Raw genomic sequence first — 135,764 nt, 5'->3', positions numbered from 1 at the left:
CCGTTGGTTGAAAAGCACTTTACTTTCTGAAGTATGGTGCGGCGTGGCCTAGTTATACTACCGTAATGAAAGTCTTGAGTTCGAATCCTGGTTCAAATCCGTAGAATGTCACTGAGTTCACCCAGCCTGATGAGTACCCAACTTACGTTACGGGAAGCAGAGGCGGATATGCATGGTGCTGTCCATACTACCCCTTCACATGCCGAGGTCGCAGAAACAGGTGAACTCTACTGCACTTGCCCCAACGGATCGTTAGATCCGAGAACGGAACTTTTTTCTAAAGTACTGGAGTATATGTACTGTATATGTTACAAAATCTTAGGTGCGTTTTCGATGTTATTTACCGAATTTATGGGCAATACGGCTACATAATATTAACCAGAGCTATAGCGTTAGTTCTAACCTGAGGAGCTTATGCTAATGAAAAATCATATTCTATCCTAATTCAAAATCTAATTCATAAACTTATAGTAAACAGATTCAAAATCTTTGATATTACTGCCCCTAACCCAAGTTCTAGACACTTAGCTGCCTGCGCTAATCCTAATTATTATCAAAAACTTGGCCTAATTTTATTAGAAAGCTGACTACACCTTGTTGTTCTGTCCTAACGGTGTTTTATCCACCCCCCCCCGTCACTATGCCACCTGTTCCAGGAAGAGGTGAGCCCCCAGCCTGGCATCGCCCAGCAGTACATCCTGTCTGGGTACTACAACGCCTTCAACGTCTACCTGACGGCCGTCAACAGAACTCTGGCAGCAGGAGGCGACATCCACGACTGGCGGGAACTTGTGAGACTGATGATTAACAGAACATACCAAGGTTGGTTGGTGAGGGGGATGTGTGGGCGGTGGGTGAGGGAAGTGTGTGGGATGGTGGGTGAGGGCAATGTGTGAGACGGTGGGTTAGTGAGGGGGATTGTGTGGGACGTGAATTGGTGAGGGAAATGTGTGGGACGGTGGGTGAGGGGAATGTGTGGGAAGGTGGGTTGGTGAGGGGAATGTGTTGGAAGGTGGGTTGGTGAGGGGAATGTGTGGGAAGGTGGGTTGGTGAGTGGAATGTGTTGGAAGGTGGGTTGGTGAGGGGAATGTGTTGGAAGGTGGGTTGGTGAGGGGAATGTGTGGGAAGGTGGGTTGGTGAGTGGAATGTGTGGGAAGGTGGGTTGGTGAGTGGAATGTGTGGGGACATGTAGGTGTGTAGGTGAGGGGAACGTGTGAAGAATTATGAAGGTGGGTAGGTCGCACCTGTCTTAAAGACGAGAACTAATTTTCCCTTCCAACCACCAGGTGCCGCTGGCTTGTTTAGAATAGGTGAGGATGGCTACAGACTGACCGACATAGCCATCGTTGACATGACGGACGAGGAGGCGGGGACGTTTGAGGTCAGTCGCTAGACATAGTGGTACTGTCTGTCGTCATAGCAACACGAAGCTGTCTGTCACATAGCCAGTCGACGCGGTTAGGTCGTGTCACAATACTGTTAGACTACATGATTAGAAATCCATTGCATATTTAAAAAATCGTTTTATTAAAATTGTCACGGTATTTTACACGCAAGTATGGTTTACGATCGCTAAATCAAGGCGTGCTATACTTGGACACTGTGGCCCCCACATCACACAAGCGCCGTGCTGATAGTTTGAATCTTTGACACTATCACATCACAATAGCGCTAAGCTGAGTTTGGACCTGACTGAAAAGCTGAAGTTCCCCCACCGCGAAATTTTATGGGGGTCAGTAGTTTTTGTGGCTGGTGTAGTGGGCATTGATGTGGGTGGAGTGGACATTGATGTGGGTGGAGTGGACATTGATGTGGACCTCGTGTCGTCTAAACACCAGGAAGAAACGAACACCGTGTCGTTAAATCTACCAGTCAAACTGTCGTTTCAATGTGACACAGTCGTGTGGCGGATAGTGGACCAACAAAGCTCTGAATGGGTAATGAACAGTTTATGTCAGGTCCTTTTCGCGATCAAAAACGTCGTTAGCGCTTTGAAAAAGATTTATGGCAGACCGGAATGTCTGTTCCGGGCCGTTCTGCGCATGACAAACGACCTAGTTTTATTGTTAATTCCTATGACAAAGCCCAATGCTAGCACTTCAACGATCTTTCACGTGCAGTTGGGCTAACTTTTGCTGGTTTAAATTTTCGTCTAAAAGGGTAAAGAACCGAACTCATTCGTGAGCGATGATGTAGTCAACGAATCAGCGTGTATTCCCCCTTTTATCCACGGAGAGAACCATAGCTATGTGTGTTGTCTGCCATTTGTCCAACATATTGACAACAAAGTGCTAGGCGCCAACAAGCTTGTATCGTTGTTGCTGTTTTGTATCAAACTAAAAAGTCAGCATTCCATTCAATTTGTCAGTCGGCGTGATATTTTATTTTATAATTTGAAAACTTAATTAAAGAAATTCTCACACATTTTTTCGTAATCACACTTATTCGATTATATAACATTGATAATACTTGTACTTCTACATTACTTTGGATAATTAAGAAAAAAAACTTTTTTGTTTGTTTGTTAGATGTATGTTTGCCGGCTATTATTGTATCTTAAACAAAATGCCCAGTCACCACGGTGATGGATCTCTCATGAGATTGATCTTGTCCCTGTTTTAGCGCTCATTAAAGTCCCGTTTTTCTATTGTGTGTCTAATGAGGCGTTGTTTTCTCCCCCACCCCAACACCCCACCGTCAATGACACGATAGATAGGGATCTAGACAGGTAGAAGATGGAAAAGTCCCAGAGTTTTTGCTAAACAATCGGGCTATGTCTGGGTCCAGAAAACATGGGGGGTGGAGGGTCTGTGGATGGTCAGATAAAACGTTTCTCAACAGAAAAATTCAAGCATGTAACAACTTCAATATCAACACAAAAGAAATCCATCTGTCGCCATACCAGATGAAACACACCAAAAAATGATACAAAGAAACACATTTATTTCCATTAGTTGTTGCACCCCCCCCCCCCCATTTCCAACGGTTCCATTTTAACTCGTGCGATTTATTTTTAAAAAAAAAGGTTCAGCTAAAATTGGATTTTGAGGTTTTTTTTAAAAAAACAGAAAAAGCTAATTAGGGTAAAAGTTCGTAACCTTTTAAACATGTTCGATTGATGGCTGCTGGGTATAGTTGAATACATTCAAATTTAATAGTATTTAAAAAAATGCTTTTTAACCCCTTTTGGTTGCATTCATTGTTTGGATAGTTGACTCTATTTATCTCATTTTATTTTTAAAGCATATATATATATATATATATATATATATATATATATATATATATATATATATATATATATATATATATATACTTTAAAAATAAAATGAGGTAATTAGAGTCAACTATCCAAAAAAAATGAAAGCAACCAAAAGTATATCGTGTGTTAATCTACTGTAAGTTTGTATGTTAATTATATTTGTCTTACTGCAGAGGGTGGGCAATTTCAACGCCTTAACGAACCAGCTCCACCTGGGTGTCGGGTACGAAACCCACTGGCCCGGAGAAAACGGACCTGTACTGGACATGCCATTGTGTGGGTACAAGAACGAACTGTGCGCCCAGAAAGGTAGGTGTTCCACAACAACCTCACAAGATCCAAGGGCGTTTTGATAAGCAGCAACAACAGTATAGCCAGTACAATTGTGATGGGTGTTGGGAGCCTTTTTATTTGACGTATAAGTGGTTGCTATTTAGCTCGCCGACTAGAGTCTTCTACGCCACTCGGTTTTCAGACAAAAGCCATCCTGGCAACACTTATGTGATACAAAATCCATCCTGGCAAATTGGTCATAACAGCCTTTCTGGCAACTCAGAATCGAGACAACGACCTTCCTGACAACTCGCTCTTGAGACAACAGCCTCCTAGGCAACTACATCCCATACTAGTTTCTTCAGCCTAAATCCAAGTGTTATTTTTAATAGAATCTCTTGCTTTCATCACTTGACTTCATTAAATGGGAGATCCATGTTTACTCGCGTCTGTCGTGAGCGTTTTATTTTTTGTTAGCGTTTCTCTACCGGGAGGTTTGCTAATCTTTTTACAGAGAAGATTACAGCCCTTGTAAAGAGAATATGAGCAGAGTCGATAGATTTACAATGGGTAGGTAGCTCCTTTACAAAGAGGTTCGCTAATGTTCCTGCTATCCGAAGACGTGATGTAATTAGTCACACAAGTAATGCAGTACCTCTCTTAGGCCAGGCAGTAAGGAAAGAAGCTATTTGTTGTGACATACGCCCTAAAACTGTGGTCTGAAATACTTTGGGGAGCTAAATGGACGTGGTGACACATGAATACCTCGGGGAGCTAAATGGACGTGGTGACACATAAATACCTCGGGGAGCTAATTGGACGTGGTGACACAAAAATACCTCGTGGAGCTAAATGGACGTGGTGACACATAAATACCTCGGGGGAGCAAAATGGACGTGGTGACACATAAATACCCCGGGTAGCTAAATGAACTTGGTGACACCTCAAGCACCAACCCCCCTCCCTCTCTACTAAGCGTCCCTGTATACGTTGACCTGTGAGCAACAATGACGTAAGCAGAAAACAACCTAATTACAGACGCACGTTTGAAATAAAAATAAAGGCATTTTTTAATTACGCACACAAAGCTTCCTAATTGTCTCGACCGGGTCGTGTTCCCAGACAATGAGGTTAATTGTCTTTAGAACACTGTTTGACCTCATCAAAGCTAATTTTAGCATTTACACTTTTTTTTTTTCACGACAATATGTACACGTACACTATCGTACTAGAAATCTAAAGTACAGATACAAGTAAACAAAAGGTGAAATTTTAGGTATGAAAGAGTAAACCAGAGGTTCCCAAACTGCAAAGGCGTCTCTCAATCTCGTGTTTTAGTTTAAAGAAATATATTTTACGAGCCGACCCGCGGCATATCATACGCCGCTATTTACTTGTTCTATTTTCTACTTTTCAGTAATTCATTATTTGTGAATTCGACAGTATCAATGCTGCCACTGAAAATATTTGCTTTAAAACACTATCAGTAGGTCGTTAAGGACGATACTACCCCCACCGTCCTTTCCCCCAACCCCTACCCTACACCCCCCTCGTGAAAGCAGCCTCCTCTTAGTTACCTCCCCTAAGTTTAAAATAGTTTCAAACTAAATTATCTGCCCCTAATAGCCGTCACTAAACCCGGCTCTACGAATGTAAACATTTAGCCTGAACCAAAGCTCACCAGACCATGTAGGGGTGGGGAGGTAGGGAGTGCGCTTACAGCTTGTTTTCTAGCGTCTCCAAGAAGAGAATTATATATATAGATGTTACTAGACAAAGAGGAGTCATTGGTTAAAGTAAATAACTCCATGGTCTGAAAGACGATTGGATCATTCCGCACTGAAAATCAAGGCGCTATACCTGGGCAGCAATTTGAGAAAAGGAAGCGGTCGCCCAGGTATAAGCTCCAACCCTGTGTGATTTTGGAGTTTAAGACTCCTAGGGTGGCTATCCTAAGCCACATCTGCCCCGTGTTAGAACCCAGAACTTTTCGGGTTTAGCAGCCATGGTCTTTAACAGCTCGACCACGCCGCGCGTCATGTTTCAGTATTGGCGACGGCAAGATTTTTGTTGTTTAGGGACGCGCCAAGATTTTTTGTTTGTTATTTTTTAATGGAAGAACAGTGATAAAAATGTGAAAACACCTGTTGTAAACAATTGGCCACAGTGTGTTGCAACCTGTGATAAAAATGTTTTTTTTCAGACACCGGATCGTTGGGATTGGCTATTGGTTTGTCGACAAGCATAGTTGGTCTTTTTTGTGCCATTGTGGTAGGCGTTGGTGTGACGCTCAGGTAAGTGATGTTAGTTATGTCATAGTGACCTTCAGGTAAGTGATGCTAGTCATGTCACAGTGACCTTCATGTAAGTGATGTTAGTTATGTCATAGTGACCTTCAGGTAAGTGATGCTAGTCATGTCACAGTGACCTTCATGTAAGTGATGTTAGTTATGTCATAGTGACCTTCAGGTAAGTGATGCTAGTCATGTCACAGTGACCTTCATGTAAGTGATGTTAGTTATGTCATAGTGACCCTCAGGTAAGTGGTGTTAGTTATGTCATAGCGACTCTCAGGTAAGTGATGTTAGTTATGTCATAGTGACCCTCAGGTAAGTGATGTTAGTTATGTCATAGCGACTCTCAGGTAAGTGATGCTAGTTATGTCATAGTGACCTTCAGGTAAGTGATGTTAGTTATGTCATAGCGACTCTCAGGTAAGTGATGTTAGTTATGTCATAGTGACCCTCAGGTAAGTGATGTTAGTTATGTCATAGTAACCATTAGGTAAGTGCTGCTAGTTATGTCATAGTGACCCTCAGGTAAGTTATGTCATAGTGACCCTCAGGTAAGTGATGTCATAATGACCCTCAGGTAAGTGATGTCATAGTGACCATCAGGTAAGTGATGCTAGTTATGTCATAGTGACCCTCGTGTAAGTGATTCTAGTTATGTCATAGTGATTCTCAGGTAAGTGATGCTAGTTATGTTATAGTGACCTTCAGGCCATCTTGGCTAATTATGTGACAGTGAGTTTCAGGTAGTTGTTACAAATCTGCCACAGTAGCCCACTTTTATGCCACAGAGTGGACATAGCTTTAAGCCTCAGTTAAAGCATGATTTGTGTACCCTGGTGGCATTACATGTCCTGGTTTAGGCATCACTTTTTTAAAGGCTACCTGTAATAGATACAGTATCCCTTTTTTAACCCTATTAAGGGCACCAAATTGATGCCCCAGTAAAGACTTACCCTAGATAGAGCTTCCCCTTTTTTCTCACTCCGTTGGTTGTCACGGTGTGCCTAACTCCCTATTTCTTTCAGAGTGCGGTGCATTCAAAGAAAGCGGCTCTTGTATTGGTGGAAAATTGAGCTAGACGATCTGCAGCCAATCAAAAAGGCTTTCGCAAAATCTACGTTTTCTTCAATTCTTCGCCAGGCAAGTGTTAAGTGCATTTGCTTGAATACAATCACGTTTTTTTTAAATTCATTCGGCTAACTGAAAAATCATCACAACAAAATTTGCAATAAAGTTGTTTATGAAGTGAAAACCATAACGAGCAAATACTGATATGCTGGCCCCAAAACACCGATGCAAGTTGTCGTATGTACTGTACGAAGTCTGTCAGTGGTTGGTTCTCTGTCAGTGGTTGTGTCAGTAGTTGGTTGTCTGTCAGTGGTTGGTTCCTGTCAGTTGTTGGTTCTCTGTCAGTGGTTGGTTCTCTGTCAATGGTTAGTTCTCTGTCAGTGGTTGGTTCTCTGTCAGTGGTTGGTTCTCTGTCAGTGGTTGGTTCTCTGATAATGGTTGGTTCTCTGTCAGTGATTAGTTCTCTGTCAGTGGTTAGTTCTCTGTCAGTGGTAGGTTCTCTGTCAGTGGTTGGTTCTCTGTCAGTGGTTAGTTCTCTGTCAGTGGTTGTGTCAGTGGTTGGTTCTCTGTCAGTGGTTGATTCTCTGTCAGTGGTTGGTTCTCTGTCAGTGGTTGGTTCTCTGTCAGTGGTTGGTTCTCTGTCAGTGGTTGTGTCAGTGGTTGTGTCAGTGGTTGGTTCTCTGTCAGTGGTTGGTTCTCTGTCAGTGGTTGGTTCTCTGTCAGTGGTTGGTTCTCTGTCAGTGGTTGGTTCTCTGATAATGGTTGGTTCTCTGTCAGTGGTTGGTTCTCTGTCAGTGGTTGGTTCTCTGTCAGTGGTTGGTTCTCTGTCAGTGGTTGGTTCTCTGTCAGTGGTTGGTTCTCTGTCAGTGGTTGGTTCTCTGTCAGTGGTTGGTTCTCTGTCAGTGGTTGGTTCTCTGTCAGTGGTTGGTTCTCTGTCAGTGGTTGGTTCTCTGTCAGTGGTTTGTTTCTGTCAGTTGTTGGTTCTCTGTCAGTGGTTGGTTCTCTGTCAGTGGTTGGTTCTCTGTCAGTGGTTTGTTTCTGTCAGTTGTTGGTTCTCTGTCAGTGGTTGGTTCTCTGTCAGTGGTTGGTTCTCTGTCAGTGGTTGGTTCTCTGTCAGTTGTTGGTTCTCTGTCAGTGGTTGGTTCTCTGTCAGTGGTTGTGTCAGTGGTTGGTTCTCTGTCAGTGGTTGGTTCTCTGTCAGTGGTTGGTTCTCTGTCAGTGGTTGGTTCTCTGTCAGTGGTTGGTTCTCTGTCAGTGGTTGGTTCTCTGTCAGTGGTTGGTTCTCTGTCAGTGGTTGGTTCTCTGTCAGTGGTTGATTATCTGTCAGTGGTTGGTTCTCTGTCAGTGGTTGTGTCAGTGGTTGGTTCTCTGTCAGTGGTTGTGTCAGTGGTTGGTTCTCTGTCAGTGGTTGGTTCTCTGTCAGTGGTTGGTTCTCTGTCAGTGGTTGGTTCTCTGTCAGTGGTTGGTTCTCTGTCAGTGGTTGGTTCTCTGATAATGGTTGGTTCTCTGTCAGTGGTTTGTTTCTCTGTCAGTGGTTGATTCTCTGTCAGTGGTTTGTTTCTGTCAGTGGTTGGTTCTCTGTCAGTGGTTGGTTCTCTGTCAGTGGTTGTGTCAGTGGTTGGTTCTCTGTCAGTGATCGCTTTTACCATTTCCTCCCCTCACAGAGTATGACAACAGCCACTGACACCAGCATGACAAGCGGTGACATTTGCATATACAAGGTAGGTATTTTAACGTCTATTTCATGTAAATGATAAGTATTTTAACGTCTTTTCTATCCAGAAAGTAGGTACTAAGATGTATTTGCATCTAGAAAGTAGGTACTAAGATGTATTTGCATCTAGAAAGTAGGTACTAAGATGTATTTGCATCTAGAAAGTAGGTACTAAGATGTATTTGCATCTAGAAAGTACTACTACTACAGAACTCTATAAGTAAAGTATGTATTCTAACGTCTATGTGTATGTAGAAACAGTGGCGTAGCGAGGTCGGGTGTCACCCGGTGCGGCACTTAATGGTGTCACCCCCCCCCCCCCAGAGGCGTTGCGACTCTTCCCGGGGACAAACTTTCATGTTTTCGATTTGCACCCCCCCCCTTCAAGTTTTTCTCTATATATTTTGCTATTTTTTGCCTTGGTGTCACGCCCCTAAATAGTGTCACCCGGTGCGGTCCGCACCCCCGCCCCCCCCCCCCCCCTCGCTAAGCCCCTGTGTAGAAATTATTTGAAACGACGCGAAAAAGAGCTAGATTGTTAACCCGAAAGTCTCTAGTTCAAGTCCGGTTTCAAATCAGTAGACCGTCCCTGAGTCCACCCAGCTCTGAGGTGTACCTAAGTCACGATAGGGAAAGTAAAGGCGGCTGAGTATAGTGCTGATCACACAAACACTTTTATTTGCTGAATCACAAAAACAGTTGAACTCTACTTGCCAAAGGACAGTCATGATTGAAAAGGGAACTTTACTTTAAAATGTATATATGCCAAATATATGCCCACAGTTTCTATAGCTATTTGTGTTGATGGTTGTTAAGGTTACTAGCTACAGTAACACTTTGTTTCGATGGGTAACAAAAAAAGTATTGTTTACCAAAAGTTATTTTACTTTCACATCTTCTTACCCAGGAAATTTTGTTATCCTACTTCGGGGATTTGTTAAAAACTGTGATTCAGTGTTACTCAAAATTATACGATAGGACATCTGTCAAAACTGTTTCTTGTTGCTGTGGTAACTGTTTCAGGGAACCCACGTCCACCAACACAGCCTGAATAGCGTCGACTTTGACATCACGTTAGAATTACTGAAGGAGTTTGAGCAGGTGAGCATTTTGTACAGGTGGGAATTTTGTACAGGTGGGAAGTTTGTACAGATGGGAATTTTGTACAGGTGAGCATTTCGTACAGGTATTTTGTTCAGGTGGGAATTTTGTAAAGGTGAGCATTTTGTACAGGTGGGAATTTTGTACAGGGGAGCACTTATTACAGGTGATCATTTTGTACAGGTATTTTGTACAGGTGGGAATTTAGTACAAGTGAGCATTTCATACAAGTATTTTGTACAGGTGGGAAATTTGTACAGGTGAGCATTTTGTATAAATTGATACATTAAAAAATTGAACAGAACGAACACAGAAACTTTAATATTGAAAGATTTTTCTAACTTTTTACCAGTGTTGGAATTGTGACCTACTTAGGTCGAGTCAGGTTCCATTTTTATTTTGACATTGTATAATACCTTATATGGAATGATTGTGTAACTCTTGGGGTTTTTCCACTGTCTTACCAAGGGTGTCTAAGACGTAGAAATTTTCCATTAAGATCTGATTGAATGATTCTGATCAGATGACTACCCCATAGCTCAATGGCTAGGATCTCGGCGCGCCACGGCGGCGGCCGAGGTTCGAATACTCGGTGAGAAACTGAGTAGAGTCTATGGTGTCTAGTGGTCTAGTGGCTTAGAAACTCGGCTTGCTTTCGAGTAGTGTGGCATAGTGGTTAGGAACACCATTAGTGGCCTAGTGGTTAGAACCACGTAAAGTGTCACACCACAGGAAACGCAACCAGCACGATAACAGTAGCTCAAGTGGCCTTGAGTGATCTGTGAGTCTCCATTTGAGACTTGTCGCGCAGGGCAGTTTTACCTTGATCAGGCAGTCTACCAGGATCAAACGGTCTATTAAGATCAAGCCGTCCATATTGTCCGGCAATAGATTCTGACCATTTGAACGTGAGAGAACTTAAGTCCTGTGTGTGCCTTGCTTTCTTAAGTTGATTTAGTCTTCTAGTATAATATTACTTGTCGCCAAGTAATTCTTGAAGCTATAGCAGTGTTGTGTGGCATGTGGCTAGTTTTTACAGTGGTGAAATCTGTGATAGTGTTTTTTCTTACATTTTGTAAGTTGGGTTTTGATATTTTATACATTAAATATTTTATCTAGTTTAAACTTGTGTTCTGCCACAACTGTGTTCGCTGATTAAAGGTTGTATGCAGATTGGATGAGTGTTAATTTCAATAGTACCACTAGTTTTCCCTAGACATCGAATTCGAGCCCTAGTGTGCCGTTGTGTTAGTGTTCATCCATTTAGGCCGTAAGGCATTTGCATATAACCCCGAAAAAAGAATCCGGGGACGTTCACCTTCTATCTGGCTGATAGATAGGTAAACGTAACAAAGTGGGGGCCCGTCCGGGATTTAATCTGTCGTTCCAGTTGTTGGTTATATCAGTAAGCACTAAGTTTAGTTTGATTTAGTTGTTTTTCTTATCCAGTGTAGCGCCGTGGTCTTACAGCGCGCGCAAGCTAGAATTATCTAGGTCAATAGGCAGACGTGTCACGCCCTAGATTGAAGAGGTCAAGTACACGGCCCAACGCACTGTGTTAAGTTAGTGAATCTAGGCTTGTTGTGGTTTTGAAAGTTAGTGTTATGGAGTCTTTTTTGGCTAATCCCACTTTTGAGCAGGTAGAGAAGTTGAGTAGAAAAGTTTTGATTAATGTTGTTAAGGAATTGAAATTGGATTATTCTGTTACGCAGAAGTCAGAGGTGTTGAGAGATAAAATTGTTGTTCATTTTATTAATGAAGGGGTATTTGATGAAAGTTTGTTGGCTGGTGTGTTGCTCCGCGAGGAGAAACCTCTAGAGAAGGTAGAATTAGAAGCTAGAATTGCTTTAGAGAAGGAGAAAGTTGCTTTAGAGAAACAGGAGTTAGAGGCTAAAATTGCTTTAGATAAGAGGAGGTTGGAATTAGAGTTTGGTCAAGTTAGTGATGTTACTTCTCTGGTAGATCCAAAAAAGTTGTCGGTAGGGCAAGTGATTGCCAAATTTGGGAAATTAGTTCCTAGATTTGATGAAACAGATTTGGTCGTTTTCTTTAACTCATTTGAGAGTTTAGCGAAGACATGTGAATGGCCCGAAACTTCCATTACTGCTTTATTGAGCTCGGTCCTTACTGGGAAAGCTGCAAAAACATACCAGGCACTCTCTCACGACGTTCAAAATAACTATAGTTTGGTCAAGACTGCCATTTTGAAGGCCTACGCACTGACGCCCGAGGCATATCGGACAAAATTCCGAACACTCCGCAAGTTACCCACTCAATCATATGTGGAATTTCTCTTTGAAAAGGAGAAAATATTCTCAAGGTGGCTACACTCTGAAGAAGTTTCTGAGTTTGAGAAACTCAGGTCACTTATCCTAAGGGAAGAATTCCTATCGTCCCTGCCTGAAGACATACGACTTCACATACTGGATAACAAGATAATTGACATCCAGAAGGCTGCTGAGTCGGCTGACACATATATGTTGGTGCATAAGAAACCACCAGTGTCAGGAAACCGCCTCAACCCCGTGCTTCCCCTTTTTGGCAGCAATCCTCCTGTTGGCCAACACGTGAAGGCATTACAGTCCAGAGAGAAACCAAGATCAACTCTCAATCGTCGAGCAGTTTGCCAGTTCTGCAAAAGACCTGGTCATCATGTCAAGGACTGTTATAAACGTCTTCAATTTAACAGAGAGGTGGTGCGTACTTCTGCGCACTATGCTCTATCCCCTCAAGCTGCCGGTTCAAATATGAACTCTAGAATTCCAAGGGACGCTAACCCTAAGTGTCCGCAAGAAGGTAGTCAAGTCTCCACACATTATGTGCAGTCACATTTTGACTGTTCTCGCCACCATCCAGTTTCTTCCGAGTCTACCGATCTCGAGGGATCGAGAAAAGTTGACTTTTCATCTTTTATTGCCGAAGCCATCATTAGCAAACCAGGTGATCCGTTGCCTCAGCGGAATATCACCGTCCTAAGAGACACAGGAGCGTCACAATCACTCCTTTTGAAAAGTTCAATGGACATTACACCTGAGACGAACACCGGAAGGATTTCCATTATCCAGGGAGTGGGGACAAAATCAACTGTCGTCCCTTTACACAAGTTTGCTCTGAAACATCATCTCGTCGAAGGTGAAGTCATTTTAGGTGTGATAGATAGTATTCCTGTCCCAGGAGTACACCTACTTCTAGGGAATGACCTTGCGGGAAGCAAAGTATACCCCTGTACGGTTTCAGACCCTTTGTCAACAGTTCCAGATAATGATTATGAACTGTATCCTGCATGTGCGGTGACAAGAAGCCAGACCAAACAATTGGCTGACACAACGTCTGAACCACACCCGCCATCATCGTCAAGAAATTCGACTCCCAAATTGGAGTCTATGCTTCCAGAAAACACAAGCCTGGGCTTACCCCTGAGGATATCTCAGGAAGACATCATTAAAGCTCAACAAGTCGACGCGGAACTCAAAGCAACGGTCGAAAAATCTCTATCATCTGACGATGGAGAATATTTCTCCGAGAACGGCCTCTTCTTTCGTCGCGCTATACCAGTGAATGCCTCACCAGCCGAACCATGGTTGGGTAAAAACCAGCTGTGGGTCCCTCCACCTTATCGGCATGAAATACTTAAGCTGGCACATGACCATCCAATGTCAGCGCACCCAGGAGTCACTAAAACGACGGCGAAGATCAAAGAACTGTTCTTTTGGCCCAAAATGAGAAAAGATGTGTCGCGTTACTGCAGAAGTTGCACGAACTGTCAGTTGGCCGGAAAGCCAAACCAGACAATTCCTAAGGCCCCTTTGAGTCCGATTCCTGTATTAGAAGAACCCTTTTCAAAAATCGTCATGGACTGTGTAGGTCCCTTGCCTAAAACCAAGGCGGGCAACGAGTACCTACTTACCTTTATGTGTTCAAGTACCCGTTTTCCCGAGGCGATTCCCTTACGGAACATTAAGGCAAAGACTGTAGTCAGAGCCATGACCCGGTTCTTCACTACCTTTGGATTACCTAGAATCGTGCAAACAGATCAAGGCAGCAACTTCACCAGTCACCATTTTCAGGAAGCACTAGCCAAGCTAGGCGTTACCCTCATCACCAGCTCAGCCTACCACCCTCAGTCTCAAGGCGTACTTGAGAGGTTCCACCAAACCCTCAAAACCATGCTAAGAACGTTCGCTAACAGTAACACCCAATGGGATGAGTCTGTTCCTTGGATTATTTTCGCCGCGAGGGACTGTGTCCAGGACTCTTTAGGTTACTCTCCTTTTCAACTTGTGTTTGGACATTCTGTCCGTGGTCCCCTGAAGCTGATCCACGAACGTTGGACAGGTACCAGCGATCATCCTGTGGAAAACTTTGACGATTTTCACGTTCGACTGAAAGCCGTGTGCGAAATGGCTCACAAGAACTTAAGAAAGGCCCAAGTGAGAATGAAAGGACTGTATGATAAGAGTTCTTGTAAACGAACATTCAATCCAGGCGACAAAGTTCTTGTGCTAGTGCCTAATCTGAACAATGCGTTATCCTTGAGATATTGTGGACCCTTTACTGTGCATTCAAAATTAAGTGATTTGAACTATGTTGTCAATACGCCTGACAGAAGAAAGAAACAGACAGTGTATCATGTTAACTCACTGAAAAAGTATTATGATAATTGTAACAATTTTCATTCCACAGCTAAAATTACTTTACCTGTATGTTCAAATGTTTCTGATGATGTGATACATGATAAATTGAAACCCCCAAAATTGGTAAATTCTTCCTTTTTAGATAATTTGAATGTCCACCTTATGCATTTGTCCACAGAGGAAAGCCATAGATTGTCTCAGTTATTTGAGACATTTCCCTCTATTTTTGGGGATGTCCCCAAAGAAGCGAAGGTACCCCCTCATGATGTAGACGTAGGTGACGCAAAACCCATTAAACAACACCCCTATAGAGTTAACCCGGAAAAAGCTGCTTTGATAAAAGATGAAATTGATTATATGCTCAAGAATGATATCATTGAGCCCAGTTTCAGCAGCTGGAGTTCCCCATGTCTCCTAGTACCGAAAGACGGTGGATCTTTCAGGTTTGTGACCGACTTTAGGAAGGTAAATGCGCTCACCAAAGCTGATTCCTATCCATTACCTCGAATAGAAGACGTTATTGATAAAGTTGGTCAGGCTAAGATAATTTCCAAAATTGATTTACTTTCAGGATACTGGCAAATCCCCTTATCTGACCGTGCAAAAGAAATATCTTCTTTTGTAACCCCTAATGGTTTTTATAGATACAAACGTATGCCCTTTGGTATGCGCAATGCTGGTCAAACTTTCCAGAGGGTCATTAACTCTGTCATTGCTGACATAAACCAATGTGAGGCCTACATAGATGATATAGTTGTATTTTCTAATACTTTTGAAGAACATTGTTCAGTTGACTAACCTTTTTAGAAAATTGTCGGAAGTGAATTTTACTGTAAACTTACATAAAAGTAATTTCTGTAAAGGTTCAATTACCTATTTGGGTTATCAAGTGGGAACGAACCAAGTTCGGCCCATTGAAGCTAAAGTAGATGCTATTGTAAGGTTACCACCTCCCAAAAATTGTAAAGAAATCAAAAAGTTCCTTGGGATGGCTGGTTACTATAGGCGGTTCTGTCAAAACTTTTCAGCTATTGCTGAACCTCTTACTGCATTATTGAAAAAGGGTGTTGAGTTCGAATGGTCAAATAAATGTCAAGAAGCTTTTTTAACCATTAAGTCATTTCTATCTAATGCTCCTGTTATGGCTGCCCCAGATTTCAGCAAGCCCTTTAAACTTGCCATTGATGCTAGCAACTTAGCCATTGGCTCAGTCCTATTTCAAGAAGACAACATGGGAATTGACCATCCCATTGCCTTTTTTTCCAGGAAGTTAAATGAAAACCAAAAGAATTACTCTACTATTGAAAAAGAAGCTTTAGCTTTGGTTTTGTCATTACAACATTTTGAAGTCTATGTCTCTTCTTCAACCAATCCAGTCAGAGTGTTGTCTGACCATGATCCCCTGAAATTTACCTCTAAGTTAGGACAGACAAATCAAAGAATATTGAGATGGTGCTTATATTTCCAAAATTTTAATCTGGAAATTTCACACATTAAGGGTAGTGATAATGTAGTGGCTGATTGTTTGTCAAGGATGTAAAATCTTATTGTACACATTGATCATGTGACATGTTTTGCGGTTCATTAAGACCATACACAAGTGTTGTGTTTTAACATGGAAATGAGTGGTATGATTTTTGATTTTTTCAAAATTCCATTCCTGTTGAATATTTTGTTTATTTTCAGGTGAACCTTAATTAAAGGTGGTTTTTGATTATATGTAATCTTTTATAATAATATGTCTCATATGACTCAGTTGGTATTGTAGCTAGTCATTGAAATAAAGGTCTTACCCTGGCGGGTTTACCACTTTTAATATCCTCATGGAAATATTGTAATACCCTTTTTTGAGGGATTTTGATGTATAATTACCTGTTGAAGGGTTACTTCCCTTTCACCAATTGTAAAAGTTTGAGTTACTTCCCTTTTATGTTCAGGGATAATTTCATCTGGTATTATGATTTTGATTGCCTACATTTGTAAAACATTTTTTTTATTCTCATTGCCAGATTGGTTCCTTATGTATGCTTTTGTGGAACCTATCTGTCACTTCCAAAAAGGGAGGGGATGTGACCTACTTAGGTCGAGTCAGGTTCCATTTTTATTTTGACATTGTATAATACCTTATATGGAATGATTGTGTAACTCTTGGGGTTTTTCCACTGTCTTACCAAGGGTGTCTAAGACGTAGAAATTTTCCATTAAGATCTGATTGAATGATTCTGATCAGATGACTACCCCATAGCTCAATGGCTAGGATCTCGGCGCGCCACGGCGGCGGCCGAGGTTCGAATACTCGGTGAGAAACTGAGTAGAGTCTATGGTGTCTAGTGGTCTAGTGGCTTAGAAACTCGGCTTGCTTTCGAGTAGTGTGGCATAGTGGTTAGGAACACCATTAGTGGCCTAGTGGTTAGAACCACGTAAAGTGTCACACCACAGGAAACGCAACCAGCACGATAACAGTAGCTCAAGTGGCCTTGAGTGATCTGTGAGTCTCCATTTGAGACTTGTCGCGCAGGGCAGTTTTACCTTGATCAGGCAGTCTACCAGGATCAAACGGTCTATTAAGATCAAGCCGTCCATATTGTCCGGCAATAGATTCTGACCATTTGAACGTGAGAGAACTTAAGTCCTGTGTGTGCCTTGCTTTCTTAAGTTGATTTAGTCTTCTAGTATAATATTACTTGTCGCCAAGTAATTCTTGAAGCTATAGCAGTGTTGTGTGGCATGTGGCTAGTTTTTACAGTGGTGAAATCTGTGATAGTGTTTTTTCTTACATTTTGTAAGTTGGGTTTTGATATTTTATACATTAAATATTTTATCTAGTTTAAACTTGTGTTCTGCCACAACTGTGTTCGCTGATTAAAGGTTGTATGCAGATTGGATGAGTGTTAATTTCAATAGTACCACTAGTTTTCCCTAGACATCGAATTCGAGCCCTAGTGTGCCGTTGTGTTAGTGTTCATCCATTTAGGCCGTAAGGCATTTGCATATAACCCCGAAAAAAGAATCCGGGGACGTTCACCTTCTATCTGGCTGATAGATAGGTAAACGTAACAGAATTGACAAAAGGAGCCTTTGATAATAGGGACATGAACCACTCAATATTTTCCAGAATATTGACATGAACCACTCAATATTTTCCAGATTAGGGACATGAACCACTCAATATTTTCCAGAATATTGACATGAACCACTCAATATTTTCCAGATTAGGGACATGAACCACTCAATATTTTCCAGAATATTGACATGAACCACTCAATATTTTCCAGATTAGGGACATGAACCACTCAATATTTTCCAGAATATTGACATGAACCACTCAATATTTTCCAGATTAGGGACATGAACCACTCAATATTTTCCAGAATATTGACATGAACCACTCAATATTTTCCAGATTAGGGACATGAACCACTCAATATTTTCCAGAATATTGACATGAACCACCCAATATTCTCTAGATTAGGGACATGAACCACCCAATATTTTCCAGATTAGGGACATGAACCACTCAATATTTTCCAGATTAGGGACATGAACCACTCAATATTTTCCAGAATATTGACATGAACCACCCAATATTCTCTAGATTAGGGACATGAACCACCCAATATTTTCCAGATTAGGGACATGAACCACCCAATATTTTCCAGATTAGGGACATGAACCACCCAATATTCTCTAGATTAGGGACATGAACCACTCAATATTTTCCAGATTAGGGACATGAACCACTCAATATTTTCCAGAATATTGACATGAACCACCCAATATTCTCTAGATTAGGGACATGAACCACCCAATATTTTCCAGATTAGGGACATGAACCACCCAATATTTTCCAGATTAGGGACATGAACCACTCAATATTTTCCAGAATATTGACATGAACCACCCAATATTTTCCAGATTAGGGACATAAACCACTCAATATTTTCCAGATTAGGGACATGAGCCACCCAATATTTTCCAGATTAGGGACATGAACCACCCAATATTTTCCAGATTAGGGACATGAACCACCCAATATTTTCCAGATTAGGGACATGAACCACCCAATATTTTCCAGATTAGGGACATGAACCACCTAATATTTTCCAGATTAGGGACATGAACCACCCAATATTTTCCAGATTAGGGACATGAACCACCCAATATTTTCCAGATTAGGGACATGAACCACTCAATATTTTCCAGATTAGGGACATGAACCACCCAATATTTTCCAGATTAGGGACATGAACCACTCAATATTTTCCAGATTAGGGACATGAACCACCCAATATTTTCCAGATTAGGGACATGAACCACCCAATATTTTCCAGATTAGGGACATGAACCACCCAATATTTTCCAGATTAGGGACATGAACCACTCAATATTTTCCAGATTAGGGACATGAACCACTCAATATTTTCCAGATTAGGGACATGAACCACTCAATATTTTCCAGATTAGGGACATGAACCACTCAATATTTTCCAGATTAGGGACATGAACCACCCCAACCTTCTCCGTGTGATTGGCGCCTGGCTGGAGGGGGAGAGAAAAATTTTGGTGACGGAGTATTGTCCTAAAGGTACTCTACAGGTAGGCTTTTATGTGTCGTGGTCACATGCGATAGCAGCCGTGGCTTGCATGGGATGGGGGAATGAGTTCTTATATATATATATATATATATATATATATATATATATATATATATATATATATATATATATATATATATATATATATATATATATATAGTACATGAAACTCTTTAAGTTTATAGTAAGCGATAGTTTTATTAAAATGTCAGTCTATGACTTCCTAACTAAAAAAAAAACAACTTTAATATGACCACTAAATTGTTTGACCGGTTTGTTGTTTAATCGAAGGCAATACGTCGACGCCCACAATGTCAATAAGACGTGTGGTAATGAAACTAAGCCTTAAAAGTACGCTCATGTCATGTTGCTTTACCATATCAGATAACTGATGAAATACACTATCTGTGTAGCAACGAACTTAAAAAAAAAATTGCAGAAAAAGTTTCGAATGTAATAAAACGCATATTTAAAAAATAAGAGGAAAGGGGGGGGGGGGTATTTATTGTGCAAGTCCATTTGTTTTAAACAGCTCAGTTACCGTTTTTCTAGTCATGAATGCACGACTTCTGTCCCCTTGTTTCCCCTCTGCCCACGCTGGTACCACAAATGTGCCACGTGGTGTTTCACAGGAGGTTGTCATGGACGACACGTTTAAACTGGACACCGTCTTCTCGCTGTCTATCGTCTCGGACATAGTCCGGGTAAGTAGGTCACGAGACGGCGGCCATCTTGCCGTTGCTGTAGTAACGTAATCTAATTCCTTTGTTTTTGGTGTTGATTGTTCCTGCACCATCTCTTGGTTTAGTGCTCGCACCTTTTAAATTAGAAAAGAAATATTTTTTTTTTGTTTCAGGAATAACATCGGTTGCTAAAATAATTAAATGAAGGAAATTTCTCGCGGGGTTGTATAACACGCGAACATTTTTCATTAACCCGCAATGTTTAGAAATAACTCTTTATCGATTTGTCAACAGATTCTTTTATCTAAATCGTAAAATAATTTAGAATCTAAGTTGAAGTAGGGTACATTGATTTACTTAAGTAATGGAAAGATATTTTGAGACAAAGTACAATTTCCCACGTGACGAATAAAATAACTGTAACAATATGAAAAGGTTTGGAAAAAGAAATCTTAATAATTCGATATTTCTTATAATAATACTTTCTATTCTACGAATAATTTTAATATAAAAATCTTCAAGAAAATCAAATCAACGGAATATCATTAATTTTTATTTTAAATCTCTGACACAAGCCTTTCAATTTTCCCGCGTGTGAGCAGGCAATGCTTTGATGTGAAGAAACACAATAAAAAAAAAAAATAAATTCCAGAAAATTTATGCCGCAATAAAGGTTGATAAAAAACATATTGAATAATTATTTTGAAATAAAAACTCTGTAATTTAAAACATCTAACACAGAGGGCACACACAGAGTGGTGATTTATATCGCTTGTCGGATTTACATTGTATAAAAAGTCGACCTAATCTCAAATAAGAAGCAATTTAATTTTATGACGTAAATTTCACACTTGTGAGGCTTGATGAATTTACGAAGTTTGTTTTTATAGACGTTAAATTATCCAGGAGGTTTAACCCTTGGTGACGGAGACGCTTTTAACCCTTGGTGACTATCAGAACTGAAAGCACAATTAAAAAAAAATGTTTTCAAGCTGAGAAGTGAAATGGGGATTACTCTCGAAAAGTGATAATTAAGTTGAAAGATAAAATTTAATTGAAAAAAATGTGGGCCATATGAACTAAGGGGGAATAAGCCGGTGCCATCAACATTCTTATTCCAACGGCGGTTAAACGTTTCTAATATTGTTCTGGAACTTAAGAAATAACATAGCAATGTGTCCATAATCCCTGCTGTTACATGTAATTTCATCAATGAATCAAGTTTTTGTCTAGCAGAAGTCAAAATGATAGAAGTCACACGCACAAGCCATCTTGTTTACATTGTTTTTCTTTTCAAAATAAGCACATCATTGTGTTTCTCATTCATAGGCATTAATCATCACAAAATTCGTTCCCGCGAATGCAATGATTTCTAGCGTGTGATTTTATTGGAAAGGAATCGATTTCTTCTTTTTTGTAAAACTCACTTTACTAAATGACAAAAGTAATCGAGCTAATACTGAACAAATAGACATTGATTAATTTATTTCGGGCAGTATTTTTTTCTCAGTTGGCTGTTAACGTTCATTTAAAATTTTGTCTACTGAAGCTTCCGGTTAAAAGACTGTAGCCTCTTGGAGTATTTACATGACGTCTAGTTTGTCGCGTGTGTGGCTCTCCTTGGCTGTTGGTACTGAAAATGGTAGTTTTGTTTTATGTATCAGAGTCCTGTATTTGTGGTAGATGAAGTCGACGATATAACGGAAAATGAAAGAATGGAAAATTAGATAACACAGGCAGAATAATGGCATGCTACTGTGTAATTGGGGACTAGAATAGTTCATTCTATGACGACTTTGGCAAAAAGTTTAACAAAAAAATCCACAAGTTTTTTAATAGTCACTAGTGTCTTCAAATAATATTTTCTCAATATCATTATCATCCATTTAAAACAATCACTCTGTTATTTTATTAATTCTACAGCGAATACACGGCGATAGCAATAGCTATCTAATGGTCCAAAGAATATACCTGTTCCACCTCAAAAATGTACCAAACTTTTCCGCTGATTTGGTGGATTTCTTATGCCTGTGTCCTATAAGATAATCTACTTTACTTCATACACATATAACATCCGGTAAAGTTAATGGCAACCCCAACCCTAGTCCTACCATACGCCTAACCCTAATTTCTAACCATAAAATTAAACGAGATTACAATACTATCAACAACCTAACACACCTATTTTCGGAAGTCTGTTTTCGGACATCGGTATACCCAGAAAACGAAGATGGAAATCCTGTAACAAAACACTTAATTTTCTACATCACTGTCAACTATTCTCTAGTCATTGTGGCTTACCAAAACACTGTACATTTTCTACATCACTGAAACGTCAACTATTCTCTAGTCATTGTGACTCCCTTTTTGTTCATCCTAATGTTTCCCCCCATGTGAAGTAATTTGTTGAATAAATCGAGCATTTCATGCTAAAGACAGCCCCCCCCCCTCCCAAATAATGCGCAACGAAAAAATTGCAATGGAAAAATACGCATAATTACGCCAAGGAATATTACACTCATAGAAAGAAGCGCAAATTCCTATGTGCGTTTTTTTACGTGTGCGCTGATTTCTGTTTGCGTATATTCCATTTTCATTGCGCATTTTTTTTGGATTACTGTAAACTATCCCCAAGTCACCGTTGTTACCCTTCAAATCCGACATTTGGACACAAAGAACCCAACGCTTGACAAAAGCCAACTCCCAGCATCTCAAGTAGTAGCCTAAAATGACCCCAAAGTCGAACACGCGACCCCAACATCCGACGTTCGATCCCAACACCGGGCTGGACGTGCGACCCTGCGACCACCAGACACCAGACCTCACTGACCGAAATGTCCCGGCTGGACGTGCGACCACCAGACCTCACTGACCGAAATGTCCCGGCTGGACGTGGTACCCTGCGACCACCAGACCTCACTGACCGAAATGTCCCGAATTTCTTGCAGGAGATGCTGGTGAAGGACCGACTCCACCTCGACCTGACATTCCAAACCTCTCTCATCACAGACATTGTCGGGGTAAGTGGCAGACCTCACGCGACATCTGACCCCCCCTCTAATCAGCCATATATATATATATATATATATATATATATATATTTATATATATATATATAAACAGGCATGTATGTATGTCTAAGAACCAAACCCTAATCCTCTAATGCCAGTGCCGACTGGCAATTTGAACAATGATTCCTAATTTAGCGGATGGAGTGTTCAAGTGTTGTAATTTAAATTTTATTCCTGTCCACCCTTTCAGTCTTGTGTACATTGTGTTTTGCATGTCTAAAAACAGCATGCTTGTTTAGAATGGTTACCAGAAAAATGCGCAACGTAAAACTGAGCAACGTAAAACTGCCCACAAAAAAGTGCGCAAGGGCATTTTTGTTTCCTAAATCGAACATTTATGACAGTGCAGCATTATAAAACATTTGCCACAAAATTTGATAGAATTAAAGTGTATTAGTATAATTAATTTGTATTTGCGCATTTTTCAGTTGCGCAATTTACCGACTGCGCATTTTCTGGGAACCGTTTAGAATATAAAAATCAAAGCTATCCTGCCCTAAACTCCTACCACAGTTTAAATTTTTACATTCAATTTTAATTATTTACAATTTTTTTACGTAATTTTTTTTCGCAATTTAAAACCTAGTGTCAAATTTATTGAAACGAAATATAATGTAGATTAAAATATTTCCTGAAATGAATCTTTTAGACCTGGTTAAGTCTTGTGTAGAAATGTGGGTTGTTCAATGTCTATTAAATTATTTCTTGGGTGAATCTTTTATACCTAGTTAAGTCGTGTAGAAATGTGGGTTGTTCAATGTCTATTAAATTATTTCTCGGGTGAATCTTTTATACCTAGTTAAGTCTCTTGCCATACCCGTATCACGTGATGTGTTCCATGTGTTGCCCCAGGCCCTCATGTACATCCACAAACAACCCATTCGTGTCCACGGGCGACTGAACAGCGAGGCCTGTCTGATTGACTCACGCTTCTCGGTCAAGGTCGCCTACTACGGTCTACCGACCATCTACGACAGGATACAGCTTGCAAGTAAACAGCAGAGTAACGAGAAAGGTGGGTTGTCAAAAGCTGGGTTGTCAAATCGTAGGTTGTCAAATCGTGGGTTGTCAAATCGTGGGTTGTCAAATCGTGGGTTGTCAAATCGTAGGTTGTCGAAAGGTGGGTTGTCAAAAGCTGGGTTGTCAAAAGGTGGGTTGTCAAATCGTGGGTTGTCAAAAGCTGGGTTGTCAAATCGTGGGTTGTCGAAAGATGGGTTGTCAAAATATTGGGTTGTCAAAATGGTGAGTTGTCGAAATGGTGGGTTGTCAAAATGGTGGTTGTTAAATCGTGGGTTGTCAAATTGTAGGTTGTCAAATCGTTGGTTGTCAAAAAGTGGGTTGTCAAAAGCTGGGCTGTCAAATCGTGGGTTGTCTAAAGTTGAATTGTCAAATCGTTGGTTGTCAAAAGGTAGGTTGTCAAAAAATGGGTTGTCAAATCGTTGGTTGTCGAAAGATGAATTGTCAAATGGTGGGTTGTCAAAAGTTGGGTTGTCAAATCGTGGGTTGTCTAAAGGTGAATTGTCAAATGGTGGGTTGTTAAAAGCTGGGTTGTCAAAAGGTGGGTTGTCAAATCGTGGGTTGTAAAAAGGTGAGTTGTCAAAAGTGGGTTGTTCACAGGTGGGTTGTTGACTATTGGGTTGTTTGAATGTTGGGTTGTTGACAGTTGGGTTGTCGATAGGTGGTTGGTCAACATGTGGGTTGTCAAATGGTGGGTTGTGTCTCCTGACCAACTATGACAGGATACAACTCACAAGCAAACAGCATAGCAACGAGAAAGTAGGGTTGTCGAATGGCGGGATGTTAACAGTTGGGTTGTTGACAGTTGGGTTGTTGACAGTTGGGTTGTTGACAGTTGGGTGTTGACAGGTATGTTGTAAAAATGTGGGTTATCAAAAAGTACGTTGATGTCTAAAGGTGGGTTTCTTTATGTGGTTTTTAGAAATGTGGGTTTTTCAAATAGCTTAAATTTTTTTTTTTATTCGCCCCAGACATGTAATTTACAGCGTCTGTTGTGTGTTCGCTTTAGTATTAGTTTTCATCACCGGCTTGTGAGGGCTGATACAGATTTACAAAAATAGGCCAGGGGTCGGCAACCTTTTGAAGCGGATGAGCCAAAAGTTACAATTTTCAAAATTTCCCTGGTTTTAAAGAGCCACTAACATTTTTTTAATTTCAAATATTTTATTTTTTCATTAAGATTATTAGTATTTGTTCCGGGAGCTGGAGAGCCGCATCTTGATATCAAAAGAGCCGCATGCGGCTCGCGAGCCGCAGGTTGCCGACCCCTGAAATAGGCAGAACTAGGAAACAAATGTTCTCTAATTCTATCAGACATAAGAATAAAGCAAATTCACAAAGTTTTTATGTGTATAGACAGGGCAAAACTTGAGCTGTAAATTTGTATAGGCAATTAAAAAAATGTTTGTCTCACAATTTAGTCTAAATATTGTATTTGCATTAAAATAACGTAGCCCAGTATTCGTAAATCAATCTCTCTATTTGAAAAAGAAATATTTCCAAAGTTTGTGCATGATTGTGTAAAACAAAGCAGTTAGTTCCCTTTTCACTAACTTGTATTGGTTAGAAATAAACTCCCATGACTGGAGATCACTTTAAAAATTAATCTTAAAATATAAATAAATGACTAGCGAATACACCCACTTTATTTGCTCCATAAAAGTGTATTTATTTGCCTGTTTACCTAACCGTCTGTAGATTTGCTATGGAAGGCACCGGAAGTCCTGAGACCAGGCGGCATAGCAACACCGGAAGCAGACGTGTACAGTCTGGGAATCGTCATCTCAGAGCTGTTGACCAGGGACGAGCCATACAGCCAGGACAAGGAGTACCTGACCATTGAAGGTCTACTCTTTAATTGCTTAACTCATTAATTAGCTTTAACCTACGTCTACTTCCCCTACCTGTCTGTGACACACATCCAAGGCATCCATCAAACTCGAGCGTGTGAAATGTAACCCTAGAATTTTACGGCGTAAGTAAAAATGATTGGGTTGAAGAAAGAAACGGAAGAACTCTGCTTCACCTGCCAATACAACCTTAAAGAGTATTACTGTTTGTAAATAGCCTTGAATACAGGAGCATTCCCCTCCCGCCTCCAGCTGGATTAACTAAAGCCGATTAACCTCAAGCCGGTTTGAGGAAAGTCCGATGTGTATACAAAGCAATAAGGTCACGTTCATTGTTACAACAATCAGAAGCTGAATCCATTAAAAACCTCCATGGTATTGAGGTACCTAAGGCAAGAATTAATCTAATATACTAACAGCACTAAACATAGAACCAACTGCCAGTTGATGTAATATACTAACAGCACTAAACATCTAACCCACTGCCTATTGATCTAATATACTAACAGCACTAAACATCCAACCAACTGCCGATTGATCTAATATACTAACAGCAATAAACATCCAACCAACTGCCGATTGATCTAGTATACTAACAGCACTAAACATCCATCCAACTGCCGATTGATCTAATGTACTAACAGCACTAAACGTCCAACCAACTGCCGATTGATCTAATATACTAACAGCACTAAACATCCAACCAACTGCCGATTGATGTAATATACTAACAGCACTAAACATCCAACTGTCGATTGATCTAATATACTAACAGCACTAAACACCCAACAAACTGCCGATTGATCTAATATACTAACAGCACTAAACATCCATCCAACTGCCGATTGATCTAATGTACTAACAGCACTAAACGTCCAACCAACTGCCGATTGATCTAATATACTAACAGCACTAAACATCCAACTAACTGCCGATTGATGTAATATACTAACAGCACTAAACATCCAACTGTCGATTGATCTAATATACTAACAGCACTAAACACCCAACAAACTGCCGATTGATCTAATATACTAACAGCACTAAACACCCAACAAACTGCCGATTGATCTAATATACTAACAGCACTAAACACCCAACAAACTGCCGATTGATCTAATATACTAACAGCACTTAACGTCCAACCAACTGTCGATTGATCTAATATACTAACAGCACTAAACACCCAACAAACTGCCGATTGATCTAATATACTAACAGCACTAAACACCCAACAAACTGCCGATTGATCTAATATACTAACAGCACTTAACGTCCAACCAACTGCAGGTGTTTTGGCCAAGATTCGAGACGGCCATGATCCGCCGTTCCGCCCTGCTGTTGCCGCCCCACCGGAAATGGTTGCCATAGAAACACTAATGAGACAATGCTGGGATGAGAACCCGAGCAGTCGACCGCCGTTGAATAAAATATTCAACATCCTTCAAGGGCTTATGATGTAGGTATCGGTATAGGCCCGTAAAATTAGACTATGTAAGTACACTCACTGTTAGCTTATGTAGGTACATTTGAAGGCGTTTAACGTTAGCTGACGTAGTTTCAGTTGAAGGCATCTAGTGGTAGACTTGATACCAAATACAATATTAAGTCACAATATTAAGTCACAATAGTAAGTCACAATATTAAGTCACAATATTAAGTCACAATATTAAGTCACAATATTAAGTCACAATATTAAGTCACAATTAATGCTGCAGGCAACGCATTTTTTAAATGAAGACATTGCCAACAAATACACGTATCAGTGTAGCTTTTGTTTTACTAGTAGACGATTTAATTTTTGGAAACCAACATGCTAACATAAACTCCGAAGTGACGTTTTTTTTTAAATTAAGAAAGTTAACGAAGCAAGTAGAATGAATGACATAACGTCCCCAAATTCGTCAACCAATCGTAATTTATATTAGGAAATGGATGTTGCGCGAATGTTTTCACCAGTGAATATTTCTATGATAAATAATTGTTTTAAAAACACTAGTACATTTAGGAAGCATATTAAACTGTGTACCCACCCTCCGCACCCTCCTAACCCCCCCCCCTGTTATCCCCTCCCAGGAAGGTGAACAAGTCCGGCAGTCTGGTGGACAACCTACTACAGAGGTTGGAGAAATACAGCACCAACCTGGAGAAGATCGTGGACGAGAAGGTCGAGGAACTCAGGCAAGAGAAGCAGAAATCTGAGGAGCTTCTTAAACAGATGCTGCCCGCGTAAGTCATGCCCCAACAGCAGAGGCGTAGCGACCCTTCCCGGCGCCCGGGGACATACTTCCAATTTGGCGCCCCCTCCAGAGCAAATTTTCGATTTGCACCCCCCCTCGAACTTTTCATTTGCACCCCCCCCTCAAACTTTCAATTTGGCCCCCCCCCTAAGGTCGGCGCCCGGGGACATATGTCCCCCCCCGCCCCCCCCCCCCCCCCTCGCTACGCTACTGCCCAACATATGCTGCTCTCGTAAGTCATGTCCCAACAGAAGCTGCTCTCGTAAGTCATGCCCCAACAGATGCTGCCCGCGTAAGTCATGCTATTCTCCAGGATTGAGCTATGTATAACCATGTTTTATGAGCACATTGGCCACATTGGTGAGTTCCTTAATTTATCCCTGTGTCACATCTACAGGAGCGTGGCATACAGGCTGAAGACCGGCCTGACGGTGGAGCCAGAGTTCTAGAACTATTTGACCCTTTAGTTCCTTCTTTAAGTTGACCATCCCTGTGTCACATCTACAGGAGCGTGGCAGACAGACTGAAGGCCGGCCTGACGGTGGAGCCAGAATTCTAGAACTATTTGACCCTTTAGTTCCTTCTTTAAGTTGACCATCCCTGTGTCACATCTACAGGAGCGTTGCAGACAGGCTTAAGGCCGGCCTGACGGTGGAGCCAGAGTTCTACGACTGTGTGACCATCTACTTCAGCGACATCGTCGGCTTCACCGTCATCTGCTCCCAGCTCAAGCCCGTGCAGATAATTAATTTACTTAATGACCTGTACTCCTGTTTTGACGGGATTATCGACTTCTATGACGTTTACAAGGTAGGTGCATAGTTGGGGAAAGGGCCATAAGACACCGTGGGGCTAAGGTAACACAAGACACACCGTTGGGGCAAGGGTTACATAAAGTACACCTTGTTATATAGGTCACACACAGAACACCGTATGGCAGCGGTGACACAAACGTACACCATGCAGTAAATAAAATAAATCTTAATGTTGAAGGAAATGTATTTATTTATGATATTAGTACTGGTAAAACGCTGCTAGTGTACATCAAAACAGTTTTTTTTTCTACATTTACACGGATTTTAACACTAACTACAATTCTTATCTTAACTAAATGTTTAACCATAACTGTGATTCTGGGAAAAAATAAATAAACGAGCACACCGCAACTAATTAGTTTTATCGGGAATTTGTTTAAAGCTTTAAACAGTAATGCAAAACAGTGACATATGCCAAGATGTATTGTAACTGTACAACACAACACATATCATACCATTTCATGCAATACTTTATCAGATATATTAAAATAGAATAAAAGTAAATTCTAAATACCGAAAAAAATATTTATAGATAGGCGACCGAAAAACGCCTTTGCCCAAATCGGAAAAGTTGTAATTTTTCTTTATATTTGTCTCGGTGATCAGGTGGAAACTATCGGTGACGGTTACATGGTCGTCTCCGGCCTGCCCAACCGTAACGGAAACGAACACGCGCGGCAGATCGCCAGGATGTCCCTGGCCTTGCTGAAAGTGATATCTGAGTTTACACCAGTCGAGACGTCGGAAAGTCGGCTTAAGCTTAGGATAGGATTACATTCAGGTTAGGATCTCTATTCTCAAAACTATTAGGATTTCTACAAACCTTTGAAATACTACATTGTTTTTCGCATATTTCTTTGTCAGATCCAAATTTAAAATTGAAGTGTATTTATAAGCAGTTGTTTTTTTTTCAGGAATCTCTTCAGTGAGCACTTCACCCGCCCCTTCCCTCTCCTCTGGGACGAAATAGAAAACATAATTATTGTAGGAAATATATACTTTAACTAGAGTTTAGTCCCTGGAAGTTTTTAGTTCGCGACCCCTCGTAAGCTTTGTGACCTCTCACACCCCTGAGAAAAATATCTGAAAGAAACTCTGCTTAGAATAGTTTTAAACCATGTTTTTAGTTTTGTACCCTGCTTGCCGTTTATGTCCTTTACATTATCCTTACATAAATCCTACACCTCTACGTCGTGTATGTCATCTATGTCCTATGAACTATCCCGACGTCCTAAATCCCCCTCCCTGGGTCCTGTATGTTCGATATACTGTCCTAACATTAGTCCTACACCCCTAGGTCCTGTATGTCCTATATGTCCTATATACTGTCCTAACATATGTCCTCCACCCCCAGGTCCTGTATGTCCTCTATGTCCTATATACTGTCCTAACATATGTCCTCCACCCCCAGGTCCTGTATGTCCTATATGTCCTATATACTGTCCTATGTCCTCCACCCCCAGGTCCTGTGTGTGCTGGTGTAGTCGGTCTAAAGATGCCACGTTATTGTTTGTTTGGTGACTCGGTCAATACGGCGTCAAGGATGGAGTCTAACGGTGTCGGTAAGTTCCCTGGTCTAGTGTGTGGGTACGTTCCCTGGTCTAGTGTGTGGGTAAGTTCCCTGGTCTAGTGTGTGGGTAAGTTCCCTGGTCTAGTGTGTGGGTAAGTTCCCTGGTCTAACGGTGTCGGTAAGTTCCCTGGTCTAACGGTGTCGGTAAGTTCTCTATCTCAATGTGTGGGTAAGTTCCCTGGTCTAGTGTGTGGATAAGTTCCCTGGTCTAACGGTGTCGGTAAGTTCCCTGGTCTAACGGTGTCGGTAAGTTCCCTGGTCTAACGGTGTCGGTAAGTTCCCTGGTCTAACGGTGTCGGTAAGTTCCCTGGTCTAGTGTGTCGGTAAGTTCCCTGGTCTAGTGTGTGGGTAAGTTTTCTGGTCTAACGGTGTCGGTAAGTTCCCTGGTCTAGTGTGTGGGTAAGTTCCCTGGTCTAACGGTGTCGGTAAGTTCCCTGGTCTAACGGTGTCGGTAAGTTCCCTTGGTCTAACGGTGTCGGTAAGTTCCCTGGTCTAACGGTGTCGGTAAGTTCCCTGGTCTAGTGTGTCGGTAAGTTCCCTGGACTAACGGTGTCGGTAAGTTCCCTGGTCTAACGTTGTCGGTAAGTTCCCTGGTCCAGTTTGTCGGTAAGTTCCTTGGTCTAGTGTGTGAGTAAGTTCCCTGGTCTAATGGTGTCGGTAAGTTCCCTGGTCTAACGGTGTCGGTGAGTTCCCTGGTCTAGTGTGTGGGTAAGTTCCCTGGTCTAACGGTGTCGGTAAGCCCTGGTCTAACGGTGTCGGTAAGTTCCCTGGTCTAACGGTGTGGGTAAGTTCCCTGGTTTAACGGTGTCGGTAAGTTCCCTGGTGTAACGGTGTCAGTAAGTTCCCTGGTCTAGTGTGTCGGTAAGTTCCCTGGTCTAGTGTGTCGGTAAGTTCCCTATCTAAGTGTGTCGGTAAGTTCCCTGCCTTAGTGTATGGGTAATTTCGCTGCTTTAGTGTGTGTTTGTTTTTCCAACCGTGTGTGTTCCATGCTATATGTGTTCCCTGCTATGTACGATTCATACAATGTTTATTTCCTGCTGTTTTTGCTTCTTGCTGTGTGATTCTACTGTGCGTATTCCCTTCTATGTGTTTCTTCAGTGTTCCCTATCAAATATGTTCCATGCAGTGTGTGTTCCCTACTGTGCGTCCCTTTCTGTTATATCACATGTGTCGTGTATTCCATACCGAATTGTTTTTAGCAGTTTAAAAGAATCATGACTTTTATAATTTACTTTATAACTCTTTTCATAATTTTTCACTGAATTAATGCACTATACATGTATCAGAACAGTGCACATATTTATAACAAAAGAAGATATTTTTCCCTACCCCTACCACTGTAACATTTCAATAGATTCCGCCCCCCCCCCCCCATTTATTAATTGACAACACAACCGAATGATAAACATCTACTACCCCCCATTCATGTTATATTATACTTGCACTCTCCCAACTAAATGAGCAACCGGTCACGTGATCTCGTCTTTCACACCAGAACTGAAGATCCACATGAGTGGCAGCACCGCGGGCATACTGGAAACTTTTGGAAACTTCCAGATCCAATCTCGCGGCCATATTGAAGTAAAGGTAACGGTTGGGTGTCTTAACGTTCTTGTGGTCACCATTTCAACAGGTAAAACACCTTTACACCTCAGCCCCAACATTCCACGGTACCAATGTGACTACAGTACAACTAGCCTACAGTGCCCTACACCCCTCGAACATTCACTGTGTGGGTTGCGTCACACTAACCCAGCGAACAAGTTATCGATTAGTACAGACTGGCCGAACAAGACATTAATAGATAAAAACAGCTGATATGTTTCATTGGTTCACACGAGTACATAGAGGGACACCAGGGGGCGCTGAGATAGAAACAATAATTAAAACCACATGGTGCAGTTTGTACATTGATGGGGGGGAATGTTATTGATCAGGCCGAGCCTTATGCGACATTTTGTGGTGATATATATATATATATATATATATATATATATATATATATATATATATATATATATATATATATATATATATATATATATATATAACCTAATGATGCATTAATATCCATTTAAAGAAAGTTGTTTTTTCTCAACTGCTTATATAAACTCCGATTATTATAAAAGATATATATATATATATATATATATATATATATATATATATATATATATATATATATATATATATATATATATATATTGACGTGTAATGAATTTAAACAATTTATTTATTTTACAATCTTTTATTATATATTCACATAAAGAAGAAGATAAAATGACTTTCTTCAAACGTAATAATAATCAGTAAACCTATATTTACAAGCGTGGTGAGTTTATGCACTTTTAGATAGAGTTTTCAGCTGCTAAATAAACATTAATAACATCCAATTTTAGCTGTGTTTAAGAATGGCTGTGTTTATATCTAAGCTGTTTATATTACTCTGTGCGTAGCAGATACGTAACTTTTTATAGGTTTTTTTTTTCACATCAGGAGAAGGGCCTAATAATTTTTCCACACCATATAGCAACCCACGATTTTGTTTGTTGTTACATAGCAGCTGCGGTATTTTATTTTATGAAAAAATATTTTCTTTTCTTCTATTTTGTTCATATGCAACACCTTAATATAAAACACTTTAAAATATGTATTATATTTTTTTCTAATTTTGATCGTTCTGTACTTGGGTCGTAGTATTAGGTTCTATATTTACGTTTCATATTTACGTTCAATATTTCTAATTGTATTTCTAAAATGTATTTTTTTATTTCAGGGAAAGGGAACCATGGAGACCTTCTGGCTGCTTGGTGAAAAAGGTCCCTGACCTTTATCTAGAGGACCTTAATTTTCCGACGGTGGCTAGTGATGTTGTAATGAATATGTACATACAACTTACAAATAAAATGCGTGTTTTTACTCACAAGGGTATCTTGAATTTAGCTCCAAATTTTAAAATCACATAAAGACGGCAGACACTAGATTTCTAGTATCTTCTTACCTTTTTATTATGCAATCTTTAAAAAAATAAAAAAAATTAAAATACAAAACGAATTAAAATAAAATATCTTCAGTTGTATTTAATACTAGAGATTCTTGAGTTAAAACATTAATTGAATCAAGGGTGTATAACAAATTCTATTTACATTTTTAATTCATAAAGGTTTACCTCCCTTTTTCTCTTGTAGCATAGTAAAAATGCTTCACAATTGACGGTATAAGTTAATCGATAGGATTTGTTTTTTATCTGTATTATCCCTTAGAAAATTAGAAATATAAAAATTAAAATAATTTACTACATAAAAAAAAAAATTTACAATTATATTTGAAGTTTATTTCACAGTATAAGAAGTGTATTTTTAAATCCCGATGAACATTTAATTGCTTTTTACATTTGTGTTTTTATTTTAAAATGGGCAATAATACTTTTGATAAAATTCAATAAATAAATATAAAAAATATGTGTGTGTGTGGTTTTTGATTGGTCTGGTTTCAAGCGTTCAGCATAGATGTGTAGATAGAAGTGGTCAACAACACAAATGTGTATATAGAAGCGTGCAACTGCAGACAGCTCACATGATGGGCCAAAGACTGATTGCAACCTTACATAATGCATCAGAACTGATCGGACCCACTAGGGTGAATTCAATGTTTTTTTTTCAATTTTCCAATAACAAGTTGATCAATTCAATGTGTTTATCTTAGATTCTGTTTTTTAAATTGCTTGATTTTAAACAGCCTTACCGTTATAACATTAAATACACTGTTTCCGGCGCGGAAAAAAAAATCGAAAATTCCCTTATTATTTTCAGATTTGTCGTGATTACACCCAGTGGGTCAGATTTTTTTTTTCATTGCCTAAAGTATTGTCTAGCCCGATTTGTGCGAAACTCGAGCAGTTCTTTACACGAGTTTTTCGTGACTCCAGCTTTAAATGACTCGCCTTGTTCATGATTTGAGAACGTTGTTCGTAGCTCAGACGTAACTCGAGTCGTTCGTAAATCGAGCTATTCGTAACACAGACTCTACGTAACTCGAGTAGATCGTAAATTGAGTTGCTAGTAACACAGACTCTACGTAACTCGAGTCGTTCGTAAATCGAGTTGTTCGTAACACGAGGTTACCGAGTTGTTCAAAATTTGTTGTTCGTAGCTCGAACGGTGATATGTGGTGTGGGGAAGTAGAAATATAACGGAAAAGGTCAACTTGATTTCAGAATATTGTCTCAATCTATTTTTTCTGTGACTTTATTTCCCGTGATTTTTTTACTATGACTTTATTTCCCGTGACTTTTTTTTCTGTGACTTTATTTCCCGTGATTTTTTACTGTGACTTTATTTAGATTTCCTATGGGCTAGAGGCGGGTGTTTGCAGACTTGTGTTGAACAATTATCCCAATTATCCCAATTATCCCAATTATACCGAGAACTGGAACTTGGCAAGCTGGGCGACCACTTCACCATCGATATTTTGATGTGACGTGCCGAGCTGTTATAAAGCATGTTTCACAACGTGTTTTATATCATGTTTTATAACCCTGTAAAATGTTTTATATCATATTTTTTATAACGTTTTTATCACTTGTCAAAACACCCGATGCAGCTCAACAGTACCCAAGCAAACCTTCTGTCAGATCATTTCAGATCATTGTCAAATTTGATTCAAAAGCCTTGAACAGGAAGAAATACTATAAGAATAGCAAGGAATTAAAAATTATGCAAGTGTGTAATTAGAAAATAAATATAATTAAGTTGTCACATTTTTTCAAAATTAAAAAAATCATTTAAATTAGCAGCCCGACGAAAAATCAATGTTCTTTGGTTTACACCACCGATTACTATACGTGTGTTTATTTTTTATTTTTTTAGACAAGCAGATTAAAAATCCAAACTCGGAGCAACAGGACAGAACACAGCAAAACAATTATGGAAACGATCTTGTGCTTGATTGGTGGTTAAATTTAGAAGTCCTCCATTGTTATACAACAGGTCGAATCAAAACCATCCTTCTAGGCAGAACAAAAACAGTGATTTAATAAACGATTTAAAACATTTCTAAAACAGATTTTTAGCGTTGACTATTTCATTTGGAATTTTAATACTGTTTTTAACCAGAAATGCTTACATGTATTTTAATCTAGATATAGTTTTAAAAAAATGTTTTTGTAAAGTCTTTGTACCAGTGTGATATATTATAGACTTAGTAACGTTTATAAAAGGCTTTGAGAAGTCGTTATAGTTTTGTTCGTCGAAATTTCTTTGAACCATTTCTGTGCCGAAAAATAAGGTTTGGTCAACAGCCGACTAATCTGTTGACAACATTGGTCTACATTGTCGTTAACGATATTCTCAACTATGGTCGAACGACGTCTACACTTTGGCCTAAGCTTTAGTTAATCATCGCCCAACTTCAATGATAGCTTAAGTTGTATTCTACGATCGCTGATTCTGTGTTCAACGATTGGCTAAACTGCGTTTGACAGTTGACTAAGCTGTGTTTGACAGTTAACTAAGCTGTGTTTGACAGTTAACTAAGCTGTGTTTGACAGTTGAATAAACTGTGTTTGACAGTTGCCTAAGCTGTGTTTGACAGTTGACTAAGCTGTGTTTGACAGTTGACTAAGCTGTGTTTGACAGTTGACTAAGCTGTGTTTGACAGTTAACTAAGCTGTGTTTGACAGTTAACTAAGCTGTGTTTGACAGTTAACTAAGCTGTGTTTGACAGTTGAATAAACTGTGTTTGACAATTAACTAAGCTGTGTTTAACAGTTGAATAAAATGTGTTTGACAATTGAATAAGCTGTGTTTGACAATTGACTAAGCTGTGTTTGACAATTGACTAGGCTGTGTTCAACAATTCGATGTGTTCAACAATCACTTAAGATAACGCCCACATCTCTTCTACACCGCGACCAATACACATCCATGACAGATATGGAGTGGGACTTTGCATCAACAAGAGCATCTATTTTCCTGCAGTTCCTGATACTGGCGCTATCGTCCCCAGTCTCGGCCACAGAGCCCACCGCCAGCAACACATCCGTGCACATCGTCGCCCTCGAAAGTTCTGGAAACTCTACCTTCTACGTCCGCTATATCAAATATCTATTTGAGATAGCGCGAGAGTTGGCCGAGAAGCAGTTCGATCAGGACGTCAAGTTCACATTCAGACACATTGAGACCTGCAACAGGACAACTATAGGAGCTATGGTGGCCGAGGTGTATCGCTCCCACAACGTCAGTGTGTTCTTCGGCTCAGGTATTTGGTGGTTTTATGGCTTGGCTTATGATGGTTGTTTTGTTTTTGTCGTTGTTTATGATGGGTGTTTTATTTTTGTCGTTGTTTAGGATGAGGGCTTTATTTTTGTCGTTGTTTATGATTGGCATTTTAGTTTTGTCGTTGTTTATGATGGGTGTTTTGTTTTTGTCGTTGTTTATGATGGGTGTTTTGTTTTTGTCGTTGTTTATGATTGGCATTTTAGTTTTGTCGTTGTTTATGATTGGCATTTTAGTTTTGTCGTTGTTTATGATGGGTGTTTTGTTTTTGTCGTTGTTTATGATGGGTGTTTTATTTTTGTCGTTGTTTATGATTGGCATTTTAGTTTTGTCGTTGTTTATGATGGGTGTTTTATTTTTGTCGTTGTTTATGATGTTTTTTTATTATTTTGTTTTGTATTTGTTGAGTTTTGAGATATTTTGTCGGAGATAATTTATCCATGGTATCATTTTTCCTGATATATTTTGTACTGGTAGGTTTTGACCGTGGGATCATTTGTCTTTGAGATCATTTGTCCTAAGATCATTTGTCATGAGATCATTTGTCTTAGAGATCATTTGTCAATAAGATATTAAGTCTGGGATACTTTGAGATCATTTGTCCTGAGATAATTTGTCCTGAGATCATTTGTCCTGATAAATGTTTTGTCCATGAGATCATTTGTCATTGAGATCATTTGTCCATGAGATATTAAGTCTGGGATACTTTGAGATCATTTGTCCTGTCACCATATATATACATGTGTAGCTTGATCTCAGTTTTTGTTTCTTTACCCCCGAGCAGCCTGTAACGACGGTGTAGAGACACTTGGTTACATGGCGAAGTTCTGGGGCCTGCCCGTCATCACCCCCAGGGGTAACACACCGGAAATACGTAGTGAGAAGTTCCCTAACATCATATCCCTGCACCCCTTCAACACCCAGGGGTTGGTGACCGTGACCTTGTGGCTGCTCAAGAACTATGGCTGGAAGGTCGTCAGGTTCATCATAGCCAAGGACAACAGCCCGTTGACGACCATGGGAGACAAATATAGAGCGTGAGTGGTTTGTGATTTATAAAACATGGGGGGGGGGGGGGGTGAGACAAATATAGAATGTGAGTGGTTTGTGATTTATAAAACATGGGGGGGGGGGGGTGAGACAAATATAGAGTGTGAGTGGCTTGTGATTTATGAAACATTGGGGGGGGGGGAGACAAATATACAGTGTGAGTGGTTTGTGATTTATAAAACATGGGGGGGGGGGGGTGAGACAAATATAGAATGTGAGTGGTTTGTGATTTATAAAACATGGGGGGGGGTGAGACAAATATAGAGTGTGAGTGGCTTGTGATTTATAAAACATGAGGGGGGGGGGGGGTGAGACAAATATAGAGTGTGAGTGGTTTGTGATTTATAAAACATGAGGGGGGGGGGGGTGAGACAAATATAGAGTGTGAGTGGTTTGTGATTTATAAAACATGGGGGGGGGTGAGACAAATATAGAGTGTGAGTGGTTTGTGATTTATAAAACATGGGGGGGTGAGACAAATATAGAGTGTGAGTGGCTTGTGATTTATGAAACATTGGGGGGGGGGGGGAGACAAATATACAGTGTGAGTGGTTTGTGATTTATAAAACATGAGGGGGGGTGAGACAAATATAGAGTGTGAGTGGTTTGTGATTTATAAAACATGAGGGGGGGGGGTGAGACAAATATAGAGTGTGAGTGGTTTGTGATTTATAAAACATGAGGGGGGTGAGACAAATATAGAGTGTGAGTGGTTTGTGATTTATAAAACATGAGGGGGGGGGTGAGACAAATATAGAGTGTGAGTGGTTTGTGATTTATAAAACATGGGGGGGGGTGAGACAAATATAGAGTGTGAGTGGTTTGTGATTTATAAAACATGGGGGGGTGAGACAAATATAGAGTGTGAGTGGCTTGTGATTTATGAAACATTGGGGGGGGGGGAGACAAATATACAGTGTGAGTGGTTTGTGATTTATAAAACATAAGGGGGGGGGGGGTGAGACAAATATAGAGTGTGAGTGGTTTGTGATTTATAAAACATAAGGGGGGGGTGAGACAAATATAGAGTGTGAGTGGTTTGTGATTTATAAAACATGAGGGGGGGTGAGACAAATATAGAGTGTGAGTGGTTTGTGATTTATAAAACATGAGGGGGGGTGAGACAAATATAGAGTGTGAGTGGTTTGTGATTTATAAAACATGAGGGGGGGGGGTGAGACAAATATAGAGTGTGAGTGGTTTGTGATTTATAAAACATGAGGGGGGGGGTGAGACAGATATAGAGTGTGAGTGGTTTGTGATTTATAAAACATGAGGGGGGGGTGAGACAAATATAGAGTGTGAGTAATTTGTGATTTATAAAACACAGGGCGGGGGGTGAGACAAATATAGAATGTGAGTGGTTTGTGATTTATAAAACATGGGGGGGGGGTGAGAGAAATATAGAATGTGAGTGGTTTGTGATTTATAAAACATGGGCGGGGGGTTGGGACAAATATAGAATGTGAGTTGTTGTGATTTACTTAAATCACAGGATGTGTGTATGGGGGTGGGAGGTGGGTGGGGTGGGGTGAGACAAATATAGAACGTGAGTTAATTTTTAACGAATCTATGTGATAAAAGTTGCAAATGTAGAGAACTCGGGAAAACTTTTTTTTTTGCGGCCACTATGATGGCTGAATAAAAAAAACAACAACAACAATCATTAATGATCTAACCCATCGTGTCCAACGAGGTGATGCCTGGAAGAAACTCTGCTCCATTGAAATATATCAGAGGCGTAGCGAGGGGGGGGGGGTGCGGACCGCACCGGGTGACACCATTTAGGGGCGTGACACCAAGGCAAAAAATAGCAAAATATAAAGAGAAAAACTTGAGGGGGGGTTCAAATCGAAAGTTTGGGAGGGGGGGGGGGGGCAAATAGAAAGTTTGAGGGGGGGGGTGTGCAAATCGAAAATTTGTCACCGGGAAGGGTCGCTACGCCTCTGGTGGTGACACCATTCATTGCCGCACCGGGTAACACCCGACCTCGCTACGCCACTGAAATATATTTTCTAATATAGTGCCGTGATACAGAACAACATAACCTGGCAACCTGAGTTGATATCTGTCGACACGTTGCTTAATGACGAGTTCAACAGCAAACTGGAGGTTTACAAGCTTAATACTAGAGGTAGATGGTGAGCTGTCTCTCTCATATGTAGCATGTCATCTCTCTCATATGTAGCATGTCATCTCTCTCATATGTAGCATGTCATCTCTCTCACATGTAGCATGTCATCTCTCTCATATGTAGCATGTCATCTCTCTCATATGTAGCATGTCATCTCTCTCATATGTAGCATGTCATGTCTCTCATATGTAGCGTGTCATATGTAGCATGTCATGTCTCTCATATGTAGCATGTCATATGTAGCATGTCATCTCTCTCATATGTAGCATGTCATCTCTCTCATATGTAGCATGTCATCTCTCTCATATGTAGCATTTCATCTCTCTCATATGTAGTATGTCATGTATCTCATATGTAGTATGTCATGTCTCTCATATGTAGCATGTCATGTCTCTCATATGTAGAATGTCATCTCTCTCATATGTAGCATGTCATGTCTCTCATATGTAGCATGTCATGTCTCTCATATGTAGCATGTCATGTCTCTCATATGTAGCATGTCATCTCTCTCATATGTAGCATGCAATCTCTCTCATATGTAGCATGTCATCTCTCTCATATGTAGCATGTCATCTCTCTCATATGTAGCATGTCATGTCTCTCATATGTAGTATGTCATGTCTTTCATATGTAGCATGTCATCTCTCTCATATATAGCATGTCATCTCTCTCATATGTAGCATGTCATCTCTCTCATATGTAGCATGTCATGTCTCTCATATGTAGCATGTCATGTCTCTCATATGTAGCATGTCATGTCTCTTATATGTAGCATGTCATCTCTCTCACTAATAGCATGTGTATGTTGTGTTTGTCATTCTTCATACTTTATCTCTCTACTTTATTTTCACGTGTTATTCATTCTTCATTCTTTATCTCTCTACTTTATTTTCACGTGTTATTCATTCTTTATACTTTATCTCTCTACCTTATTTTGACGTCATTCTTCATACTTTATCTCTCTACTTTATTTTCACGTGTTATTCATTCTTCATACTTTATCTCTCTACCTTATTTTGACGTCATTCTTCATATTTTGTCTCTCTACTTTATTTTGACGTGTTTGCCATTCTTCATACTTTATTTCTCTACTTTATTTCTCTACTTTATCTCTCTACTTTACATCCAAGTGTTCATCCTTCTGCTTGACAACACGACCCTTGATCTGTTCCTGATGCGCGCGCACAACCTCGGTATGACCAGCCGTGACTTCCTGTACATTATCCCAGATATCCAAATGGGGGATAATGATATCAATGTCGAAAATAATGTAAGTTGTTTTTGTACATGTCAGTTATTTATCAAATTCTGCTATCGTTAATAATTTTACTTTAGCCTTAAAAGCTTGCCTATCAAATATAGACGCACGATAGGCTGAACTAATTGTGTTTTAATTTCATACCTATAATTGCCTATATTCACGTTTTATTCATTCAAATATTTTTTACAAGCTCTTATTTAACTTGATTCCTCGTGCTCTTGTTTGTCATGTTTTGGCCGTCAAATATCGAAACTGGCGAGCAAAATATGGATTACTTCTACCTGACCGATTTCTTTTAAACTTAGCACGTGTTTCTAGACTTGATGACAATGCGATGTAACATACTTTGACTCGATCGGATACTTAAATAATTTTAAATACTATTCTTTCTCATAAAATAAGTAAGGTAGATTGTCAGAATTGAACTAAGTTAAGTTCGTCTACTAGATTGACCTGCTAGGGAGGGAGTATGTTGTCAGCACTACTCCCATTCGAATGTATTTAACCCTGCCCCGGTCATGTACCCACCATAACTAAGTGTACAGAAGGACCATCTGTCAACACATGGGTTGGGATTTGAACTCGAGATCTCTGGCACTAGCCACTCGAACACACCATCCACTTTTTGTTACAAGATTAAACTAGTCTGTCAAAATTATCATAAAACTGTTTTTCGAAACATTGAGTTATTGCTTTAGATAGTAGATATTTTTTACAATAAAAATCATCGGATGATAAAAATCTATAAATAGTACAGGACTGGTCCATGATAACAAGGATTTAACACCACAGCAGGTCGATTGAGCTATACAATGTAACAATAGTAACCAACCCCAAGTTTTCGGATATTTAAATTTTCAAAACTTAATTGAAAAATTGTCAACATTGAATGCATGTATTAAGTCGTTCACTAGTCGAGAACATGAGACCGTAGTTTGATAAGTTAAATGTTCAGCAAATGGAAAAATAAAACATTACAAACAATTTGGTTTTGTGAAGCTGTATGATTTAAAAAAAAATAATGCGCTTAATGGGGAGAGGTGGGGATGAATTGCCCTTGTACTGCGTGAACGTCATGTGTGAATAACTCTTGTACTGTGTGAAGCTTTTATGTGAATTATCTTGTACTTGAAACACCACCACACCACCAACTAGAGAATTACAAAACATTTACAAGTAGATAGGGGGTTAAAAAGATAATTAGTTACAAAAGGATGAAACAACGTACACACATACCAGACAGATAAACAATACAAAACAGAAGATGACTAAGCATTCAAATCATAATAAATAAATACAAATACATACAAAATAAATAGATAACCGAGCTTAAACATACACATAAAAACAAATAAAACAGTTGTGAACTAACATACAACAAACAATAAATTAAAATACATTTTAAATTACGTACAAACAATCCCCCCCACCCCCATCATCCTTCAACCCATCAGCTACGGAGAGACGTGTATAAGTGTGTGGTCTATCTAAAGATGATGACTCCAGTACTCAGCAGTTATAATAATCTGATGACGATGCTCAACATTCGAATGTTTGGTAACGTTACATCCAGTTACGTACGGGCCACGTCTGAAGATCAGGCAAGTTGTCTTTCACATTTACTAGCCATGCTAAATCATTAAGTTCATTAGGTTATTCTTTTTTGTATGCTAAATCTGTAAGGTGTTTAAGCATTCCATTAAGTAAATTAAATAAATTACCAAACTTTTTATAGAACACAATTCTTCTTTAAAAACAAATATAATTCCATTTTTTTAACCTAGTAACTAAAAGTATAGTATTAACTATTTTATTATAGACCTGCGTATTATAGAGAAATTGTATTCTTCCCATAACATTAACGCGAGCCTGATATTTTCCATGATCCTAGTCCTAACCCGAATGAGCTCATCGTAATCCTATAGAAAAACATAGTCCGCACTAGACTTACCTAATTAACCTAATCTTATTCCTCCTATTTACTCTCACTCGGGATACACTGACCATACCCCTTAACCTAACCCATACAAACCCTCTCTGAATATCCCTAACCGTGATCCTAATTGCGACTAACCATTACCATCATCATACCCCTAATCCCATTATTCTAATCATAATCCTAACCAAGAGTTACCAACCAAGAAAAAAAACTTACTTTTGACGAAACTGTCTTATCGTACCGACACTTATTACACAAATCAATCAGCCAGTTAATTAGAGATTTAATTAAAAACTTCCCGGGGCGTCAGGAGGAGATCGCGCCGCCTGGAACCCTGGCCCAGCCCTACCTCCTAGCAGGCTACTACAACGCCTTCAGCATCTACCTGTCGGCCGTCAACCAGACTATGGCTAGCGGCGGTGACGTCAGCAACTGGACAGTGGTCACTGATTACATGAAGAACAAAACATTTAAAGGTGTGTAATTGTTAACTATTCTTGGGTCAACATTTCTTTTAAAGCTGTTATTATTTTTTAAAAATTATACATTCTTAACATTTTGAATACACATAATTTGTTAACATCTGTTATTATATTGAAAAAATTGCAGATTGTTAACCCTTTGCGTACACACAATTTGATAGTTAATATTTTGTGAAGAATAAATGTGTTAACATTTTGTTGACATAATTAAGTTTCGTACACAAATAACCGATACTTAACATGTATATATAAAACAAATTAGCCCTTTGTTTACAAAAACATTTTAACATTTTATCTACAAGAAATTCGATAGTTAACATTTTGTGAAAAAAATTAGCCTTTTGTTAATGAAGAAAAGTAGTACATATTCCGTTAGAATATTATATAAATATACCTACTATTTCATCTCAACTATTGGTTAGAGTATGTACGATATTTAAAATTGTTGCCAAATTAAATTTCTTCTCTTCTCAGGAGTTGCCGGGACTTTTAGAATCAGCCCCGAGGGTCATAGGCTCATAGATATTGGCATCTATCATATGAGGGACATAGATAACGGCACCTTTGTGGTATCTGTAGTGTGATTTGTATGAAAGTGGACATAATGTCCATATGAGGGACATAGATAACGGCATAACGACATTTGACGGATACAAATAAAGGCACCTTGAATGTTACTGTATTATAATGTGTGCGAGTTTGGAGTCAACACGTGTATAACTCCATTGCAAACAAACTCACAATGCAATACTTTACCAAACAAACTCACAATACAATACTTTACCAAGCAAACTCACAATACAATACTTTACCAAGCAAACTCATAATACAATACTTTACCAAGCAAACTCAAAATACAATACTTTACCAAGCAAACTCACAATACAATACTTTACCAAGCAAACTCACAATACAATACTTTACCAAGCAAACACACAATACAATACTTTACCAAGCAAACTCACAATACAATACTTTACCAAGCAAACACACAATACAATACTTTACCAAGCAAACTCACAATACAATACTTTACCAAGCAAACACACAATACAATACTTTACCAAGCAAACACACAATACAATACTTTACCAAGCAAACTCACAATACAATACTTTACCAAGCAAACTCACAATACAATACTTTACCAAGCAAACTCACAATACAATACTTTACCAAGCAAACTCACAATACAATACTTTACCAAGCAAACTCACAATACAATACTTTACCAAGCAAACTCACAATACAATACTTTACCAAGCAAACTCACAATACAATACTTTACCAAGCAAACTCACAATACAATACTTTACCAAGCAAACTCACAATACAATACTTTACCAAGCAAACTCATAATACAATACTTTACCAAGCAAACTCACAATACAATACTTTACCAAGCAAACTCACAATACAATACTTTACCAAGCAAACTCACAATACAATACTTTACCAAGCAAACTCATAATACAATACTTTACCAAGCAAACTCATAATACAATACTTTACCAAGCAAACTCACAATACAATACTTTACCAAGCAAACTCACAATACAATACTTTACCAAGCAAACACACAATACAATACTTTACCAAGCAAACTCACAATACAATACTGTACCAAGCAAACTCACAATACAATACTTTACCAAGCAAACACACAATACAATACTTTACCAAGCAAACTCACAATACAATACTTTACCAAGCAAACACACAATACAATACTTTACCAAGCAAACTCACAATACAATACTTACCATGCAAATTCACTATACAGTACTTTACCAAGCAAAATCATACATTACTCTAACAAGAGATATCACATTATTTTCGCTGTAACAACGTACTTTTCAAAACATCCACGTTGTTTTAATTAATTAATTTTACGAACAGCTAATTGGAATTTATAAGGAATGCCAATTCCTCCCCCCCCCCGCCCTGAATGTGAGATGTAACCTGTTTACCACAGAGGGTGGGGCTATTCAGTGCCGTGCAAACAAGCCTAGTTATGGCCCCTGGCTACAAGACGTTCTGGCCGGGTGAGGATGGGGGTCACGTGATGGACGTGCCCCTGTGTGGGTTTGATGGTGAGCACTGTCCAGCCAAAGGTGAGATGACACGGTGGTTTGGTGGGGGTGACACATGATATGGTGGTATGGCTGGGGTGACATTACATAAAGTTGACGTGTTACAAATTGGTAAATATAGGTGACAGATGACATGTTGGTAGATGGAGGTGACAGATGACATGTTGGTAGATGTAGGTGACAGATGACATGTTGGTAGATGGAGGTGACAGATGACATGTTGGTAAATGGAGGTGACAGATGACATGTTGGTAGATGAAGGTGACAGATGACATGTTGGTAGATGAAGGTGACAGATGACATGTTGGTAGATGGAGGTGACAGATGACATGTTGGTAGATGTAGGTGACAGATGACATGTTGGTAGATGGAGGTGACAGATGACATGTTGGTAGATGGAGGTGACAGATGACATGTTGGTAAATGGAGGTGACAGATGACATGTTGGTAGATGGAGGTGACAGATGACATGTTGGTAAATGGAGGTGACAGATGACATGTTGGTAGATGGAGGTGGCAGATGACATGTTGGTAGATGGAGGTGGCAGATGACATGTTGGTAGATAGAGGTGACAGATGACATGTTGGTACGTGGAGGTGACAGATGACATGTTGGTAGATGGAGGTGGCAGATGACATGTTGGTAGATGGAGGTGGCAGATGACATGTTGGTAGATAGAGGTGACAGATGACATGTTGGTACGTGGAGGTGACAGATGACATGTTGGTAGATGGAGGTGACAGATGACATGTTGGTAGATGGAGGTGACAGATGACATGTTGGTAGATGGAGGTGACAGATGACATGTTGGTAGATGTAGGTGACAGATGACATGTTGGTAGATGGAGGTGACAGATGACATGTTGGTAGATGGAGGTGACAGATGACATGTTGGTAGATGTGGGTGACAGATGACATGTTGGTAGATGGAGGTGACAGATGACATGTTGGTAGATGGAGGTGACAGATGACATGTTGGTAGATGTAGGTGACAGATGACATGTTGGTAGATGGAGGTGACAGATGACATGTTGGTAGATGGAGGTGACAGATGATATGTTGGTAGATGGAGGTGACAGATGACATGTTGGTAGATGGAGGTGACAGATGACATGTTGGTAGATGTGGGTGACAGATGACATGTTGGTAGATGGAGGTGACAGATGACATGTTGGTAGATGGAGGTGGCAGATGACATGTTGGTAGATGGAGGTGACAGATGACATGTTGGTAGATGGAGGTGACAGATGACATGTTGGTAGATGGAGGTGACAGATGACATGTTGGTAAATGGAGGTGACAGATGACATGTTGGTAGATGGAGGTGACAGATGACATGTTGGTAGATGGAGGTGACAGATGACATGTTGGTAGATAGAGGTGACAGATGACATGTTGGTAGATGGAGGTGACAGATGACATGTTGGTAGATGGAGGTGACAGATGACATGTTGGTAGATGGAGGTGACAGATGACATGTTGGTAGATGGAGGTGACAGATGACATGTTGGTAAATGGAGGTGACAGATGACATGTTGGTAGATGGAGGTGACAGATGACATGTTGGTAGATGGAGGTGACAGATGACATGTTGGTAGATGGAGGTGACAGATGACATGTTGGTAGATGGAGGTGACAGATGACATGTTGGTAGATGGAGGTGACAGATGATATGTTGGTAGATGGAGGTGACAGATGACATGTTGGTAGATGGAGGTGACAGATGACATGTTGGTAGATGGGGATGACAGATGACATGTTGGTAAATGGAGGTGACAGATGATATGTTGGTAGATGGAGGTGACAGATGACATGTTGGTAGATGGAGGTGACAGATGACATGTTGGTAGATGGAGGTGACAGATGACATGTTGGTAGATGGAGGTGACAGATGACATGTTGGTAGATGGGGATGACAGATGACATGTTGGTAAATGGAGGTGACAGATGATATGTTGGTAGATGGAGGTGACAGATGACATGTTGGTAGATGGAGGTGACAGATGACATGTTGGTAGATGGAGGTGACAGATGACATGTTGGTAGATGGAGGTGATAGATGACATGTTGGTAGATGGAGGTGACAGATGACATGTTGGTAGATGGAGGTGACAGATGACATGTTGGTAAATGGAGGTGACAGATGACATGTTGGTAGATGGAGGTGAAAGATGATATGTTGGTAAATGGATGTGACAGGTGACTTGTTGGTAGATGGAGGTGACATATGACATGTTGGTAGATGGGGGTGTAAGATGACATGTTGCAGTGACAGTTGAGATGTAGCGCTGACATCGACAGATGACATCTTGCGCAGGGGCTGAAAGATATCATCTGTAGTTTGTTTACCTTGAGTTTAAAGCTGGCGTTTGTTCCCCTGACATATGTACTGTGAAACATACGTTGATATTTAAAAGATAAAATAGAGGTTTGGTCGTACCGGAGGTAGACTTGACGTTTGTAGTTAAGGTGAGACAGAACCATGTATTGTTGAATACTAATCGTACGTCTTGTCTAGTTGGTCCATTTTATTAACACACTGCGTTACACACCTTGTCTAGTTGGTCCATTTTGTTAACACACTGCGTTACACACCTTGTCTAGTTGGTCCATTTTATTAACACACTGCGCTACACACCTTGTCTAGTTGGTCCATTTTATTAACACACTGCGTTACACACCTCCCCAGACTCGAACCTGCTGACCATTGTTCTAACGGTGACCTTTGCTGTGTTAATCTTAGCCTGTGTTGCAATATGTTTCATATACGTGAGGTATGTGTGTGGTTTTCTATGGGGGGGGGGGAACAAGAGAATTAGTGTTTTTGTACGCTGGAGGTATGAGTGTGGGTGTTTGTACCTGGGATATATATATATATATATATATATATATATATATATATATATATATATATATATATATATATATATATATATATATATATATATTGACAATTATCATAGCTTTATGTTTATGTATGTTGATTGCCCACCCACTAAGAATGTCAGTAATTTGTTGTTTTTTCTTTCATTGCGACTGCTGTTCATTGACCGCTAACAGAATTAGACGCAAACGAAACAACGATCAATATGATTGGTGGAAAATTGACCCTAGTGAACTCCAGCCAATGACAAGAAACCACACAAAGTCGACGTTTTCCTTCGTTCTTCGACAGGTTGGTTTCCTCTTAAAAGTTCCCTTAACACAGACAAGATATGGTAGCGCTAGTCATTTGTTAAGAAAAGTTATGGAAGTGCTTTCAAATGGATTTAAGTAGGAAATATCTAGAAAAGACGGATTGGTCGTTTTTTTTTTGGGAAAAATAAATAATTTCGTTTTACATAGAATCCAGCTGAGATTGTCTTATCGAATCTCATTTTTGTTCACACAAATACCACACAAAAATAAAGACACCATAAGAACATGTTATACAATGTTATTGTTGTTCGGAGTTTAAAAAAAAGATTAGTTATACTTAAGACATTTGGTAATGTGAACTGTATTTTTAGTATTGTTTAAAGTAAAAAAGTTTCCCTTTCAAAACCTGACGGTCTATGGGGCAAGTGCAGTAGAGTTCACTTGTTTCTGTGACCTCAGCATATGAAGAGATAGTGTGGTCAGCTCTATGCCCAGCCGCCTTTACTTTCCCTAACGCGAGTTAGGTACCCGGATTCGAACTCGAGACTTACGGGTTAGCAGTCCAGCTCTCTTCCGCTAGACCACTCCGTCCCATTTAGTATTGTTTAGCTTGTTATAAAATCTACAAATATCAATGACACCAAACTCACAAGTAATAAAGACACATTTCTACTTGGCCTCGCCCCCCCCCCCTTCCACTAGAGTAAGGCGGATATGGCAGAGGCAAGCACGCACGACAAGAACGTCTCTTTATACAAGGTAAGGTACTCACGCTTCTGCTAATCCTCATCACGTGACCTACCAGGCTGCCACTATTTTGACCTACCACTTTAAGAAAAAAACTAAGCTCGACAATCTATGATATTCCTTAGGCCCAATTCAATTTCAACTATGAGCATGGTTGACATTTTTATATATATTGCTGAGGAATAGTTATATTGTTTATGCTTTAACATGAAACAATGGTATGATCGTTTTTTAAAGAAATTATTTATTTCGCCTTGACTGAGACCGTTTCAACCTCAGGGTAATGTCGTCAAGGTTGAAGGCCTGGACCAAAAGGGCCTGTATGTGACATCACAGCTGCTGAAGGAGCTACAGCAGGTAAAATCTATCTAATCTAGTAAACATCATCTAATCCATTACTGTAAACATCATCTAATCCATTACTGTAAACGTCATCCATCTAATCCAGTACTGTAAACGTCATCCATCTAATCCAGTACTGTAAACATCATCCATCTAATCCAATACTGTAAACATCATCCATCTAATCCAGTACTGTAAACATCATCTAATCCATTACTGTAAACGTCATCCATCTAATCCAGTACTGTAAACATCATCCATCTAATCCAGTACTGTAAACATCATCCATCTAATCCATTACTGTAAACATCATACATTTAATCCAGTACTGTAAACATCATCTAATCCAGTACTGTAAACATAATCTAATCCAGTACTGATCTAATCCTGTACTGTAAACATGATCTGGTACAGCATAACAACACTTCCAGTCAAAGATCCAACCAATCGTACCTTAACGAGCGCCGTATTACTTCCTATAACTGAGATAAAAGATGTAGAGCTGCTGACTTTTCAATATTTTATGGCTGCCAATATAGGCCTAGAGCAGGGGTCGGCAACCTTTTGAAGCGGAAGAGCCAAAAGTTACAATTTTCAAAATTTCCCTGGTTTTAAAGAGCCACTAACATTTTTTTATTTCAAATATTTTTTTTAAAATATTATTAGTATTTGTGCAAGGAGCTGGAGAGCCGCATCTTGATATCAAAAGAGCCGCATGCGGCTCGCGAGCCGCAGGTTGCCGACCCCTGGCCTAGAGCTATCAAACCGTCAACATCATCTTTCTAAATCACTTTTTAACTTCCCCAGATGCGCGCCATCAACCACCCCAACCTGCTCAGATTTATCGGCCTTTGTTTGGAGGCCGATGAGAAGTTTATGGTCACAGAACACTGTCCCAAAGGAGCGTTGGCGGTATTTACATTTACTGTTGTATCACTGTAACGATTACCTGATTGTATTTACATTTACTGTTGTATCACTTAACAATCACCTGATTGTATTTACATTTACTGATGGTATTATAACACTTGGCTGTAGAGTTAAAATATTAAGTAGTTGCGGGCCCAAGATTTAAAATAAATGTAGAAATCATGAAATCGCTCCTCAGTAATTGTCTAGCTCTGTAATATTTGTCTAGCTCTGTAATATTTGTCTAGCTCTGTAATATTTGTCTAGCTCTGTAATATTTGTCTAGCTCTGTATCTCTAGAACTTTGTCTTCATAGGAAGTCGTCATGGACGAGACGTTCACACTGGACCTAGTGTTTTCCTTGTCAATCTTGAACGACATTGTCCAGGTGGGTGTTGGAGGACATTGTCCAGGTGGGTGTTGAAGGACATTGTCCAGGTGGGTGTTGAAGGACATTGTCCAGGTATGTGTTGAAGGACATTGTCCAGGTGGGTGTTGAACGACATTGTCCAGGTGGGTGTTGGAGGACATTGTCCAGGTGGGTGTTGAAGGACATTGTCCAGGTGGGCGTTGAAGGACATTGTCCAGGTGGGTGTTGAAGGACATTGTCCAGGTGGGCGTTGAAGGACATTGTCCAGGTGGGCGTTGAAGGACATTGTCCAGGTGGGCGTTGAAGGACATTGTCCAGGTGGGTGTTGAAGGACATTGTCCAGGTGGGTGTTGAAGGACATTGTCCAGGTGGGTGTTGAAGGACATTGTCCAGGTGGGTGTTGAAGGACATTGTCCAGGTGGGTGTTGAAGGACATTGTCCAGGTGGGTGTTGAAGGACCTTGTCCAGGTGGGCGTTGAAGGACATTGTCCAGGTGGGTGTTGAAGGACATTGTCCAGGTGGGCGTTGAAGGACATTGTCCAGGTGGGTGTTGAAGGACATTGTCCAGGTGGGCGTTGAAGGACATTGTCCAGGTGGGCGTTGAACGACATTGTCCAGGTGGGTGTTGAAGGACATTGTCCAGGTGGGTGTTGAAGGACATTGTCCAGGTGGGCGTTGAAGGACATTGTCCAGGTGGGTGTTGAAGGACATTGTCCAGGTGGGTGTTGAAGGACATTGTCCAGGTGGGTGTTGAAGGACATTGTCCAGGTGGGTGTTGAAGGACATTGTCCAGGTGGGTGTTGAAGGACATTGTCCAGGTGGGCGTTGAAGGACATTGTCCAGGTGGGTGTTGAAGGACATTGTCCAGGTGGGCGTTGAAGGACATTGTCCAGGTGGGCGTTGAAGGACAGGTTTGTGTTGCTGGGTATTGTCCATTTTGTTACTTGTGTTAAACAACGTATGAAGTACTAATGTCTAATTTGAATAATGAAGTCATTAGATTGGTTTAGGACTTATTTTTAAAAACTTTCTTGAATTTAAACATTTGAGCAATATTACGTGATCAGCTCCCAGTGTATGTCCCCACCCCCAGGCCCTCATGTACATCCACAAACAACCCATCCGTGTCCACGGGCGACTGACCAGCGAGGCATGCCTCATTGACTCACGCTTCTCGGTCAAGGTCGCCCATTACGGTCTACCGACCATTTACGACAACACAAAACGTCACGAAAAGGGTGAGTAGCCATTACGTCATGTGACTTCAGCAAGAAAAAGGCGATTTTGTTTTACAAGTTGCAAGTTTTTAAAAAGCTGAAAACTAAATCTAGTTAGCTCATAAAGAAAATCAAATGTATGCTAGCTTGTAATTCGCCACTTTCTAGATTTACTTTGGATGGCACCGGAAGTACTAAGATCAGGAGGGAAGGCAACACCGGAAGCAGACGTGTACAGTGTGGGAATCATCATCTCGGAGATCTTAACAAGGGACGCGCCGTTTGGACAAGAGCGAGAGTTATACTCCATCAACGGTAAACACCACTTCTTGCTCTACAGATAATCGGATCAAGAAATATAACTCTTGTTTCTTATTTTTAGAATCGAGCTCCCCCTACTTAAAAGTAGGCCGAGTACTCTGAGCTTGTCGAGTCTACGATTTGTATGTTTATAGATATAAATTACATGTCTGGGCCATCTTCACAGTGCAATGTTACATCGAAACATTATAACATTTGTGGAGTTTAAAGATAAAAAATCCGATCTTGAATCATATGAGTGGGATGATGTGTCTCTTGACCCCACCGAACCCCCGATACTTACTCGCCGAACCCCTAGGGTTTGATTGATAGAACCCACATTAAGAACCACTGGTTTAGTTTTTTATTGATAGACATGACGGTAAACGAACAAAATACTTAAATGTGATTTTTTACGTCTTTCATATCGTTTAGTCAGTGAAGTCTGTTTTCTCGCAAGCTAATATTAACAGCGGCCTGTTGAGATACGACTTAAGACAAAAGCTAGTTAGAAAGCGACCTAATTGAACTTACGTCGCAAGTTAATTAGAATAGCTTTCTAATTAGACTTACGTCACTAGTTACTTAAACAGCGTTATAACGTAACTGACACTGTTCTGACCAACCAGAGATCGTATCCAGAATCAAAGAACACCTGGACTTCCCCCTTAGGCCAGGCTTCCAGACCGCCCCTGACATGGGGGTCATAGGTCAGCTGATGGAGAAATGCTGGGAGGAGGACCCGACTAAAAGGCTGCCACTGCTCAAATTATCCAGTTCCTTGCGTGCACTGATGGCGTAAGAATTGATTGCAGCTTCACGTCCTTAATGTAAACAGTAACTCGGCTTTGTAGACCATAAGAGTTGGAGTTAAATGTAGCTAATCTCTAAACCTTGATATACCAGCTATGCTGAAAGAGCAGTGAAAAATAGTCCAAAAACAAATTGAGTATATATTTAATTGTTTGCATGAATTTTAAAGTAAAAAAGTTTCCCTTTCAAACCTGACGGTCTATGGGGCTAGTGAAGTAGAGTTCACTTGTTTCTGTGACCTCGGCATATGAAGAGATAGTGTGGTCAGCACTATGCCCAGCCGCCTTTACTTTCCCTAAAGTGAGTTAGGTACCCATCAGAGTTGGGTGGACTCAGGGACGGTCTACTGACTTGAACCCGGGTTCAAACTCGAGACTTACGGGTTAGCAGTCCAGCTCTCTACCGCTAGACCACTACGTCACCCTTGCTTGAATTTAGTCTTTGCTATTTTGATTTTTGAAATTGAGATTCAATTACAATGTACGAGTTTTGAGACAACTTCTATAAATTATTTTATCAATCAGGAAAAAAATTGCTTTATTGTTTGGAAATACTTTTAAAATTCTGTTGCTTGCACACATGAAATATTGTGGCGGTCTAACCCGTCTCCTCTTGTTATCCCCCCTCCCAGGAAGGTGAACAAGTCCGGCAGTCTGGTGGACAACCTACTGCAGAGGTTGGAGAAATACAGCACCAACCTGGAGAAGATCGTGGACGAGAAGGTCGAGGAACTCAGGCAAGAGAAGCAGAAATCTGAGGAGCTTCTTAAACAGATGCTGCCCGCGTAAGTCATGCCCCAATATATGCTGCCCACGTAAGTCATGCCCTAACATATGCTGCCCGCGTACGTCATGCCCCAACAGATGCTGCCCGCGTAAGTCATGTCCCAACAGATGATGCCCGCATAAGTCATGTCCCAACAGATGCTGCTCGCGTAAGTCATGCCCCAACAGATGATGCCCGCATAAGTCATGTCCCAACATATGCTGCCCGCCTAAAAATAGATGCTGCCCAGACATGCCCACATGTTACTGACTCTAACAACTAAATCGCTAAACATGTTTGTCTTTGTACAAAATTGTTGAATTACATGGTGAGATAATGCAGCAACTAATCCTGTTTAAATATATTTCAAAGGCAAAGGATTTAATTTATGTTTTTTTTTTGTTTATTCTGACTAAGACCATATTATTCAAAAACGAGTTTTGTTAAGTCACGCCCAAAAGCCAGTCATTTTGAATTTGCATCAATTAAACTTAATTAAACTTAATCATAAAATCGAAGCGTCTAAGTCTACCGGTTTGACCGCGTGACGTCCCAGCTTGACCTTTCATTATTAAGGGGCACAATGCATCTCGCAAGGGACAGAATCAACTTTAACTTTAAGGGCATAATATTGTCTAGATTGACATCACAAAGTGACATCGTCCACAATGACATTTAAAATGGCTTCCCTCAAAATGTGATCTAAAAACTTGATGCTACCTAGACTGACATTTCAAAAAATAGTGTTTAGGATTACTTCTAAAACGACAGCAACACTAATTAATCAGAAATGGCGTAATTCAGAAACACATCCAAAGGACAGAAACCAAAGTGACATTAAAAATAAAATCAACCAATATGAACATCATCAGCCAACATGCTATCTAAAATGACATCATCCCGAATAACCCACAAAATGACATCACCTGGAATGACATTGTCAGTGATATCCTCCATAATGACATCTAATTTGACATTATTCAGAAAGACATGAAAAATAATATTACCCAATAGGACATCTGCAATGAAATTACCCAGATTGACATATAACATTTCATAATGTAAAATTACATCATCTAGAATGACAATGGCGTGACATCTTTCATAATGACATCTGAATTGATGTTATTCAGAAAGACATCTCCAGTAACATTAAAATGGCATTTTAAAATGTTCTAATCCAAAATGACACCTCTCCCCCGGGAGTGTGTCTGAAAGCCGGCCTGACGGTGGAGCCAGAGTTCTAGAACTATTTGACCCTTTAGTTCCTTCTTTAAGCTGACCATCTCTGTGTCACATCTACAGGAGCGTGGCAGACAGACTGAAGGCCGGCCTGACGGTGGAGCCAGAGTTCTACGACTGTGTGACCATCTACTTCAGCGACATCGTCGGCTTCACCGTCATCTGCTCCCAGCTCAAGCCCGAGCAGATCATCATCTTCCTCAACGAGCTCTACTCCTGCTTCGATGACGTCATCGGCAGCTTTGATGTCTACAAGGTGGGTCCAGGCCTCAGGCGCAGAGACACCTGGGTGTTTCTTTGGGGGATGGGGGGCGGTCAATATGGAAACATTGCACAATAAATTAACTAGGTCAATAGGAAAACATTGTACATGGAAGATGGACACAATGGTTAAAGTATACATTTTGTATGTATATTCTATATCTTTTGGGGGAAGGGGCTATATGGAAACAGGGCACAATAGGTTGAGTTGGTCAATATGAAAACATTGTACATGGAGGACAGACACTGGTTGAAGTATACAGTGTACAGTTAGCATATAAATTATATTTTGTCCGGGGGAGGGGGGAAGGAGATGCCTGAAAGAAACTCTGGTTATGTTGTGAATTCTGTAGGTGGAGACTATAGGCGACGCTTACATGGTGGTCTCTGGTCTGCCGAACCGGAACGGCAATGAGCATGCGCGGCAGATTGCTCGGATGTCCTTGGCCTTGCTCCGGGTGATTTCCGAGTTCAAGGCATCGGGGTTTCCCCAGACTGTCATCAAGCTAAGGATTGGACTGAACTCAGGCAAGTTTTTAATAGGAAGCGGAGAGGTAGGAAAAAACAAATGTTTGTTCCAAAGCTAGGTAAACAGTGACCACCTTTGACGCGGCTGCAGGACATTACCCCCCTGGAAATTTCCCCCCCCCTCGGACATTCCCCCCCCCCGGAGCAATTATCCCCCTGTCCATTACCCCCCTGTCAATTACCCCCCCCCCCCCCCCGGGGAATTACCCCCCCCCCCCCTCTCAAGTTAGAATCCTAACTCTAACTAGAATTCTATACCTCTATACTACTTTAATCCAAACCTTAAGAAAAAGACCAAAACCTAAGCATTCACCTTAGCCTAAAACTTCACACAAAACCAAAACCAACGCTAGACACATCCCTAACCCTAACCATAACACTAGCCCTAGTCCTAACCCTAACCCTAACCCTAGCCCTAGCCCTAATCCTAGCCCTAACCCTAACCCTAACCCTAACCCTAGCCCTAGCCCTAAACATAACCCTAGCCCTAGCCCAAAACCTAACCCTAACCCTAAACCTAGCCCTAATCCTAACTCTAACCCAGTCCGGGGGGTAATGTCCTACCGGGCGGGGGGTAATTGACAGGGGGTAATTGACAGGGGGGTAATTGACAGGGGGGTAATTACTCTGGGGGGTAATGTCGGGGGGGGGGGGGAATGTCCGGGGGGTAATTGACAGGGGGGAAATGCCCTGTTCCCCTTAGACGCACACCCAGCACTGAAGGGTACCTGGCTTATGTTAGGGAAAACAAAGGTGGTGTGCTGAGTACTGACAAGCTGTCTCTTCTTATACCGCGATCAAGGAAACACTGACCTTATTAGCCCTATGGACTAAAGGGCTATTTACTTACTGGACGTAGACTACAAAGGTAGACCAATGTCAGTCTCTCAGAATTTAAAATTTTATTTATGTAAATCATGTACATTGATTATGTGCTCGTAGTAGTCGTGTGCCAGAGTTGTCATGTGCCCTGTAGGTCCTGTATGTCCTATGTACCGTTCTGACATATGACCTACATTCCCCCTACGTTCTGTATATCCTACGAGCCGACCCGCGGCGTATCATACGCCGCTATTTAGTTGTTTTATTTTCTACTTCTCAGTAATTCATAATTTGTGAATTCGACAGTACCAATGCTGCCACTGAAAATATTTGTTTAAAAAAAATACCCCCCCCCCCTTTCCCCCAACCCCTACCCTACACCCCCCCCCCCCCCGTGAAAGCAGCCTCTCTTAGTTACCTAAGTTTAAAATCGTTTCAAACTAAATTATCTGCCCCTAATAAACGTCACTAAACCAGGTTCTATGTTTGTAAACATTAGCGTGACCACAGCTCACCAGATCATGTGGGGTGGGGGTGGTAGTGATAGAGAGGAAGAGAGGGGATTGCAAGGGGAGCTTGCAGCTTGTTTTCTAAAGTCACCCAGAAGAGAATTATATATATAGATATACTGTCCTAACATATGTCCTAAACCGCTAGGTCCTTTATGTCCTCTATGTCCTATATACTGTCCTATGTCCTTCACCCCTATGTCCTCTTTGTCCTATATACTGTCCTATGTCCTCCAACCCCAGGTCCTGTATGTCCTATATACAGTCCTAACATGTCCTCCAACCCCAGGTCCTCTATGTCCTATATACTGTCCTAACATATGTCCTAAACCCCACTAGGTCATGTATGTCCTCTATGTCCTATATACTGTCTTAACATATGTCCTCCACCCCATGTCCTGTATGTCCTATATGTCCTATATACCGTCCTAAAATATGTCAAACATTCCCCCTAGGTCTGTTTGTCCTCTATGTCCTATATACTGTCCTAACATATGTCCTCCACCCCTATGTCCTGTATGTCCTCTATGTCCTATATACTGTCCTATGTCCTCCACCCCCAGGTCCTGTATGTCCTATATACTGTCCTAACATATGTCCTACACCTCAGGTCCTGTAAGTCCTGTATGTCCTCTATGTCCTATATACTGTCCTATGTCCTCCACCCTCAGGTCCAGTCTGTGCTGGTGTAGTCGGTCTAAAGATGCCACGTTATTGTTTGTTTGGTGACTCGGTCAATACGGCGTCAAGGATGGAGTCCAACGGTGTCGGTAAGTTCTCTATCTCAATGTGTGGGTAAGTTCCCTGGTCTAGTGTGTGGGTAAGTTCCCTGGTCTAGTGTGTGGGTAAGTTCGCTGCCTTAGTGTGTGGGTAAGTTCCCTGCTTTAGTGTGTGGGTAAGTTCCCTGCTTTAGTGTGTGGGTAAGTTCCCTGTTTTCCTTACTGTGTGCGTTCCCTACTGTGTTTGTTCCCTACTTTTTACTGAATTAATGCACTATACATGTAACAGAACAGTGCACATATGTTATAACAAAATGTTTTTCCTCTACCCCTACCACTGTAACATCAATAGATCCGTTCCCTTATTATTTAACAACAAAACCGAATGACAAACATCTACTACCCCCCTTTTCATGTTATACTAGGCATGCTGCCCAGCTTCGCTTAGGCTCAGTAGCGTAGCGAGGGGGGGGGGGGACATTTGTCCCCGGGCGCCGACCTTAGGGGCGCCAAAATGGGTTGGAAAAATAAATTATAAGGTTGAGGGTGGTGCAAATCGAAAGTTTGAGGGGGGGGGGGGTTGCAAATCAAAATCATGAGGGGTGGGGGGGGGGTGCAAATCGAAAATTTTGTCCCCGGGCGCCGGGTAGGGTCGCTACGCCTCTGCTTAGGCTTTCGAAAACATTGAGAATTTGAATGCTTAATTAGTTCGCCCATATAAGGCGCCGGTCAGTCGAGGTCAGTTTTGACCCCCTCATCGTAGACTTTTCGGCCAACCGGCCCCCGTGTTCTGTCGCCCCAAGGCAAGATCCTGCCAAATTTGAAGCGCCTGCGGCGCCGGGAAGTGCCCTATCGGGCACCCGACAACTTAGCTTTATAGATCATCTAGATCTAGATCTAGAATCTCTAGATCTAGATGATCTAGATGATCTAGAACATCTAGATCTAGATCAATATCTAGATCTAGAATCTCTAGATCTAGAATCCAAATAGATAAAATAATTTTTTTTTAAGTTTAGGCCGAGAAAATCGTACTGTATACATTTCATAGCGTACATAGCTCTAAATCATATTTGAATGAAATAGTTCATTTTTTAAAATTCTAAACTCGGAAGATGACGTCATCAGTTTCGTGCTCTTGTTTTAGTGTTTTAGTGTAAACAATAAGCGACGTCATTGTTAAATGCGTTCTTGTCCCAAGTTTATACACTTTTCCGGTTGCATAAATAATACTGTTTCTCTATATTCGAATACGCCTTTACTTTTTATTTTTCTTCTTTAAATAAAATTGTGGTTATACATTTAAAACATCTAACATATTATTTTCAACAAAAGTCCGTAAAAAGTTCTTCATATATTGCTGTCGATTCTGACGTGATGTCCGGCGAAAATATTTTGCGGACAGACAGATAGAGAGAGAGAGAGAGAGATGTGCGAACGTGGGGTTTTATATATTAGGATTATACGTGCACTCTCCCAACTAAGTGAGCAAATGATCACGTGATCTCGTCTTTCACACCAGAACTGAAGATCCACATGAGTGGCAGCACAGTTGGCATACTTGAAACTTTTGGAAACTTCCAGATTCAATCTCGCGGCCATATTGAAGTAAAGGTAACGGTTGGGTGTCTTAACTTTCTTGTGGTCACCATTACAACAGGTAACACGTTTACACCTCAGCCCCAATATCCCACGGTACCAATGTGACTACAGTACAACTAGCCAACACTGCCCTACACCCCACGAACATTCACTGTGTGGGTTACGTCACACTAACCCAGCGAACAAGTTATCGATTAGTACAGCCTGGCCGAACAAGACATTAATAGATAAAAACAGCTGATATATTTCATTGGTTCACACGAGTACATAGAGGGACACCAGGGGGCGCTGAGATAGAAACAATAATTAAAACCACATGGTGCAGTTTGTACATTGATGGGGGGAATGTTATTGATCAGGCTGGGGCTTATGCGGCATTTCGTGGTGATATATATATATATATATATATATATATATATATATATATATATATATATATATATATATATATATATATATATATATGTACCCAGTGGCGTAGCGAGGGGGGGGGGGGAGCTGGGGGTGCGGACCGCACGGGGTGACACCATTTAGGGAGTTAACACCAAGGCAAAAAATAGAAAAATATATAGTGAAAAATGATAATTCAACTTAATTAAGTGATTAATTCGAGTGTTAAGTAGTCTTTTAAGAGGTGCAAATCAAAAGTTTGAAGGGGGGGGGGGGTGCAAATCGAAAGTTCGATAAGGGGGGTGGAAATTGAAAATTTGAGGGGGGGGGCAAATCGAATGTTTGAGGGGGGTGTGTGCAAATCGAAAATTGAAAGTTTGTCCCCGGGAAGGGTTGCTACGCCTCTCGAGGGTGACACCATTAAGTGCCGCACCGGGTGATACCCGACCTCGCTACGCCTACACCTATTTTGTTCATATTATTATGCAACACCTTGGTATAAAACACTTTAAAATATGTATTATATTTTTTTCTAATTTTGATCGTTCTGTACTTGGGTCGTGGGATAAGGTTCTATGTTTACGTTTCATATTTACGTTCAGTATTTCTAATTGTATTTTTAAAATGTGTTTTACTTAAGGGAAAGGGAATGATGGAGACCTTCTGGCTGCTTGGTGAAAAAGGTCCCTGACCTTTATCTAGACGACCTTAATTTTCCGACGGTGGCTAGTAATGTTGTAATGAATATGTACATACAACTTACAAATAAAAATGATTGTTTTTACTCTCAATGGTATTTTGAATTTAGCTACAAATTTTAAAACATATTAAGATGGCTGCATTTAGATTTCTAGTATCTTCTTACTATTTTATTTTTCAATCTTTAAAAAAACAACGATTTAAAATAAAATATCTTCAGTTGAATTTAATGCTAGAGAATGTTGTGTTAAAACATTAATTGAATCAAGGGTGTATAACAAATTCTATTTACATTTTTTTTATTCGAAAAGGTTTACCTCCCCTTTTTTTCTTGAAGCATTGTAAAAATGCTTCACAATTGACTGTATAAGTTAATCGGTAGGATTTGTTTTTTTATCTGTATTATTATCCGTTAGAAAATTAGAGATATAAACATTAAAATAATTTACTACATTAAAAATTGATTTACAATTATATTTGAATTTTATTTCACAGTATAAGAAGTGTATTTTTAAATCCCGATGAACATTTAATGTCTACGTAATTGATTTTTACATTTTTGTTTTTATTTTAAAATGGGCAATGTAACTTTTTATAAAATTCAATAAAGGAATATAAAAAAAATGTGTGTGTGTGTAGTTTGTGATAGGGTCTGGTTTCAAGTGGTCAGCATAGATGTGTAGATAGAAGTGGTCAACAACACAGATGTGTAGATAGAAGTGGTCAACACAGATGTGTAGATAGAAGTGGTCAACACAACACAGATGTGTAGATAGAAGTGGTCAACACAGATGTGTAGATAGAAGTGGTCAACACAGGTGTGTAGATGGAAGTGGTCAACACAGATGTGTAGATAGAAGTGGTCAACAACACAGATGTGTAGATAGAAGTGGTCAACACAGATGTGTAGATAGAAGTGGTCAACAACACAGATGTGTAGATAGAAGTGGTCAACAACACAGATGTGTAGATAGAAGTGGTAAAAAACACAGATGTGTAGATAGAAGTGGTCAACACAGATGTGTAGATAGAAGTGGTCAACACAGGTGTGTAGATGGAAGTGGTCAACAACACAGATGTGTAGATAGAAGTGGTCAACACAGATGTGTAGATAGAAGTGGTCAACACAGATGTGTAGATAGAAGTGGTCAACACAGATGTGTAGATAGAAGTGGTCAACACAGGTGTGTAGATGGAAGTGGTCAACAACACAGATGTGTAGATAGAAGTGGTCAACACAGATGTGTAGATAGAAGTGGTCAACACAGGTGTGTAGATGGAATTGGTCAACACAGATGTGTAGATAGAAGTGGTCAACACAGGTGTATAGATAGAAGTGGTCAACACAGATGTGTAGATAGAAGTGGTCAACACAGATGTGTAGATAGAAGTGGTCAACACAACACAGATGTGTAGATAGAAGTGGTCAACACAGGTGTGTAGATAGAAGTGGTCAACACAGATGTGTAGATAGAAGTGGTCAACACAGATGTGTAGATAGAAGTGGTCAACAACACACTGTGTAGATAGAAGTGGTCAACAACACACATGTGTAGATAGAAGTGGTCAACACAGGTGTGTAGATAGAAGTGGTCAACACAGATGTGTAGATAGAAGTGGTCAACACAGATGTGTAGATAGAAGTGGTCAACACAGATGTGTAGATAGAAGTGGTCAACAACACAGATGTGTAGATAGAAGTGGTCAACACAGATGTGTAGATAGAAGTGGTCAACACAGGTGTGTAGATAGAAGTGGTCAACAACACAGGTGTGTAGATAGAAGTGGTCAACACAGATGTGTAGATAGAAGTGGTCAACACAGATGTGTAGATAGAAGTGGTCAACACAGATGTGTAGATAGAAGTGGTCAACACAGATGTGTAGATAGAAGTGGTCAACAACACAGATGTGTAGATAGAAGTGGTCAACACAGATGTGTAGATAGAAGTGGTCAACAACACAGATGTGTAGATAGAAGTGGTCAACACAGATGTGTAGATAGAAGTGGTCAACAACACAGATGTGTAGATAGAAGTGGTCAATACAGATGTGTAGATAGAAGTGGTCAACACAGATGTGTAGATAGAAGTGGTCAACACAGATGTGTAGATAGAAGTGGTCAACACAGATGTGTAGATAGAAGTGGTCAACAACACAGATGTGAAGATAGAAGTGGTCAATGCAGATGTGTAGATAGAAGTGGTCAACACAGATGTGTAGATAGAAGTGGTCAACAACACAGATGTGTAGATAGAAGTGGTCAACACACATGTGTAGATAGAAGTGGTCAACAACACAGATCTGTAGATAGAAGTGGTCAACACAGATGTGTAGATAGAAATGGTAAACACAGATGTGTAGATAGAATTGGTCAACAACACAGATGTGTAGATAGAAGTGATCAACAACACAGATGTGTAGATAGAAGTGGTCAACACAGATGTGTAGATAGAAGTGGTCAACACAGATGTGTAGATAGAAGTGGTCAACAACACAGATGTGTAGATAGAAGTGGTCAACACTGATGTGTAGATAGAAGTGGTCAACACAGATGTGTAGATAGAAGTGGTCAACAACACAGATGTGTAGATAGAAGTGGTCAACACAGATGTGTAGATAGAAGTGGTCAACACAGATGTGTAGATAGAAGTGGACAACACAGATGTGTAGATAGAAGTGGTCAACACAGATGTGTAGATAGAAGTGGTCAACACAGATGTGTAGATAGAAGTGGTCAACACAGATGTGTAGATAGAAGTGGTCAACACAGATGTGTAGATAGAAGTGGTCAACACAGATGTGTAGATAGAAGTGGTCAACAACACAGGTGTGTAGATAGAAGTGGTCAACAACACAGATGTGTAGATAGAAGTGGTCAACAACACAGATGTGTAGATAGAAGTGGTCAACACAGATGTGTAGATAGAAATGGTCAACACAGATGTGTAGATAGAAGTGGTCAACACAGATGTGTAGATAGAAGTGGTCAACAACACAGATGTGTAGATAGAAGTGGTCAACAACACAGATGTGTAGATAGAAGTGGTCAACAACACAGATGTGTAGATAGAAGTGGTCAACAACACAGGTGTGTAGATAGAAGTGGTCAACACAGATGTGTAGATAGAAGTGGTCAACACAGGTGTGTAGATAGAAGTGGTCAACAACACAGATGTGTAGATAGAAGTGGTCAACAACACACTGTGTAGATAGAAGTGGTCAACAACACACATGTGTAGATAGAAGTGGTCAACAACACAGGTGTGTAGATAGAAGTGGTCAACACAGATGTGTAGATAGAAGTGGTCAACAACACATATGTGTAGATAGAAGTGGTCAACACAGATGTGTAGATAGAAGTGGTCAACAACACAGATGTGTAGATAGAAGTGGTCAACAACACAGATGTGTAGATAGAAGTGGTCAACACAGATGTGTAGATAGAAGTGGTCAACACAGATGTGTAGATAGAAGTGGTCAACAACACAGATGTGTAGATAGAAGTGGTCAACAACACAGATGTGTAGATAGAAGTGGTCAACAACACAGATGTGTAGATAGAAGTGTTCAACACAGATGTGTAGATAGAAGTGGTCAACACAACACAGATGTGTAGATAGAAGTGGTCAACACAGATGTGTAGATAGAAGTGGTCAACACAGATGTGTAGATAGAAGTGGTCAACAACACAGGTGTATAGATAAAAGTGGTCAACACAGGTGTGTAGATAGAAGTGGTCAACAACACAGATGTGTAGATAGAAGTGGTCAACAACACAGATGTGTAGATAGAATTGGTCAACACAGATGTGTAGATAGAAGTGGTCAACAACACAGATGTGTAGATAGAAGTGGTCAACACAGATGTGTAGATAGAAGTGGTCAACACAGATGTGTAGATAGAAGTGGTCAACACAGATGTGTAGATAGAAGTGGTCAACACAGATGTGTAGATAGAAGTGGTCAACACAACACAGATGTGTAGATAGAAGTGTTCAACAACACAGATGTGTAGATAGAAGTGGTCAACACAGATGTGTAGATAGAAGTGGTCAACACAACACAGATGTGTAGATAGAAGTTGTCAACAACACAGGTGTGTAGATAGAAGTGGTCAACACAGATGTGTAGATAGAAGTGGTCAACACAACACAGATGTGTAGATAGAAGTGTTCAACAACACAGATGTGTAGATAGAAGTGGTCAACAACACAGGTGTGTAGATAGAAGTGGTCAACACAGATGTGTAGATAGAAGCGTGCAACCGCACACCACTCACATGATGTGCCAAAAACTGATTGCAACCTTACATAATGCATCAGAACTGATCGGACCCACTAGGGTGTATTCAATGGGTTTTTTCAATTTTCCAATAACAATTTGAACAATTAAATGTTTTTTTAGATTCTGTTTTAAAATTTCATTATTTCAAACAGCTTTACCATTATAACATTTAATACACTGTTTCCGGCGCGGAAAAAAAAACGAAAATTCCCTTTTTATTTCCAGATTTGTCGTGATTACACCCAGTGGGTCAGATTTATTTTTTCATTGCCTAAAGTATTGTCTAGCGCGATTTATGCGACACGCGAGCAGTTCTTTACACGAGTTTTTCACGACTCCAGCGTTAAACAACTCGCCTTGTACATGATTTGAGAACGTTGTTCGTAGCTCAGACGTAACTTGAGTCGTTCGTAAATCGAGCTATTCGTAACAGAGACTCTACGTAACTCGAGTCGTTCGTAAATCGAGTTGTTCGTAACACGAGGTTACCGAGTTGTTCAAAATTTGTTGTTCGTAACTCGAGCGGTGATATGTTGTGTGGGGAAGTAGAAATATAACGGAAAAGGTCAACTTGTTTTCAGAATATTGTCTCAAACTGTTTTTTTCTGTGACTTTATTTCCCGTGATCTTTTTTTCCGTGACTTTATTTCCCGTGACTTTTTTTTTCTGTCACTTTATTTCCCGTGATATTTATTTCTGTGACTTTATTTCACGTGACTTTTTTTCTGTCACTTTATTTCCCGCGATTTTTTTTTCTGTCACTTTATTTCCCGCGATTTTTTACTGTGACTTTATTTCCCGTGATTTTTTACTGTGACTTCATTTCCCGTGATATTTATTTCTGTGACTTTATTTCCCGTGATATTTATTTCTGTGAATTTATTTCACGTGACTTTTTTTTCTGTGACTTTATTTCCCGCGATCTTTTACTGTGACTTTATTTCCCGTGATATTTATTTCTGTGACTTTATTTCACGTGACTTTTTTTTCTGTGACTTTATTTCCCGCGATCTTTTACTGTGACTTTATTTCCCGTAATATTTTTCTGTGACTTTAGATATCCTATGGGTTAGAGGCGGATGCTTGCAGACTTGTGTTTAACAATTATCCCAATTATCCCGAGAACTGGAACTTGGCAAGCTGGGCGACCACTTCACCATCGATATTTTGATGTGACGTGCCGAGCTGTTATAAAGCATGTATCACAACGTGTTTTATATCATGTTTTATAACCCTGTAAAATGTTTTATATCATGTTTTATAACCCTGTAAAATGTTTTATATCATGTTTTATAACCCTGTAAAATGTTTTATATCATGTTTTATAACCCTGTAACATGTTTTATAACATGTTTTTATAACGTTTCTATCACTGTTGTCAAAACACACGATGCAGCTCAACAATACCCAAATAGGATTTTAAAGCCTTGAACATGAAGAGATACTATAAGAATAGGAAGGAATTAAAAATTATGCAAGTGTGTAATTAGAAAATAAATATAATTAAGTTGTCACATTTTTTCAAAATAAAAAAAAAATAATTTAAATTAGAAGCCCGACGAAAAATCAATGTGCGTTGGTTTACACCACCGATTACTATACGTGTGTTTATTTTTTATTTTTTTTAGACAAGCAGATTAAAAATCCAAACTCGGAGCAGCAGGACAGAACACAGCAAAACAATTATGGAAACGATCTGGTGCTTGATGGGTGGTAAAATTTAGAAGTCCTCCATAGTTATACAATAGGTCGAATCAAAACCATCCTTCTAGGCAGAACAAAAACAGTGATTCAATAAACGATTTAAAACATTTCTAACACAGATTTTTAGCGTTGACTATTTCATTTGGAATTTTAATACTGTTTTTAACCAGAAATGCTTACATATATTTTAACCTAGATATAGTTTTAAAAAATGTTTTTGTAAAGTTTTGTATCAGTGAGATATATTATAGACTTCGTAACGTTTGTAATAGGCTTTGAGAAGTCGTTATAGTTTTGTACGTGAAAATTTCTTTGAACCATTTCTGTGCCGAAAAATAAAGGTTTGGTCAACGGCCGACTAATCTGTTGACAACATTGGTCTACATTGTCGTTAACGATATTCTCAACTATGGTCGAAAGACGTCTACACTTGGACCTAAGCTTTAGTTAATCATCGCCCAACTTCAATGATAGCTTAAGTTGTATTCTACGATCGCTGATTCTGTGTTCAACTATTCACTAAACTGCGTTTGACAGTTGACTAAACTGTGTTCGACAATTGACTAAACTGTGTTTGACAAATTGACTAAGCTGTGTTCAACAATTCGATGTGTTCAACGATCACTTAAGATAACGCCCACATCTCTTCTACACCGCGACCAATACACATCCATGACAGATATGGAGTGGGACTTTGCACCAACAAGAGCATCTATTTTCCTGCAGTTCCTGATCCTGGCGCTATCGTCCCCAGTCTCGGCCACAGAGCCCACCGCCAGCAACACAATCGTGCACATCGTCGCCCTCGAAAGTTCTGGAAACTCTACCTTCTACGTCCGCTACATCAAATATCTATTTGAGATAGCGCGAGAGTTGGCCGAGAAGCAGTTCGATCAGGACGTCAAGTTCACATTCAGACACATTGAGACCTGCAACAGGACAACTATAGGAGCAATGGTGGCCGAGGTGTATCGCTCCCACAACGTCAGTGTGTTCTTCGGCTCAGGTATTTGGTGGTTTTATGGCTTGGTTTATGATGGTTGTTTTGTTTTTGCCGTTGTTTATGATGGGTGTTTTATTTTTGTCGTTGTTTATGATGGGTGTTTTATTTTTGTCGTTGTTTATGATTGGCATTTTAGTTTTGTCGTTGTTTATGATGGTTGTTTTGTTTTTGTCGTTGTTTATGATGGGTGTTTTATTTTTGTCGTTGTTTATGATGTTTTTTTATTATTTTGTTTTGTATTTGTTGAGTTTTGAGATATTTTGTCGGAGATAATTTATCCATGGTATCATTTATCCTGATATATTTTGTACTGGTAGGTTTTGACCGTGGGATCATTTGTCTTTGAGATCATTTGTCCTGAGATCATTTGTCCTGAGATCATTTGTCTTAGAGATCATTTGTCCTGAGATCATTTGTCCTGAGATCATTTGTCCTTATAAATGTTTTGTCCATGAGATCATTTGTCATTGAGATAATTTGTCCACGAGATATTAAGTCTGGGATACTTTGAGATCATTTGTCCATGAGATATTAAGTCTGGGATACTTTGAGATCATTTGTCCATGAGATATTAAGTCTGGGTTACTTTGAGATCATTTGTCCATGAGATATTAAGTCTGGGATACTTTGAGATCATTTGTCTATGAGATATTAAGTCTGGGATACTTTGAGATCATTAGTCCTGTCACCATATATATACATGTGTAGCTTGATCTTAGTTTTTGTTTCTTTACCCCCGAGCAGCCTGTAACGACGGTGTAGAGACACTTGGTTACATGGCCAAGTTCTGGGGCCTGCCCGTCATCACCCCCAGGGGTAACACACCGGAAATACGTAGTGAGAAGTTCCCTAACATCATATCCATGCACCCCTTCAACACCCAGGGGCTGGTGACCGTGACCTTGTGGCTGCTCAAGAACTATGGCTGGAAGGTCGTCAGGTTCATCATAGCCAAGGACAACAGCCCGTTGACGACCATGGGAGACCAATATAGAGCGTGAGTGGTTTGTGATTTATAAAACATGGGGGGGGGGGGGGGCTGAGACAAATATAGAGTGTGAGTGGTTTGTGATTTATAAAACAACATGGGGGGGGGGAGGAGACAAATAGAGAATGTGAGTGGTTTGTGATTTAAAAAACATGGGGGGGGGTGAGACAAATATAGAGTGTGAGTGGTTTGTGATATATAAAACATGGGGGGGGGGGGAGGAGACAAATAGAGAATGTGAGTGGTTTGTGATTTACTTAAATCACAGGATGTTTGTATGGGGGTGGGAGGTGGGTGGGGTGGGGTGAGGTGAGACAAAAATAGAATGTGAGTTAATTTTTAACGAATCTATGTTATAAAAGTTGCAAATGTAGAGAACTCGGGAAAACTTTTTTTGCGGCCGCTATGATGGCTGAATAAAAAAAATCAACAACAACAACAATTATTAATGATCTAACCCATCGTGTCCAACGAGGTGATGCCTGGAAGAAACTCTGCTCCATTGAAATATATCAGAGGCGTGGCGAGGGGGGTGCGGACCGCACCGGGTGACACCATTTAGGGGGGTGACACCAATGCAAAAAATAGCAAAATATATAAAGAAAAACTTGAGGGGGGGGGGGTGCAAATCGAAAGTTTGAGGGAGGGGGGGGTGCAAATCGAAAACTTGATTGGGGGGGGGGGGTGCAAATCGAAAGTTTGAGGGGAGGTGCAAATCGAAAATTTGTCCCCGGGAAGGGTCGCAACGCCTCTGGGGCTGACACCATTCATTGCCGCACCGGGTGACACCCGACCTCGCTACGCCACTGAAATATATTTTCTAATATAGTGCCGTGATACAGAACAACATAACCTGGCAACCTGAGTTGATATCTGTCGACACGTTGCTTAATGACAAGTTCAACAGCAAACTGGAGGTTTATAAGCTTAATACTAGAGGTAAGCGGTGAGCTGTCTCTCTCATATGTAGCATGTCATCTCTCTCATATGTAGCATGTCATCTCTCTCATATGTAGCATGTCATCTCTCTCATATGTAGCATGTCATGTCTCTTATATGTAGCATGTCATGTCTCTCATATGTAGCATGTCATGTCTCTCATATGTAGTATGTCATCTCTCATATGTAGCATGTCATCTCTCTCATATGTAGCATGTCATCTCTCTCATATGTAGCATGTCATCTCTCTCATATGTAGCATGTCATCTCTCTCATATGTAGCATGTCATGTCTCTCATATGTAGCACGTCATGTCTCTTATATGTAGAATGTCATCTCTCTCATATGTAGCATGTCATGTCTCTCATATGTAGTATGTCATCTCTCATATGTAGCATGTCATCTCTCTCATATGTAGCATGTCATCTCTGATATGTAGCATGTCATCTCTCTCATATGTAGCATGTCATCTCTCTCATATGTAGCATGTCATGTCTCTCATATGTAGCATGTCATCTCTCTCATATGTAGCATGTCATCTTTCTCATATGTAGCATGCCATCTTTCTCTCATATGTAGCATGTCATCTCTCTCATATGTAGCATGTCATCTTTCTCATATGTAGCATGTCATCTCTCTCATATGTAGCATGTCATCTCTGATATGTAGCATGTCATCTCTCTCATATGTAGCATGTCATCTCTCTCATATGTAGCATGTCATCTCTGATATGTAGCATGTCATCTCTCTCATATGTAGCATGTCATCTCTCTCATATGTAGCATGTCATGTCTCTCATATGTAGCATGTCATCTCTCTCATATGTAGCATGTCATCTCTCTCATATGTAGCATGTCATCTTTCTCATATGTAGCATGTCATCTCTCTCATATGTAGCATGTCATGTCTCTCATATGTAGCATGTCATCTCTCTCATATGTAGCATGTCATCTCTGATATGTAGCATGTCATCTCTCTCATATGTAGCATGTCATCTCTCTCATATGTAGCATGTCATCTCTCTCATATGTAGCATGTCATCTTTCTCATATGTAGCATGCCATCTTTCTCTCACTAATAGCATGTGTATGTTGGCGTGTTTATCATTTTTCATACTTTATCTCTCTACTTTATTTTCACGTGTTATTCATTCTTCATACTTTATCTCTCTACCTTATTTTGACGTCATTCTTCATACTTTATCTCTCTACTTTATTTTCACGTGTTATTCATTCTTCATACTTTATCTCTCTACTTTATTTTCACGTGTTATTCATTCTTCATACTTTATCTCTCTACTTTATTTTCACGTGTTATTCATTCTTCATACTTTATCTTTCTACTTTACATCCAAGTGTTCATCCTTTTGCTTGACAACACGACCCTTGATCTGTTCCTGATGCGCGCGCACAACCTTGGTATGACAAGCCGTGACTTCCTGTACATTATCCCAGATATTCAAACGGGGGATAATGATATCGATGCCGAAAATGATGTAAGTGGTTTTTGTACATGTCAGTTATTTATCAAATTCTGTTATCGTTAATAATTATACTTTAGCCTCAAAAGCTTGCCCATCAAATGTAGACGTTCGATAGGCTGAACTAATTGTGTTTTAATTTCATACCTATAATTGCCTACATTCACGTTTGATTCAAACACATTGTTTTACAAGCCTATATTTAACTTGATTCCTCGTGCTCTTGTTTGTCATGTTTTGGCCGTCAAATATCAAAACTGGCGAGCAAAATATGGATCACTTCTACCTGACCGATTTCTTTTAAACTTAGCACGTGGTTCTAGACTCGATGACAATGCGATGTGACATCAATTTTGACTCGATCGGATACTTAAATAATTTTAAATACTATTCTTTCTCATAAAATAAGTAAGGTAGATTCTCAGAATTATACTTAGTTTAGTTCGTCTACTAGATTGACCTGCTAGGGAGGGAGTATGTTGTCAGCACTACTCCCTTTCGAGTGTATTTAACCCTGCCCCGGTCATGTACCCACCATAGCTAAGTGTACAGAAGGAACATCTGTCAACACAGGGGTTGGGATCTGAACTCGAGATCTCCGTTTTTAGTAGTCGAGCACTAGCCACTCGAACACACCATCCACTTTTTGTTACAAGATTAAACTAGTCGGTCAAAATTATCATAATACTGTTTTTCGAAACATTGAGTTATTAAAAGGTTCAACCATAAATAATCATTGCTTTAGATAGTAGGCATTTTTTACAATGAAAATCATCGGATGATAAAAATCTATAAATAGTGCAGGACTGGTCCATGATAACAAGGATTTAACACCACAGCAGGTCGATTGAGCTATACAATGTAACAATAGTAACCAACCCCAAGTTTTCGGATATTTAAATTTTCAAACTTAATTGAAAAATTGTCAACATTGAATGCATGTATTAAGTCGTTCACTAGTCGAGAACAAGAGACCGTAGTTTGATAAGTTAAATGTTCAGCAAATGGAAAAATAAAACATTACAAACAATTTGGTTTTGTGAAGCTGTATGATTTAAAAAAAAATAATGCGCTTAATGGGGAGAGGTGGGGATGAATTGCCCTTGTACTGCGTGAACGTCATGTGTGAATAACTCTTGTACTGTGTGAAGCTTATATGTGAATTATCTTGTACTTGAAACACCACCAGACCACAAACTAGAGAATTACAAAACATTTACAAGTAGATAGGGGGTAAAAAAAAGATAATAAATTACAAAAGGATGAAACAACGTACACACATACGAGACAGATAAACAATCCAAAACAAAAGATGACTAAGCATTCAAATCACAATAAATAAATACAAATACATACAAAATAAATAGATAACCGAGCTTAAACATACAAATAAAAACAAATAAAACAGTTGTGAACTAACATACAACAAACAATAAATTAAAAATACATTTTAAATTACGTACAAACAATCCCCCCCCCCCCCCCCATTATCCTTCAACCCATCAGCTACGGAGAGACGTGTATAAGTGTGTGGTCTATCTAAAGATGATGACTCCAGTACTCAGCAGTTATAATAATCTGATAACGATGCTCAACATTCGAATGTTTGGTAACGTTACATCCAGTTACGTACGGTCTACGTCTGAAGATCAGGCAAGTTCTCTTTCACATTTACCAGCCATGCTAAATCATTAAGTTCATTAGGTTATTCTTTTTTGTATGCTAAATCTGTAAGGTGTTTAAGCATTCCATTAAGTAAATTAAATAAATTACCAAACTTTTTATAGAACACAATTCTTCTTTAAAAACAATTATAATTCCATTTTTTAACCTAGTAACTAAAAGTATACTATTAACTATTTTATTATAGACCTGCGTATGATAGAGAAATTGTATTCTTCCCATAACCTTAACGCGAGCCTGATATTTTCCATGATCCTAGTCCTAACCCGAATGAGCTCATCGTAATCCTATAGAAAAACATAGTCCGCACTAGACTTACCTAATTAACCTAATCTTATTCCTCCTATTTACTCTCACTCGGGATACACTGACCATACCCCTTAACCTAACCCATACGAACCCTCTCTGAATATCCCTAACCGTGATCCTAATTGCGACCAACCACTACCATCATCATATCCCTTATCCCACTATTCTAACCATAATCCTAACCAAGAGTTACCGACCAAAAAAAAAACCTACCTGTGACGAAACTGCAGTGGCGTAGCGAGGTCGGGTGTAACCCGGTGCGGCACTTAATGTTGTCACCCCCTCAGAGGCGTACCGACCCTTCCCGGGGACAAACTTTCAATTTTCGATTTGCACCCCCCTCTCAAACTTTCGGTTTGCACCCCCTCAAATTGTTCTTTATATATTTTACTATTTTTTTGCCTTGGTGTCACCCCCCCCCCCAAATGGTGTCACCCGGTGCTGTCCGCACCCCCCCTCGCTACGCCTCTGCGAAACTGTCTTATCGTACCGACTCTTATTACCCAAATCAATCGCCCAGTTAATTAGAGTTTTAATTAAAAACTCCCCGGGGCGTCAGGAGGAGAGACCGCCGCCTGGAACCCTGGCCCAGCCCTACCTTCTAGCAGCCTACTTCAACGCCTTCAGCCTCTACCTGTCGGCCGTCAACCAGACCATGGCCAGCGGCCGTGACGTCAGCAACTGGACAGTGGTCACTGAGCACATGAAGAACAAAACATTCAAAGGTGTGTAATTGTTAACAAATCTTGGGTCAACTTTTCGTTTATAGCTGTTATTTTTAGCGCAATTTCCATACTGACAATTGCGATTATTATTAATTCGTTCTGGATGGATGTGGGTCCGCAGCTTTAAGTCGTATCTCCTCCTCAACGAAGCAATATCGAGGACTAGTTCAAAAGCAAATATGTTAAGCAAGTTCCGAGAATGATTGTGGGCCAAAATTCCTTCCTGGATTTCCCGGAAAAGCCAAAAAACCTCGAAAAAATGCAGTTTTTGGCCTATATCTCGACAACCAGACCACTTAGCGACTTGAAACATTTACCAATCGATTCCTGCCATAATTTAGAATAATATTGCCGAAGAAAGTTTTCAAAAATATCCTTTTGTTTGGTCACAAAAATTTAATTAAAGAAAATTGCGCTTAAATTGTCACTAGACTTTTTATTAACTTGTTTTTTTAAAATTATACATTCTTAACATTTTGAATACACATAATTTGTTAACATCTGTTATTATATTGAAAAAATTACAGATTGTTAACACTTTTAGTACACACAATTTGATAGTTGATATTTTGTGAAGAATAAATTTGTTAACATTTTGTTGACATAATATTTAAAATTGTTGCCAAATTAATTTTTTTCTCTCCCAGGAGTTTCCGGGTCTTTTAGAATCAGCCCTGAGGGTCATAGACTCACAGATATTGGCATCTATCATATGAGGGACATAGATAACGGCACCTTTGTGGTATCTGTAGTGTGATTTGTATGAAAGTGGACATAATGTCCATATGAGGGACATAGATAACGGCACCTTTGTGGTATCTGTAGTGTGATTTGTATGAAAGTCGACATAATGTCCATATGTGGGACATAGATAACGGCACCTTTGTGGTATCTGTAGTGTGATTTGTATGAACGTGGGCATAACGACATTTGACGGACACAATAAAGGCACCTTGAATGTTACTGTATTATAATGTGTATGAGTTTGGAGTCAACACGTGTATAACTCCATTGCAAACAAACTGACAATACAGTACTTTACCAAGCAAACGCACAATACAAACTTTACCAAGCAAACTCACAATACAATACTTTACCAAGCAAACTCACAATACAATACTTTACCAAGCAAACTCACAATACAATACTTTACCAAGCAAACTCACAATACAATACTTTACCAAACAAACTCACAATACAACACTTACCATGCAAATTCACAATACAATACTTTACCAAGCAAACTCACAATACAATACTTTACCAAGCAAAATCACAATACAACACTTACCATGCAAAATCACAATACAATACTTTACCAAGCAAACTCACAATACAATACTTTACCAAGCAAAATCACAATACAACACTTACCATGCAAAATCACAATACAATACTTTACCAAGCAAACTCACAATACAATACTTTACCAAACAAACTCACAATACAATACTTTACCAAGCAAACACACAATACAACACTTACCATGCAAATTCACTATACAGTACTTTACCAAGCAAAATCATACATTACTCTAACAAGAAATATCACATTATTTTCGCTTTAACAACGTACTTTTTAAAACATCCACGTTGTTTTAATTAATTAATTTTACGGATAGCTAATTGGAATTTATAAGGAATGCCACCTTACAATTTTTTTTTCCCGGGGAGGAGAGGAAGGTGGGATGTCGGATCTTTTAAAATTTTAGCGGTATTGGAAATTTCTGACGGTGGGGGGGGGGGGGGGAGACAACACTGCTTAAAGTATATCTTTATATTTTCTGTATACATTCAATTTCGTTCGAGGGGGGGGGGGGAGGGGCAGGGTTGACATACTTAGTGCATTGCCATCCCCCCCGCCCTGAATGTGAGATGTAACCTGTTTACCACAGAAGGTGGGGCTCTTCAGTGCCGTGCAAACAAGCCTAGTTATGGACCCTGGCTACAAGACGTTCTGGCCGGGTGAGGATGGGGGTCACGTGATGGACGTGCCCCTTTGTGGGTTTGATGGTGAGCACTGTCCAGCCAAAGGTGAGATGACACGGTGGTTTGGTGGGGGTGACACATGACATGGTGGTTTGTGGGGGGTGACATTACATAAAGTTGAAATGTTACAAATTGGTAAATATAGGTGACAGATGACATGTTGGTAGACGGAGGTGACAGATGACATGTTGGTAGACGGAGGTGACAGATGACATGTTGGTAGATGGAGGTGACAGATGACATGTTGGTAGATGGAGGTGACAGATGACATGTTGGTAGATGGAGGTGACAGATGACATGTTGGTAGACGGAGGTGACAGATGACATGTTGGTAGATGGAGGTGACAGATGACATGTTGGTAGATGTATGTGACAGATGACATGTTGGTAGATGTATGTGACAGATGACATGTTGGTAGTTGGAGGTGAAAGATGACATGTTGGTAGATGGAGGTGACAGATGACATGTTGGTAGATGGAGGTGACAGATGACATGTTGGTAGATGTATGTGACAGATGACATGTTGGTAGATGTAGGTGACAGATGACATGTTGGTAGATGTATGTGACAGATGACATGTTGGTAGATGTAGGTGACAGATGACATGTTGGTAGATGGAGGTGACAGATGACTTGTTGGTAGATGTAGGTGACAGATGACATGTTGGTAGATGGAGGTGAAAGATGACATGTTGGTAGATGGAGGAGACAGATGACATGTTGGTAGATGTAGGTGACATATGACATGTTGGTAGATGTATGTGACAGATGACATGTTGGTAGATGGAGGTGACAGATGACATGTTGGTAGATGGAGGTGACATATGACATGTTGGTAGATGTATGTGACAGATGACATGTTGGTAGATGGAGGTGACAGATGACACGTTGGTAGATGGAGGTGACAGATGACTTGTTGGTAGATGGAGGTGACAGATGACATGTTGGTAGATGGAGGTGACAGATGACATGTTGGTAGATGGAGGTGACAGATGACATGTTGGTAAATGGAGGTGTAATATGACATGTTGGTAGACGGATGGGACAAATCACACTTTGAGCTACAGTGACAGTTGAGATGTAGCACTGAAATCAACAGATGACATCTTGTGGTGGGGCTGACAGATAATATCTGTAGTTTATTTACCTTGAGTTTAAAGCTGGCATTTGTTTCCCTGACATATGTACTGTGAAACATACGTTGATATCTAAAAGATAAAGTAGAGGTTTGGTCGTACTGGAGGTCGACTTGACATTTGTAGTCAAGGTGAGACAGCACCATGTATTGTTGAATACTAATCGTACGTCTTGTCTAGCTGGTCGATTGTATTTACCCACTGCATTACACACGTTGTCTAGTTGGTCCATTGTATTTACCCACTGCATTACACACGTTGTCTAGTTGGTCGATTGTATTTACCCACTGCATTACACACGTTGTCTAGTGGGTCCAATGTATTACCCACCTCCCCAGACTCGAACCTGCTGACCATTGTTCTCACGGTGACCTTTGCTGTCTTCATCTTGGCCTGTGTTGGAATATGCTTCATATACGTGAGGTATGTGTGTGGTTTTCTAGGTGGTACGAGTGTTTTTGTACGCTGGAGGTATATGTGTGTGTGCGTGTTTGTTTGTTTCTTGGGGATATATATATATATATATATATATATATATATATATATATATATATATATATATATATATATATATATATATATATATATATATATATCCCGACAATTATCATAGCTTTATATATGTTGATTGCCTACCTACTATATGTTGATTGCCCACCCACTAAGAATGTCAGTAATTTGTTGTTTTTTCTTTCATTGCGACTGCTGTTCATTGACCGCTAACAGGATTAAACGCAAACGAATCAACGATCAAAATGATTGGTGGAAAATTGACCCTAGTGAACTCCAGCCGATGACAAGAAACAACACAAAGTCGACGTTTTCCTTCGTTCTTCGACAGGTTGGTTTCCTCTTAAAAGGTTCCTTAACACAGATAAGAAATGGTAGCGCTAGGCATTTATTAAGAAAAGTTATGGAAGTGCTTTCAAATGGGTTTAAGTAGGACATTTCTAGAAAAGACGGATTGATCTTTTTTTTTTTGGAAAAAAAATTAATTTCGTTTTACATAGAATCCAGCTGAGATTGTCTTATCGAATCTCACTTTTGTTCACACAAATACCACACAAAAATAAAGACACCATAAGAACATGTTATACAATGTTATTGTTGTTCGGCGTTTAAAAAAGATTAGTTATACTTAAGACATTTGGTAATGTGAACTGTATTTTTAGTATTGTTTAAAGTAAAAAAGTTTCCCTTTCAAAACCTGACGGTCTATGGGGCAAGTGAAGTAGAGTTCACTTGTTTCTGTGACCTCAGCATATGAAGAGATAGTGTGGTCAGCTCTATGCCCAGCCGCCTTTACTTTCCCTAACGCGAGTTAGGTACCCGGATTCGAACTCGAGACTTACGGGTTAGCAGTCCAGCTCTCTTCCGCTAGACCACTCCGTCCCATTTAGTATTGTTTAGCTTGTTATAAAATCTACAAATATCAATGACACCAAACTCACAAGTAATAAAGACACATTTCTACTTGGCCTCGCCCCCCCCCCCCCCTTCCACTAGAGTAAGGCGGATATGGCAGAGGCAAGCACGCACGACAAGAACGTCTCCTTATACAAGGTAAGGTACTCACGCTTCTGCTAATCCTCATCACGTGCACCTACCCACCCTGCTTACCTCATCATGTGACCTACCACTGTAAGCCACACACTTCCATAGATACATTTGACACCCCCCCCCCCCACTGGATGCTTCGAGATAAAAGAAAACATTTGTGACTGTGAGTCACGGAACACCTGCGGCTATCTGTCACCTATATCTGTCGCATATGTCTGCCACGTATTGCTGCCACATTTGGTTTTCCAGTCAGCAGTCCTACTCCAGAGGCATTAGACAGACAGCCAGTGTTTCTTCCAGACTTTTTTATCCGGTGGTGGGGGGGGGGGGCTTTGAAATTTTCGAGGGGGGGGGCGGTCAACATTTTTCTGGGGGGGGGGTGGACACAGGTAAAAGTGTATGTTTACTATATAAAATCCATCTCGTTCGGGGGGGGGGGGGCGTTAGACTTTCTTCGGGGGGGGGGGGGCTAAAACACCCCCCCCCCCGAAGAGATGCCTGGAAGAAACTCTGCAGACAGCTGAGCTCATCTGTTTTAATGACATCAGCTTGCAATGGTAGTTAGTGCGGTCTGTACTATGCCAGGCCGCCCTTGTTTACTTAACGTGAGTCAGGTACCCAATAAAGCTGAATACGTATTTTTTATGTATACTCTTAATAATAAATATTGGATTTTATTAGTTTTATGAAATAAACATTTATCAATATTGAAATCAATAGTGTGTTACAACATACAAAAAGCTACCCACAATTTTCATAATTTATGGAGAATAGCAATCTACTTTTTAAAATACTTTTTGTTAAAAAACTAAGACCGACAATTTATCTATTCTTTAGGCCCAAATCCGTTTCACCTATCAGCACGGTTGACATTTTATATTTGTTGTTGTCAACATTTGTTGACGAATAGTTATATTGTTTATGCTTTAACATGAAACAATGGTATGATCCTTTTTTAAACAAATTTTTTACTTCGCTTTGACTGAGACCATTTCAATCTCAGGGTAATGTCGTCAAAGTTGAATGCCTGGACCACAAGGGCCTGTATGTGACATCACAGCTGCTGAAGGAGCTACAGCAGGTAAATCAATAAAATCTAGTACTGTAAACATCATCTAATCTAGTACTGTAAACATCATCTAATCCAGTAAACAACATCTAATCCAGTACTGTAAACATCATCTAATACAGTAAACAACATCTAATCCAGTACTGTAAACATCATCCATCTAATCCAGTACTGTAAACATCATCCATCTAATCCAGTACTGTAAACATCATCTAATCCAGTACTGTAAACGTCATATAATCCAGTACTGTAAACATCATCTAATCCAGTAATGTAAACATCATCTAATCTAGTACTGTAAACATCATCTAATCCAGTAAACAACATCTAATCCAGTACTGTAAACATCATCTAATCCAGTACTGTAAACGTCATATAATCCAGTACTGTAAACATCATCTAATCCAGTACTGTAAACATACTCTAATCCAGTACTGTAAACATCATCTAATCCAGTACTATAAACATCATCTAATCCAGTAAACAACATCTAATCCAGTACTGTAAACATCATCCATCTAATCCAGTACTGTAAACATCATCCATCTAATCCAGTACTGTAAACATCATCTAATCCAGTAAACAACATCTAATCTAGTAATGTAAACATCATCTAATCCAGTGCTGTAAACGTCATATAATCCAGTACTGTAAACATCACCTAATCCAGTACTGTAAACGTCATATAATCCAGTACTGTAAACATCATCTAATCCAGTACTGTAAACAACATCTAATCCAGTAGTATAAACATCATCTAATCTAGTACTGTAAACATCATCTAATCTAGTACTGTAAACATCATCTAATACAGTAAACAACATCTAATCCAGTACTGTAAACATCATCTAATCCAGTACTGTAAACATCATCTAATCTAGTACTGTAAACATCATCTAATCTAGTACTGTAAACATCATCTAATCTAGTACTGTAAACATCATCTAATCCAGTACTATAAACATCATCTAATCTAGTACTGTAAACATCATCTAATCTAGTACTGTAAACATCATCTAATCCAGTAAACAACATCTAATCCAGTACTGTAAACATCATCTAATCCAGTACTGTAAACATCATCTAATCTAGTACTGTAAACATCATCTAATCCAGTACTGTAAACATAATCTAATCCAGTACTGTAAACATCATCTAATCCACTAAACAACATCTAATCTAGTACTGTAAACATCATCCATCTAATCCAGTACTGTAAACTTCATCTAATCCAGTTCTGTAACTATCATCTAATCTAGTACTGTAAACATAATCTAATCCAGTACTGTAAACATCATCTAATCCAGTAAACAACATCTAATCTAGTACTGTAAACATCATCTAATCCAGTACTGTAAACATCATCTAATCTCGTACTGTCAGCATCATCTAATCCAGTAAACAACATCTAATTTAGTACTGTAAACATCATCCATCTAATCCAGTACTGTAAACATCATCTAATCCAGTTCTGTAAACATCATCTAATCTAGTACTGTAAACATCATCTAATCCAGTACTGTAAACATCATCTAATCTCGTACTGTCAACATCATCTAATCCAGTAAACAACATCTAATCCAGTACTGTAAACATCATCCATCTAATCCAGTACTGTAAACATCACCTAATCCAGTACTGTAAACATCATCTAATCCAGTACTGTAAACATAATCTAATCCAGTACTGTAAATATCATCTAATCCAGTACTGTAAACATATTTTAATACAGAACTGTAAACATAATCTAATTCAATTCTTTAAACGTAATCTAACCCAGTAGTACTCTAAACATGTTTTAATCCAGTACTGTAAACATAATTTAATACAGAATCACACTTCCAGTCAAAGATCCAAGCCATAGAACCTTAACGAGCGCCGTATCACTTATTATAACTGAGATAAACGATGTAGACCTAAAGCTGCTGACTTTTCAATATGGTATGGCTGTCAATGTAGGCCTAAAGCTATCTAACTGTCAACATCATCTTTCTAAAACACTTTTTAACTTCCCCAGATGCGAGCCATCAACCACCCTAACCTGCTGAGATTTATCGGCCTTTGTTTGGAGGCCGATGAGAAGTTTATGGTCACAGAACACTGTCCCAAAGGAGCGTTGGCGGTATTTACATTTACTGTTTGTATCGCTGTAACAATTACCTGATTGTATTTACATTTACTGTTTGTATCGCTGTAACAATTACCTGATGGTATTTACATTTACTGTTTGTATCACTGTAACAATCACCTGATTGTATTTACATTTACTGTTTGTATCACTTAACAATCACCTGATTGTATTTACATTTACTGTTTGTATCACTTAACAATCACCTGATTGTATTTACATTTACTGTTGTATCAGTGTAACAATCACATGATGGTATGTACATTTACTGTTTGTATAACTGTAACAATAGACGGTATTTACATTTACTGTTTGTATCACTGTAACAATCGGCGGTATATACAGTTATTGTTTGTATCACTGTAACGATTACCTGATGGTATTTACATTTACTGTTTGTATCACTGTAACGATTACCTGATTGTATTTACATTTACTTTTTGTATCACTGTAACAATCGGCGGTATATACATTTATTGTTTGTATCACTGTAACGATTACCTGATTGTATTTACATTTACTGTTTGTATCACTGTAACGATTACCTGATTGTATTTACATTTACTGTTTGTATCACTGTAACGATCACCTGATTGTATATACATTTACTGTTTGTATCACTGTAACAATCGACTGTATTTACATTTACTGTTTGTATCACTGTAACAATCACCTGATTGTATTTACATTTACTGTTTGTATCACTTAACAATCACCTGACTGTATTTACATTTACTGTTTGTATCACTGTAACGATTACCTGATTGTATTTGCATTTACTGTTTGTATCACTTAACAATCACCTGATTGTATTTACATTTACTGTTTGTATAACTGTAACAATCGACTGTATTTACATTTACTGTTTGTATTACTGTAACAATCGACTGTATTTACATTTACTGTTTGTATCACTGTAACAATCGGCGGTATATACATTTATTGTTTGTATCACTGTAACGATTACCTGATTGTATTTACATTTACTGTTTGTATCACTGTAACAATCGACTGTATTTGCATTTACTGTTTGTATCACTGTAACAATCACCTGATTGTATTTACATTTACTGTTTGTATCACTTAACAATCACCTGACTGTATTTACATTTACTGTTTGTATCACTGTAACGATTACCTGATTGTATTTACATTTATTGTTTGTATCACTGTAACAATCACCTGATTGTATTTACATTTACTGTTTGTATAACTGTAACAATCGACTGTATTTACATTTACTGTTTGTATTACTGTAACAATCGACTGTATTTACATTTACTGTTTGTATCACTGTAACAATCGGCGGTATATACATTTTTTGTTTGTATCACTGTAACGATTACCTGATTGTATTTACATTTACTGTTTGTATCACTGTAACGATTACCTGATTGTATTTACATTTACTGTTTGTATCACTGTAACGATTACCTGATTGTATTTACATTTATTGTTTGTATCACTGTAACAATCACCTGATTGTATTTACATTTACTGTTTGTATCACTGTAACAATCGGCGGTATATACATTTACTGTTTGTATCACTGTAACAATCACCTGATTGTATTTACATTTACTGTTTGTATCACTGTAACAATCGGCGGTATATACATTTACTGTTTGTATCACTGTAACAATCGACTGTATTTACATTTACTGTTTGTATTACTGTAACAATCGACTGTATTTACATTTACTGTTTGTATTACTGTAACAATCGACTGTATTTACATTTACTGTTTGTATTACTGTAACAATCGACTGTATTTACATTTACTGTTTGTATAACTGTAACAATAGACGGTATTTACATTTACTGTTTGTATTACTGTAACAATCGACTGTATTTACATTTACTGTTTGTATTACTGTAACAATTACCTGATTGTATTTACATTTACTGTTTGTATCACTGTAACAATCGACTGTATTTACATTTACTGTTTGTATTACTGTAACAATTACCTGATTGTATTTACATTTACTGTTTGTATCACTGTAACAATCGGCGGTATATACATTTATTGTTTGTATCACTGTAACGATTACCTGATTGTATTTACATTTACTGTTTGTATCACTGTAACAATCGACTGTATTTACATTTACTGTTTGTATCACTGTAACAATCACCTGACTGTATTTACATTTACTGATGGTATTATAACACTTGGCTGTAGAGTTAAAATATTAAGTAGTTGCGGGCCCAAGATTTAAAATAAATGTAGAAATCATGAAATCGCTCCTCAGTAATTGTCTAGCTCTGTAATATTTGTCGAGCTCTGTAATATTTGTCTAGCTCTGTAATATTTGTCTAGCTCTGTAATATTTGTCTAGCTCTGTATCTATAGAACTTTGTCTTCATAGGAAGTCGTCATGGACGAGACGTTCACACTGGACCTAGTGTTTTCCTTGTCAATCTTGAACGACATTGTCCAGGTGGGTATTGAAGGACATTGTCCAGGTGGGTGTCGAAGGACATTGTCCTGGTGGGTGTTGAAGGACATTGTCCAGGTGGGTGTTGAAGGACATTGTCCAGGTGGGTGTTAAGGACATTGTCCAGGTGGGTATTGAAGGACATTGTCCAGGTGGGTGTTGAAGGACATTGTCCTGGTGGGTGTTGAAGGACATTGTCCAGGTGGGTGTTGAAGGACATTGTCCAGGTGGGCGTTGAAGGACATTGTCCAGGTGGGCGTTGAAAGATAGGTTTGTGTTGCTGGGTATTGTCCATTTTGTTACTTGTGTTAAACAACGTATGAAGTACTAATGTCTAATTTGAATAATGAAGTCATTAGATTGGTGTAGGACTTATTTTTTAAAACTTTCTAGAATTTAAACATTTGAGCAATATCACGTGATCAGCTCCCAGTGTATGTCCCCACCCCCAGGCCCTCATGTACATCCACAAACAACCCATCCGTGTCCACGGGCGACTGACTAGCGAGGCATGCCTCATTGACTCACGCTTCTCGGTCAAGGTCGCCCATTACGGTCTACCGACCATTTACGACAACACAAAACGTCACGAAAAGGGTGAGTAGCCATTACGTCACGTGACTTCAGCAAGAAAAAGGCGATTTGGTTTTACAAGTTGCAAGTTTTTAAAAAGCTGAAAACTAAATCTAGTTAGCTCATAAAGAAAATCAAATGTATGCTAGCTTGTTATTGGCCACTTTCTAGATTTACTTTGGATGGCACCGGAAGTACTAAGATCAGGAGGGAAGGCAACACCGGAAGCAGACGTGTACAGTGTGGGGATCATCATCTCGGAGATCTTAACAAGGGACGCGCCGTTTGGACAAGAGCGAGAGTTGTACTCCATCAACGGTAAACACCACTTCTTGCTCTACAGATAATCGGATCAAGAAATATAACTCTTGTGTCTTATTTTTAGAATCGAGCTCCCCCTACTCAAAAGTAGGCCGAATACTCTGAGCTTGTCGAGTCTACGATTTGTATGTTTATAGATATAAATTACATGTCTGGGCCATCTTCACAGTGCAATGTTACATCGAAACATTATAACATTTGTGGAGTTAAAAGATAAAAAATCCGATCTTGAATCATATGAGGGGATGATGTGTCTCTTGACCCCACCCGAACCCCCAATACTTACTCGCCGAACCCCTAGGGTTTGATTGATAGAACCCACATTAAGAACCACTGGTTTAGTTTTTTATTGATAGACATGACGGTAAACGAACAAAATACTTAAATGTGATTTCTTACGTGTCTTTCATATCGTTTATTCATTGAAGTCTGTTTTGTCGCAAGCTAGTAGTAACAGCGGCCTGTTGGGATACGACTTAAGACAAAAGCTAGTTAGAAAACGACCTAATTGAACTTACGTCGCAAGTTAATTAGAATAGCTTTCTAATTAGACTTACGTCACTAGTTACTTAAACAGCGTTATTACGTAACTGACACTGTTCTGACCAACCAGAGATCGTATCCAGAATCAAAGAACACCTGGACTTCCCCCTTAGGCCAGGCTTCCAGACCGCCCCTGACATGGGGGTCATAGGTCAGCTGATGGAGAAATGCTGGGAGGAGGACCCGACTAAAAGGCTGCCACTTCTCAAATTATCCAGTTCCTTGCGTTCACTGATGGCGTAAGAATTGATTGCAACTTTACTCGTGTCCTCAATGTAAACAGAAACTCGGCTTTGTAGACCATAAGAGTTGGAGTTAAATCTAGCTAATCTCAAAACCTTGATATACAAGATATGCTGAAAGAGCATTGAAAAATAGTCCAAAAACAAATTGAGTATATATTTAATTGTTTGCATGAATTTTAAAGTAAAAAAGTTTCCCTTTCAAACCAGACGGTCTATGGGGCTAGTGAAGTAGAGTTCACTTGTTTCTGTGACCTCGGCATATGAAAAGATAGTGTGGTCAGCACTATGCCCAGCCGCCTTTACTTTCCCTAAAGTGAGTTAGGTACCCATCAGAGTTGGGTGGACTCAGGGACGGTCTACTGACTAGAACCCGGATTCAAACTTGAGACTTACGGGTTAGCAGTTCAGCTCTCTACCGCTAGACCACTCCGTCCCACTTGCTTGAATTTTAGTCTTAGCTATTTTGATTTTTGAAAATGAGATTCAATTACAATGTACGAGTTTGGAGACAAATTCTATAAATTATTTTATTAATCAGAAAAAAAAAAATTGCTTTATTGTTTGGAAATACTTTTAGAAATTCTGTTGCACACTTGAAATATCGTCTGACACGTCTCCTCCTGTTATCCCCTCCCAGGAAGGTGAACAAGTCCGGCAGTCTGGTGGACAACCTACTGCAGAGGTTGGAGAAATACAGCACCAACCTGGAGAAGATCGTGGACGAGAAGGTCGAGGAACTCAAGCAAGAGAAGCAGAAATCTGAGGAGCTTCTTAAACAGATGCTGCCCGCGTAAGTCATGCCCCAACAGATGCTGCCCGCGTAAGTCATGCACCAACAGATGCTGCCCGCGTAAGTCATGCCCCAACAGATGCTGCCCGCGTAAGTCATGCCCCAACACATGCTGCCCGCGTAAGTCATGCCCCAACACATGCTGCCCGCGTAAGTCATGCCCCAACACATGCTGCCCGCGTAAGTCATGCCCCAACAGATGCTGCCCGCGTAAAAATAGATGCTGCCCAGACATGCCCACATGTTACTGACTCTAACAACTAAATCGCTAAACATGTTTGTCTTTGTACAAAATTGTTGCATTACTTGGTGAGATAATGCAGCAATCAATTCTGTTTAAAAATATTTCAAAATATTTCAAAGGATTTAATTTCTGTTTTTTTTTGTTTATTCTAAGACCATATTCAAAACGAGTTTTCTTAAGTCACGCCCAATAAGCCAGCCATTTTGAATTTTCATCAATTAAACTTAATTAAACTTAATTATTAATTGACGTCACAGCTTGACGTTTCATTATTAAGGGGCACAATGCATCTCGCAAGGGACAGAATCAACTTTAATTTTGTTTAAGGGCATGATAATGTCTAGATTGACATCGCAAAATGACATCGCCCACAATGGCATTTAAAAATGGCTTCACTCAAGATGTCATCTAATAACATGAAGCTACCTAGACTGACATTACAAAAAATTGTATTCAGAATTACTTCTAAAATGACAGTAGCACTAATTAATCAGAATGACGTAAGCAAATACTAACACCTGAAATGGCGTAATTCCGAATCACATCCAAAGGACAGAAACCAGAGTGACATTAAAAATGTCTCCAACCAGTATGACACTATAAACATCAGCCAACATGCTATCTAAATTCATCTAAAAATCCAAACGGACATCATCCCGAATAAACTCAAAAAAATGACATAATCTAGAATGGAATTGTAGGCGACATCCCCATAATGACATCTAATTTGACAGTCAGAAAGAAAGGAAAAATAATATTCCCCAGAAGGACATCTGCAATGACATTACCCAGAGTGACATCTAAAATGTTATAATGTAAAATTACATCACCTAGAATGACATCGACGTGACATCTTTCATAGCGATATCAAAACTGGCATTATTCAGAAAGACATCTACTATGACATTAGAATGACATGTAAAATGCCACAATCCAAAATACCCCCCCCCCCCCCCAGCAGCGTGGCAAACAGCCTAAAGAACGGTGGAGCCAGAGTTCTAGAACTATTTGACCCTTTAGTTCCTTTTTTCTTTAATCTGACCATCCCTGTGTCACATCTACAGGAGCGTGGCAGACAGACTGAAGGCCGGCCTGACGGTGGAGCCAGAGTTCTACGACTGTGTGACCATCTACTTCAGCGACATCGTCGGCTTCACCGTCATCTGCTCCCAGCTCAAGCCGGAGCAGATCATCATCTTCCTCAACGAGCTCTACTCCTGCTTCGATGACGTCATCGGCAGCTTTGATGTCTACAAGGTGGGTCCAGGCATTAGGTGCAGAGACACCTGGGTATTTCTCTTGGGTGGGGGTGGGAGGGGGTGGGGCGGTCAATAGGGAAACACGTCAGAATAAATTGACTTAGCGGTAGAGAGCTGGACTGCCAACCCGTAATTCTCGGTTTCGAATCCGGCTTCAAGTCAGTAGACCTTCCCTGAGTCCACACTATCTCTTCATATGCCGAGGTCACAGAAACAGGTGAGCTCTACTTCACTAGCCCTATAGACCGTCAGGTTTGAAAAGGGAACTTTACTTTTACAATAGGAAAACATTGTACATGGAGGACAGACACTTGTTGAAGTATACATTTTGTATATATATATATATATATATATATATATATATATATATATATATATATATATATATATATATATATATATATATATATATATATATATATATATATATATATATATATATCATTTGCGCGAAGGGGGCTATATGGAAACATGGTACAATAAGTTGACTTTTTCAATAGAAAACATTGTACACGGAGAACAGACACTGGTTGAAGTATACAGTATAGTTTCCATAGAAATTATATTTTATCCGGGGGAGGGGGGAAGGGGATGCCTGAAAGAAACTCTGGTTATGTTGTGAATTCTGCAGGTGGAGACCATAGGCGACGCTTACATGGTGGTCTCTGGTCTGCCGAACCGGAACGGCAATGAGCATGCGCGGCAGATTGCTCGGATGTCCTTGGCCTTGCTCCGGGTGATTTCCGAGTTCAAGGCATCGGGGTTTCCCCAGACTGTCATCAAGCTGAGGATTGGACTGAACTCAGGCAAGTTTTTATCGGGGTTTCCCCAAACTGTCATCAAGCTGAGGATTGGACTGAACTCAGGCAAGTTTTTATCGGGGTTTCCCCAAACTGTCATCAAGCTGAGGATTGGACTCAACTCAGGCAAGTTTTTATATGGGTAGCGGAGGAGTAGGAAAAATAAATGTTTGTTCCAAAGCTAGGTAAACAGTGACCACCTTAGGCACACCCAGCACTGAAGGGTACCTGACTTATATCAGGGAAAACAAAGGTGGAGCAAAGTACTGACCAAGCTGTCTCCTCTTATACCACGATCAAGGAAACAGGTGACATTATTAGCCCTATGGACGCCATGTCCGAAAGGGTAATTTACTTACAGGACGTAGACTACAAAGGTGGACCACTGTCAGTCTCTTAGAATTTAAAATTTCACTTATGTAAATGATGTACATTGTTTATGTGCTCGTAGTAGTCGTGTTCCAGAGTTTTCATGTACTCTGTAGGTCCTGTATGTCCTATGTACCGTTCTGACATATGTCCTACACCCCCAGGTCCTGTATGTCCTCTATGTCCTGTATACTGTCCTAAAATATGTCCTACACCCTTAGGTCCTCTATGCCCTATATACTGTCCTAACATATGTCCTCCACCCCAGGTCCTGTATGTCCTGTATGTCCTCTATACTGCCCTAACATATGTCCTACACCCCCTAGGTCCTCTATGTCCTATATACTGTCCTATGTCCTCCACCCCGAGGTCCTATATGTACTATGTACTGTCCTAACATGTCCTCCACCCCCAGGTCCTGTGTGTGCTGGTGTAGTCGGTCTAAAGATGCCACGTTATTGTTTGTTTGGTGACTCGGTCAATACGGCGTCAAGGATGGAGTCCAACGGTGTCGGTAAGTTCCCTGGTCTAGTGTGTCGGTAAGTTCCCTGGTCTAGTGTGTGGGTAAGTTCCCTGGTCTAGTGTGTGGGTAAGTTCCCTGGTCTAGTGTGTGGGTAAGTTCCCTGGTCTAGTGTGTGGGTAAGTTCCCTGGTCTAACGGTGTCGGTAAGTTCCCTGGTCTAACGGTGTCGGTAAGTTCCCTGGTCTAACGGTGTCGGTAAGTTCCCTGGTCTAGTGTGTGGGTAAGTTCCCTGGTCTAGTGTGTGGGTAAGTTCCCTGGTCTAGTGTGTGGGTAAGTTCCCTGGTCTAGTGTGTGGGTAAGTTCCCTGGTCTAACGGTGTCGGTAAGTTCCCTGGTCTAACAGTGTCGGTAAGTTCCCTGGTCTAACGGTGTCGGTAAGTTCCCTGGTCTAGTGTGTGGGTAAGTTCCCTGGTCTAGTGTGTGGGTAAGTTCCCTGGTCTAGTGTGTGGGTAAGTTCCCTGGTCTAGTGTGTGGGTAAGTTCCCTGGTCTAGTGTGTGGGTAAGTTCCCTGGTCTAGTGTGTGGGTAAGTTCCCTGGTCTAGTGTGTGGGTAAGTTCCCTGGTCTAGTGTGTGGGTAAGTTCCCTGGTCTAGTGTGTGGGTAAGTTCCCTGGTCTAACGGTGTCGGTAAGTTCCCTGGTCTAACGGTGTCGGTAAGTTCCCTGGTCTAACGGTGTCGGTAAGTTCCCTGGTCTAGTGTGTGGGTAAGTTCCCTGGTCTAGTGTGTGGGTAAGTTCCATACCAACATACACATAGAAAATAGGAAAATCACTACAGTGTACATAAAAACTATCTATGAAAATCACTACCAACATGTTTTATTGACATATTTTCAATCCAGAATTAAAGATCCACATGAGTCAGAGTACAGTCGACATCCTTCAGACGTTTGGCAGCTTTACAATACAGTCGCGGGGACAGATAGAGATTAAGGTATTTACTTGGAATTTCCGAAAAGTATATACTAGTCAACCGTATTATCCACTTGATAACAAAATGTTAATGTTGCTTTTTCATATACAAGTAGTAAGCGGGAAAATCCTGAACGTGGCGAGAAAAATAAAATGTTTTTAAAATAAAGAGAAAGTAAAATAATAATTACTTTTTAACCACCGTAATTGTTTTTATTATACTGTTTAAATCATATTAAAAACTTTTAATAATATTATGTATCATTTTGGACTAATGAGAATCAGTTAAGCATAATACTTCTTTGGCGATTTGCTAATTAAATGTATTTTTTTTTTAATAAACTGGGCAAAGGCCATTAACTATTTCATGTATTCTTTTCATAATTAATGCGATGCCACCTAAAAAAGATTTTCTAAATTGCGATGTATCAAATGACATACTTAGATACTATAGCATAAGATAAATATGAAATCTGTGCAAATAAAGAGACTAAATGTATTATTTTAACTCCCATTAGGGCAAGGGTGTGATGGAGACCTACTGGCTACTTGGTGAAGACAGTTCGGATCTTGGAGCTACATAAAGTACAGGAGCAGCAGATGCCAGAACTGAATTGAACATTTGGCAGTGCAAGCACTCACTGTAGCATTTATTATACCAACATTGGTCGCTCATGAAATATCTTACACATTTTAGCGACCAATGTTTTACTAAAGAGAGGAACTTTAAAATTGTCGTTTTTAGTTCACTTAAAGCATTAGTGCAATAAAGTTTTTGTGCTTGTTTTATTAGCAATTATAACACAAAATATCATCGTACTGATTTCTCTGGTGACCGGAAAATGTGCAATGGAGAAAAATTTCGCACACAAATGTACGCAAAGGAATTTCTTATTTAAATCGGGCATTTGTTGACATTTGCAAAGAATGGTAACATGTACGGAATAGAATTAGTTTGTATTTACGCAGTTTTCTGTACGCGCAACTTTTCGTTGCGCTGTTTTCCGTTTGTGCATTTTCTAGGAGCCGGTTTCTCTACTCACTTGTGATCTTGACCATTCTTTTTAATATTGTATTAAAGAACTACTGATGGTCTTATATAGAATTCAACGATTTTAAAAAAAAATGAAATAAAATAAATATTTAAAATGTGGAAGATTTTGATTTTAATATTTTCTAACAGAAAATAAAACTGACAGTTCAATGGTGTGTGTAGCACCGTAGCAAGTAGAATGTGTAGTGAGATTGTGACGTGTGTGTTTGATGTGTTTAGCACAGTGGCAAGTAGAATGTGTAGTGAGATTGTGACGTTAGTTTTTGATGTGTTTAGCACAGTGGCAAGTAGAATGTGTAGTGAGATTGTGACGTGTGTGTTTGATGTGTTTAGCACAGTGGCAAGTAGAATGTGTAGTGAGATTGTGACGTTAGTTTTTTATGTGTTTAGCACAGTGGCAAGTAGAATGTGTAGTGAGATTGTGACGTTAGTTTTTGATGTGTTTAGCACAGTGGCAAGTAGAATATGTAGTGAGATTGTGACGTTAGTTTTTGATGTGTTTAGCACAGTGGCAAGTAGAATGTGTAGTGAGATTGTGACGTTAGTTTTTGATGTGTTTAGCACAGTGGCAAGTAGAATGTGTAGTGAGATTGTGACGTTAGTTTTTGATGTGTTTAGCACAGTGGCAAGTAGAATGTGTAGTGAGATTGTGACGTGTGTGTTTGATGTGTTTAGCACAGTGGCAAGAAGAATGTGTAGTGAGATTGTGACGTTAGTTTTTGATGTGTTTAGCACAGTGGCAAGTAGAATATGTAGTGAGATTGTGACGTTAGTTTTTGATGTGTTTAGCACAGTGGCAAGTAGAATGTGTAGTGAGATTGTGACGTTAGTTTTTGATGTGTTTAGCACAGTGGCAAGTAGAATGTGTAGTGAGATTGTGACGTTAGTTTTTGATGTGTTTAGCACAGTAGCAAGTAGAATGTGTAGTGAGATTGTGACGTGTGTGTTTGATGTGTTTAGCACAGTGGCAAGTAGAATGTGTAGTGAGATTGTGACGTTAGTTTTTTATGTGTTTAGCACAGTAGCAAGTAGAATGTGTAGTGAGATTGTGACGTGTGTGTTTGATGTGTTTAGCACAGTGGCAAGTAGAATGTGTAGTGAGATTGTGACGTTAGTTTTTGATGTGTTTAGCACAGTGGCAAGTAGAATGTGTAGTGAGATTGTGACGTTAGTTTTTGATGTGTTTAGCACAGTGGCAAGTAGAATGTGTAGTGAGATTGTGACGTGTGTGTTTGATGTGTTTAGCACAGTGGCAAGTAGAATGTGTAGTGAGATTGTAACGTTAGTGTTTGATGTGTTTAGCACAGTGGCAAGTAGAATGTGTAGTGAGATTGTGACGTTAGTTTTTGATGTGCTTAGCACAGTGGCAAGTAGTGTTTCTTCCAGACTTTTTCTCCGGGGGGGGGGGGCACTTGATATTTTCGGGTTTACATATTTCTATATATATTCCGTTGGGGTGGGGGGGTAGATTTTCTACGTAAAAAACAACAACACAGAGTAGAGAATATATAATGCTTTTTAAAATTATAAATACAAATTAATTTTCTAGGCACGGAGAACCAAATCAAGAAAAATGTCGTGAAGTTTTGTCTAGGGTCATCATTAGGGCTACGTCTTCAAGACACATGCTGTCACATGTTGCTGTCCAACAGCGAGACACTAAGCTGTTGCCTGTCCAACTGGAGCTGGACAGCGATGCCGAGAGTGCCGGCTGTTTACGTAAACAAGTTGTCCAGTTTGGCGCAAATGTCCGGCTCTGTATCAGCCACTGTCGCCATCCTGTGAAATTAGTATGTGAAAACACATTTAGGTCCTATATAAATATCCAATATGTGAAAACGCTTTTAGTCTCACATGAATATAAAATATGTGAAAACACATTTATGTCCTATATAAATATCCAATATTTGAAAACGCTTTTAGTCTCATATGAATATAAAATATGTGAAAACACATTTAGGTCCTATATAAATATCCAATATGTGAAAACGCTTTTAGTCTCACATGAATATAAAATATGTGAAAACACATTTAGGTCCTATATAAATATCCAATATGTGAAAACGCTTTTAGTCTCACATGAATATAAAATATGTGAAAACACATTTAGGTCCTATATAAATATCCAATATGTGAAAACGCTTTTAGTCTCACATGAATATAAAATATGTGAAAATTTTATTGTCCCACATAAATACCAAATATGTGAAAACTTTTTAGTCCCACATAAATACCAAATATGTGAAAACTTTTTAGTCCCACATAAATACCAAATATGTGAAAACTTTTTAGTCCCACATAAATACCAAATATGTGAAAAGTTTCAGAATCGATATCCTAAACTAAATAATACATTTTAAAAGCCACTAAGAGGTTATCCATAAAGGACGTCACGCTTTTAAAACAGTTTTTAAAAATTTAAAGTAATAAGGTGGAAACAATTACAAATGGCTCCCACAAGTTTATATACATGATTTAACAGCCCGCAAGCTATGAGGTATCAATCGGTCAATTTTAGATTCGATTACAGCTTTGTAACATTACAAATTTGTAACATTACAGCTTTGTAACATTACAGCTTTGTAACATTACAGCGTTGTAACATTACAGCTTTGTAACCTTACAGCTTTGTAACATTACAGCGTTGTAACATTACAGCTTTGTAACATTACAGCGTTGTAACATTACAGCTTTGTAACATTACAGTTTTGTAACATTACAGCTTTGTAACATTACAGCTTTGTAACATTACAGCTTTGTAACCTTACAGCTTTGTAACATTACAGCGTTGTAACATTACAGCTTTGTAACATTACAGCTTTGTAACATTACAGCTTTGGAACATTACAGCTTTGTGACATTACAGCGAACAAATTAATCACAAATTGACGTGGGACACAATGGCTGACAATTTCTGTCAGGTATCCTAGGATTTGTTTGGCAACACACCAGGTTTCAACTAATGATTGGCACACAAAAAGTAATGAGACACGACTTAAGGGCTTGTCCGTAAATAACGATTCTTTAATTGGGGAGAGGGGGGGGGGGAAATTAACTGTGATAATTTTAGAGGAATGTTTAATACTGGGTTTTCGCAGGGTTTTCTATACTAATTGAAGGTGTATTTAAAACTGAATCAATAATGCAAATATATGTAGCGGAGTGTAAAATGTAAATTGTCAAAAAGATAATTTTATTTAATGACGGCGTCATAGAAAAAAGATACAAAACGATTGGTAAACACAACAGTGACCACTACAAGACAAACAGTGACCACCACTGGACAGTGACCACCACTGGACAGTCAGTGACCACCACAGGAAAGTGACCACCACTGGACAGTCAGTGACCACCACTGGACAGTCAGTGACCACCACAGGAAAGTGACCACCACTGGACAGTGACCACCACAGGACAGTCAGTGACCACCACAGGAAAGTGACCACCACTGGACAGTGACCACCACAGGACAGTCAGTGACCACCACAGGAAAGTGACCACCACTGGACAGTGACCACCACAGGACAGTCAGTGACCACCACAGGACAGTCAGTGACCACCACAGGAAAGTGACCACCACAGGACAGTGACCACCACAGGAAAGTGACCACCACTGGACAGTGACCACCACAAGACAGACAGTGACCACCACAGGACAGTCAGTGACCACCACAGGACAGTGACCACCACAGGACAGTCAGTGACCACCACAGGAAAGTGACCACCACTGGACAGTCAGTGACCACCACAAGACAGACAGTGACCACCACAGGACAGTAACCACCACAAGACAGACAGCAACCAACCATTTCCTTGTCTCTGTGATGACAAAGTTTCTGGCCTCAAAGAGCTGACAATTTGTCGTCATGTCCATCAGCAGGAGTGTGTAGTGGATGATCTCATCTTTCTTCTGTCGGCTCTTGATGAGGATCTGAGACACAGGACACGTTAGTAATATTGATGAGGATCTGAGACACAGGACACGTTAGTAACATTGATGAGGATCTGAGACAACAGGACACGTTAGTAACATTGATGAGGATCTGAGACACAGGACACGTTAGTAACATTGATGAGGATCTGAGACACATGACACGTTAGTAACATTGATGAGGATCTGAGACACAGGACACGTTAGTAACATTGATGAGGATCTGAGACACAGGACACGTTAGTAACATTGATGAGGATCTGAGACACAGGACACGTTAGTAACATTGATGAGGATCTGAGACACAGGACACGTTAGTAACATTGATGAGGATCTGAGACACAGGACACGTTAGTAACATTGATGAGGATCTGAGACACAGGACACGCTGGTAACATTCATAATGAAGCTTAAATAGGATGGACTTAAACTATACCCCACTTTGAGACACAGAAATAACGGCTCCATAAATTTAGGTGACACGAATGTAAACCTTAATTTGTTAATTTGTCAGCCTGAAACATTATGATATATGTAAATTTTAAAATGCCCACAGATGAAGGTTATGATTTTTAACCCGTCACAAAGGCGACAAGGGAACTCACCCTAAATGGCAAGTAGATGACAAGGGAACTCACCCTAAATGGCAAGTAGATGACAAGGGAACTCACCCTAAATGGCAAGTAGATGACAAGGGAACTCACCCTAAATGGCAAGTAGATGACAAGGGAACTCACCCTAAATGGCAAGTAGATGACAAGGGAACTCACCCTAAATGGCAAGTAGATGACAAGGGAACTCACCCTAAATGGCAAGTAGATGACAAGGGAACTCACCCTAAATGGCAAGTAGATGACAAGGGAACTCACCCTAAATGGCAAGTAGATGACAAGGGAACTCACCCTAAATGGCAAGTAGATGACAAGGGAACTCACCCTAAATGGCAAGTAGATGACAAGGGAACTCACCCTAAATGGCAAGTAGATGACAAGGGAACTCACCCTAAATGGCAAGTAGATGACAAGGGAACTCACCCTAAATGGCAAGTAGATGACAAGGGAACTCACCCTAAATGGCAAGTAGATGACAAGGGAACTCACCCTAAATGGCAAGTAGATGACAAGGGAACTCACCCTAAATGGCAAGTAGATGACAAGGGAACTCACCCTAAATGGCAAGTAGATGACAAGGGAACTCACCCTAAATGGCAAGTAGATGACAAGGGAACTCACCCTAAATGGCAAGTAGATGACAAGGGAACTCACCCTAAATGGCAAGTAGATGACAAGGGAACTCACCCTAAATGGCAAGTAGATGACAAGGGAACTCACCCTAAATGGCAAGTAGATGACAAGGGAACTCACCCTAAATGGCAAGTAGATGACAAGGGAACTCACCCTAAATGGCAAGTAGATGACAAGGGAACTCACCCTAAATGGCAAGTAGATGACAAGGGAACTCACCCTAAATGGCAAGTAGATGACAAGGGAACTCACCCTAAATGGCAAGTAGATGACAAGGGAACTCACCCTAAATGGCAAGTAGATGACAAGGGAACTCACCCTAAATGGCAAGTAGATGACAAGGGAACTCACCCTAAATGGCAAGTAGATGACAAGGGAACTCACCCTAAATGGCAAGTAGATGACAAGGGAACTCACCCTAAATGGCAAGTAGATGACAAGGGAACTCACCCTAAATGGCAAGTAGATGACAAGGGAACTCACCCTAAATGGCAAGTAGATGACAAGGGAACTCACCCTAAATGGCAAGTAGATGACAAGGGAACTCACCCTAAATGGCAAGTAGATGACAAGGGAACTCACCCTAAATGGCAAGTAGATGACAAGGGAACTCACCCTAAATGGCAAGTAGATGACAAGGGAACTCACCCTAAATGGCAAGTAGATGACAAGGGAACTCACCCTAAATGGCAAGTAGATGACAAGGGAACTCACCCTAAATGGCAAGTAGATGACAAGGGAACTCACCCTAAATGGCAAGTAGATGACAAGGGAACTCACCCTAAATGGCAAGTAGATGACAAGGGAACTCACCCTAAATGGCAAGTAGATGACAAGGGAACTCACCCTAAATGGCAAGTAGATGACAAGGGAACTCACCCTAAATGGCAAGTAGATGACAAGGGAACTCACCCTAAATGGCAAGTAGATGACAAGGGAACTCACCCTAAATGGCAAGTAGATGACAAGGGAACTCACCCTAAATGGCAAGTAGATGACAAGGGAACTCACCCTAAATGGCAAGTAGATGACAAGGGAACTCACCCTAAATGGCAAGTAGATGACAAGGGAACTCACCCTAAATGGCAAGTAGATGACAAGGGAACTCACCCTAAATGGCAAGTAGATGACAAGGGAACTCACCCTAAATGGCAAGTAGATGACAAGGGAACTCACCCTAAATGGCAAGTAGATGACAAGGGAACTCACCCTAAATGGCAAGTAGATGACAAGGGAACTCACCCTAAATGGCAAGTAGATGACAAGGGAACTCACCCTAAATGGCAAGTAGATGACAAGGGAACTCACCCTAAATGGCAAGTAGATGACAAGGGAACTCACCCTAAATGGCAAGTAGATGACAAGGGAACTCACCCTAAATGGCAAGTAGATGACAAGGGAACTCACCCTAAATGGCAAGTAGATGACAAGGGAACTCACCCTAAATGGCAAGTAGATGACAAGGGAACTCACCCTAAATGGCAAGTAGATGACAAGGGAACTCACCCTAAATGGCAAGTAGATGACAAGGGAACTCACCCTAAATGGCAAGTAGATGACAAGGGAACTCACCCTAAATGGCAAGTAGATGACAAGGGAACTCACCCTAAATGGCAAGTAGATGGGATCTTTGATGATAACTCACCCTAAATGGCAAGTAGATGACAAGGGAACTCACCCTAAATGGCAAGTAGATGACAAGGGAACTCACCCTAAATCGCAAGTAGATGACAAGGGAACTCACCCTAAATGGCAAGTAGATGGGATCTTTGATGATAACTCACCCTAAATGGCAAGTAGATGACAAGGGAACTCACCCTAAATGGCAAGTAGATGACAAGGGAACTCACCCTAAATGGCAAGTAGATGACAAGGGAACTCACCCTAAATGGCAAGTAGATGACAAGGGAACTCACCCTAAATGGCAAGTAGATGACAAGGGAACTCACCCTAAATGGCAAGTAGATGACAAGGGAACTCACCCTAAATGGCAAGTAGATGACAAGGGAACTCACCCTAAATGGCAAGTAGATTGGATCTTTGATGATAACTCACCCTAAATGGCAAGTAGATGACAAGGGAACTCACCCTAAATCGCAAGTAGATGACAAGGGAACTCACCCTAAATGGCAAGTAGATGGGATCTTTGATGATAACTCACCCTAAATGGCAAGTAGATGACAAGGGAACTCACCCTAAATGGCAAGTAGATGACAAGGGAACTCACCCTAAATGGCAAGTAGATGACAAGGGAACTCACCCTAAATGGCAAGTAGATGACAAGGGAACTCACCCTAAATGGCAAGTAGATGACAAGGGAACTCACCCTAAATGGCAAGTAGATGACAAGGGAACTCACCCTAAATGGCAAGTAGATGACAAGGGAACTCACCCTAAATGGCAAGTAGATGACAAGGGAACTCACCCTAAATGGCAAGTAGATGACAAGGGAACTCACCCTAAATGGCAAGTAGATGACAAGGGAACTCACCCTAAATGGCAAGTAGATTGGATCTTTGATGATTTCCTCCCCGTGGATGGCATGGATGACGTTATCCTCGACATCCATGAAGGAGCCGATCTTGTAGAGAAGCTCTGGGTCCAGGAGCTCTGACAGTCTCAGGAGGAACATGTCGGACACCGGCTTGAGGATCTGGGTGTCTGAAACATGATAGGGGGAGGGGGTGGAGGAGGGGATTGGTGAAATCATAGACAAATTCAGGTTAGAGATTTTTAGAAAAGTCTAACTTTCTAATTTCTGCAACTTCTGAGGTTATAGATTCAGGTTATAGATTCCGGTTATAGATTTAAGTTATAGATACAAACACCAATGAAATTATTAAGGCTATAGCGTACCAATCATAATTGAGGCTTGAAAGGAAAAATCCTTACAATATTAAAATCTTACGACCTTAAAATTATTAAAACATGAGCACATTATCACTAATTAATGCACTAGCTTACCAATCTTAATTTAAATGACGAACCATTATAACAGTACGATCTTACCAATCTGAATTAATTAAAGGATGAGCTCATTAGCACTAATTAAGGTACTAGCTTACCAATCTTAATTGAAACGACGAACGCTTATAACAGTACGATCTCACCAATCTAAATTAAAGGATGAGCTCATTAGCACTAATTAAGGCCTGAGCTTACCAACCATCCTGAGTAAACTGTTGCGTGTGATCTTGGTGTTGAGGATCCAGTGATACATGAGCTTCAGATAACGCGGTGCCTGTTTGGACACGAGTAGCGTCCCCTTGCTGTACATAGAGTATATGGGATTGTTATAAGACTTAGCTTTAACATACCTCACACGTATGCCGTAACAAATGTATAGAGAAATTATTTGGTTTTTTAGAAAAGTCTCAGTGTTCTAATATTAGTTAAGTTTAATAGTCAGTCATACTAAATCTAAGTTAAAATGTGTATTTGCCATACCGAAAGACGATACTTTTTCAACAAGAGGACGAGTTGAAAGCTACAATTACAAACCTCAACCCTAACCCTAAACATATCACTGGATTAATCGCTGACCCTAATCCGTATACTAGCCACAACCCAACACCTCCCTGTGCTAGTGTAAAATTTTGCCAGTGTTTCTATGGAAACGGTCAAGTCCAGATAAGCCGTAGCAGACACAACAAGGGGAACGTACTAGGATCTCATGGTGAAGAGCAGACGATCGATCGTCTTGTCCAGTCCCATAATCTCCAGGATGGAGATGAGTCGCAGGATGCCACGGTCCTGGACGTTCAGGTTGTCCTCGAAGCAGCGCTTCAAAATCTGGAAGAGGAATCTTTGAGGTAGCGACAATGGAATCTTTGAGGTAGCGACAATGGAATTTTTGTGGTAGCGACAATGGAATCTTTGTGGTAGCGACAATGGAATCTTTGTGGTAGCGACAATGGAATCTTTGTGGTAGCGACAATGGAATCTTTGTGGTAGCGACCATGGAATTTTTGTGGTAGCGACAATGGAATCTTTGAGGTAGCGACAATGAAATCTTTGTGGTAGCGACAATGAAATCTTTGAGGCAGCGACAATGGAATCTTTGTGGTAGCGACAATGGAATCTTTGTGGTAGCGACCATGGAATTTTTGTGGTAGCGACAATGAAATCTTTGTGGTAGCGACAATTGTGGCGTAGGCAGATGGGATTGGTTATGGTAGGGGATGGGGATGGCGGCGTGGGGGTCCCATTACATATATGTATATAGTCTATAGTCTATATAGTCTATATATAGTCTCTCTCTCTCTCTCTCTCTCTCTCTCTCTCTCTCTCTCTCTCTCTCTCTCTCTCTCTATATATATATATATATATATATATATATATATATATATATATATATATATATATATATATATATTCCATCACGATTTGAATAAAAATAACTATTGTTTACATGACGATCGAAATTTTGAAATCGTAGGCTCAAAACAGCAGGAACGAGACGACGTCAATAATAATTTATCGAGGCGATAATTTTAATTTCGGGGCTCTTGGGAGTGGTTATAACCCGCTTAAAACACACCACTGCCTACGCCACTCTAGCTAACCCAAATCTTCATTTAAAGAAACAGTAGGTTAGTATTACTCTGGCAAGCTTTACTGTACTGTTTAATTTTAAAAAGTGTTAGAGAAACGTTTCCATTGCGTAGCAGATAAGGATCGGATTACATAGTATGGACTGGATACGATTACTACAACACGCGAAGTCATTATATACATTATTTTCAATGCTATTGTATCTCCCCCCCCCCCATCCCCGCTGTCTCTCGCTCTCCTTACTTATCTACCATGATTTTGACCTTTTAACAATGTTACAGGGATATCGTATTGGCGTCATGTGACAAAATGTGACAAAACGTGACAAAATGTGACGGAATGTGACAGAATGTGACAGAATGTGACAGAATGTGACAGAATGTGACAAAATGTGACGGAATGTGACAGAATGTGACAGAATGTGACGAAATGTGACGGAATGTGACAGAATGTGACAGGTTGTGTGTGACCGGATGTGACCTACCGTTACGATTATGGCTGACCATTTCGTTTTGCCTTTCTCCGTCTCTATCTCCTTCTCCGGGTAGCCCAGGAGGATGACCATCCTCCACCAGATCTGCTTGAAGGCTTTCTCTTTCTTCATGCACTTCACCAACTGTAGCAGCAGCACATCTAGAGTAACAGGGGCGATGTTTTATAAGGTGGCAGACACCCCTCCCCCCCCCAACATATAGTATGGCTATCAGCAGCACATTTGGAGTAACAGTGGCGATGTTTTATTAGGTGGCAGCGACAACCCCCCCCCCCCCAACATATAGTATGGCTATCAGCAGCACATTTGGAGTAACAGTGGCGATGTTTTATTAGGTAGCGGACCCCCCCCCCCCCCAACATATATAGTATGGCTATCAGAAGTTCATCTGAGGTAACAGTGGCGATGTTTTATTAGGTGGCAGACCCCCCCCCCTCCAACATATAGTATGGCTATCAGCAGCACATCTGAGGTAACAGGGGCGATGTTTTATTAGGTAGCAGACACCCCCCCCCTCCAACATATAGTATGGCTATCAGCAGCACATCTGAGGTAACAGGGGCGATGTTTTATTAGGTAGCAGACACCCCCCCCCCCAACATATAGTTTGGTCATTATAGCAACATATAGAACAAGTTGAAGTATCCACAAACGGGACTCGTTCCAGTAGCAACAGACGCCCTCCATACACAAGCAACTGGGTCTCCATAGCAACTAGTAGCAACATACGCCTTCCATACACAAGCAACTGGGTCTCCATAGCAACCAGTAGCAACATACGCCTTCCATACACAAGCAACTGGGTCTCATTAGCAACCAGTAGCAACATACGCCTTCCATACACAAGCAACTGGGTCTCATTAGCAACCAGTAGCAACATACGCCTTCCATACACAAGCAACTGGGTCTCATTAGCAACCAGTAGCAACATACGCCTTCCATACACAAGCAACTGGGTCTCATTAGCAACCAGTAGCAACATACGCCTTCCATACACAAGCAACTGGGTCTCCATAGCACTAAATTTCAGTTCTCTTTGCTCTTATTAAACTCATGTACCAAAATTCTTTTAAAAAAATGTCAGACTTATTGTCACACTAACATCAACCTTAACTTGCCAAAAACTATCAGGACACCTCGAAACAAAACTTGTCAAAACTAACAGAGCATCTCGAAACAAAATTGTCACAGAATTACAGACCACCTAAAAACAAAACTTGCCAAAGACTTACAGACCCCACCGAAACAAAACTTGTCAAAAACTTACAGACCACACTGAAACAAAACTTGTCAAAAAAACATACTATCCGAGTGACGCAGCTCCACGTGTCTCTTGAACCAAAGGTCAGGGCCGTTGAGAAAGATGGCCATGGTGGCGATGTCCACCCCGTGGGTGTGGGTCCCCTGACAGTAGGCTGTGATCTCGAGGTTAAAGTCAGGCTCCGCCTCTGACTTGATCTCCTCTTTTTTCTTCCCTCCTTTCTTGGCCGCCGCCGCGGACGACATACCTCCGCCCTTGATCTAGTAAAGGCAGCAGAAGACCGATAAAGACGGCTAAAATGTTTGAATGCGGCAAACGATTTTTACACCCCCACCTCCCACAAATAGTTTTTATATAATTAATTGATTGGTTAATGCAAAACACGTAGCATGTCCGCTTATGATCTGGGGAATATAACTCTACCTATATCTGCTGAAGTAGGCCTCCATTACAGGGGGCAGATACGACTAGTTATTTAAGCTGAATAGCCTCGGTCAATTTACGGTTGACACCAAGTTTCATAGGTGGGGGTTGTAGATTGGTCATAGTGTCTAACTGCATACATTTCATAGTGCTCTAATTCATTAAAAAACTACAGCAGAGTATGAGTAAGTTATAGTCTGTTATTCCAATTTTTAATGACATAAACTGGAATTATACGGTGTCAGTCTGTACTAGTGACCTCCCCTTCATTAAGGCACCATGGGATATTTCTGCTACTGCCCGCTGGTCAGGACAACCAAAGGCCACTTACATCCTCGTCCTTGAGACTGGGTTTCCGCACGACATACTCCAGGCAGGTGACTGTACTCAGGTAGTAATACAGGGTGCGGGTGTAAACGTTTCCTGCAACCATTTGAGGCACATCACGTGGTATGGGTTAAAACAGTATACGCAGTCTTATATTTCAAGCGTTACAATATACGCATTGACTATTTAAGGGTTTAACAATACAACGTGTGTATATATATATATATATATATATATATATATATATATATATATATATATATATATATATATATATATATATATGTGTGTGTGTGTGTGTGTGTGTGTGTGTGTACATTTAATACTACATGAGAACATGGCTGTTTTTTTATTTAATTTAAATACTAAATGCTAAATGTATAGAGTTTCAACGTTGTTTTTAGCTACAATATTGGCTTTCTTAATTTCCTCATCTAAGTGCGTGGCGTACGGTTCCCAAACCACGTGACTCACCTGAGTCTGGAACCAGCTCCGGAGAATCGATGACCATGGAGCCCTCTATGGCGAAGGCGAAGAACCTTCCCGACTTGACAGGGAAGGAGGTGGTCTGTGCCACCATGCGATAGCCCTCACCCCACCAGTGCTCTGCTCGCACGTACAGCTCACACGACTGAGGGGGGGGGGAGAGATAGAGACTTGGATTATTTCCCTTGACTTCATTACCACACTATGGTGTATCTAGAGTTAAGTAACTTGGTTGGTAAATACTTCATGATTTAACGATGCTGTGCTTAGTGGATTGTTCCATACTTTTGTTGTTTTAAGTTATATTTTTACACAATCGCGTGTTACGTTCATTAATCTAATGGCTCGTTTTTTATGGGAAAAATTATCTTACATTGCATGTACTATAGTTTCTTGACAAATATGTGTATTATAAAACATTAACTTCGTACATCCATTTTATATTCATAATATAGCTTTAAAAAGTATGAATGTATTGTTACATAAAATGATCTTTTGTGTTCACTAAAAGTAGCATAATTTGATTTAAACACAATTTTTGTTTGGGACATATTATTTACTACCCCCCTCCCCATCCTACTCAGTAGCAAAGGATCTTAAATGTATGGACACCCCCTACCCGTCATACCCACTCACACTACAGCACACACTACAGCGCACACTACAGCACACACTACAGCACACACTACAGCACACACTACAGCACGCACACACTACAGCATACACTACAGCACGCACACACTACAGCACACACTACAACACACACTACAGCACACAGTACAGCACACACTACAGCACACACTACAGCACACACTACAGCACACACTACAGCACGCACACACTACAGCACACAGTACAGCACACAGTACAGCACACACTAAAGCACACACTACAGCATACACTACAGCACGCACACACTACAGCACACACTACAGCATACACTACAGCACGCACAAACTACAGCACACACTACATCAAACACACAGCACACAGTACAGCACACAATACAGCACACACTACAGCACACACTACAGCACACACACACAACAGCACACACTACAGCACACACTACAGCACACACTACATCACACACTACATCACACACCACAGCACACACTACAGCACACACTACAGCACACACTACAGCACACACACTACAGCACTCAGTACAGTACACACTACAGCACACACTACAGCACACACGCAAAGCACACACTACAGCACACACGCAAAGCACACACTACAGCACACACTACAGCACACACTACAGCACACACTAGAGAACACACGCAAAGCACACACTACAGCACACACTACATCACACACTACATCACACACTACATCACACACTACAGCACACACTACAGCACACACTACAGCACACACTACATCACACACTACATCACACACCACAGCACACACTACAGCACACACTACAGCACACACTACATCACACACTACATCACACACTACAGCACACACACTACAGCACACACTACAGCACACACTACATCACACACCACAGCACACACTACAGCACACACTACATCACACACTACATCACACACTACAGCACACACACTACAGCACACACTACAGCACACACACCACTACAGCACACACTACATCACACACTACAGCACACACTACAGCACACACACTACAGCACACACTACAACACACACTACAGCACACACTACATCACACAGTACAGCACACAGTACAGCACACAATACAGCACACACACTACAGCACACACTACAGCACACACTACATCACACACTACATCACACACTACATCACACACTACATCACACACTACATCACACACTACATCACACACTACAACACACACTACATCACACACTACATCACACACTACAACACACACTACATCACACACCACAGCACACAGTACAGCACACAATACAGCACACACACTACAGCACACAATACAGCACACACTACAGCACACAGTACAGCACACAGTACAGGACACACTACAGCACACACTACAGCACACAGTACAGGACACACTACAGCACACACTACAGCACACAGTACAGCACACAGTACAGCACACAATACAGCACACACTACAGCACACACTACAGCACACAGTACAGCACACAGTACAGCACACAATACAGCACACACTACAGCACACACTACAGCACACACTGCAGCACACACCACAGCACACACTACAGCACACACTACAGCACACACTACAGCACACACTACAGCACACACTACATCACACACTACATCACACACTACAACACACACTACATCATACACTACAGCACACAATACAGCACACACACTACAGCACACAATACAGCACACAGTACAGCACACACTACAGCACACACTACAGCACACACTACAGCACACACTACAGCACACACTACAGCACACACTACAGAACACACTACAGCACACACTACAGCACACACTACATCACACACTACATCACACACTACAGCACACACTACAGCACACACTACAGCACACACACTACAGCACACACACTACAGCACACACTACATCACACACTACATCACACACTACAGCACACACTACAGCACACACTACAGCACACACTACATCACACACTACAGCAGACACTACAGCACGCACACACTACAGCACACACTACATCACACACTACAGCACACACTACAGCACACACTACATCACACACTACATCACACACTACATCACACACTACATCACACACTACATCACAAACTACAACACACACTACATCACACACTACATCACACACTACAACACACACTACATAACACACCACAGCACACAGTACAGCACACAATACAGCACACACACTACAGCACACAATACAGCACACACTACAGCACACACTACAGCACACAGTACAGGACACACTACAGCACACACTACAGCACACAGTACAGAACACACTACAGCACACACTACAGCACACAGTACAGCACACAGTACAGCACACAATACAGCACACACTACAGCACACACTACAGCACACAGTACAGCACACAGTACAGCACACAATACAGCACACACTACAGCACACACTACAGCACACACTACAGCACACACCACAGCACACACCACAGCACACAGTACAGCACACACTACAGCACACACTACAGCACACACTACAGCACACACTACAGCACACACTACATCACACACTACATCATACACTACAGCACACAATACAGCACACACACTACAGCACACAATACAGCACACAGTACAGCACACACTACAGCACACACTACAGCACACACTACATCACACACTACATCACACACTACAGCACACACTACAGCACACACTACAGCACACACTACAGCACACACTACAGCACACACTACAGCACACACTACATCACACACTACATCACACACTACAGCACACACTACAGCACACACCACAGCACACACACTACAGCACACACACTACAGCACACACTACATCACACACTACAGCACACACTACAGCACACACTACATCACACACTACATCACACACTACAGCACCCACTACAGCACACACCACAGCACACACACTACAGCACACACACTACAGCACACACTACATCACACACTACAGCACTCACTACAGCACACACCACAGCACACACACTACAGCACACACACTACAGCACACACTACATCACACACTACAGCACACACTACAGCACACACTACAGCACACACTACATCACACACTACAGCACACACTACAGCACGCACACACTACAGCACACACTACAGCACACACTACAGCACACAGTACAGCACACAGTACAGCATACACTACAGCACACACTACAGCACACACTACAGCACACACTACAGCACACACTACAGCACACAGTACAGCATACACTACAGCACACAGTACAGCATACACACTACAGCACACACCACAGCACACACCACAGCACACAGTACAACACACACTACAGCATACACTACAACACACACTACAGCACACAATACAGCACACACGCACATCACACACGCACACCGCCACTATTAAGTGTGTTGTGTCATCTACCACACAAAACATGATAATTCGACAGACACACTTTAACAGTTACTTAAGACTGTTAGATCAGGTACCTTGACCATCTCAATGACCAGATCGTAGACGTTGTCCCTCGCACGCGTGAAGACAGCGGTCACACACTCACAGTGGTTTCTGATTGGGGGAGAAAGACACGCCACTTAGTGACGTAGCACAACAACCATGACACAGTCAACAGCTCTGACGTAGATATGTTTATATGTGACGTAATATTCAACCGTGATATTATAAACAAAATGTAAGACACCAACAAAGGTGCCAGACTGAGGAACCACAGCAAAAGAGGATGCGTGTAAAAAAAAAACAACTTTCGATTAGCACTTAGACCTCCGTGAACCAAAGCTAAGTGATTGAAATGACACTGTAACATTTATTATGCCTTACATTTCTACTAAAACCATTTACCCTTTAAGTTAGTGATCCCGAATATCACAAACTAGGTTTGTCATATAGGCTAGTTGTGTCCGGCAGGTGGTTTAATAATTTAGCATTTTCAATTAGCGGTTCAGTTTAGACCTCTCACCCCCACCCCCTCACCACCACCAACCCAATTATTTTACCAGTCTTTTTCTCAAAAAAAAATTATATATATATATTTTTTTTAAATCACTTATCTGTGTAACTTTATTGTGATCTCATAAATGTATTTTAGTTCTGTATAATTTTATTTTAGTCTCGCTATTATTTTTATATTGCTTCATTTTTGTTTCATACAGAATCCAATTTTAATTTTGGTCCCAAATAATCTACACCAATTTGTTTTGACGTCCCTGTTCTCTCCCCCCCCCCCCATTTCTTCACCACCACACCTGTCAATCTCAGCTCTAAACAATCTCACGAACACGACCTACCTGTATCGCCACAGGTAAGCGATTTCAGTAGACAGGAATGTTAGGTCCGATTCACTTAACCCACAGTTGGTCAGTGGCGGGCCGTAGGTCAGCTCTTCCAACCGTGTAATGCCTGTCAAAGGGCACGTTATATTAGTGGCGTCACTAGGTGGGGTGTCACCCTTGTAGCTTAGGATCTAATCAAAAACTATATATATATACATATATATATATATATATATATATATATATATATATATATATATATATATATATATATATATATATATATATATATATATATATATATAATGTATGTGTTACGTTCTGGGTTAGTTTCAAATCAACAACAACGCTTCGTGTCTAACTTCACTACTTTTATGCGTCTCAATGCATTCAAGCGTACCAGAACAGCCCTCGTCCTAACCGCTACTAACCCGCTGACTGCCTTCACAATCGTTCACTCGCCCTTTTATACCCGCATTCGACATTGGGACTAGAAGACATAAACACACAAGGGTAACTACACAGTAGGGTGAACTCCACTCACACACGCACTCTCCCCTAGTTCTAGACTATTCTAACATATTCTAATTTAACCTACAACTGACCCGTAACAGTATGTATGTATACATATTCACACTACTCACCATATATATATATATATATATATATATATATATATATATATATATATATATATATATATATATATATATATATATATATATATATATATATATATATATATAAGTATATATATATGTATATATATATATATGTATATATATATGTATATATATGTATATATATATATATATATATATATATATATATATATATATATATATATATATATATATATATATATATATATATATATATATATATATATATATATATATATATATATATATATATGTATACATATACATATTCGCACTACTCACCATTCTCTACAACACCAATGGAGTAAGTGCGCTCTTTCTGTATGGGTATCTCCTCATCACTCTCGACCTCCTCTGGTTCTCCAGTTCCCTCCTCATCCTCCCCTGCTTCCTGTGTCTCCTCTGCGACGGTGGCCTCCCCTTCTGCCGACTCCTTAGACGCCGACGTCGTCTGACTCAGCAGCTTTTCTTTTTTCTTCTTTTCCTCGATACCAGCTAGGGTGAAGAAACTGCTGGCTAGAGGGCTGAGTCCCTGTGGGAGAGATGTGGGTCAGTGATGTCCCTGTGGATGACCTCACCTTGACTCTACCTTGATGGCCTTTATCGTGACCTTACCTTGATGAATTCTCCGTAACCCCATCTTGGTGACCTCACAATGACAACCACCTTGGGTGACCTTACCGTAACCCTATTTTTATTACCTCAACATCACCCTACCTTGGTGATCTCACCGTGACCCTACCTAGATGACCTCACATTGAACCCCCACCGTAATGACCTCACCGTGACCTTACCTTGATGACCTTACCTAGACCCTACCTTGATGACCTCACCTTGACCCCCACCTTGAAGACCTCACTGTGACCTTGCCTTGATGACCTCACCTAGACGCTTCCTTGATGACATCATCTTGACCCCCATCTTGATGACCTCACCTTGACCCCCACCTTGATGCCTCATTGTGACCCTACCTTGATGACCTCACCATGACCCTACCTTGATGACCTAACCTAGACCCTGTCTTGATGACCTCACCTTGACCCCATATTGATGACCTCATCCTGACCCTACCTTGATGACCTCACCTAGACCCTACCTTGATGACCTTACCTAGAATATACCTTGATGACCTCAACTTGACCCCCCACCTTGATGACCTCACCATGACCCCACCTTGATGACCTAACCTAGACCCTGTCTTGATGACCTCACCTTGACCCTATCTTCATGACATCACCTTGACCCTACCTTGATGACCTCACCGTGACCCAACATTGATAACCTCACCGTGACCCTACCTCAATGAGCCGACCTTAATAACCTCACCTTGACCCTATCTTCATGACATCACCTTGACCCTACCTTGATGACCTTACCGTGACCCCCACCTTGATGACCTCACCACGACCCTACCTTTATAACCGTCCTCTGTTCAGGCCTCAGCTTGTCCATGTCCTCATCATCGCTGTCGTCTCCCCCCACGGGCCTGGCGTAGCTGAATCTGCTGTTGCGGTTGTTGCTTTTGTTGCGGTTGTTGCTCTTGTTGCGGTTGTTGCTCTTGTCAGCATTATTATCTCGACTGAGTCTGTTGGCCAAAGTTGTGTCACATACTTGTATTTTCACAGTGTCACATGCGTGTTTTGTCACAAATAAGTGACATACTTTTATCATGACAAATATTCTCATGTATTTGTATTGTCACAAATTGTGTCACATACTTAGCACTAGAGAAGCTAAAAAATACCTGCAGCAGAATTGTGCTGCAGTGGATCCCGGGCCACTGCCAGATCCAGGGTAACGAGATTGCAGACCAGCTGGCAAAAATTGGGGGAAAGAAACCACAACCGGAAATTTCGCTACACCCAAAAGAAATAAAAAGAATAATAAAAAACAAACAAACGCAAATGTGGTCTGTCACACACCCTCACTACATTAAAGACGACGGCTATTATAATTTAACACGAAAACAACAATACATAATCTTTCGACTTAGAACAGGCCACAACAGACTAAATCAACACATGCACAGAAAACTGAAAGTTGGGTGTAGCGAATTGTGCCCTTGTGGCAAGGCCCCGGAAAACACGGAGCACGTACTCCAGGAATGTACTTTGTATAGCCAGGCACGAGTCAGACACTGGCCCCTGCCCACCCCACTCAGGGAAAAATTATATGGGGCACCTGACAAACTGGAGACCACAGTCCGGTTTGTCCACGAAGTTGGACTTGTTGTCTGAATCCTCCACCATATTTCACAATTAAGAACGAAGAAGAAGAAGAAGAAGACAAATAGCGTCACATGCAGCGGAGGGAGCGGCCTGTCCCAGATGGCATGTTAATTTCTCTTAAAAATTAGAGACACTCTTTGTGTGTTAGATTGTAACTACGCCACGCCCCATAGGTCTCTCTACTTCCCAGCTCGTCAACATCCAGACAAGCCTTAATAACTGGTGGAGTAGATTGTAACTACGCCACGCCTCCATAAATAGGTCTCTCTACTTCCCAACATCCAGACAAGCCTTAATAACTGGTGTAGTGGGGGTCGGCGTGGTCGAGTCGGTAAAAGCTAAACCGAAAAGTCTCGAGTTCGAACCCTCGGGCAGATGAGGCTTGTTAGCTGGGGACAGCCACTCTTCTAGGAGAGACAACTCCAAAATTAAACAACTGCTGCCTTGTAGTTTGTTCTTGATTGGACAAAGGCTATGGAAGCAAATCCAAAAAGAAAAGCAGGCTGAAATCGGAGTCAATGGCCTCAATGGCGCATAACCAGTTGACACGTAACGCTTAATTGTGTTGGAGGCGTGGTCGAGTCGGCAAAAAGCTCATGGTTGATGAATTCGAACAAAGTCTCGAGTTCAAACCCACTGGCAGATAAATCTCGATCCCCTTCAACACTAATAATTAAGAACGAAGAAGAAGAACTGGTGTAGTGGATTGTAACTACGCCACAGCTCCCAGCTGGTCAACGTTCAGACATGCTCAAATAACTGGTTAGATGCTACTTAACTAGGCCAACAGATGACAAAAGAGTGGGTAAAGCCAATGGTACCTGACGTCAGCTTTAGTCATAGAAGGGTTGGATGCAGGTTTGGATGGGATGGGCTGGAAGAAAGAAAATAATAAATACAATTGTTCATGAGAAGTATAGGGAAGTGTGGGAAAAATTATAACCCAGTCGAATCGCTGGAAATGTTTGTAGATTTAACTGGGCTGAGGTGGTAGTGCTGGTGGTGGTGGAGGTGGTAGTTTGGTGGTAGTTTGGTGGTGGTGTGTATAGTGTATAGTGGTGGTGAGGTAGTGGTGGTAGTAGTAGTGGAGGTGTTAAAAAGTGGTATTAGTCCCCTGAGGCGTAGCGAGGGGGGGGGGGTGCGGACTGCACCTGGTGACACCATTTAGGGGGGTGACACCAAGGCAAAATATAGCAAAATATATAGATAAAAATGATAATTCCACTTAATTAAGTGATTAATTAGAGTGTTAGATAGTGTTTTAAGAGGTGCAAATCGAAAGTTTGAGGGGGGGGGGGTGCAAATCGAAAGTTTGAGGGGGTGGGTGCAAATCGAAAGTTTGAGCTGGGGGGTGCAAACAATGAATTTGAATTCTATGCCTATCAAAAAAGTTCAGTATTGGACGGTGTGGTCGAATTATAGGGCACTTGATTTTAACCCGAGGATCCCCTGCTGGATTTGCGGGCTTGAGACCTTGACACACGCCTTCGTCTGCCCAGCTCTGGTGGGGTCCTGTCTGGGGTCCTGTCTGGGGTCATGTCTGGGGTCATGTCTGGGGTCCTATCTGGGGTCCTGTCTGGGGTCATGTCTGGGGTCCTGTCTGGGGTCCTGTCTGGGGTCATGTCTGGGGTCATGCCTGGGGTCCTGTCTGGGGTCCTGTCTGGGGTCATGTCTGGGGTCCTGTCTGGGGTCCTGTCTGGGGTCCTGTCTGGGGTCATGTCTGGGGTCCTGTCTGGGGTCCTGTCTGGGGTCATGTCTGGGGTCCTGTCTGGGGTCCTGTCTGGGGTCCTGTCTGGACTAATGTAAACTAAAGACGGCCAGGCTAGGAGTTTATCACCCAAAATCATCAAACAGATGATTAGACCTGTGTTTGACCAGCAGATAACTTCGTAGTCTGCGCATGACGTTTGACCTACTTTCGGACTAGCCGCAAGCAGAGACTCCGCGTTGGCCGTCTCCCCCTCCGCCTCCCCTTCCTCCGTGGTCGCTGCCTCCCCGCCTTCTGCTGACGTCTGCTCCTGTTCTCCTGCCTCAGGGCCAACAATCTCAGGTACCGAGCTGAAGTAGAGATGGTCACACAAAAATACACGATTGGTAATGTTTTGATGAAACCCTTAAGATAACCTGCGTCAAGCAGGTGGGTTCCAGATTGATGAGTCGTAGCAGGCATTTTCTTTTGACCTTATTTAAAACCTAACGTACAACGCTAATACAACCCCATCTTCAAACCAAACGTACAACGCTAACACAACCCCATTTTCAAACTAAACATGCAACGCTAACACCACCCCATCTTCAAACCAAACGTACAACGCTAACACAACCCCCTCCTCAAACCAAACGTACAACGCTAACACAACCCCATTTTCAAACTAAACATGCAACGCTAACACCACCCCATCTTCAAACCAAACGTACAACGCTAACACAACCCCCTCCTCAAACCAAACGTACAACGCTAACACAACCCAATCGTCAAACCAAACGTACAACGCTAACACAACCCATCCTCAAACCAAACGTGACACAGAAAAAAACCTACCCCGGGGCCGCTTCCTCCTCAGATTCGGAGGCGCTTGAGAAATCGTCCTCCTTATCGGTGTCTAGCGCGATGTAAATCGCTTTCTTCTTTTTCTTTTGAGGTTTCTCCTCGGGGGCTGAGGGGGGTTTCTCTTCTTTCTCTGCCTCGGGTGACCTCTCCCCGGGCTCCTCCCCGCCCTCTCCTTCAACCACCGTCTCCTCCTCATCAGAGCTGCTGGACTCTGGCTCTTCCCGCTCCCATTTCTCGGAACCCTGGGTCAACTGGACCGTGATAAACCTTGGGTAAAGGAAAAGTTGGACCGTGATAAACCTTGGGTAAAGGAAAAGTTGGACAACGATAAACCTTGGGTAAAGAAAAAGTTGGATCACGATAAACCTTAGGTAAAGGAAAAGTTGGATCACGATAAACCTTGGGTAAAGGAAAAGTTGGATCACGATAAAACTTGGGTAAAGGAAATGTTGGATCACGATAAACCTTGGCTAAAGAAAAAGTTGGACCACGATAAACCTTGGGTAAAGGAAAAGTTGGATAACGATAAACCTTTGGTAAAGGAAAAGTTGGATAAAGATAAACCTTGGGTAAAGGAAAAGTTGGATAACGATAAACCTTGGGTAAAGGAAAAGTTGGACCACGATAAACCTTTGGTAAAGGAAAAGTTGGATCACGATAAACTTTAGGTAAAGGAAAATTTGGATCATGATAAACCTTGGGTAAAGGAAAAGTTGGATAACGATAAACCTTGGGTAAAGGAAAAGTTGGATAACGATAAACCTTGGGTAAAGGAAAAGTTGGATAACGATAAACCTTGGGTAAAGGAAAAGTTGGACAACGATAAACCTTGGGTAAAGGAAAAGTTGGATCACGATAAACCTTGGGTAAAGGAAAAGTTGGACCACGATAAACCTTGGGTAAAGGAAAAGTTGGACCACGATAAAACTTGGGTAAAGGAAAAGTTGGACCGTGATAAACCTTGGGTAAAGGAAAAGTTGGATCACGATAAACTTTAGGTAAAGGAAAATTTGGATCATGATAAACCTTGGGTAAAGGAAAAGTTGGACCACGATAAACCTTGGGTAAAGGAAAAGTTGGATCACGATAAACCATAGGTAAAGGAAAAGTTGGACCACGATAAACCTTGGGTAAAGGAAAAGTTGGATCACGATAAACTTTAGGTAAAGGAAAAGTTGAACCATGATAAACCTTGGGTAAAGGAAAAGTTGGATCACGATAAACCTTGTGTAAAGGAAAAGTTGGATCACGATAAACCTTGCGTAAAGGAAAAGTTGGACCACGATAAACCTTGGGTAAAGGAAAAGTTGGATAACGATAAACCTTGGGTAAAGGAAAAGTTGGATAACGATAAACCTTGGGTAAAGGAAAAGTTGGACCACGATAAACCTTGGGTAAAGGAAAAGTTGGACCACGATAAACCTTGGGTAAAGGAAAAGTTGGACCACGATAAACCTTGGGTAAAGGAAAAGTTGGACCACGATAAACCTTGGGTAAAGGAAAAGTTGGACCACGATAAACCTTGGGTAAAGAAAAAGTTGGACCACGATAAACCTTGGGTAAAGGAAAAGTTGGATCACGATAAAACTTGGGTAAAGGAAATGTTGGATCACGATAAACCTTGGCTAAAGAAAAAGTTGGACCACGATAAACCTTGGGTAAAGGAAAAGTTGGATAACGATAAACCTTTGGTAAAGGAAAAGTTGGATAAAGATAAACCTTGGGTAAAGGAAAAGTTGGATAACGATAAACCTTGGGTAAAGGAAAAGTTGGACCACGATAAACCTTTGGTAAAGGAAAAGTTGGATCACGATAAACTTTAGGTAAAGGAAAATTTGGATCATGATAAACCTTGGGTAAAGGAAAAGTTGGATAACGATAAACCTTGGGTAAAGGAAAAGTTGGATAACGATAAACCTTGGGTAAAGGAAAAGTTGGATAACGATAAACCTTGGGTAAAGGAAAAGTTGGACAACGATAAACCTTGGGTAAAGGAAAAGTTGGATCACGATAAACCTTGGGTAAAGGAAAAGTTGGACCACGATAAACCTTGGGTAAAGGAAAAGTTGGACCACGATAAACCTTGGGTAAAGGAAAAGTTGGATAACGATAAACCTTGGGTAAAGGAAAAGTTGGATAACGATAAACCTTGGGTAAAGGAAAAGTTGGACCACGATAAACCTTGGGTAAAGGAAAAGTTGGACCACGATAAACCTTGGGTAAAGGAAAAGTTGGACCACGATAAACCTTGGGTAAAGGAAAAGTTGGACCACGATAAACCTTGGGTAAAGGAAAAGTTGGACCACGATAAACCTTGGGTAAAGAAAAAGTTGGACCACGATAAACCTTGGGTAAAGGAAAAGTTGGATCACGATAAACCTTGGGTAAAGGAAAAGTTGGATCACGATAAACCTTGGGTAAAGGAAAAGTTGGATAACGATAAACCTTGGGTAAAGGAAAAGTTGGATCACGATAAACCTTGGGTAAAGGAAAAGTTGGATAACGATAAACCTTGGGTAAAGGAAAAGTTGGATCACGATAAACCTTGGGTAAAGGAAAAGTTGGACCACGATAAACCTTGGGTAAAGGAAAAGTTGGATAACGATAAACCTTGGGTAAAGGAAAAGTTGGATCACGATAAACCTTGGGTAAAGGAAAAGTTGGATAACGATAAACCTTAGGTAAAGTTGGACCACGATAAACCTTGGGTAAAGGAAAAGTTGAACCACGATAAACCTTGGGTAAAGGAAAAGTTGGACCACGATAAAACTTGGGTAAAGGAAAAGTTGGACCGTGATAAACCTTGGGTAAAGGAAAAGTTGGATCACGATAAACTTTAGGTAAAGGAAAATTTGGATCATGATAAACCTTGGGTAAAGGAAAAGTTGGACCACGATAAACCTTGGGTAAAGGAAAAGTTGGATCACGATAAACCATAGGTAAAGGAAAAGTTGGACCACGATAAACCTTGGGTAAAGGAAAAGTTGGATCACGATAAACTTTAGGTAAAGGAAAAGTTGAACCATGATGAACCTTGGGTAAAGGAAAAGTTGGATCACGATAAACCTTGTGTAAAGGAAAAGTTGGATCACGATAAACCTTGCGTAAAGGAAAAGTTGGATCACGATAAACCTTGGGTAAAGGAAAAGTTGGATCACGATAAACCTTGGGTAAAGGAAAAGTTTGATCACGATAAACCTTGGGTAAAGGAAAAGTAGGATCATGATAAACTTTGGGTAAAGGAAAAGTTGGATCACCATAAACCTTGGGTAAAGGAAAAGTTGGACCACGATGAACCTTGGGTAAAGTTGGACCACGATAAACCTTGGGTAAAGGAAAAGTTTGATCACGATAAACCTTGTGTAAAAGAAAAGGTGGATCACGATAAACCTTGGGTAAAGGAAAAGTTGGATCACGATAAACTTTGGGTAAAGGACAAGTTGGACCACGATAAACCTTGGGTAAAGGAAAAGTTGGATCACGATAAACCTTGGGTAAAATAAAGTTGGATCACGATAAACCTTGCGTAAAGGAAAATTTGGATCACGATAAACCTTGAGTAAAAGAAAAGTTGGATCACGATAAACCTTGGGTAAAGTTGGACCACGATAAACCTTGTGTAAAGGAAAAGTTGGATCACGATAAACCTTGGGTAAAGGAAAAGTTGGACCACGATAAACCTTAGGTAAAGGAAAAGTTGGATCACGATAAACCTTGGGTAAAGGAAAAGTTGGACCAACATTGTCTACCATAGAATGGGTTGCCGTCTACACACTTACGAGGTTGCCAACTTGGTTTGGAAGACAACCCTCTTCTCCTTGTTGACTATCCCAGAAGGCAGTAGCCTCCACCTGTCACGTTCCTTGTTGATCCAGAAGATTCCCCTGGGAGGAGAATCACGTGGTTTATGAGTGATAAGCAATAAAGCTTAAGTCTAGTATTTAACAATAGGGCTGGTAAGTAGGTCACGAACCAGCTCTATGGTTCATGCAGGTTTTATTGAGCCTTATATAGCCGCTATAATTTTTTTTTACTGATTTTATGACAAATATTCACATTTGATTAGAAACGTTTTGCTGGCAAGTACGAAAACGAGACGATGGTGGCCTACTTACAAGCCCTATTTAAAATGTACCAAACTCAGTGTTTAGCCTCCTGGTTGCCAAAGCATAGAAGCAATCACCATGTACAGTAGTTAAAAGCAGTTTAGTCAAGTGATACGAATTTGAAATGTAAACGGCAGGTCTTAAAACTAAATGATGTGATTTAATTAGCTTGAAAGGAGCCACATCGCAGATGGCAAACAGGAGCCAAATGTGGCTCCCATGATCCGAGCTTGTGGCGGCTCACACTGTTAAATAAAGAAAATGTAGGGGAAGCAACTGCATGCGAAATCTTAATTGCACTTTTAACAAGAACTAATTAGATTCTATAACTTTTTACTATATGCTTTCACTACTTTCCAAACTCTTCTTTGTACTTTACCAACCCGACCACACCGACCCCTACCTTCCAATATAACAAAAGTACACCACTCACCACTTGAAATAAACGCTTTATTAGATCTACTTACAAAACTTGACCTGCTAACAAAACTAGACCTACTAACAAAACTAGATCTACTAGCAAAACTAAACCCACAACAAATTAGGCCAACAAAACTAAACCATCCACCAACAAAACTAAACCATCCACCAACAAAACTAGACCATCCACGAACAAAACTAGACCATCCATCAACAAAGCTAGACCATCCACCAACAAAACTAGACCATCCACCAACAAAACTAGACCATCCACCAACAAAACTAGACCATCCACCAACAAAACTAGACCATCCACCAACACAATTAGACCATCTACCAATAAAACTAGACCATCCACCAACAAAACTAGACCATCCACCAACAAAACTAGACCATCCACCAACACAATTAGACCATCTACCAACAAAACTAGACCATCCACCAACACAATTAGACCATCTACCAATAAAACTAGACCATCTACCAACAAAACTAGACCACCCACCAACAAAACTAGCCCATCCAACAAAACTAGTCCATCCAACAAAACTAGCCCATCTACAAAACTAGCCCATCCAACAAAACTAGCCCATCCAACAAAACTAGACCATCCAACAAAACTAGCCCATCCAACAAAACTAGCCCATCCAAAAATACTAGCCCATCCAACAAAACTAGACCACCCAACAAAACTAGCTTATCCAACAAAACTAGACCATCCAACAAAACTAGCCCATCCAAAAAAACTAGCCCATCCAACAAAACTAGACCCTCCAACAAAACTAGCCCATCCAACAAAACTAGACCATCCAACAAAACTAGACCATCCAATAAAACTAGACCTACCACGTGTTCTTGCCGTCCTGAGAAAGAAAATGTTCCTCTGGTAGATCATCTGGGTCTGGCGACTCCATCTCGCCCTGACCGAGCTCAGCCCTAGAAGGATGGAACTTAGATTTAAGTTTTTAACTGCTGTTATAGGCTATAGATCCGGTTCTCTTTCTATATATAAGGAAGCGTCTTGGTCGAGCGATAGAACACTGAGTTACCAACCTCGACGGGAATCGCAATTCAAAAAGTAAAGAACGCTTAGCATGGCTTAGTAGTATGCACGTTATCAGCATCACTTCATATCATAAGGACAGAGAAACAGATGAACTCTACTTCATCTGCCATGGTGGAAATTTGAAGAGTGTTCACCTCTCCATTCTTAATTCTAAGCGCGGATTCTCTAACCAGCGCATTACTTGAGGGGGGAGGGGGGAGGCTGATGAAAGTATATTATCTATATAAACTCTATTTTGTTCGAGAGGGGGGTAGATGTGCTTCGAAGAGAAAGGCCATCAACCCCAACATCATGTTGTAACTATGTACGTGACACCAGACCTCCAACATGACGTGACCCCAGACCTCCAACATGACGTGACCCCAGACCTCCAACATCACGTGACCCCAGACCTCCAACATCACGTGACACCAGACCTCCAACATGACGTGACCCCAGACCTCCAACATGACGTGACCCCAGACCTCCAACATCACGTGACCCCAGACCTCCAACATCACGTGACCCCAGACCTCCAACATCACGTGACCCCTGACCTCCACATGACGTGACCCCAGACCTCCAACATCACGTGACCCCAGACCTCCAACATCACGTGAACCCAGACCTCCAACATCACGTGACCCCTGACCTCCAACATCACGTGACCCCAGACCTCCAAAATGACGTGACCCCAGACCTCCAACATCACGTGACCTCAGACCTCCAATATCACGTGACCCCAGACCTCCAACATCACGTGACCGATCACATGACCGGAAACTCACCTGTAGAAAACGAGGACAGTCCCCACCTTGTGGAAGGCGCTGGTTTTGGGGATCTGCACGGTGAAGGGTTGGGTTGGGTTCAGACCGGAGGTGTGGCTGAAACTGTAGAACATGGTGGTGCAGCGGATGATGTTCTTCTCATAGCTGGTCTTGTCAATCAGCGCGGGGAGGGGGTAGGCAGGGATCGTCTGTGGGGGTACACGGGGTGGGGATGGGGGATGTTGTATTACTCGACCCTCTTATAGTTCCAAGTGAGAGATTTGATCTATTTTTGTTAACATAATAGCTACTCATTTACTAAAGTATACTGCAAATATCTATTAGTCATCTGTACTGTATGACGGACTACATGTTATGTAAAATTATTCTGTAGTGGTTGAAACTGTGTTAGTCATGTGACGACAGATACATCCTGTTAGCATGTAATTTACTGGGGCTATATTGGATACTGTTCACCCCCCCTCCCACCCACAACCTGTCTTAACTTTAAGTACAGAACCCCCTTTACTCCCAACCTCTATTGGTGAAGCTTCCCCTTCAGTGCATTACCACTCCCCCCCAGCCACTATTGATGCTACTCACCCTTAAGTGCAGTCCCCAGCCACGGCTAATGCTACTCACCCTTAAGTGCAGTCCCCAGCCACGGCTGAAGCTACTCACCCTTAAGTGCAGTCTCCCCCCAGCCACCATTGATGCTACTCACCCTTAAGTGCAGTCCCCAGCCACTATTGATACTACTCACCCTTAAGTGCAGTCCCCAGCCACTATTGATACTACTCACCCTTAAGTGCAGTCCCCAGCCACTATTGATACTACTCACCCTTAAGTGCAGTCCCCAGCCACTATTGATACTACTCACCCTTAAGTGCAGTCCCCAGCCACTATTGATACTACTCACCCTTAAGTGCAGTCCCCAGCCACTATTGATACTACTCACCCTTAAGTGCAGTCCCCAGCCACTATTGATACTACTCACCCTTAAGTGCAGTCCCCAGCCACTATTGATACTACTCACCCTTAAGTGCAGTCCCCAGCCACGGCTGATGTAATAAAAGTCCGTGCACTCATCCGGTTCGTCCCCCTCCAGCATAGTGCCAGGCCTGATACCCCCGGGCCAGTCCTCCTCTGGAACCTCTTCTTCGTTCTCGCCGGCCTCTCCCTGTTCCTTCTCCCCGTCCCCGTCCTTGGTGCCTTCCTCTGGAGCAAACGATAACATACGTCATTCATCATACAAGTTAGTAAACGATTATAGACGTCATTCACACGTTAGTAAAAAAATGATAAACATCAATCACCATACTAGTTAGTAAACGATGACAAACGTCAGTCACTACACAAGTACCCAGCACTTGCTTCGTGACTTACCTGTGACGTCCCACTTGTCCCCTGACTTACCTGTGACCTCTCACTTACCCCTGATTTACCTGTATCCACCCACTTGTCCCCTGACTTACCTGTGACTGCCCACTTTCTCCGTGACTTACCTGTGATCTCCCACTTACCCCTGACTTACCTTTGTTCTCCCAATGTTCCCCTGACTTACCTGTGACGTCCCACTGGTCCCATGACTTACCTGTGACGTCCCACTGGTCCCATGACTTACCTGTGACCTCCCACTTGTCCCCTGACTTACCCGTGTCCACCCACTTACCCCTGACTTACCTGTGACGTCCCACTGGTCCCCTGACTTACCTGTGACCTCCCACTTGTCCCCTGACTTACCTGTGACCTCCCACTTGTTCCCTGACTTACCTGTGACCTCCCACTTGTCCCCTGACTTACCTGTGACGTCCCACTTACCCCTGACTTACCTGTGACGCCCCACTAGTCCCCTGACTTACCTGTGACCTCCCACTTGTCCCCTGACTTACCTTTGACCTCCCAATGTCCCCTGACTTACCTGTGACCTCCCACTTATCCCCTGACTTACCTGTGACCTCCCACTGGTCCCCTGACTTACCTGTGACCTCCCACTTGTCCCCTGACTTACCTGTGATTTCCCACTTACCCCTGACTTACCTGTGACCTCCCACTGGTCCCCTGACTTACCTGTGACCTCCCACTTGTCCCCTGACTTACCTGTGACGTCCCACTTGTCCCCTGACTTACCTGTGATCTCCTACTTGTCCCCTGACTTACCTGTGACCTCCCAATGTTCCCCTGACTTACCTGTGACCTCCCAATGTTTCCCTGACTTACCTGTGACCTCCCACTTACCCCTGACTTACCTGTCCCTGGGTTCTCGTCATTGCTCGCGTCGTGCTCTGGGACGTCCGCGTTGGCACTTTTGTCATTCCAGGATAGCACCTTGTTTTCTTCCTTGTCGTCTGGGGTCAAACAGAGGTTTACAGAGAGATCTAGTGCTAGTAGCATAGTAGGTGGATGTGTGGTTAATCTCTCCCTCCCCCCCCCCTCACAAAAACAGTGGCAGACAGTTGGTTTACAGAGAGATCTAGTGCTAGTAGCATAGTAGGTGGATGTGTTGGTTAATCTCTCCCTCCCCCCCTCACACATACACACAAACAGTGGCAGACGATTGGTGTACAGAGAGATCTAGTGCTAGTAGCATAGTAGGTGGATGTGTTGGTTAATCTCTCCCTCCCCCCCTCACACATACACACAAACAGTGGCAGACGATTGGTGTACAGAGAGATCTAGTAGCATAGTTGATGGATTATTTGGTAAACCTCCCCCCTCCACACACACACAAACAGAGTTTCTTCCAGGCATCTCTTCGGGGGGGGGGGGGGCAAAATGAAATTTATATAATTTATATATAAAATATATACTTTTAACAGTGTCCGCCACCCCCCACCCCCCCGAAGAAAGTCTACCGCCCCCCCCCCCCCGAAAATTTCAAGTGCCCCCCCCCCCCCGGATAAAAACGTCTGGAAGAAACACTGGTTGGTTAACCACACATGCACAGTGTAGGAATGAATGTGTTTCTTAGACTGCCCCACACACTGTGGTATGAATGTATTAGTACTGTAAGCTTACATTAACTACATTACCAAACAAACAACAAAAACAAAATGGGAAACAATCCTGGACCAAGTCAACACTGACCCTCAGGTTCTTTCATGTATTTCTTCATTAATTCATCCACCACCGCCTTCTCTCTCTCAGCCCGGGTCGCGTCCCAATCAGCTGGGGGGTTGGGATATGACCCCTAGAGGAAAAAGGTTAGCATGGAGCACCAGGTTATATTCAAAAGCTTAAAATAAATTGTCAGGTTAATTAAATACCTTGTAGACTTATGGTGAGTGGATATTTGAACACTAGATGAAAATCTGAGTAAAATATGAACAGGTGTGGAGTCATAGTGAGTACAATATGAACATGTGTGAAGTTGTGGTGATTACATTATGAACAGGTGTGTAGTCATACATAAAAGACACTTAATTATCATAATTATAAACACGCTATTCTTCTGATACATCAGATTAAGTGCCTGCATCTCCATCTTTACTTACACCTACACCAGATTTAAAAGCAAAAGCTAAACGAATTTGAAATTCCTTAAAAGCATACTCTATCATGTATAAACAGCTAAAATGGTTAACCCTAAAGCGTTTCACGAATCGGTACTGATTTTCAAAATACAATGGCGTCATTGGGTGGGGTGCGGGGGAGTGTCACCCCACCTAATGGCGGCACCGACTAAATTATCAGCAATAACCAACGACTTCACTTACTTCCGGGATGTTGATTTTAAACATGGGATGGGCGCGACACGAATAGACGCCGTCAAAGCCTTTGATGAGCATGTAGGACTTGGGGCGCTTGATCATCACAAACTGACCTTCGTCCTTGAGGTCAATCTCCGTGAACACCAGGTAGCTGGTGTAGTTCTGATAGGAGAATAAAAAAATATCTGCTGATCTTGACCTTTATGAGAGTTGCATTTGTTGACAATTTAATTACAGCAAACCGCTACTGATTCATGTTTGTTGAAGTAAAAAAAAATTTACTGTGCCTTTTACGAGTGCCAAGGATCAAAGATATAGCGTCCTTGTTTCTACGTGTTGCCTATCATCATATACTTGCATTAAATTACAAATATAATGTATTTATCCTCCTATACTTACAAATTGCTTGTAGCTATCCTCCTATACTTACAAAGGTGCTTGTACTTATCCCCCTATACTTACAAATTTATGTACTTATCCCCCTATACTTACAAATTGCTTGTACTTATCCCCCTATACTTACAAATTTATGTACTTATCCCCCTATACTTACAAATTGCTTGTACTTATCCCCCTATACTTACAAATTGCTTGTACTTATCCCCCTATACTTACAAATTGCTTGTACTTATCCCCCTATACTTACAAATTGCTTGTAGTTATCCTCCTATACTTACAAAGGTGCTTGTACTTATCCCCCTATACTTACAAATTTATGTACTTATCCCCCTATACTTACAAATTGCTTGTACTTATCCCCCTATACTTACAAATTGCTTGTACTTATCCCCCTATACTTACAAATTGCTTGTACTTATCCTCCTATACTTACAAATTGCTTATACTTATCCTCTTATACTTACACATTGCTTGTACTTATCCCCCTATACTTACAAATTGCTTGTACTTGCTGAGCCGTACCGGTACCTCTCCTATATATTTAGCCTTGGATGTGATCTTCAGGACGACTTCGTGAGTGGTCAACTCTTCAAACAGCCGGAAGTAGGCCTTGACCCGAGTCTCCCGGGGGTGGAGCCTGCGCATCATTCTGTTAGCACGGGAAAACACGGACATAATTAATTTTATCAACGTATCAGGTCATTAAACACGGACACCATTCATTTTATCAACGTATCAGGTCATTAAACACGGACATAATTAATTTTATCAACGTATCAGGTCATTAAACACGGACACCATTCATTTTATCAACGTATCTGACAGCATTCATACGGTAGGGAAAGTAAAGGCTGGGCAAAGTGCTGACCACACCTTCCCTTCATATGCCGAAGTCACAGAAACATGAACTCTACTTCTTTTTTTTTTACATGAAACGCGGAAACCATTAATATTATTTAATCAGCTTATTTTCTTTGTTCCGCACAGGAAAACACGGACTTCATTTACAAAATTGAATCAGCTCGTTTGGTCTATTAGCTTTCTTTTCATCATGAACGTTTTTGACGGATAAAGAATCGTATTAGTCCATAGTGCTGGATAATACATGATGGATGAGTGTAAACCCAGGGATATTTCACACTGTAACTAACTTCTGAAGCATGAAGGTGCGTAAACTTCAAATAATACTGAAGGAAAACTAAATTGGACAGGGGAGGTTATAACGTATTTTCTCTACGTTTATAATTCAAGCTTGGTTGTCGGTCCTAGTAGAGATTTTAATTTAGTTACAAATGTATTTTTTTTAGCAAACGAGTTAATTACAGATGCCATATCTGTATTAGTAATTATTGATAATAAAACTTATTGATGGGGATTAATGGAAATGATATATTTATAAATGGGTAGGAAGTCCGCCTCGCTCGATTGGAGGCGGGCCCATGTCGAATGCGTGTGCCAAGTGGGCCACTTTTGGTAAGCAGAACTGGCGCTGTGGGATGAACCAAACGGCTCGGTTAAGGTGCCAAAGGTAGCCGCTCATGAGACACTATAAAAGGTGTTGGGCTACAGAAGCCATAACTGTAGCTATAAAAGCCATACCAGCAGCTATAGAAGCCATACCTGCAGCTATATAAGCCTTACCTGCAGGTACAGAAGCCATATCTGTAGCTATAGAAGCCATACCTGCAGCTATAGAAGCCATACCTGCAGCTATAGAAGCCATACCTGCAGCTATAGAAGCCATACCTGCAGCTATAGAAGCCATACCTGCAGCTATAGAAACCATACCTGTAGCTACAGAAGCCATACCTGCAGCTACAGAAGCCATACCTGTAGCTATAGAAGCCATACCTGTAGCTATAGAAGCCATACCTGTAGCTATAGAAGCCATACCTGTAGCTATAGAAGCCATACCTGCAGCTACAGAAGCCACCACCTGTAGCTATAGAAGCCATACCTGTAGCTATAGAAGCCATACCTGTAGTGCCAGACGTCACTGAAGTATTGCTCATCCTGCTGCAGTGGTATCGGGGGATCGGCTCGGTACGGACGTATTCGAATACTGAATATAAACTGCATCCTCTCTGACCAGAGTGCCGAGGTAACAAAGAGCAGCAGGCCGTCTGGGCCGATCTGATTCAACTGTTTGCGGCCGATAAACGAACTACACAAGTCGATACTGTGGGGGAAAGTTTAAACTAGTTAGGTACTTCTTGATGTGTAAGAAGGGGGTATTATGGCGTAATACAGAGGGGGCGTTTGGGGGGGGGGTATGTAAGGAATGATGGGTTGTTTACTTTTTAATCGTTGAAAGATATAAAAATTACGAGAAACGCGTTAAATATTAAGTAAGTAAAGTTCCCTTTTCAAACCTGACGGTCAATGGGGCAAGTGAACTAGAATAAACTTGTTTCTGTGACTCAGGGTCGGTCTACTGACTTGAACCCGGATTCGAACTCGAGACTTACGGGTTAGCAGTCCAGCTCTCTACCGCTAGACCACTCCGTCCCATGTTAAATATTAATATAATTAAATTTATGTTAGGGAAAGGTTTAGGTCTGAAGGGGTTGTTGTCGTGGAATGGGGTGGGATTGGTGTGATGGCGTATGACAATGTGTCTGCACAAAAAAAACAAAAAAAACAACAAACACCTGTAAGGTGACATGCTTGTGGTACTCACGGTCCGTCGTCCAGAGCGTGATCATAAGCCTCCAGCATCTGTCGGATTGGACTGTCGTCGTCACATAGATCCAGGGGCGTTTTGTCGTCCTGTCAACAAGTGGTACTGTGGGTTATGGCTTAATACAAGTGGTACTGTGGTCTAATTCTCCATACAAGTGATACAATCTGATACTTAAGATACCCGAGACAAAATATTTCAGGCAAAACAAAACTCGAGCAAAATATTTTAGGGCTAAAATACTTGAGATGAAATAAACTTTGTGCACCTGAAACACGAGTTGATCTCTGACCTTTTAAGACTAGAGCACGAGTTGATCTCTGACCTTTTCAAACACGAGTTGAACTCTGACCTCTTAACCTAGACTACAAGGTGAACTCTGACCTTGTTCTTGAGATGAACATCCGCCCCAGCGTAGAGCAGCCAGTTGACGACCTTGACATGCTTCCCCCGGACAGCAAAGTGAAGCGGTGTCCAGCCGTGCTGGGGAGTTCAAGGTCAGGGTTAAAAATAACAAATACATGTTTGAGTAGAACTTACAAAATACAAGGTTTGCTTATTTGTTCTTGTTTGTAATTGGCATACGATTCCAATGAGTGCATGTTCCATGCTAGCGCCAATGAAGACACAATGCCAGAATTATTTTTATTTTTTTAAAGGGGAGATTTAAGCTACTGGTAGCAAACATGCATCGTTTTCTAATTTCTACCCGAATCATAACTGAGCTCAACCATAGCATAATACTAATAACATAACACACTAATTATTATAGTAAGCAGTCATAACAGAGGCGTATCCAGGTTTTCGTTGTAGGGGGAGCGAAAAGAGCAAAAAAAGGCGCCGAATTTTTAACACGTTCTATATACGTGTATATATATATATATATATATATATATATATATATATATATATATATATATATATATATATATATATATATATATATATATATATAATTACTAGCTATGATGTAAAAAAAAATTGAAAGTAGCACTCTGAAGAAATAAGAAAAAAAACACACAATGTAGGCCGACAAAACAAAAATTGTATCAGTCTAAACAACAATATACACATACTACAACCAAAAACAATGATCGTAACACAATCTGTTTTGTAATTCTTGTAAAAAAAATTCTTACATAATAATTCCTGGGAAATTATTTAAGACAAGTGAAATAGGGGAAATAATCACTCTCTTAATATAAATATGTACATATCTACACATTTAATTATAAATGTCAAAACAAATAAATAATTACTTTAGAATATAATGAAATTGTTTAACTCTATTCGTGTTTACAAAATGTTTTTGTCTATAATCAGAATTTAATATATCGTCATCATAAATGCTAAAGTATTACAGCATAATGAAAGTTTTTTAAATCAGAGCTGGTATAAAACCACGCTTTTCGCTACAGTAGAAGAACATTCGGAATGACGGCCTAAATTTAACTTACTGCCGGTCTTTTAGTTCAGATCACATATTTTTAATTAACTACTGCTTCTTTGTGTTCTTTAAAGATAATTTTTTAACAAAGTGATAGGTATGGGTTAGATCACACACCTTTTTACTGGTAATTGCAAAAACAATATTCACAGAGTTTTACGTTTAAAAAGCTAATTTTCTGGCGGCATGGTACGTTGGTGGGGAGTGGGTTCAACTTCATTCACCACTGTCCGGTCACTTTAGGTCAATTATCTAACCCAGTGTATACCTAGGTGTGACATTAATGTCGCTCTACACAATTGTGGAGGTGAGGTGTGTGTGTGTTTGAAATAGATTTAAATAAGTAGCAGTGGTATTATGACAATATTTTTTTACAGAGGGGTCCGTGGGGGAGGGGGGTTGTAACTGTTTCATATAATTTGTAATCGTAATCACTATCGCCCAAACTGTAAGAATACTACTACTTCATCGTGATGACGTTATTGACTTTGTCAAAATTTCCCCACCACTACGCAGTTTGCTCATAAGTAAATTTAAATAGAGGTGCCACATCAGTTGTATTTGTTCTGTATTGTAATTTTTTCAAAATTAATCACACGATTCAAATTGTATATATAAAGTAATTATGTGTGAAGTTTTATGTAGAACATTTTCTAATTCAATTATTCGTAAGCAAATACATTATACAGTTGTCTTAAACTTAACAATCCTCTTGCCAAGTGGTACTACCCGTAGAATTTTTTTAAATATTGCAATGCATCATAATGGTTATTTTTAGAATGGCAAACTGCTGCAGCTGTTAATACGTGTTGTAAACGTAGACACTACTAGACTAGTATAATAATGCTTAATTGATGCATGAAAAGAAATCTTGTGATTTACACAGATGTGCCGACCAAAAATATTTTTTTAACAAATATCATTGTTTAAAACTCTTAGCTTAAAAAGTTTCCAAAAAGGCGCCACTTTGCTGAAAATGGCCAGAGGGGGAGCGGCCGCTCCCCCTGCTCCCCCCCTGTGTACGCTACTGAGTCATAATCCGACACAGGAATATCTTCTAGTATATAATTAAGATCCTCTACACTATCATCAAGATCTTCTAGCCTAGCAACAATATCCTCGATATCCTCTAGCCTAACAACAAGATCCCCTTAAAATCATCTATTCTGGCACCAAGATCTTCTAGGCTAGCACCAAGATCCTCTCAAGATCCTCTAGTCTAGCAACAAGATCCTCTAGTCTAGCAACAAGATCCTCTCAAGATCCTCTAGCCTATCAACAAGATCCTGTTAAGATCTTCTAGCCTAGCAACAATATCCTCGATATCCTCTAGCCTAACAACAAGATCCCCTTAAAATCATCTATTCTGGCACCAAGATCTTCTAGGCTAGCACCAAGATCCTCCAGTCTAGCAACAAGATCCTCGTCTAACAACAAGATCCTCTAGTCTAACAACAAGATCCTCTCAAGATCCTCTAGTCTAGCAACAAGATCCTCTCAAGATCCTCTAGTCTAGCAACAAGATCCTCTAGTCTAGCAACAAGATCCTCTCAAGATCCTCTAGCCTATCAACAAGATCCTGTTAAGATCCTCTAGCCTAGCAACAATATCCTCGATATCCTCTAGCCTAACAACAAGATCCCCTCAAAATCATCTATTCTGGCACCAAGATCTTCTCAAGATCCTCTAGTCTAGCAACAAGATCCTCGTCTAACAACAAGATCCTCTAACCTAGCAACAAGATCCTCTCAAGATCCTCTAGTCCAGCAACAAGACTGTGTAAAGATCCTCTAACCCCAAGTACTCACCGAGTCCTGGACGTTGACCGAACTGTCCTTTGATACGAGCAGTGGGGCAATGAGGTCACGTCTGCCCTGTATGACAGCAATATGGAGGGGGGTCCGACCTGCCTGATCAAACAAGCAATTTCAGGTGAACTCGTTGTATAGAAGCAAACATCTAACACAAACAAGCAATTTCAGGTGAACTCGCTGTATAGAAGCAAGCATCTAACACAAACAAGCAATTTCAGGTGAACTCGCTGTATAGAAGCAAGCATCTAACACAAACAAGCAATTTCAGGTGAACTCGCTGTATAGAAGCAAACATCTAACACAAACAAGCAATTTCAGATGAACTCTATTACCTCTCAGAGATCATAGAAATATACAATGGTTGTTTTTTTACATTTTAAATAGAAAGTAAATGTTTTTAAATTGTTATAATTCATGTTCAAGCGCCCGGATCAAATGTCTTTAAGAAATCCTATTTTTACAAAAAAGTATAATGTCTAATGTATTGTTGTATTGATGAATCAATGACGTGTGTGAAAGTGTAGTGAAATGATATCATAGACAGCAACTCACAGGGTCCACGACACTGGTTGTATTGATGAATCAATGACGTGTGTGAAAGTGTATTGAAATATCACAGACAGCAACTCACAGGGTCCACAACACTGGTTGTATTGATGAATCAATGACGTGTGTGAAAGTGTAGTGAAATGATATCATAGACAGCAACTCACAGGGTCCACGACACTGGTTGTATTGATGAATCAATGAAGTGTGTGAAGGTGTAGTGAAATGATATCGTAGAAAGCAACTCACAGGGTCCACAACACTGGTTGTATTGATGAATCAATGAAGTGTGTGGATGTGTAGTGAAATGATATCGTAGACAGCAACTCACAGGGTCCACAACACTGGTTGTATTGATGAATCAATGAAGTGTGTGGATGTGTAGTGAAATGATATCATAGATAGCAACTCACAGGGTCCACGACACTGGGTTCAGCTCCATACGAGACGAGGATCCTGGCGATCTCAGGCTTGTTAAGTGCGACGGCTTTCCTCAAGGGAGTTAATCCTTGCTGGATACACACAGGAGAGAACTGCTGACATCAGCGTTAAAACACACCAGACGCGCACTGATACACGCACACATATGCACGTGCTTACACAAGCCAAACGCACGCGTAAAATTACAAATAAGAGTATAATTATTTTAATGTATTTTTTATTCATTTTCTAAACGATTTTATTGTTGTTTTTTTTTTAAATTTAATTAACGTTGAAATTTGTTTACGTTGATGTCATTGGCCAGTATCATTAGTTGCGGACAAGGTTATGGCTAGTTTGGTATTAGTAGGGGAAGAGCGACGGAGAGAGAGGAACTAAGTTTGAACACCAGCAGTTGGGTACGGCTAATCGACTTACTAGATCCTTGAGCTTGAGTAAGTCCTCCGGTTTGTCCAGGTAGGTCATGATGGCCTTGACCACTTCCGTCTTGCCCTCGCTGATGGCATCAAAGAGCTCCAGCAGGATCTGCTTCTCCCCAAGCCCTGACAGTACTATGGCGGGTGGGGCGGGGGCGGGGGTGGGGGAGAGCGCCAGTGGGGTCTGGGATGGGATCTTTAACACCGACTGTAAGAAGACAAAAACAATCGGATCTGTTACAAATAAACTTGACGTATTAAAAGTTAAAGTTCGTCCTTCAGACCCAAAGATCCATAAGATAGATGAAGAAGAGTTCAATTCTTTTCTAAACAGCGTATTAAGGAATAATGTGGTCAACACCCAGCCATTTTTAATCTATTAACGTGAGTCACGTACGCATCAGAGTGGGATGGACTCAACCCATCAGGTGAAGATCCGAAACTGAGACCTTCTGGTTAGAAGTCGAGCGCTCTACAACCCTACCACGTAAGTACGTCTGTAAAATATAAACTTCTATAATTTTCAATAATCTTCTATAATGTTCTATAACCTATTTCAGCACAAAAATATTATTTCAATAGCCATGTGGAGGTCTTCTATAAAAGACGCCATTTTGTTTTTACCATTCCATCTCCCCCCCCCCCCCCCACTCCCACAAGGCCCAAAGTATATTAGCCTCTCGGTTCTATCTCTAGCATTGCTTGCCCTAAAGCTTGTGGCAGGAATTTATTTTAACGCTGGTAAGATAATGTACCATACTATTGTATTATACGATTTTTTTTACTGCCAATGTCATGGCTTCACGGAATTAAGTCATGTAAGTCAGTGGCGTAGCGAGGTCAGGTGTCACCCGGTGCGGCACTTAATGGTGTCACCCCCCAGGGGCATAGCGACTCTTCCCGGGGACAAACTTTCAAATTTTCGATTTGCATCCCCCCCTCAAACTTTCGATTTGCAACCCCCCCCCCCCCAAACTTTCGATTTGCACCCCCCCCCCCTCAAACTTTAGATTTGCATCCCCCCTTGAGTTTTTCTCTATATATTTTGCTATTTTTTGCCTTGGTGTCACCCCCCTAAATGGTGTCACCCGGTGCGGTCCGCACCCCCCGACCCCCCCCCCCCCTACTACGCCTCTGATGGAAGTCAGCAATTAGGTTTAGCCTTTAGTTAGGGCTAGGGTAGCGATTCTAACAAGATAAGGATTTTAAAATAGGCATCTACTCTAGATCTAGTCTCTAGACTAGTCTAGACTGTAGCTTTAAATACGCCAGGTCGTTGATCCATAACGTAAGGAGGTGGGAGGAGATATACATTCTAAGAAAATTATCTTAATCAGCTCCAATGTAAGGCTAGAGTGAAGTGAAGAAATCCTTACCTTAGAAGAAGACATTTTAATATCAAAAGTGAGTCGTTCGCTTTACATACACCAAGACATAAACAATTCTTATCCGACTCGCGCGTCGTCTCGTCACGGTCTCTTTGTGTGCACAAATTTGTGACACAAAGAATCGGGAATTTCAGTTCTTTTTTTGGGTTAATAACATGTTAAAAGTATGTCCTATTGACAAGGTTTACCCAAGCTGATTTGTTCCAAACTTGAAATTTAAGTTGGGCTCCAATTAATACTGTAATGTGACATGTAATTCGATGTTTGATTCTTTAAAAAGTAATTAATTTTAATATAAAGTACTAAAAGTATTTTGCTTTTTTTACACATTCACGCGTTTTTAATAAAAAGCTTTTTTAATGCATACACTAGAAAGAAGTTGTTGTTTTTTAATTTAGCAATGTACTATCTAGTAACTATAAAAAAATCACATGCTTTTAGCATTAATTCCATGATATAGTACAATTCCATCTACACCCACACAGACAACCCACTTTCTTCAAACCACCATCCTAAATTCTCCACATTACCATCCTTCTACCACCACACTACAACCACTACCACCCAACAATAACCATCAAACTACCACCACACTACCACCCAACAATAACCATCAAACTACCACCACACTACCATCCTTACTACCATCACACTACCATCACACTATCATCCCCACCACCACCACACTACCATCCTTAAAACCGCCACACTACCATCCTTACTAACATCACACTACCATCCTTACATCACACTACCATCCATACTACCATCATACTACCACCACACTACTATCCTTACTACCATCACACTACCATCCCTAACACCACCACACTACCATCCTTAATACCGCCACACTACCATCCTTAATACCGCCACATTACCATCCTTACTACCATCACACTACCATCCTTACCACCACCACACTACCATCCTTACTACCATCACACTACCATCCCTACCACCACCACACTACCATACCCAAAACCGCCACACTACCATCATTACTACCATCACACTAACACCACACTACCATCATACTACCATCACACTACCATCACACTACCGATCCTACTACAATACACTACCATCATTAATACCACCACACTACCAGCCCTTCTACCACCACACTACCATTCACACTACCATCCATACTACCACCACACTACCACAGATACTACTTCACACTAACATCAACACTACCAACCCTTCTACCATCACAATACCATCCCTATACCACCACACTACCATCCACACTACCATCCATACTACCACCACACTACCACAGATACTACTTCACACTAACATCAACACTACCAACCCTTCTACCATCACAATACCATCCCTATACCACCACACTACCATCCACACTACCATCCATACTACTACCACACTACCACAGATACTACTTCACACTAACATCAACACTACCAACCCTTCTACCATCACAATACCATCCCTATACCACCACACTACCATCCACACTACCATCCATACTACCACCACACTACCACAGATACTACTTCACACTAACATCAACACTACCAACCCTTCTACCATCACAATACCACATTTACTACCACCACACTACCATCGAAACAAATTTGATGTCCTCTTAACAACGCAA

At 40.6% G+C, this 135,764-nt stretch overlaps 6 protein-coding genes across 6 annotated transcripts; 5 read left to right on the top strand and 1 right to left on the bottom strand.

Moving 5' to 3' along the window:
* Nucleotides 1-22,624: 22,624 nt before the first annotated feature.
* On the top strand, nucleotides 22,625-33,418 carry LOC131943097 (atrial natriuretic peptide receptor 2-like). Its single transcript, XM_059303119.1, has 10 exons — nucleotides 22,625-22,644; nucleotides 23,548-23,710; nucleotides 25,411-25,557; nucleotides 26,853-27,021; nucleotides 27,639-27,791; nucleotides 28,420-28,612; nucleotides 29,224-29,398; nucleotides 30,081-30,179; nucleotides 31,683-31,774; nucleotides 32,964-33,418. The coding sequence occupies exons 2-10, from the start codon at nucleotides 23,554-23,556 to the stop codon at nucleotides 33,012-33,014; spliced, it is 1,236 nt and encodes a 411-aa protein (XP_059159102.1). The 5' UTR covers nucleotides 22,625-22,644; nucleotides 23,548-23,553; the 3' UTR covers nucleotides 33,015-33,418.
* An 11,905-nt stretch (nucleotides 33,419-45,323) lies between these two features.
* LOC131943107 (atrial natriuretic peptide receptor 1-like) lies at nucleotides 45,324-50,591 on the top strand. Its single transcript, XM_059303130.1, has 6 exons — nucleotides 45,324-45,442; nucleotides 48,112-48,196; nucleotides 48,483-48,597; nucleotides 49,263-49,319; nucleotides 49,587-49,664; nucleotides 50,457-50,591. Exons 1-6 carry the CDS (start codon nucleotides 45,343-45,345, stop codon nucleotides 50,589-50,591), a joined length of 570 nt encoding a protein of 189 aa, XP_059159113.1. The 5' UTR covers nucleotides 45,324-45,342.
* Nucleotides 50,592-52,033: 1,442 nt separating this feature from the next.
* On the top strand, nucleotides 52,034-60,894 carry LOC131943101 (atrial natriuretic peptide receptor 1). Its single transcript, XM_059303125.1, has 9 exons — nucleotides 52,034-52,166; nucleotides 52,314-52,460; nucleotides 53,075-53,243; nucleotides 53,890-54,042; nucleotides 55,329-55,521; nucleotides 55,880-56,054; nucleotides 58,057-58,155; nucleotides 59,627-59,718; nucleotides 60,737-60,894. The coding sequence occupies exons 2-9, from the start codon at nucleotides 52,325-52,327 to the stop codon at nucleotides 60,785-60,787; spliced, it is 1,068 nt and encodes a 355-aa protein (XP_059159108.1). The 5' UTR covers nucleotides 52,034-52,166; nucleotides 52,314-52,324; the 3' UTR covers nucleotides 60,788-60,894.
* Nucleotides 60,895-77,802: 16,908 nt separating this feature from the next.
* Nucleotides 77,803-85,913, top strand: LOC131943105 (atrial natriuretic peptide receptor 1-like). The gene is made up of 8 exons (XM_059303129.1): nucleotides 77,803-77,876; nucleotides 78,542-78,598; nucleotides 79,599-79,676; nucleotides 81,682-81,786; nucleotides 84,165-84,236; nucleotides 84,686-84,830; nucleotides 84,978-85,124; nucleotides 85,741-85,913. Exons 1-8 carry the CDS (start codon nucleotides 77,829-77,831, stop codon nucleotides 85,911-85,913), a joined length of 825 nt encoding a protein of 274 aa, XP_059159112.1. The 5' UTR covers nucleotides 77,803-77,828.
* A 494-nt stretch (nucleotides 85,914-86,407) lies between these two features.
* On the top strand, nucleotides 86,408-91,786 carry LOC131943104 (atrial natriuretic peptide receptor 2-like). Its single transcript, XM_059303128.1, has 7 exons — nucleotides 86,408-86,415; nucleotides 86,553-86,705; nucleotides 88,014-88,206; nucleotides 88,840-89,014; nucleotides 89,793-89,891; nucleotides 90,738-90,829; nucleotides 91,326-91,786. The coding sequence occupies exons 1-7, from the start codon at nucleotides 86,408-86,410 to the stop codon at nucleotides 91,389-91,391; spliced, it is 786 nt and encodes a 261-aa protein (XP_059159111.1). The 3' UTR covers nucleotides 91,392-91,786.
* A 1,577-nt stretch (nucleotides 91,787-93,363) lies between these two features.
* Nucleotides 93,364-134,207, bottom strand: LOC131943093 (uncharacterized). Its single transcript, XM_059303111.1, has 31 exons — nucleotides 134,129-134,207; nucleotides 132,754-132,960; nucleotides 132,309-132,407; nucleotides 131,344-131,445; nucleotides 128,473-128,571; nucleotides 128,089-128,177; nucleotides 127,387-127,587; nucleotides 125,904-126,057; nucleotides 125,016-125,171; nucleotides 124,387-124,489; nucleotides 123,549-123,647; nucleotides 122,336-122,517; nucleotides 121,321-121,508; nucleotides 120,334-120,423; nucleotides 118,741-118,845; nucleotides 114,953-115,228; nucleotides 114,327-114,468; nucleotides 113,232-113,284; nucleotides 111,596-111,767; nucleotides 110,465-110,714; nucleotides 109,536-109,647; nucleotides 108,720-108,798; nucleotides 104,569-104,725; nucleotides 104,099-104,190; nucleotides 103,388-103,604; nucleotides 102,075-102,223; nucleotides 100,701-100,828; nucleotides 100,199-100,305; nucleotides 99,528-99,697; nucleotides 95,668-95,792; nucleotides 93,364-93,640 (listed from the first exon to the last, which is right to left on the bottom strand). The coding sequence occupies exons 1-31, from the start codon at nucleotides 134,141-134,143 to the stop codon at nucleotides 93,577-93,579; spliced, it is 4,182 nt and encodes a 1,393-aa protein (XP_059159094.1). The 5' UTR covers nucleotides 134,144-134,207; the 3' UTR covers nucleotides 93,364-93,576.
* Nucleotides 134,208-135,764: the final 1,557 nt, after the last annotated feature.

The sequence above is a fragment of the Physella acuta genome, unplaced genomic scaffold, assembly GCF_028476545.2.
Source record: "Physella acuta isolate Inbredline_101_S28 unplaced genomic scaffold, ASM2847654v3 ptg000441l, whole genome shotgun sequence".
Lineage (NCBI taxonomy): Eukaryota > Metazoa > Mollusca > Gastropoda > Physidae > Physella > Physella acuta.
This window is presented reverse-complemented; position numbering and strand designations above follow the sequence as displayed.

Coding starts and splice junctions, on each gene's coding strand:
- LOC131943107 (XM_059303130.1), top strand. CDS start 45,343: ATGGCCCCTGGCTACAAGACGTTCTGGCCGGGTGAGGATGGGGGTCAC. Junction 49,320..49,586: donor AGAACGTCTCTTTATACAAG/GTAAGGTACTCA, acceptor TTTCAACCTCAG/GGTAATGTCGTCAAGGTTGA. Junction 49,665..50,456: donor TGCTGAAGGAGCTACAGCAG/GTAAAATCTATC, acceptor TAACTTCCCCAG/ATGCGCGCCATCAACCACCC.
- LOC131943093 (XM_059303111.1), bottom strand. Junction 127,588..128,088: donor CACGCTCTGGACGACGGACC/GTGAGTACCACA, acceptor TTTCCCCCACAG/TATCGACTTGTGTAGTTCGT. Junction 111,768..113,231: donor ATGACTAAAGCTGACGTCAG/GTACCATTGGCT, acceptor TTTGGCCAACAG/ACTCAGTCGAGATAATAATG.
- LOC131943101 (XM_059303125.1), top strand. CDS start 52,325: ATGGCACCGGAAGTACTAAGATCAGGAGGGAAGGCAACACCGGAAGCA. Junction 53,244..53,889: donor TCCTTGCGTGCACTGATGGC/GTAAGAATTGAT, acceptor CCCCCCTCCCAG/GAAGGTGAACAAGTCCGGCA. Junction 58,156..59,626: donor GATGGAGTCCAACGGTGTCG/GTAAGTTCTCTA, acceptor CTTTCACACCAG/AACTGAAGATCCACATGAGT.
- LOC131943097 (XM_059303119.1), top strand. CDS start 23,554: ATGTACATCCACAAACAACCCATTCGTGTCCACGGGCGACTGAACAGC. Junction 27,022..27,638: donor ATCCTTCAAGGGCTTATGAT/GTAGGTATCGGT, acceptor ATCCCCTCCCAG/GAAGGTGAACAAGTCCGGCA. Junction 27,792..28,419: donor CTTAAACAGATGCTGCCCGC/GTAAGTCATGCC, acceptor TCACATCTACAG/GAGCGTTGCAGACAGGCTTA.
- LOC131943105 (XM_059303129.1), top strand. CDS start 77,829: ATGACAAGAAACAACACAAAGTCGACGTTTTCCTTCGTTCTTCGACAG. Junction 84,237..84,685: donor TCTTGAACGACATTGTCCAG/GTGGGTATTGAA, acceptor CCCCACCCCCAG/GCCCTCATGTACATCCACAA. Junction 85,125..85,740: donor AGAGTTGTACTCCATCAACG/GTAAACACCACT, acceptor CTGACCAACCAG/AGATCGTATCCAGAATCAAA.
- LOC131943104 (XM_059303128.1), top strand. Junction 88,207..88,839: donor GCAGCTTTGATGTCTACAAG/GTGGGTCCAGGC, acceptor TGAATTCTGCAG/GTGGAGACCATAGGCGACGC. Junction 90,830..91,325: donor GGGGACAGATAGAGATTAAG/GTATTTACTTGG, acceptor AACTCCCATTAG/GGCAAGGGTGTGATGGAGAC.